Here is a 139,939-nt window from a genome sequence, read left to right as displayed (position 1 = left end):
ATTGTCCATCTTTTTAATTCTAGTCACCCTAGTGGGTGTGAAGTGTTATCTCATTGTGGTCCTGATTTGCATTTCCCTAATGCTAGTGAAAAAGATTCCTGAGAAGGGAAAATGGTTAAGCACTGGACTGATAGAAAGGTTGGCTGTTCGAACATACCCAAAGGCAATCTGCTTGCAAAAGGAAAACCCTATGGAGCAGTTCTACTCTGCGCACATGGAGTTGCCATGAATAGGAATTGACTCCACAGCAATGGGTTTGGGTTTTTTGGTTTTTAAATAACATTGAGCATCTTTTCATGTGCTTAAGGGTGCTATTATTAATATCATTAATTCATTATTAATACCATTAACATCACACACAAGTGACATTTTGTTGAAGATAATTCAAAAGCGGTTGCAGCAGTATATCAACAGGTAACGGCCAGAGATTCAAGCCAGATTCAGAAGAGGATGTGGAACTAGGGATATCTTTGCTGATGTCAGATGGATCTTGGCTGAAAGCAGGGAATACCAGAAGGATGTTTACCTGTGTTTTATTGACTGTGCAAAGGCATTCAGATGTGTGGATCATAACAAATTATGGATAACATTGCAAAGAATGGAGTTCCCGAATGCTTATTTGCTCGAGGAACCTGCACATAGACCAAGAGGCAGTTATTCCAAGACAACAAGGGGATACTGAGTGGTTTAAAGTTAGGAAAGTTGTGTGTCAGGATTGTATCCTTTCATCATAATTATTTTATCTGTATGCTGAGCACATAATCCAAGAAGCTGGATTATATGAAGAAGAACTCAGCATCAGGATTGGAGAAAGTCCCATTAACAACCTGTTTTATATAAATGACACAACCTTACTTGCTGAGAGTGAAGAGGATTTGAAGCACTTACTGATAAGGATCAAAGACCACGGCCTTCAGTATGGATTACACATCAACACAAGAAGAACAAAAATCCTCAAACCGGGCCAGTAAGGAACATCATGATTAACGGAGAAAAGATTGAAGTTGTCAAGGATTTCATTTTACTTCGATCCAAATCAATGCCCATGGAACCAACCATCAAGTAATCAAACAACACATTGCTTTGGGCAAATGGGCTGCAAAAGATCTCTTTAAAGTGTTAAGAAGTAAAGATGTCACTTTAAGAACTAAGGTGTGCCTGACCCAAGCCATGGTATTTTCAGTCACCTCATGTGCATAGAGAAGCTGGACAATGAGTAAGGAAGACCGAAGAAGAATTGATGGTTTTGAATTAGGGTGTTGGCAAAGAATATTGAATACGCCATGGACTGCCAAAAGAACAAACAAATCTGTCTTGGAAGAAGTACAGCCAGAATGCTCCCTAAAAGCAAGGATGGCGAGACTTCATCTCACATACTTTGGACATGTTATCAGGAGGGACCGGTCCCTGGAGAAGGACATCATGCTTGGTAAAGTGGAGGGTCAGTGAAAAAGAGGAAGACCTTTAATGCCATGGAGTGACACAGTGGTTGCAACAGTGTGCTCAAGCATAACAATGATTGTGAGGATGGCACAGGACTGGGCAGTGTTCTGTTGTACATCGGGTCGCTATGAGTCAGAACCGGCTCAAGGGCACCTAAGGACAACAATAGTGCTATTTGAATATCTTCTTTGGAAAATGTCTATTTAAAATCTTTGCTCATATTTTAATTGGGTTATCTTTTTATTGCTGTGTTGTAAGAGCTCTTTCTTCTGGATATTAAACTCTTAATATATTTTCTTCCATTGGGTTGGTCGTCTTTCACTTCCCCCCCCCCCCCCCACTTTTTTGGTAGTGTCTTTTGAAGCACTGCTGAGCTACTTTAAACAAATATTTCAAACTAAATTAGACTTATCTGATTTTAAAGAAAACTAAATTAGACATATGTAATTGGTGTCTAAACTATACTTTTAAATGTAATAAGGAAGCATTACACTTTTACAAGCAAACCTTTGTATGCAGACCACGTTTTGAGGATTCCAAACTAAATCCTGAGCCCGTTAAGGGACCTAACAGAATGACAGCTATCACTTCTATGGAATTTATGTGCCAGGCACTGTTTGGGCACTTCACGTATATTAGCTCATCAAATTCTCACAACAATCCTATGAGATAGAGACTGTTATCATAATATTTATTGTACTGCTAAGAAAACGGAGGCAGAGGGAGGTTAAGTAATTTTCCTGAAGCCAAACAATAAGTAGCAGAGATGGGCTCTGAGTCTGGCTCCAGATTCCCTTGCTCTTAACCATTCTCCTAAAGTACCAGCACGGGATTCGACCATTTCAAAGAAGCTTATCCCCTCGCTTTGGGGACAGAATCGAGTGTTTTCATGGTGTCTGCACGCTGGGCATTTTTCCTCTCGGTACCAAGCCACCCATGTGTCTTCCTTGCATCGCTTCCCTCCCGGTCCGGAACCCGCTTGGCTTCAGGACCCTTCCTCCTAAAGTGTCAGAGGCTTTAGTATTCTTCAAAGCAACTGGGAAGTCGCCTGCGTCGCGCAGGTTCTAAATTCCTAGCGGCCTATGGTCGCCGAGGAGCTGTGGAGTCAGGCCAATGAGGCTCAAAGCTGGGCCGTGGGCGGAGCCAGCGGAGGGGGCGGGAACGGAGGCCTCTCGGCGGTACCTACTGTGTGCTGCGTTCGCTGCCCAGAGCAGAGCCATGAGCTGGACCTGCCCGCGTTGCCAGCTACCCGTTTACTTTGGTGAGGGCCGGGCTGGGGGGGGGGGGTGGAGGGGAGGGGGTGAAGATGGGCGAATGTGGACCACTGTGTTTTCTGAGGTGCTGGTGACAGCGGGGTGCCAGACCCCTCTTTCCACCTGTGACGGCGGGGGGGGGGCCCCGAACCACCACCCTTTCCCAGCTGGGACCCCCCGCAAGAGCCAGGTGGGGCACATCGCGCTGGGGCTGGCCTCCCGGAGACGCACCCGGCCGTCTCCTGGTAGCAGGGCGGACGGGTCTGGTTTCCCCAGAAGGCTGAGGGGTAAAGGAAGGCGCCCGATGCTCGGCCTGGTTCTCCGCAGCCCGGTTCCACCTTGTCCCCCACAGCTGAGAAGGTGAGCTCCCTGGGCAAGAACTGGCACCCCTTCTGCCTGAAATGTGAGCGCTGCCACAGCATCCTGTCCCCCGGGGGGCACGCAGCCTGTCACTTCCCGCAGCCCCCACCACTGCTTTCAGCCCTGGAGGCCCGCCAAAGGCAACCACAGAGACCAACCCCAAAGCCACCCACCTGTGCGCTCTACTCCAGCAGTGGGGGTTAGAGTGGAGGACAGCAGTGTCGCTCGACCCACTATGGCCCTTCCTCCCTCAACCACATTGGTAATTCTGCCCAATGCCCACCAATGCCAGCCCACCCCCCACCCTCCCAACTCTACCAGGTCAGTAGAAAGACACACCTGGCAGGCTGACTTGGGGGAACACCTGTGGGGCACAGAAGAGGGCCCCTCCACCCCTTGACCCAGAGCAACCCCCCCTTCTGCTTTTACCCAGCACAATGGGAGGCCATATTGCCACAAGCCATGTTACGGGGCTCTCTTCGGACCCAGGGGTAAGTAAGTACCAGCCTGGAAGGGGCCCAGGCACAGCAGAACTCTCCTGTGGATGTGGTCTGCAGACTCAAGCCTGTCCTCCCTTGTTTTCTCTGCAGGGGTGAATATTGGTGGTGTGGGCTCCTACCTCTACAATCCCCCCACTCACACCCCTGCCAGCAGCACTTCCCTCAGCCCCAGCAGCTTCAGCCCCCCTAGACCCAGGACTGGCCTTCCCCAGGGAAAGAAAAGTAAGTGAGGTTGGGTCCCAGTCCCTCCTCTTCCTGAACCTTCCCCAGGATGCAGCAGGAGCTAGAGTGAGGTGCAGTCTTCCACCTGGGTCTCTGCTCCAGATTCTTACAACTTTTGTTCTTAACAAAGTCTTCTGTTTTTTTGATGTTCCCTCATGTCAGCTGTTAAGCAGTAAATAGGGCAGATGGCATTATCATCCCATTTTGCAGGTGAGGAAACAGGTCCAGAGAGGGCAAGCGACCTTGTGCAGTCACACAGCTAGTCAGAGGCAGAGCTGGCCTGGAACTTGAGCCTCTCTCAGGGCTGTGGAAGGAATGACTTATGGTTGAGGGGTCATTTGGTTGGGGCCAGCCCCTCACCTTCATCAACTCCCCTCCAGCTCTTGTTCTTTCCTCCCACTGCCTGGACTGGGCATTGACACCATGCTCCCCAACATCTGACACCTCTGCCCTGGCCAGCTCATGTATCAGCTTAGGTTTCCTGAGGATTGAGTTGCTGACAGGGTTAGGCTGCTGGGCATCTGAGCCCCTGGGAGGACAAGAAGGAAGCAGGTGGTCCCTCTTGCATACAGGGATAGGACAGGAGGTAGGGTCAAAGGGGACTCAGCTGTGGGCCACAGGAAGGCAGACTCGTGGCTGCCTGGATGGGGTTGGGGCTCTGGGATGTGCATGGCTTTTGGAAGAGGCTAGTGCCATGTGCAGGCATGTGCTGGTGGGTCCTGCTTAGGCCTCGGCCCCCACCTCAGCCCTAGCAAGGGCCTCTTCCCCTTAAAGGCCCTCCCCACATGAAGACATTCACTGGGGAGACTTCACTGTGCCCTGGCTGCGGGGGAGCCCGTCTATTTTGGTAAGTAATAGTAGAAAACTTGGGGAGGGGGTGTAGGGTGTGCAACAGGGGGCAGGGAGGTGGTCCAAGGCATGTGGGTCTTCCTGCCTGTTCCCAGTACAACCGCCTCTTTCCCCCACTAGCTGAGAAGGTGATGTCTTTGGGCAGAAATTGGCACCGGCCCTGTCTGAGGTGCCAGCGCTGCCAGAAGACCCTGACTGCTGGGAGCCATGCTGAGGTGTGCAGGGCAGGGATGGGTGTGTATGCTGGGAGGAGGGAGACTGGAGATGGGAAGAGACAGGCTGAGATGGGCTTTCTTTTTCTCTCCTTGTCCCAGCATGACGGCCTCCCCTACTGCCACGTCCTGTGCTATGGCTGCCTGTTTGGCCCCAAAGGTGGGCAGCCCTACCCTGACGCTGAACCTAGAGTATGGCATGTATATGGCCTGTGGGGATGTGAACAACTTCCCCTGTGGTCAAACACACCCCAGCCCTCTTCCAATTCCCCGCAGCCCTCAACTGAGCACCATAAGGCCCTTGGTGATGGGGTTCTCTCCCTCAGGTGTGAACATTGGCGACGTGGGCTGCTACATTTATGACCCAGCAGAGATGAAATCCAAATGAGGTGCTCACGGCAGAGATCACTCTGACTCAGGCTGCCCACCATTCTCTCTGTGGTCCATTGGGAGCTATAGAATTCTTTAGTCCTGTCAGGATGGAGGGAGGTACAGACCTGGGCCTAGGCTCCATGGGAGGAATAGGCATGTGGGCCAGAGATCCTGGACTTTATCTGACAACTCTTGCCTTTCCCATTCCTATCTTTCCTATCTGGCCACAGGTCATAGGCAATCCCTTTGAAGAGTGGCCTCCTTGCCTTCCCCATCCCTTTTGCCAGCAAACTCTGGAGGTTCGAGGTACTCATAAAACTTGTTTATTGAGCCTCAGCCTCCCTGGCTTCTCCGATAAAATGTTACCTCCCATGACTTCAACTCTTCTTTGGGCATGAGGCCTAGACAATGGATTGGAGGATGGGGAGTGTGTGTGTGTGGTGGGGAGTGGCGGGGTGGGATGGGGAGCATTGCCCTGCAGAGTGTCTGGGAGGTAGCAAGACCAGTCATGGGAATAAAGAACTCTGTTCTCCCGGTCCCCTGGCCCTGGCATTAGGCAGCCCTCTGCCACACAGTGGAGAGCATGTCCTCTAGTCCTTTTAGTACCAGAAGTCATCATGGGACAGTCTTCTTTAGCACCATCTCTAGAAGAAGCACCTTCTTCAGCATTTCATTTGAGTATGACAACAGATCCTGTTGTGAAGTCTGCTAAGAGGCTTCATTATCTCATTTGAGAGATGAACAGATTAAGGCCTGGTGAGGGGAAGCCACATGCCCAAGGTCACACAGCAAATCAATTGCAAAGCTGGAATCAGAGCCCAGGGCAAACTCAGTGGCTTCCCATCTAGGGCTTTCCCCACAGCTCCTCATTGCTATCCCAACCCAAGAACACCTTTATTCACAGAATCCTCCCAGCCATAAGAGGGGGTCTAGAATTTTCCAGTGGCTCACTGCATTCTGGGAAGTCACCCTGTTGCTGGAGGCAGAATAGTCAAGGCTGGATGAGCACAGGGAGGGGGCACCAGTGGCAACTGCAGCCTTGGGCAGAGAGCTTGATGCCCCCAGCCCTGGCAACAGGGCCTGCCCTTCTGCTCTCCCAGACCCTGCTGCAGAGCTTCCATGGAGGGGCAGCCCCCAATCCCACTCAGTCCTGGACCTGATTCGTGTGTGTTTCTTCCACCTGAAGGCTGGACAGGCATTTGGAGAAAAGTCATGAGCAGAGCAGGCTTAGACCCTGAGCCTACCACCCAACATGCCCCGTCAGGAGTGACCCAGGACTCTCCCCAGCCTGTGGTAATACAAACTACTCCCAGAAGTGACTCACACACATTTGTATACACACCCGATGAGTAGGCATACCTGACTGTATATACATGCACCTCTTTCTGACAATCTTGAGTATTTGTGCATACACACACATATATATGGAGTCATATACACTTTTTACACACTCAATTTATATACCGAAGGTCCAAAAAACAACTCGTCAAGTTGATTCTGACTCATAGTGAGCCTATAGGACAGAGTAGAACTGCCACGTAGGATTTCCAGGGAGCACTGGCAGACCTTTTGGTTAGAAGCTAAACTCCTAACCACTGCCACCAGGGCTCCTACCCCAGGCCATGCACCCTAAAACATACTGCACTGTGCACAGTTAGATACATGCACCAAGTACGTATGTACAAACACGTTTTCCTCTCTGAATTCTAAGGTGTCACACATACCCATGCGTGTGCTTACACATATGCAGACAGAGCCCTGTGCACCCACCTCTTCGTCTCCACATCCTGGATAGTCTCCGGCAAGTGCGCCTGCCTTGTCTCTGGCAGCAGGAGGGCAGTGCAGGCAGCCAGCAGGGTGATCCCCCCATAAGTGAGCTTGGGCAATGACAGCCACACTCCATCCAGCAAAGCTGCCAGTGGGGCCAAGGAGCCCCCCAGCCGGCCTACCAGTGCAGTCAACCCCATCCCTGTCTGTCTGTTCAGAGAGAGAGGATGGGGGGCAAGGGTTGGTTCTCATATGTACGTGGGATCATGTCCCACAGGACTTGCTTCCTTCCTGGGCTGGCAGGCCCTGGAACCCCTTCTTCCCAGACAGCTAAGGGAGCTGGGGCTTCTTTCGGCTGGTCTTTTCCACCTGGCCAAAGGCTCCCATTCTCGATGCCAATGAGGTACCATCAAGAATAATCATTGAAGAAGAAGAAAAGTCATAAGAAAGGAGGTGGGGATAGGGTAGTACGGAACAAAAAGGGCCAGAGGCTTGTACAGGCCCTGCCATATTGTCAGAGCCTCAAGCCTTTCTAAACAGACCCAGCTGCTTAGAAGCCTCTTCTCCCAAACTGCCAGCTCCTGGAGTCACCACCCAATAGCTAGCTGGAAGGGCTGCCAGATCTTGTGTCCAGAGACAACACCCAAGGGCAGCTCTGCTTCAGTGGTAGTGAATGGGGTGGGGTGGGCAGGATGGGGCTTCTTGTGACTATTTTCTTCCAAGGGAGGTCCAGACAGGTTGCCTGACTTGGCTCAGGGTCACAGTGTAGAAGATGAAATGCTGCTCCCCTTCGCCCAGACTCCGTCAAACACAGCCCCTGATGAGCACCGTATTCTGAATATGGTGTCGGGATTGGGTGAGAGGATTGGAGTGCAGTGTGTATGTAGGGATGTTGGTAAGAGATGTGACTAACAAGCCCACCTCTCCTCCAGGAGCCCAGGTGCCCCTACCTGAGCACGGTAGGGTACAACTCTGACGTGAACAGGTAGGCAGTGGTGAAGGCAGCTTCAGAAAAACCCTTTCCCATCACCGCCAGGATAGTGCCCCACGGCCCCTTCTCTGGAAGAAAAGCGCCACAATGCAGTAAGCGGCCCTTGTGGAAGAACGAGGGCTTCCGGAATAGGAGGTGCGGTCTCCGAAGAGTGGGCGGGACTTAAAGGACTGAGAGTCCCAGCTCCCCGCGGAAGGGCGGGAGGTTTCGGGCTAGGAGGCGGGGCTCCGGCGGGTGGGCGGGGCCCAGGGGTGGAACTTCCGGGAGTGGGCGGGGTCTGAGGGCGGGGCTCACCAGAGGGCACCAGTATCCGGATGCCCAAAGCAAGGGCCGATCCCAGCAGCGTTCCCGCCTGCGTGAGACGGCGTCCGGCATGGCGTACCGACAGGTAGACTAGCAGTTTGGCGGGCAGCTCCACTGCCCCAAACAGCAGTTGTGTCTGGTACACGTTGAGTCCGAGCCCCGACACGTCAAGGCTCAGGCCGTAATAGGAGAAGTTCACTCCAAACCTGAAGAGGATCGCGATGCCACTCAAGGGGACTTTCTTCCCATCCTCTTTGTCTTCTCAGGGAGCCTTGGCTTTTAGCGGGACTGCCTCCTCCCCTGCAGTGCCCGATGCCTAGGATCTTTCCCCTCCCTGTAACTCCCCTGAATAGGCAGCACGTCCCAGCGTCCAAAGCCGTTTATACTAATCGCCACAGCAACCCTGCCAAGTAGGAACTAATAGCATCCCTATTGTACAGAAGGGTCAGTGAGGCTCAGAGTGGTTAAGTGAACTGTCCAAGGCTGCAGAGTAAGGAAGGGCAGAGCCTGAGTTAGAACCTAGGTGTCTCTGATGCCTGCTGCATCTTGTGACCTCGCCCAGCCAGATCTCCTCCTGAAGCTAATCCTCCTGCCTCCCACAGTTACAGTTCATTTGTCCCTCGTCCTTCTCACATCCAGTCCCATCCTGGCGGCTGCCCCACACCAGCCCAGCCAGGTTCAGGACAACCACTCCTCACCACACCACCATGCAGCACAGTGAAATGTGTCGGAGCCGAGGCGTGCGGAACAGGTCTAAGTAGGAGGGTTTCTGGACCACCCGCTCCTTGGCTGCTACCTTGCTCAGGGCCTGGTGGGGGAAGAGGCAAGTTTGTGAGATCAGAGTTGGCTATGTGGCCTTGGCAGGGCACGTTGCTCTCTCTGGGTGTCTGTTCCTCCCCCCTGCCAGGTAGGGGGGTGGAGGGGGAGTGTGTGCACATGGGAGCTGAGAAAGGTGAAGGTGGGCTCTGAGTCAAGAGTGTGGGTAGGACATCCCAAGGAGTTTGGACCTTTCCTTAGGGGTCAGGGGCTTTTCCTGTCAGGTACCGTGAGCCCCTAGAGGGAGGCACTTGACATAGGACACACACACACATTCACCCTTACCTCCAGGCTCAGGCCGTCCTCACCCATGGGCCGCCCATTAAGCCTGGCACAGCGGAGCAGGTACCTGTGAGCCTCCTCCACACGACCCTGGGTCAGAAGCCAGCGGGCAGACTCAGGCACCCACCTGGGAGACAGGCAGGGAGCTCTTCAGCCAGAAAGTTGGGTTCTGGGACTGGATCACAATGCCCTAAGCCACGTCTCCATTCTGGTCATGCCATAGGCTGTCAGGCTGCAGGCCCTTGTTCAGGCAGCCCCTCAGCTGGGAACGTTTCTTTCTCCCCACCACCACCTCCCCCCACCCCTGATGAACTCTTACTCATCCTTTAAGGCAATTCGAAAGCCTCCTTCTACCAAACTTCCTTGTCTGGGCCTAGGTATCCAAGTCTGGGAGTCCCTTCTGGACCAACCCTGCCCTACTGAACTGATTGGCCTCACCCTCAGTACCTCGGTCCCCAGGACCAACCACCCAAAGGAGGGCATAGATGGAGAGACACATACTCAGAGGGCTGTCTTTGGGAGGCAATGAAATGCCCATCCTGTCTGGCTTCCCACCCTCCCATCAGGGATCCTCCACCCCCCACACTGGCCCTGGTCCCACCCCTACCTCAAGTTGTGCCTGGCAGTGTCTGTCTTTCCAGCTCTGTCTCTGTGTCTCTCACTCTTGTTTTCTCTGTGTCTTTTGCCATCTGTACCTGTGAATCTACTGTTGAGCTCTGTCTCTTTCACTCAGTGTCTCTCACATGTTTCACTGTCTCTCACTGGTTCTGTCTCTGTTTCTCCAGTTCTCCCTATAGATCTTGTTCTCTCTTTCTCACTGTCCTGTGCCGTCATCGTCATCTCTCTCTATCTCACCTCTGTCTATTGGTCTCTGTCTCTGGTTCTTTCTGTCTCTTGGTCACTGACTCCAGCTGTCTCTCTCCATCTCTCAGTCCCTGAGTCTCAGTCTCTGATTAATTCCATCTCTGGGTTCCTATATCTCCATCTCCCCAGCTGCCCCAAGGCCTCACCAGAGGCTAACAATGCCTGGGGCGCAAGGAAGGGTGACAGCCAGCAGAAGCCATCGCCAGTCTCTGATCAGGTACCCAATTAGTGCCAGCAGCATTACGCCCCCTGTCCAGAAGGTGCTGCTCAGGACGCCTGCCACAGTGCGGTGCCCCACGTCCAGCCACTCCAGCTCTAGGCCCAGGGAAGGGGCCAGACAGAAAGACAGTTAGTGGGGGCCAGATGGGCTCAGTCTCACCCTTGACAACACCTCCCTCCAGCCCTATAGGCCCTGTCCATCCTTTGCCTGTCTCACCCAGTGGCATCACAATGATGGTAAAGCCAGCCAGAGCTGTGCCAGTGAGGGTGCGGGTGATGGCAAACATGGTATAGCTGATGGAGGCTGCAGATGCCAGGCCCAGCACCAGGGTACTCACATAGGCCACCAGTAGCAGGCGGCGGCGTCCAAACCTGCAACGGGTCATGCAGAGTCAGCTCCCCCATGGAGGGGAGATCCCAAGACAGAGGCAGACTAGGCCCATACCCCTGCTAGTGGGAGAGAGCCTCCCCTTCTCACCCCTCATCAGCCCCACGGCTCACCCCACCTGTCGGACAGGTATCCGAAGGCCACGGCCCCCACTAGCACACCAGCAAAGAAAAACGTGGACGTGACTTGGTTCAGGCCTTTCTGCTCACACACCAGGTCCCACTGCAAGGACAGACAGGGAAGGACTCCAGTGCGCACAGGACTCCTTCTAACTGGCACCAGACCTTGGGCTTTCTGAGGTCAACTGAGCCATCCCCCTCTGCCTCCATGCTAGATATTAAACACCCAACTATTCATCCCAGCCAGGGGGTATAGGACACTTGTCCCCTCCCCAGTCCTGCAGCCTCAGCTGCTTCCCATGGAGGCCTCGACCAGGACAACAGGAATCCTCCTCCCTCCCTGGAGAGAGTCAGCCCCCACCAGCACCCCATATCCAGATGGGCTATGTAAATCTCAGATCTGGGGCCTGAAAAGAGGAAAGGAGAGAGGGAGATCTCTGTGGTTTCCCCACCATTTCGTGCAGAAACACCCTTCTCAGCCCTCTGTCCCCAGTTCCTGCAGCCATCTTAGCCCCCCCTTGCCTTCAACATCTCCCAATTTAATAATAGCACCCCCTGGGATCGGCCCTTACTACAAGCCAGGAGCTAGGCTCAGTGCTTTATATTTATAGACTCCAACTACAGATGGGTAAACTGAGACTCTAAGAGGTAAAGTAGTATATCTAATGCCCACACAGTAACCACCCAAGGCAATGGCAGCCCACCCCACTCACATGCCCCACAACCTCTGGTACCTCGGTTACAATGGTGGAGGAGAACTGTGAGCGGTCATACTCCCAGCCCTGGGGACAGGCCACTGTGGGGGACACCCCCTCAAGCTCCTCAGGGCTATGTCGTCCTCCCACCAATGTGGTGTTGAAGAGTGGGTGGGGGTGGGTGAAGCGGAGGCAGGAGCTGAGTGTGCCATTGGACTCCCGGGGCAGGTAGGCCTCTAGCCATTCATCCTGGTGGCTGAAGTTGTCAGGGGCTCCAGGCAGGGCACAGCGATGGGCAGGCACAGCAGCCAGGAAGACGGGCAAGAGGAAGTGTAGGGGCATCAGCACCCGGGGCAGAGCCAGCAGGGCCACATTCCGCAACTGGAAGGGCCCAAAGCCACCTACCTGATGCAGCAGCTCCTCAAAGCCCATGCTGCCCACCCACCAATCGTCCCCAGTGCGGGCTCCCTCTGCAGTGTCCAGCACAGCTCAGTCTGCCTGCCACCTGGACCCTTGGACTCTGGGGGAGGAGCAGGATGGGCTGATGAGTGGAGAGCCTGTAGCCAGAATTTGGCCCTCAGGGGCTGGCCCAGGCATAGGCCCTCCCCAGTCACCCAGGTTTCCAGGGACCCCTGTTCATCTGGCCCAGTGCCTAGAGGGGAGGAGCTACCATCTGTTCAGAGGTCACAAACTTTGTGGCTCTGGGGTTTACCTGTTGGTGCTCAGAGACTGGATCTGGTAGCTTCATGTTTAGGAGGCCAACAGAGCTCCAAGTGTCCCTAAGAGAGGAGGCCCTCAGGCATGGTGACAGCCCTCCCTTGATGCCATTTGGCCTAGGAGACTTCAGGTCAGCCTTGCCTCTTTGCAGCCCCAGCCTGGCTGGCAGCCCAGGCTTCAAGACTGATGGCCAGGCCTTGACCAGGTGTAGGGTTCTTTCTGCTGAGCCATAAGAACAATCTGTACCTCTAGGCCTTCACCTGGAGCTTATGCTCTGGCCTGAGACAGACCTGGAGCCCCACTGGGCAGCCTGACCTCTCTGGGACCTCTGGCCCATCACTCTCCACTTCCTCTCCCAGGGGCTTTCCCCATATACAAGGTGCCTCCTGCCTGCCCCACTGTCCCATTTCCAGGAGCTTCCCAGATTGCCCCGTGAGGGTACAGGGAAGGAGGGGCTTTGCCAAGGTCCTGCCATGGGTCTCTGCAATGCCTGAGACCCAGCACTTGCTCACTCAGTTCCCAGGCATGCCCCCTGCAGCAAAGCACAGCTGAGTCAACAACATTTAATTCCGATCTGATCCACCAAATGCCGGGATGGCAGAGCCAGGACAACCTGTCCACCAAGGAGTAGTTAAATTGTGTTCCCAGGAGCTCCAGATTTCAAAACAAGTGAGCTTCAGAAGATATCCTTGGAAAAGAGGCCCAGGCTACAAAAAAAAAAAAAAAGAAAGAAAGTTGAAAACCACTAATTTAATCTAGTTCCCTCAATGAAAAGATAAAGAAACCAAGGACAGGGAAGGGGGACAGAGGGACTTGCTGGTGTCACACAGTGACTCAGCAGCAGAACTGAGGAGAGCACCAGGGCCCCTTGACTCCCAGCCCAGGAAGCTTGCCTTTCACCCAAGCTGCTGAGCTACAGGTGGCCAGTCTGCACCAGGGAAAGAGCTAAATCGGTGACATGGTGTGTGGGAATGGTGGTGCTAGTAGGCGTGGGAGTGAGGACAGTGACAGGAAGCAAATGGCAGAAAATGCTGGTAGTGGTGGTGATGGGAGGTGATAATACTAAGAGGTATTTGTTGAGGCCCCAGTGCAACTAAGGCATTCTACAAGTTACAGAGATGCCTCAGACACAGTCCCTGACCTCAGGGAGCTTACAGTCTAGCAGGAGGGTTAAGATAGCTACACAGACATCCTTGCCTTCATTCTTACCTCTTTCAACCCATTCTCCACACACCCACCACAAGCACTGTTTTAAAACACAAAGGTGACATGGTCACATCCCCTTGTAAAGATCGTTGCCAGCTCCCACTGCTGAAAAATGGCAGACCAGCTCTGTATCTTGGCCCACATGACCACCCAGGAGCGGTTCCACTCCCCTAGCCCATACCTGGCCCTTCCCCAACACTCCTCCTTCCTTCCAGTTCCCAAACATAACAGCCCACTGGCACTTCACACCTTTGTGTGGTCACTTGGCCAGTATTAGTCTCCCCGTTATTCATCTGAAGGGTGCCCAGGCCTCCCTGGAGACCAACATGAGGGTGAGACACCACCTATCCCTCTCACCCACCTGTTACTCCCTCTTTTTTAATACTGTATAATCATTATATAAATACCCGATATGCATCTTAAAGTTGCCTCGGGCAATGTACAACTGCATATATGTGCATATATATGTCTGTGGGCTGGGGCGCCCAAGTGTCTGAATGCCAGAACTTCAGATCCCCCATCTTGAGGTGAGAGCTCCACTTCTGTCTGGCTGCTGGACACAGCCCAGAAGCCATCCAGCCTGTGACTATGGAGGCCCAAGCCAAACTTCCAACCCTGCCCCTCCTTGGCTCCTGAAACTTGGCAAGTTTAGTCCCTGTGTCTTGCCTGATGTGGTCCCGTACGACGGTGATGGGAAGGAATGCACCCTAGATGCTCCAGACCTGGCTTGGGCAGCTTCAGCCCCCTTGGCCTGCGCTGTCCCCTAACCCTGCAGGTTCTCAAGGGCAGGCAAGCTGGCCTTCCCTGCAACTGGCTTAGCAGAGAAGGCAGTGACAGCTGGGTGGAACCTGGCCAAGCACTCAGCTGAGGTCTCCACAGTGGAGCTGCCCAGGCTGCAGGCTATACAGCAGCTCCTGGTTGACCGGGGGCCCCATGGCAAGAAGACACAGGTGTTCACACAATGTCCAAATCACATGAGGTCCTATTTCACAGAATGTATCGTAGATGTTAAGTAATGCGTACATGTATACAAAATGCCATAACCCTTTGCAGCTCCTTCAAGGTGAGCTTTTTTTACCTTTTTTTTTAATTGTGGTAAATATATAGGTAAGAAAGCATTTGGTCTTCTCATGTACAGTTTAGTGACATGAAGTATGTTCCTCCTATGGTGAATCATCACCATTAGCCACTCCCAATTTTTAAATCACCCTAAACGGAAGCTCAGGGTCTCCTAAGCACTGTGTCTTCCTTTCCCCTCCCTTTTGTCCTGGTGAACTGAGATTGACTAAACATGCAATCGGGATGCATTGATTATTACTAGCGATTAAAATTCAAAAATTGGAAACAAAAAAGGATTGATAGATGGAAAATATGGCCTTGGTGATAGAAACAAGACTGGAGATCAAATGATGGAATTTTATAATGCCAACAACTTCTTCATTCCAAATAGCTTTTTTCAACAATACAAACAGTGACTATAGATGTGGACCTCACCGGATGGAAAACAGAGAAATCAAATTATATCTGGGGAAAGAGATGATAGAGAAGGTCAATATTTTCAGTCAGAGCAAGGCCAGGGGACGACTGTGGAACAGACCATTAATTGCTCATATGCAAGTTCAAGTTGAAGCTGAAGAAAATTAGAGCAAGTCCACAAGAGCCAAAATAAAACCTTGCGTATATCCTGCCTGAATTCAGAGACCATCTCAAGAATAGATTTAACGCATTGAACACTAATGACCAAAGACCAGATGAGTTGTGGCATGACATCAAAGACATCATACATGAAGAAAGAAAAACGTCATTAAAAAGACAGGAAAGAAAGAAAAAAACAAAATAGATGTCAGAAGAGACTTTGAGACTTGCTCTTGAAGATAGAGTAGTTAAAGCGAACAGAAGAAATAATGAAATAAAAGAGCTGAACGGAAGATTTCAAAGGACGGCTAGAGAAGACAAACTATTCTAAAGAAATGTGCAAAGACCTGAAGTTAGAAAACCAAAGGGAAGAACACACTCAGCATTTCACAAACTGAAAGAACTGAAAAAAAAGTGCAAGCCTCAACTTGCAATATTGAAGGATTCTAGGGGAAAATATTGAACCATAAGGAAGCATCAAAAGAAGATCGAAGGAATACAAAGAGTCGCTGTACCAAACAGAATTGGCCAAAGTTCAGTCATTTCGGGAGGTAGCATATGATCGAGAACCGACGGTACTGAAGGAAGGAGTCCAAGCTGCACTGAAGAGAATGGTGAAAAAAAAGGCTGTAGGAATTGATGGAGTACCAACTGAGATGTTTCAACAAATGGATGCTGCACTGGAGGTGCTCACTTGTCTATGTGAAGAAATTTGGAAGACAGCTTCCTGCCCAACTGACTGGAAGAGATCCCTATTTGTGTCCATTCCAAAGAAAGGAAATCCAACACAATGCAAAAATTACCAAACAATATCATTAAAATCACACATAAGTAGAATTTTGCTGAAGGTGATTCAAACACGGTTGCAGCAACACATTGCAGGGAGCTGTCAGAAGTTCAAGCCAGATTCAGAAGACGACCTGGAATGAGGGCTATCATTGGTCATGTCAGATAGGTCTTGGCTGAAAGCAGAGAATACCAGAAAGATGTTTACCCCTGTTTTATTGACTATGCAAAGGCATTCGATTGTGTGGATCATAACAAATTATGGATAACATTGCAAGGGATGGGAATTCTAGAACACTTAATTATGCTCGTGAGAAACTTGTACATAGACCAAGAGGCAGTTGTTCAAACACAACAAGGGGATACTGCATAGTTTCAAATCAGGAAAGGTGTGCGTCAGGGTTGTACGTTTTCACCATACTTATTCAATCTATATAGTGAGCAAATAATCTGAGAAGCTAGACTATACGAAGAAGAATGACACATCAGGATTGGAGCAAGACTTGTTAACAACTTGCAATATGCAGATGACACAATCTTGCTTGCTGAAAGCAAAGAAAATTTAAAGGACTTATTGATGAGGATCAAAGCCTACAGACTTCAGTATGGATTACACCTAAACATAAAGAAAACAAAAATCCTCACAACTGGACCAAGAAGCAACATCATGATAAAGGGAGAAAATATTGAAGTTGTCAAGGATTTCATTTTATTTGGATCAATAATCAATGCCCATAAAACAGCAGTCAAGAAATCAAAACATGTATTGCATTGGGGAAATCTGCTGTAAAACACCTCTTTAAAGGGTTAAAAAGCAAAGATGTCAGTTTGAGGACTGAGGTGCACCTGACCCAAGCCATGATATTTTCAATCACCTCATATGCATGGGAAAGCTGGACAATGAATAAGGAAGACCGAAGAAGAATTGATGCCTTTAAATTACGGTGTTGGCAAAGAATATCGAATATACCATGGTCTTCCAGAAGAACGGACAAGTCTGTTTTGGAAAAAATACAGCCAGAGTGCTCCTTGGAAGTGAGGATGGCACGACTTCGTCTCCCATACTTTGGCCATGTTATCAGGAGGGACCAGTTCCTGGAGAAGAACATCATGCAAAAAAGGGGACGACCCACGACGAGGAGGATTGACACAGTGGCTGCAACAATGGGCTCAAACACAGCAATGATTGTCAGGATGACGAGGGACTGACCGGGCAATGTTGTATGTACGGTTCTGTCGTACATAAGCTTGCTATGAGTTGGAACAGACTTGATGACACCAAATGGTCTTGTCAAGGTTTTGGTACCAAATGAGTTTGTGTCAATTTAATGAAAAACGCTCAGTTTTCAGAACTTTTTGGAGCTATACAAACAATGCTGCAATGATTGACTTTGGACAAGGGTAATTTTGCAAGTATACAAGTATATCCATATGATGAATTTCTAGAAGTAGTAAGGCTGGGTCACAGGTTATGTGCATTTGTAATCTTGATAGATTTTTGTTCTTCCTTGCCTGGGAGTCACTGAAATTCTCGATTTTCCAAACATTGTCACATTTGTCTGTTACCTTTGAGACAAAGAAAGTTTTTCCTCCCTCCCTCTCTGCACAAAGCTAGATTTAGGGACTCTGGCCAGTAGGGAGTCAGCCAAGGGAGCTGAGCAGAGTGCAAGCTTCAGTGTCAGAGACAGAGTAGAGCAGTCCCCCTCCTTCTGAGTGACCCTGAGCACCTTTTCCCTCATCCATGAATGCTGTGCCTGCCTCCATGAGGTAGAGTCCTCCCCAATTGCCCACCATCCTGTCCCCTTCTCTCCTCCCCCGTGCCATCCCCCCAAAGGGAAGAAGAGTCCAGGCCAACAGAAAGGTCCACAGGCTTTTTAATGGTGTGATGACTACTTCCCTTCTGAGACCCGATCTACTCATGACAGCGGCTTCCGGGTGTGGGGTGGAGTGTAGGGGGTGGGGTGGACAGGTGCAGAATGGGCAGAGGCCATGCAGTGACTTGGGGGGGTGGGCTGTTACATTCTGTTTGGAGTGTAAACATTCTTCAGTGGCTTCCTCAGGGAAGGGCAGGGCAGCTCCCTCTCCCTGCCCCATGCCCACCAGGGCAGGCCCCTGGGGCTGAGAAGACTGAGCAAGCCAGGCCCCTGCAAGGAGCTGGGAAGTGGGGAGCCCTGTGCCTGGTGCACAGCCCCTCTCCTGTATCCCCTTCATGCTTGGTGCAGCTGGGGAGGGAAGGTCTGTTCTGGTGCAAGCAGACTCTGCTGTCTGAGCCAGTGACAGGCTGTGGTGATGGGGAAGTGCAGGGGTGACACTTTTATAGTGGAGGTGCTCAGGACCCATAGGGTCTAGTGCAGGGAGTGTGCAAGGGGGAAGAGGCTGCAGGTGGGGATAGGAGTGCTGGGAGATGTGGTTTCTCTGCCCTGGATCCTTCCTGGGGAGAGGAGCAGAATCAGTCCCCTCAGCTCCCCATCCCCCCAACCCCCACCCCCACCCCGGTGACATTCAGTGATGCAGAGGCCTGAGGTCAGTTGAGAGCCCTAAGAACATCGAGAATCCCAAGAACAGCTGGGTTTTTCGTCTCTGCCCAGCTCCAGCGCTGGGTGAAGCAGGGGTTGGGGGTGGGCCTGGGGCTCTCTCAGGCCCCCCTCTTCCTCCTAACTCCAAACCAGGGTGTTGTTCGTCCTGGGACAGGGGTGAGGCTGGGGGCCCTACATTCACGATTCAGTTGGTGGCAAGGAGCAGGCCCAAGGCCTGGGCACCAGGGGTTTTACCCTGGTCCCCACCTGGCACGAGCTGATTGTCATTCCGAGAAGCTCTAGTGGGGAGGGACTGGCCCCATCTCCATGCCCTTTGCTGGATCCAGAGGGCAGCAGAGATTCTTGGGAGGGCCTTGGGTTGACAAGGAGGACTCTGTTTGGAGAGGTTTCCTGAGTGTTCTGGGAGCTTCTGGGTCAGCGTGGGGTGAACCTTGAAGGCTGCTCACCCTGGAGTCCTCTGAGTTGGTCTGCAGAGAAGCCACCATCTTGGCATAGAAGTGGCCGCCAGAGCCTGTTGACCCTCCATGAGGGGGTTCAGCTGGCCCCACCAGCTTCTCCTGGGGCCAGCTTCTTTCAGGGACAACCTTCCACGTGATGGTGGCTGGATGCTGTCAAAGAGCTGGGGCTCGCTGGACCTTTCTTCTTTTCCCTGGACGTCTTGGCTTGTTCTCTGTGGCCCAGGGAAGGACAGAGTGGCCAGGCCAGGGTGCTGAGGATGGAAGAGGCCTGCTGGGAGCCTATCCCAGATAGGTAGGGTTGGCTGTCCCTTCTGCAGTCAGTGTGCTGCCACCCCGAGACATAGGCAGCTGAGGCTCAGGATGGGGTGTGGTGAACTATTGGGGAACCAGAACCCAGGAAGAGTCCTCACACCCACTCGTGGAGCAGCACAGCCCTTGCCCTCTGCAGGGATGGCTCAGGTGCGTGGGCTGCAGCCAGAGCAAGAGGGGACAACAGGCCAAAAGGTGAGCTGGGGGAGGGGTTGGGCTGGAACCCATCACACAAGCATACAATCTGGAAGTTAGACGGGTCTTGCTACCTCAAGTAAGGGGGCCAGTTGTCTGGTCTGTCGGCCTGTCTGTGGCTCCTCTGTTCACTAGGGGAGATGGTGGCCTGACCTAGCCCATTCCTCACAGCCAGGAGGGTAGAAAGGGTGACCCAGCCAGAGCTGAGTCCCAGAATGAATCTCCGAAGAGCCAGAGCACAGATGATAGCCAGTCTCCACCTCCACTGAACTCAAGAGAGGGGGAAGTCCGCTGAAACTGCAGGAGGCAGAACTGAGGTTAGATAGCAAGAAGGAATTCCTGATGGTGAGGGGTCCTGAGCACTAGATCAGGAGGCCAAGGGAGAGGGTGAAACCTCTTTTGAAGCCCCCCTCCAATTTCCCCTTGGGAAATATTTGCACAGGAGGGCAGCCCACACACCCCGTGGTTCTCATTGAGGGCACACCCAAATTTAGGGGGAGAGGTCTTTGTACCCTAAAGCCTCCCCCAAGAATTGCCTCCCCATGGGTGTCCAAGATGGACTTGACTTTGGGGCAGATCAGGCCTGCCCCTCACAGCTGCGTGGACCTGTGGCCCCTGAATCCCACCTCCTCAGCCCCCAGCCTGGCCGCTGAGAAGAGGCCTCCCCTTTACCACAACTGCCAGGACACCGTGGGGCTGACACCCGGGGGAGGCTAGCGCCTCCACTTCTGGAATTTGGGGCTGCTCCTTTCTCTGAAAAGGGGGGGATCTGGCTGCAAGAGGGTCAGGAGGAGGGAAAGGCGCCGCAGGAGGTGTAAGCAGAGGTCCTTGTGGGAGCCTGGAGAGCAGCCGAGGCCTGGGGGATGAGTGGGGTGGCCTAGAAGTGGAGTCCTCGACGAAGAGTGGCTCTGCCTTCCCCAGGGTGGGGTGGAGGGACCGGTGTGAGCCCTCCCCGCCTGATGGGGGCAGGGGGGAGGGGGGTAGGGAACGGGAGGGGACCGGGATCAGGACGTCCCGCCACAGGAGGCACCGTGCCCGCCACCAGCTGGGCCAGTGGGCGGGGCACCGCGTGTCCCCGCACGTTCTCTCGTGTGCAGGCGGGAAGCTGGGGCCGCGGGTGGCGCGTCGGGCGCGTAAGGCTGTGCTGGGAGCCGTTCCAGTGTGGCCGGCAGGCGGGCTTCGGGGCGAGGGTGGGGGACGGGGGAGGGCCAGTCCGGCCGCGGAGGGCCGCGGCGTCATGATCTGGCTCCGGCCCGGCCTTCCGTGACCCCCGCCCGGCCTTTGGTTACTGCACTCTGAGTCTGGAGTTTCCCTCTGGGTCCTTTCTTGGGGCCCCCCGGGGAGCGGGTGCCATCAGGCTGGGCCCGGGCCTGTGGGGCTCCGCGGGGTGGAGGGCCCGCGGGCCGGACCTGGTGCGAGGGGGTGGGGCTCTCTTTGCGGGTCAGGGAGTGGCTCCGTGGGGAAGCGCTGGGGTTGCGCGGGGCTGCGGGGAGCCCAGGACTGCGCGGCGCGGGGGCGGGGCCGGGGGCGGGGCCGTGGGGCCTGGCTCCCACTCGTGCTCTGCCTGGACGCGGGCCGCCGCCGGGGGGCTGTTTGGGTCGGAGGTCAGCAGCAATGGCCGACCCCGGGGGCTTCTGCAGCTGGAGCCTGCGTGAGGAGCAGAGAACAGAAGGCAAGTGGAAAGGGGAAAAAGAAACGAAAAAGGAGACATTTTCAGAATCCTCCTGGGTGTGAAGTCTGCCCTAGAGCCCTATATCCTGAGCTGGATGAGATTGAGACCATGGCACAGATGGGTAAACTGAGGCCTGGTGCTCCCTCCTCCAGAGCACTACCTGTAGGGGCCACACTCTCCCAAGGCCTGCTGCGGCTTTCTTTGGTATCTGTTTCATTTTTAATATTCTCATACCAAAACCCAGTGCCGTTGAGTCGATTCCGACTCAGGGACCCTAGAGGACAGAGTAGAACTGCCCCGTAGAGTTTCCAAGAAGCGCCTGGCAGATTCAAACTGCCGACCCTTTGGTTAGTAGCCGCAGCACTTAAGCACCAGGCCGTCAGGATTTTGCAAATTTCTCTATAATATACCCATGTTTGCATTAATATGAAATGTTCTGATGTTGTCTCCCATCAGTTAAGTGCTCTGGGTTTATCTTTTAGCTTCACATGCCCATGGCACACTGGAAGCTGTGTGTGAACGCCACTATCCCCCATTACCCTTTCCCATGCCTGGCCTCCCTGGCGCCCCTTCCAGACATTTTTACTCTACCCACTCCCTGAGTCAGATGAAAAACTGAGCCCAGTTGGGGAGGTGGTGGACAGGGGGTGTAGCTGAGGGTCCCTCCCAATCTTCAACAGCCCCTGACCTTGGGTCTGGGAAAGCCCCTACTGGTGGGCGCCTTCTATGGTCACCCCCAGTCCACCCTAGGATGGGCAATGGTTTCTCACCTGCTGGTGATGGCTGTGTCAGATGCTGGGGACGCGCCTTGGAGTCTACTGGGGGGCTGCTGGGCTGCGGCAGGTGTGGACATTCGAATGCTGATGGGACGGGGAATCCGGCTCCGGGTGGCTGCCGCCCTACCAGCCTTCCTGGGCACTGTAGGCTCAGAGGCAGGGGTGTCCTCCTCGGAGCCCGTGCCGGAAAGTGTCTCAGAAGCACGACGTTGCTCCTCACTGGAGGAGGACGAAGCCCCTGATGCCAGGCGCAGCAGCAGCCGGCCTTGCCTCTTCTCCATCACTAGCCGGGCCAGGTCCTGCTGTGGCCGTGCCCTCTTGCTCCACCGCTCTTTGGCCGACAGTGAGCCCGAGGGCTCTGAGCCTGTGTCCTCCTCAGACAGCAGGACAGGGATACGGCTCCTCAGAGGTGGGCCTGGCCGGGCCTGGCGGCTGGGAGAGATCGTGGCCAGTTTCTCAGGGCCTGCCTCCAGCGGGGATACTGGGACTGCCCTATCAGCCAGGGCTGGGCCATTGGGCAGTGAGTCCACAGCCACCTCTGAGGGACTGTCCCTGGGAGGGCCGTACAGGGCACAGCTCTCTGTCTCGGCCCCATCCAGTCCTGACAGGGTGATGCCATTCTCCAGGGGCACCGGGGCCCCCTCCTGTGCAGCATCCCCATCAGAGGGCACCCCCAGGCCCAGCTCAACCCGAGTGCCGAGCTCCTCAGGTGGTAAGGCCTGCCCACCGGAAGACATAACGTTAAGGTGGGTTTTCTCTGCAATGTGTACAAAGGTCCTCTCAACTTTGGTGAAGGGTGAGGAGGTGACGGCCACTCCCACTGCCCCTGTGGTCACCGTCCCAACCCCTGGCCCTATACCGGGCCCAGGGGGCTTGGGCTCAGACTTGAGGACAGAGGACAGGGTGCCTGGCTCAGACACATCCAGCTGGCTGCCAGTGGGCTGGGGCCGTTCGTGCTGAGGAGTGAGGGCAGCCAGAGTGCCCAGATCGGGCTCAGGGGCCAGGTCGGCAGTGACAGGTGACTTCTTCATGTCACCAGGGGAGACAAGCACCAGCGTTTTGGAGCCCTCCTCAGGCTCTAGGTCCCCGTCGGCCACGGAGGCCCGGCCCCTGGACTCCTTCTGATCATCGGCCAGCAGTGTGGATGGGGCACCCTCCTGACTCCGGTCAGTGCTTCTTTCGGTCCCCTCACTGCTAGAGCTACTGCGAGGCCCCAGCACCTCCTCCAGAGCCACTGCCTCCTCCTCCTCTTCCTCCTCTTCCTCTTCCTCCTCTTCTTCCTCCTCTTCCTCATCCTCTTCCTCCTCTTCTTCTTCCTCTTCCTCCTCCTCTTCCTCTTCCTCCTTCCCATTGGCCTGAGGCTGAAAGGGAGCCAGAGGGACCTGGGGGGTAGTGAGCAATGTGTGCGAGAAGCCCACCCTCCGGACCCTGTTGAGCAGCCGTGCCCGCTCACGGTAATCAGAGAGATCTCTCTTGAAGTCCTGGTAGGGCAGGTTCAGAGGCACAGCTCGTGGGAGACCGTTCACCTCAAACGGGGGCGCCACGGAGAATACCTGCAAGGAGCACACACAGGGGCCCGCTGAGGTCTTCCACCCTCCTGGGCCTAAGAGGGCCTCGACTGCTCCCCCAAGCAGGAGACCCACATGCCCCGGGGTGCCTACTAGTCTCTAAGCTTCAGGAGGGTAGGGATAGGGCCTGCTTTCTTCACTGCTGTATCCCCAGAGCCTCGAATGGTCCCTGACACCTAGTACCAGGAACACCAGTTGCTGTCATGTCATCTCTGACTGATGGTAAACCCATGTGTTCAGAGTAGACCTGCACTTCATAGGGTTTTCAGTGGCTGATTTTTCAGAAGTAGATCAGCAGGGTTTTTTTCCGTGACACCTCTGGGTGGACTCGAGCGCCTAACCTCTCAGTTAGCAGCTGAGCGTGTTAATTGTACCACCCAGGGGCTCCTTAAGGACCTCCAAACTCATTGCCGTGGAGTTGACATAACTCATGGCGACCCCATGTATGTCAGAGTAGAACTGTGCTCCATGATAGTTTTCAGTGACTGACTTTTTGGAAGTAGATCTCCAGGCCTTTCTTCTATGGCACTGCTGGGGAGGTCCAAAGCTCCAACCCTTTGGAGGTGAGCAGCCAAGCGCAGTAACCATTTGCACCACCCAGGAACTCAACACCTAGCAAGTGCTCAATACATCTCTGACGAATGACTATGGCCATGCTCCAGGTCCCCTGAGGTGCCAGGCCCTGATCCTGGTGGCTGTTCTGTCTCTCTGCCCTCTCCATTTTCCCATTCCTCACTGTGTGTGCCCCCAACCCTAGAGTCAACCCCAGAGAAAACAGCAGACCCCTAAAGTCAACAGCAGAAAGTGAGAACCAGAAGGCACCACTGATGCCATTTAGCTCAACCCTCCCATTTTGCAGATGTGGAAATGGAGCCCAGAGAGAGGCAGCAGAATGTCTGGGTCACTTCCTGAGATGCCTGGGCTTGGACTGGCCCACAGCTGGCCAGCCCCTCACTACCTCCTCACAAGCCCTCCAGAACCTGTGTCTGATAAGGACAAAGTCAGGGCCATCTTCCATCCCCCGAAGGTGCAGGCTGGGCCCCCTGGAGCTCCGGACCCTGTGCCCCCTCTTGGCCTTGCTGACAGGAGTTTGTCCCGCCCTGTACAGGTATATTTTGAGTCCCCACCTGGAGTAAATTTCCTCTTTCAAGCAGAGCCCAGTGCAGTGTGATGGCCAGACCTGTTCTTGGTTTTCTAGACTTCAGCCACATCCCTTAGCCTCCTTCTGTCTAGACTAGAAGGGCCTGCCCACTTTATCACGACCTCAGCTGCTGTGTCTTCTTTACCTTCCTGATCCATCCTCTGCTCCACCCTCTTCAATCCACAAACAGCCCCAGACACCACAATGCACTGGGCACCATCAGGGCTGACACGGTTTTGCTGCTGGCTAGGTTGGTAGTTTCTATCTGACAGTGTCCAGCACTTTGTTAGCCTTTTGGAACACACTAGGCCTTTGTCTTCCCGAACTAGCAGAGCATAGCCCACCCAGACCAGGAGCCCCAGATTCATCGTGTCATCTCCTCCACCTTCATGTCCATCCAGGCTCTCAGAGAGTCTTCTCAAGTATCCCCTTAAACATCTGTGTCTGCTAACTACCAGCCCCATGGGCATAGCCTTGTCCTACCTGGTGGTTAGCGGTGGTTTTCAGCAGCTGGTTCTCTCCAGTTCTGCACTGCCAATCCATGCTTCCTATGGCTGCTCAGTGGTCTTCCTGAAACTTAAATCTGGTCCCATCTCTCTGTTCCACACCTGCACTGGCCCCCACAGTCCTCAGAAACAGTTTCCTAAGTCCTTGGCTTGGCACAAGAGCACCCTCCCATACACAGCCACCTCATGATCTGGCCCCTTCCGTCTGCTTCAGCCTCACTTCTTGTAGCATGCCATGGTCCCCCAGCCTATGCTCCAGCAGATGCTCTGATACCACCAGCACTTCCCTGGACCCATCATGCCATTGCACACTTCTGGCCTTTGCCCAGGCAATTTCCTCTGCCTGGGGTCCCTCCTTTCTCCTCTGTTCACAGGATAACCCCGTACTTTTCCTCCAAGACCCAGCTCCAACAGCTCTTCTCCAGCAAAGCCTGGTGTACTGTCCATCTTCCTGTCCACTGCCAAGCAGGCTTTGTTACTCTTCCCTTTCTACTTGTTTCCCACATCCTCCATCAGAGAGCCTGCCGCTTTCTATCTGTGTGTGCTTACATGGTTCTCTCTTCTACTAAACACAGAGCCTCTTGAGGGTGGAGGCCATGATTTTTTTCATTCATTCATTCTCGTATGTCTCTTGTCCCAACCACCAGATGAACCAGATTTCAGATCAAGACAGACATGATCCTCGTTCTCATGGAGTGTGCATTCTCTATATCAGGCAAATGAAATGGGGATAATGCACACTCCAGAAAGGTTGTGAGCATAAATGAGGTAGTATAAACAATGGAAGGAGCCCTGGTGGCACAGTGGTTAAGTGCTTGGCTGCTAACTGAAAGGCTGGTGGCTTGAACCCACTAGCCACTCCACAGGAGAAAGATGTGGCAGTCTACTTCTTGAAAGCTTACAGCCTTGGAAATCCTATGGGGCAGTTCTACTCTGTTCTATAGGGCCTCTGTGAGTTGGAATCAACTTGAAAGCAACAGGTTTGGTTTTGGTTTTATAAGCAATGGGCCTGGCATATAGCAGCTGCTCAATGAATGTTAGTTCCCTTCCACCCCACTGCCACCTCCTGCTTCTGCCCTACTTGAAGATCACTTCCCCTCCCCACTCCCAGAAAAGCCTGGATGCCAAACCTCTGGGGAATATGGTGGTGGGAAAAGGGGACTCTGTCAGTTGAGGTCTCTGTGCAAAGTCAGCCTAAAGGCCAGTACAGGGAAAGAAAGCAATCTCCAAGGGTGAGGGTCAGACCCAGGCAGCGAATTCTCCCCTCCTGAGCTGCCATAGTCTCCATTAGTATCACAGCATCATGAGCATTTGTTTGCGGGGGGGTCGGGGGGAGAGGATGAAGCAAGACAGGGTAGCATCAGACCTGGTAGGACCCCAGCAGACCCTGTTTGAGTGAGGCAGGTGAAGGTCCTTAGAACTTTGTCCTCTTCTCACCCAGGCTAGAAGGCCCCAGCAATTGTTTTCTTTTTCAACACCATTCATTCATTCACAAACACTGAGCACTGACTCTGTGCCAGCCAGTGTGCTGGGGCACTTTGCCACATCTAGTTATCATGTTAAGGCTAGAGAAATCAGCTATGCAGAGTCGGAGCGGGGTGCTGTGAGTTCCTTGGTGAGTAAGGACCATGGGGTAGGTGCTGGCATTGAAGGTCAGGGACAGACAGACACAGAGCTCTGATCATGTCTGTCTCCTGTCCAGATCAGAACTCATCCATCCAACACCAGGCACATCCTACACCCTAGGGATGTCCTTTGACCCCACCAGGTCATCTGCTCTCAGCAGAACCTCTGCCTGCTTTCCCAATCCCATCTCTGACACTGTTCTCACAGGCATCCCTATTAGAACCACCCTGCCCTCTGCCCTCCAATCAGGCCCTGGATCTCTCTGGAAAAACTCTACCAGATGAGAGCAGGAACCAGACATGGATGCCCTTTATCACCACCCTTATTCAACATTGCCCTGGAGGTTCTAGCCAGAGCAATTAGGCTACATAAAGAAATAAAGGGCATCCAGATGGGTAAGAAAGTATAAAAAGTATCTCTATTTGCAGATGACATGGTCTTATTCACAGAAAACCCTAAAGAATCCTCAAGAAAACTAATAGAAGAGCTCAGCAGAGGACCAGGATACAAAATAAACATACAAAAATCAGCTGGATTCCTCTACACCAACAAAAAGAACATCGAGGAAGAAATCATCAAATCAATACCATTTACAGTAGCCCCCAAGAAGATAAAACACTTAGGAATAAATCTTACCAGAGATGTAAAGACCTGTACAAAGGAAACTACAAGACAACTACAGCAAGAAACCAAAAGAGACCTACATAAGTGGAAAAACATACCTTGCTCATGGATAGGAAGACTCAACATTGTAAAAATGTCTATTCTTCCAAAAGTGATCTATAGATACAATGCATTTCCAATCCAAATTCCAATGACATTTTTTTAATTAACTTTTATTGAGCTTCAAGTGAACGTTTACAAATCAAGTCAGTCTGTCACATATAAGTTTATATACACCTTACTCCATACTCCCACTTGCTCTCCCCCTAATGAGTCAGCCCTTCCAGTCTCTCCTTTCGTGACAATTTTGCCAGCTTCCAACTCTCTCTATCCTCCCATCCCCCCTCCAGACAGTAGATGCCAACACAGTCTCAAGTGTCCACCTGATATAATTAGCTCACTCTTCATCAGCATCTCTCTCCTACCCACTGTCCAGTCCCTTTCATGTCTGATGAGTTGTCTTGGGGAATGGTTCCTGTCCTGTGCCAACAGAAGGTTTGGGGACCATGACCGCCAGGATTCCTCTAGTCTCAGTCAGACCATTAAGTATGGTCTTTTTATGAGAATTTGGGGTCTGCATCCCACTGATCTCCTGCTCCCTCAGGGGTTCTCTGTTGTGCTCCCTGTCAGAGCAGTCATCGATTGTGGCTGGGCACCAACTAGTTCTTCTGATCTCAGGATGATGTAGGTGTCTGGTTCATGTGGCCCTTTCTGTCTCTTGGGCTCTTAGTTGTCGTGTGACCTTGGTGTTCTTCATTCTCCTTTGCTCCAGGTGGGTTGAGACCAATTGATGCATCTTAGATGGCTGCTTTTTAGAATTTAAGACCCCAGACGCCACATTTCAAAGTGGGATGCAGAATGTTTTCATAATGGAATTATTTTGCCAATTGACTTAGAAGTCCCCTTAAACCATGGTCCCCAAACCCCCGCCCTTGCTCCGCTGACCTTTGAAGCATTCATTTTATCCTGGAAACTTCTTTGCTTTTGGTCCAGTCCAGTTGAGCTGACCTTCCATGTATTGAGTGTTGTCCTTCCCTTCACCTAAAGCAGTTCTTATCTACTAATTAATCAGTAAAAAACCAATGACATTTTTTAATGAGATGGAGAAACAAATTACCAACTTCATGTGGAAGGGAAAGAGGCCCTGGATAAATAAAGCATTACTGAAAAAGAAGAACGAAGTGGGAGGCCTCACACTACCTGATTTTAGAACATATTATACCTCCACAGTAGTCAAAACAGCCTGGTACTGGTACAGAAACAGATACATAGACCAATGGAACAGAATTGAGAATCCAGACATAAATCCATCCACATAAGAGCAGCTGATATTTGGCAAAGGCCCAAAGTCAGTTAAATTCGGAAAAGATAGTCTGTTTAACAAATGGTGCTAGCATAACTGGTTATCCATCTGCAAAAAAATGAAACAAGACCCATACCTCACACCATGCACAAAAACTAACTCAAAATGGATCAAAGACCTAAATATAAAATCTAAAATGATAAAGATCATGGAAGAAAAAATAGGGACAACACTAGGACCCCTAATACATGGAAGAACAAATAGGGACAACGCTAGGAGCCCTAATACATGGCATAAACAGTATACAAAACATTACTAACAATGCAGAAGAAAAACTAGATAACTGAAAAAACTGAGAACTCCTAAAAATCAAACACCTATGCGTATCCAAAGACTTCAACAAAAGAGTAAAAAGATTACCTACAGACTGGGAAAAAGTGTTTAGCTATGACATTTCCAATCAGTGTCTGATCTCTAAAATCTACATGATACTGCAAAAACTCAACTACAAAAAGACAGCCAATTAAAAAATGGGCAAAGGATATGAACAGGCACTTCACTAAAGAAGACATTCAGGTAGCTAACAGATACATGAGAAAATGCTCACGATCATTAGCCATTAGAGAAATGCAAATCAAAACTATCATGAGATTCCATCTCACTCTAACAAGGCTGGCATTAATCCAAAAAACACAAAATAATAAATGTTCGAGAGGTTGTGGAGAGACTGGAACACTTACTTATGCATTGCTGGTGGGAATGTAAAATGGTACAACCACTTTGGAAATTGATTTGGTGCTTCCTTAAAAAGCTAGAAATAGAACTACCATACGATCCAGCAATCCCATTCCTTGGAATATATCCTAGAGAAATAAGAGCCTTTACACAAACAGGTATGTGCACACCCATGTTCATTGCAGCACTGTTTACAAGAGCAAAAGATGGAAGCAACCAAGGTACCCATCAAAGGATGAATGGATAAATAAATTCTGGTATATTCACACAATGGAATACTACGCACTGATAAAGAACAACGATGAATCCGTGAACATTTCATAACATGGGGGAATCTGGAAGGCATTATGCTTAGTGAAATTAGTCAGTTGCAAAAGAACAAATATTGTGAGACCACTATTATAAGAGCTTGAAAAATAGCTTAAACAGAGGAGAAAATATTCTTTGATGGTTATGAGAGTGGGGAGGAAGGGAGGGAGAGGGGTTTTTACTAACTAGATAGTGGGTAAGAACTATTTTAGGTGAAGGGAAAGACAATACACAATACAGGAGAGTTCAGCACAACTGGACTAAACCAACCCCAAAGAAGTTTCCTGAATAAACTGAATGCTTCGAAGGCCAGTGTAGCAGGGGCGGAGGTTCGGGGACCATGGTTTCAGAGGACATCCAAGTCAACTGGCATAATCTATCAAGAAAACATTCTTCATCCCACTTTGGACAGTGGTGTCTGGGGTCTTAAATGCTAGCAAGCAGCCATCTAAGGAGCATCAATTGGTCTCACCCCACCTGGAGCAAAGGAGAATGAAGAACACCAAAGACACAAGGTAATTATGAGCCCAAGAGACAGAAAGGGCCACATAAACCACAGACTACATCAGCCTCAGACCCAAAGAACTAGACGGTGCCTGGCTACAACCGATGACTGCCCTGACAGGGAACACAAAAGAGAACCCCTGAAGGAGCAGGAGAGTAGTGGGATGCAGACCTCAAATTCTCATAAACAGACCATACTTAATGGTCTGACTGAGGCTAGAAGGACCCCAGAGGTCATGGTCCCCAGACCTTCTGTTAGCCCAAGAAAGGAACCGTTCCCGAAGCCAACGCTTCAGACAGGGATTGGACTGGTCTCCGGGACAGAAAATGATACTGGTGAAGAGTGAGCTTCTTAGATCAAGAAGACACATGAGACTATGTGGGCAGCTCCTGTCTGGAGAGGAGATGAGGAAGCAGAGGCGGTCAGAAGCTGGCCAAATGGACACAAAAATAGAGAGTAGGGAAAGGAGTATGCTGTCTCATTAGGGGGAGAGCAATTAGGAGTATATAGCAAGGTGTATATAAATTTTTGTATGAGAGACTGACTTGATTTGTAACCTTTCACTTAAAGTACAATAAAAATTAAAAAAAAAACTGTACCAGAGGATGGACCTTCTGTCCATGGTGCCACATTGGGTGGGTGATTATAGCTGGAACCTCCTCTCCTTCCATCTTAAAGTCCTCGCCTCCCCTTATCAAGAAGGGAGTGAAGTGAGAAGAGCTGAGACTCAGTTATCAGTCATAATATCATACTGGGAAACTGAGGCCTGCAGATAGGCACTGACTTGGGCCACATCAACCAGTGTGGTCCAGACCCCAGAACTCTCTCCATTGCCTCGCTGGCTTCCCATTCTTTTCCATACAGGGAAACCTGGGTCCCTGTATTGTTTGGCAGGAAGGGCCTCAAATCTCACAGTGAGGACAGTTTTGCCCCAAGATTCACCAGGATGACGTCCCAACCTGCCCCATGCTGGATTTTGTTTCCAAGTCCCTCTGCCCTGCCGCCATCTGGCTCCATGTTGGGGGAGGGGCAGGACCTGGTTCCTCCCTGCTCAGGTGGTGTGAAGTCCTCCTTACCCCTCTTCCAGCTTCTTCTGAACGCCTAAGCCTAAAGAGTTACTCATCCATTTGCCCATTTGATCTTGCGTTCATTCACTCAGGTGGTGATCACTAGACACCCTCTGTGTGTCTGGCCCCATCGGTCTGGGGACAGCACGGGATAGGGACAGCAGTGACCCCGCCCATCCCAGCTCAATTTGCCCATTTGATCTTGCGTTCATTCACTCAGGTGGTGATCACTAGACACCCTCTGTGTGTCTGGCCCCATCGGTCTGGGGACAGCATGGGATAGGGACAGCAGTGACCCCGCCCATCCCAGCTCCTCTGAGCGAAGCCACTGTGCTGGGTGTCAGCCCAGGGAAGTCTGAAAGTCTGGGGGAGCTCACACCTTCTTCCCCCCTCCCCGGGCAGTGACCCTTTATGGTTCCTATTTGCTTGCTGTGGCTCTCAAGTCTGGCTGGGCACAGGATGATCTAGGGGGGACTTTTTATCAGTACAGAGCCCTGGGCCCTACCCTCCTCCCCCGGATTCTGGCGGTTTTAAAGTTCCCTGGTGATTTGGTTGCCAGGTGGTAGATGCCAGGTGTGGTAAGGGTTGGATCATGGGGGCTGGGGGACCAGTTATCCAAGCTGGGGCACTCAGAGAGAAGGAAAGCACCAGCCCTCCTCTCCCCCACTGAGCGCAGTCCATCGGCTTCAGAGTACAGCCTAAGTGGGTGTTTATTTTGGAAGCAGGAAAAGTAGAGGAAGGCATGGGCCTGACCTTGATCTTTCCCTGCCACCAACAAAACTGGACTCTTCTTAGCCTTGGGGGCCGAGACAGGGCCTCCTCAGACTGAAAAAAAAAAACAAAAAAACAAACAGACACTAGGACAGATTATTCCACACAGCCTATCCCCAGCGACCACACAGGGTACACCAGGCCACTTCCCCTGCTTGAACCCCAGCCAAGCCCAGACACTGGGCACTGCTTATCGCCCACAGTCACAAGGTCAGAGAAAGGGACTAGGAGGGGCTGAATGACAAAAGCAGGAGGGTGGGGCCTGTCACCACCCCTTCCCCACTGGCTGGGTGAGGGATGGGGGTTGGGCTTCCCGCTTCTTACAGCAGTTCCGCCCCTCCTGCCTCCTCTTCCCTCAGAAACTTCAGTGCCCAGCTCCCACCTCCCCTCTGTGGAGCTCCTGAGAAAAGATACGGACAGTATTGCCTTGTCAGCTCCTCGTCCACCATCACCTTCCCCAGTTTCTTCACCTATCTTTGTCTGGGTCTCCACTCCTAAAGCACCTCTGCCAAGCCAAGAGCCCTCCCTTCCCTCCTCCACCCACACCCAGGGCAGTGCCTCCCACCCTGGGCGCTCTGGCCTGTGCCAGTCACCTGGGCCAGGTGGGCAGAAGGGGTGAAGTGACCCGGGCAGGCGGCTGCCTACCCTAGTTCTGTGCAGAACCTCTTATACTTGACCCCCAGAGCTCAGTGTCCGTAGCATCTCCCAGAATAAGGAGTTGACAGTGTTGGGAGGCATTCTAAACACCCTTGGGTTTAGGAAATACAGCCATAGCTTCTCCTCTTGAGCCACACTTGCTCTAGGCCCCAAGGAAAGAATTGCCTTCCTCCATTAGCACTGTGGCAGCAGAGCTGCAGGGGTGTGGGGAAAGGGAGTGGAGGACACAGAGAGGGGAACCCCTTCTCGCCTGACAGCTTGGTCTCTGGCAGCTCCTTCCTGACCCTGGTAGACCTGACCAGGGGCCTCCTCTGCCTTTCTCCCTTCCTGTTTCTCCTTCCATCCCTGCCACCTCTGCATTCTCTCTCTCTCAGAAGTCTGCAATTCTCTCCTTAATGTCCCACTCCTCTCACTGGCCTAGTCCTTTCCTCAACCCTTATTCTATCCCCGCATCCCTCAGGATATGCACAATCAGACATTCTCACTGATCCCCCTCAACAGGCCACTGTCCCCAATGACACACGGGGCAGGGGGCAGGCCAGGGCTACCTCAAATCATGGCAGGGTGGCAGAGAAGACCCCAATCACAGGACTATCTAGCCTCCTGGCTCTCCACCCCCACCACACAGTTGTCCTCAGTAAACTGAAGGCCCATAGATGGCTCATAGTGGGCCCACCTCCCCTCCCTCCCATCCACCTCAACACACTAGTTGTCAGTTTGGAGTCAGGATGGCAGCCCAGCAGAGACGAAGGGACCCAGAGACCAGAGTCCACCCCAAACCCCCCTTCGGATGGAAGCAGGCAGACAGCAGGGTAAGGGTTGCTCAAGTCCAACTAGGCCGAAGGCACCTGGGGTCCCCTCCCCCCAACCTGCCTGGGTGACACCTACCGCCTGGGGTGGGGGTAGGGCTGGATCCATTGACCCGGAACTTACTCGCCTTACCCCTCTTTCAGCATCAGACTAGCCTCTGTCCTATGCCCAACCGGGTGACCACAGAGTTGGAGTCTGCGTTGAGTGGTGGGGAGACAAGGGGGCCGGTGAAAGAAAGCAGGCGGAGGCGCGGGTTCCTGGAAGGCGTCTTTAATCAGGATTTGGTAGTACACAAGCTCTCCGGATTGTCTGCATTAACTTACAGGGATTTAAAAAGGCACAAGATCCCTCGCACAACGACGCGTGGCGGCGGGGCGCCCTCCACCCCCTCCCGTGCGCGGCCGTGTGCGCGTGGGTGCGTGTCTGTGTCCCACCCCCGTGGTGGCGCCGCGCGCGTGTGAGTGTCGGTTTCAAGTGTTGGGTTTGTACAGTACTCGCAGTCTAGGGGCGGGGGGCTCAGTGCATGCTTTTTTTTACCCGGGCCCGGCCCCCCGCCCCCACCGCGACGCCGCTATGTACACTAAGGAGGACGCACCCCGGAGAGAGAGAGAGGAGGAAAAAAAAGCGTCCCATCTTCGTGTGTGTGTGGTTTTGAGTTTTTCGTGCATGCTTACGCTGACCGGGGTCGGGGAATAGTGCAAGCGTATAATACAGTAGTATTATTGCAGTACAAAAAGGGACAGAGAAAGGATTTATGATGGGAGGGGGAGGCTCAGGAACAAACCGACTGGGATTCGGGACCTCCGCGGCGGGGGGGGGGGGGGGGGGCGGGCATCCTCTCGCTAATCCCTTTCCCAGCCCTTTCTTCCCCTCCACCCGGATTAGGGAGCTTCTCCTGACACCGGTACGGGGGTGCCCAAGACCCTGGGCCACTGGGCTGAGGGTCCCCATCCCACCACTCTGATCTTTCGGAGGGCAGAGCCAGCCCCTCTCCAAGCTCAATAGGTCAGCTCCAAGAGCCCCGAACCCCACCCCTCTCCCCCAGGGAAGCCCCTCCAAATGGGGGAAGGGTCGACGGAGCAAGTGCAAAGGAAGCAGATGTTGGTCCCTGAGTTTTATTTTCGGGGGTGGGGGGGGAAAGACCTGGAAGTGGGGATACGTTTGGGGACCCCCAGGGCCCTCAGTGGTGGAGCGGGGTGGGGCAGGGGATACGGACGCTGGGCAAGGGCAAAGAGGGGGTGTTGGGTGGGTCTGAGAGACCTAGGCTCAAAGCTTTGCTCCCGCTCAACTGCAGGCTCTTTGGCATCCAGTTGCAAGGCCAATTATTTGGGGCAAGGGGCAGCCCTGTCGGTGTCGAGGTAACAGGAACCAGGAGTGAGGCGACCGGGGCCTTTCAAGCCTGGAGAATTAGCCAACCACCCCCAGCTCCCCTCCTCTGCACCTCTGCCCAGGAAACAGTCTAAGGGGGAGCCCCCACCCCAGTCCCCGCTCAGCCCTGGGGCCAGAGACCCTGCGGCAGCGAACCCGCAAAGCGAAAAGCAAACGCTACGGAGAGCGAGGGGGGCGGGGGCGGCGGCAGCGCTAACCCAAGTTCAGGACTTTAGCAGCAGGCAGCTCCGCGGGGGCGGGGGCGGGGGCTGAAGTCCCCTCGGGTCGGCGACTGAGGCGGAGCGCCCGGGAGGGACGTTTGGACGACGCGTGGAGCGGGTCCCGGGGGCGGGCAGCTTAGAGGCGGGTAGGTACCCTGGTCGCGCCGCGTAGCAGCTTGTTAAAAAGACTGAACGTACATTCGTGGTGCCAAGGCCGCGGGGCAGGGGTGTGGGGGAGAATCCTGGGGGTGGGGACGGGGTTTAAAGCGGTGGTTGGGCCCGGTTACAGTTATAAACCTGCGGGAGGTTCCTGGAAACGCGGCCTTTGTGCTCGCCTGGGCCGGGGTTGCTAGTTTGCTGTTGGGAAAGTGGACGAAGTGTGCGCACAGCTACGAAGTGGGTGTGTGGGGAGCGAGGGGCGGCTAGCGGGTGGCAAGGTGAACTCCACCCCCATAGCCTCTGCCAAGCAGAAGAGAGGATTAGTGGTGGGACCGACAGCAGAGCCGAGGGGAAGGAGAGGTCTAGGAAGGTACCCGTAGTCCTTTGGGCTTCATATCCCGTCTTTCCCCACCCAGTCTCAACTCTTCACTTGGCGGGGAGAGGGCGGCGCAGGCTCAGAGTAAGCCTGGGCTGGGAAGCCCACTGGGGAACCGTTGAGATATTTGAGGGATGTGGCCCTCACGCTGGGAGCCTCTCCCTTAGGGAGAAAGATGCTTTAAGATTTTCAGAGGCAGACTCCACCAGCCCCAGCCCCAGGAGGCACACCTGTCCTTAGTGGGAATAATGTGAATTTTGGGGACATGCCCCCAAATTAAGGACAAGGAATTTCCACACTCCTTGATACCAAGGAGTGCCCACTGGGATAGGCTGATTCCTGCCCCTTGGGTTGGGAATGCCCCAGCTCTAAGTGGAGTTTGGGGAAGGGTGGGATGGGGTGGTGTTCAGGCCCTTCTTCAAGTCTATGCTTCCATCCCCAGGTACCAAATCAACTCTAGGATAGCAGAGGTTACAGCATTCCTGTGCCCCCACAGCAAAAGGCCCCACCCCCCACTGGAGCCACAACCTCCCTAAGCATGGTCCCCACCCTTAGCCACCCAAATAGATACTTTGACACCCATCCTTCTGCCTACCCCAGTGGCCCAGACTCCTCCCACCACTGCCTTAGGAGACACCACCACCCCTCCCCAGAAAAAGGGACCTCAGCAGGGCGGAGGAGAGAGAGAGTGAAGGAAGGGCCAGACCTCCACAGACGGGACCACTGGCTTTTCCTGGGATTTGAAGGGCCTGTTCCTCTTGGGGAAACCCTGGTGGCGTAGTGTTTAAGTGCTAAGGCTGTGAACCATAAGGGTTGGCAGTTCGATTCCGCCAGGCGCTCCTTGGAAACTCTGTGGGGCAGTTCTACTCTGTCTTATAGGGTCGCTGTGAGTCGGAATCGACTCCACGGCACTGGGTTTGGTTTTTTTGGTTGGAGGGGGCAAGGGTTAATGTGCCAGGCATGGCTCAGAGGTGCCATCATCTTCCCCACCCACTGGGCAGGGCTATGTCCATTTTCCCCAAAACTGAGAATGCAAAGGGAGATTTTTGGGTTAGGATGTTAGTTGGGATAAGAGTATAGAGCAGTTATTGCTGTGACCCAAGCTGCCTTGAGTGCATGTAGGATGTATATTAATTACTGGGAATTTAATAGAGCGGTTTTTTTTCACTGACCCCAGGTCCTCAGAACACACCTTGTCCCACCAAGAAAACACTGAACAAGTCCACTGGGCCAGCGTTCAAGCACGCACATCACAAGTTCACCATGCATGCAGACATACATGACACACAGCCCCACTGACCCTGAGCTGCCTCCCCTAAGAAGCCCGCCTGGTTTGAGTTCCTGGGGAAGAGTACTGCAGCCCATGGGGCTGTGTCATTCTGAAAAAGACAGATTGTGTGGGGAGTTCTCAGGCTCACAGAGGTTGCAAACTCACAGCTCCGGGGCCACCTCTTCTGTAAATGGCTTTGTTTGGTTCACACAATGATTTTTTAAAATTGTTTTTGAGAAGAAGTTGGGAGATTTCACATAAAAATTGGAAGATAGTGGCAACAATTTGTTGAGCTGAGGACTGCGGGGCAGAGTCCCCTGTTTAGCACAGTCCCTGAACTTACAGATTCCTTACACTGCTTGACTCCAGCTGCATGAGTTGGTGACACCCAGCTCAAATTCCTAGGGTCAGTGCTCAATGATACAATAAACTGCCCTGCCTGTAAGCCTGACCCCTAGGACCGCACCAGCACCACCATGGCAGGTTTTGAGCACCTGCTTTCTCCCTGTAACTCTCACTCTGTCCCCCTAATGCCCAGAGCTGCTGAGTCATGCTCGGGGATATGGGATTGAGAAGTTGGGGGGTCTCCGGAGATACAGGGCCCAGCCATTTCAGTCACCCCCAGTACTCTGGAATGACCCCACCTGGACACCACTACCAAGGTGGGAGTGAGAAGGAAGAAAGTGCAGCTCACAGACAAACCCCTCTTCCTAGTAGAGCAGGAGGGGCCTACCAGAAAGGGCAATAAATAAAAGACTAAACACCTTTCAAAATCCTATCCAACAAGTTCTCAGTTCTTCGGCATTGACAGGTATTTTATGTGTTCTTGTAAGTTAAATATTATGATTAATCTGTTAAATGCAAGGATCTACTTCATAGGCTGGAGCCCTGATGGTGAAGTGGTTAAGAGCTTGGCTGCTAACCAAAAGGTCAGCAGTTCGAATCCACCAGCTGCTCCTTGGAAACCCTATGGGGCACTTCTACTCTGTCCTGTAGGGTCGCTATGAGTTGGAATCCACTCCACCGCAATGGGTTCGGGTGCCTCATAGGCTATGAGTTAACTTTGTAAAGTGCTTAGATCACTGCCTGGCACCTAATAAGTGCTATGTGCCAGTGCCTGTTAAATAAAGTAATACATAAAATAATTGGAAGCCATCACTCTACGCAGGGTGTGACTATAAAGTACGGAGACACCATTTGCAAAGTGTAACAAGTGAGTGCTCTTTTCAGAGCTGACACCTTGAGGAGGCTGTGCACTTCCCCCAAGCAGGGTATCATTATTTCTGGAAACATTCTGGCCTCCTCTTTGGGAAACCCTTTAGGAAAAAAGAGGCTGACAGCACTACAGGGTCACAACTTCCCTGCCAAGCCTGGGAACTAGAACTAACAGCTCTCAAACCATGCAAAGCTCTGCCTAGCTTCACATGAACTTGGTCCAACACACTTGGCTCCCCATGACCTAAGCTGTTTCTAAAAATCAAAGCCACCCTCGAAAAATAATATTATCAAGATTGCCTCCTATTAGCTCAGAGTGCTACAGCTTATAAACCATTCCTCTACCACGGAGGATACACAAAAGAATGTCCCCCAAGGGACAAGATGTTTTGAACCATGGCCTATTGATTGGAATAAGCTCAGTTACTCTCCCACAGGTATCGGTTCTGGGGTGTGTGTGGGTGTGGGTGTGGGTGTGTGTGTGGGTGTGGGTGTGGGTGTGGGTGTGTGTGTGTTTGAAAATCCAGCCATCTTTGGATTGCCTAGCAGGATTCCCTACTTCCAAAGACTTTGGAAATGATAATATGTATTTAATGCTAAAATGAGGCTGAAGCAAGTGCCATCATCTTTGATAAGTCACAAGGCACTTTGGGATCTTAGAGTACCTAAGGGTTCTGTTGGCGCTGTATTGGGGTTGGGTGGTGGAACCCTTTGAAAGGAAATCCCAGGTAATGGAGTGCTTGGTTTCATCTAACCCCAGACAGCAGGGGCCCTGTCCCCACTGCTGCTGACTTGGGGGGCAGCTGGTGGTGGGCAGATACTCCCCTTCACTTCACCCTCTGCCCCTACCTGGGAAGGATGGGAAGAGGGACAGAGGGACAGAGGGAAGGGGGTGTGGAGGGGCAGTGCCGAAATGACAGAGGTGGGGTCTGTTCATCGCCACCCCCTCGCCTTTGTGCTTTTGTTTTCTGGCCTTTCTCCAAGGGTCTACCCAGACCCTTCCTCTACCTTCTGCCTAGGCAGGTGAGGAATCACCCCAAACAGCCTACAGGGCAATTGAGGCTTGGGCTTGGGGAGGGACAAAAGTGAGCAGCTGGGATAGGAGTGGGGAGCTTGAGAATTACGACCCCAGTCTGGCTTTCATGGCCAGATGGGAAGGTGCTCTTGGCCCAGATATCCTCAAAAAACAGATTTTGGAGAAAGGAGGCTGCTGGGAATGGGAATAGCTTATGTGGATGAGCCAGGCCACAATGTCAGTCACCCATGAGGACAGCTCGACTCCAGGGCATTGCCCACCAGTTATGGCACCCCCAGGTTCAGTCAGGGGCCCTGAAGCCTCTATCCTAACCAGAGACAGCTGGGGAGGTGAGGAGCCCTGGAGTTGGGAGGGAGGTAGAGAGAAGAACCAGGGTGAGAGCAGGTCATAGGAAACTACTAAGGACTGCACAGACATCTTTCTGGTTCCTTAACACACACACACCCATGCACACATGTACACACACACGCATAGGGCAACAGCACTGTGTAACTTCAGGGGATGCCAATCACATTGGGGTCTATATAAATGATACTCCCTGGAATTGATAAGTGCACAGCCTGAGCATCCATTCATGGTTACCCTGCCACATGCACAAACGGTCATGCATAAGCACACGCATATAAGTGTACATGTATGCACACAAGCACACACCTGAACACAGGCACAATCTCACTGCTATAAATATTTCTGCAAATATTCAGGCCCCCTGCCCCCCTTCCTTTCCTACATAGGCACTGCCCTTCCTGGCACCTTCTTCACCACACTCAATTCCCCAGGGCTGACACGGGCAGGAATGAATAAACAGAACCTGGTGGGGCGGGGGGGTCCCTGTAGTGACAGGTTGGGGGCTGAGAGATGGGCAGAAAAGGCATGAGCAATCTGGCACCATGACCACCCACCCACCTCACCATCTGACCTGCTGCCCTGTGCCCTGTCTTCACCATGGCCCCTGGGGCTGACTGGCTTGGCTGAGCACCGGCATAAAGAGTGACACATTGAGAGGGGCAGTGGTGGGGCTGGTGCTGTTTGGGATTTCTGAGACACCTGTATTGCTGCTGAGCTCAGAGGTCTTGCCTCATCCTTGGCAGCCACCCTCTCTGCCACTGCTTCTAGACTAAGTCCCTCACCCCTAGGCTCCAACCCACGTTAAGAAGCAGCACCCAGGTCTCTGCTCATCCATCCTCAGCTCCTGAGGAGCTGGGGCCAGGAACCAACCCCACCAGCGGAAGATGGCATCTATCCTTACAGTGGACTGAGCCCCAGAGATATTGGGCCCTGCAGCCAGTCTGCTGGGGTGAGATATGGGAGACAGGCACTCTGTCCTCTGGGAAAGGCTCACAATTGGTCACAGGTACCACCCCACCATCTCTGAGTGTGGAGACACTCCTTGCTGGAGGGGCCATCACAGAGCCCCTCCCCCATCCCATCACCCCAAATGAGGCTGGCCAGATCCCCATCACATGCACAAGGCCATGTGCCCTATCCCATGCCTCATGCTGATTAGACAGACATGCTGCATTGGGTGGGGAGGAGGTCCTGGCCTCCTGCCACCCCCTCAGGGCCTGGACAGGCCTCAGTCAAGCCAAGAGATCACAGATTAAACAGAACAAACCCTTGTCAGACTGACTCCAGCCGGCACACCTGTCTCCCTGACACCTTGGTTTTCACTGAACCCTGGACCCACTGGTGGCTCCAGCTGAGTGCTCTTGTCCTGTCCACGAACTGCACCACGGTCCCACCCCTCTCTGCACCATTTGGCTGGCTCCAAGCCAAGGGAGGACGGCGGAGGGGGAGGGAATGAGACTCTGGTGGGGGTGGGGATGTTACAGTACTGTGGGCCAACGTTATGGGGGGTGTATTGCATGATGGGGTGGGCTGGAGTGTGTGAGTGTGTGATTATTGCGTCCTGGGAAGGAACCATGGTCTCTGTCTGCTCCCCACCCCCCCCACCTGCCCCCTCCAGGAGGGGGGGGGCCCAGCCTAGGTCTTGTGGGTGAACCGGGCCCACACCTGTTGCAGCTGGGACCGTGAGATGCGGAGCACCGAGGGCACGAGTCTGTGGTTGCCGGCGGCGAGAGGCGCGTGGCGCCGGTGGGGCGCCCGCACTGGGCTGCTCTCGGCCGAGCGGCTGCGCTGAATGAGGGAGCCGGAGGAGCCCGAGGAGCCGCCGCCGCCGGGGTGAGGGTAATGCTCGGTCTCCAGCGTGGAGGAGGAGAACACGGAGGACGCCAGTCGTCGCAGGGGGCTGTACCGCGGGAGGGAGTGCCCCGAGAGTCTGTCCTCCTCCAACTGAAAGAGACCAAGAGAGTGGAGGGAAAAGAGGCATCAGGCACAGACTGGACAGCTCCGTCTCGGGGGCCACCCACCGCTCACAGCCCCCGCGGCGCCGGCATCTCCGGCAGGCTGGCAGGGTCCGGCAGGGGCAGCAGGGAGTGGGGTGCAGAACGTTGGCCGTCCTGCCTGAGAACCTAGGATCAAGCCTCCAGTGCCCTTCCCCCTTCTCTTCTCTGGCACTCCTCAGCCATGGTCTCCTTACAGAGACCGTGGTCACGCACCTCCTCCAGGAAGCCTTCTTAGCTTGGGCTTAGTCCTACCTAGATGGGGGTTCACTCTAGGCTGGGGAACCCTCCCCCTCAGGAAGGCACTCTGCAACTGTTCTTTGCCATGTGTTGGCAGATGTGCGTGGCCTGTCTCTCTGACTAGACGCCATGCTCCTCATCGGGTCTAGAGAACACCAGCTGCCTTGGCACCAAACACAGGGCATGTCAGGGCCTCAGGGCCAAACTCTGAAGTCTGATTGCTCATTTGAATCCCAGTTCCACCACTTACTACCTGGGTGAACTTGAATAAATTACCTTAAGCATTCTGTGCCTCAGTTCGGGAGAAAGATGTGGCAGTCTGCTCCGGTAAGGTTTACAGCCTTGGAAACCCCATGGAGCAGTTCTGCTCTGTCCTATAGGGTCGCTTTGAGTGGAAACTGACTCAACGGCAATGGGTTTGGTTTTTTTTTTTTTTTTTGGTCTGTGCCTCAGCTTCCTTATCTGTAAAATGGGTGTAACCATGGTACCCACCTCAGAGGGTTGTTAGTGTTAGATGTGACAATATACAGTGTCCTTAGAGCAGTACCTGCCATGGAGTAAATGCTATGCACATGTGGTTGTTGTTAGGTGCTGTTCAGTTGATTTTCAACTCTTAACGACCCCATGTGACAGGGCAGAACTGCCCCATAGGGTTTTCTAAATCTTTACGGGAGCAGAATCTCAGGTCTTCTTCCATGAAGCTGCTGGTGGGTTCAAAAGGCCAGCCTTCCAGTTAGTAGCCAGGTGATTAAGCATTGCAACACCAGGGCTCCTTTGCACACGTTAGCTGTTTTATTACCCTTCAAATCGATCTTGAATATGAGGGAAGGGATAAAGGATTGGCATGGGAAGGGCAAACTGAAATAATTTCTCCAAACTGGCTTTTCCCCACCATCTTGAAGGCTAAGCCCAGAGGCTGCCTTGGCTGAGATGCTGTCTCTCTGCTGTTGGGAAGAATCCTGCCCTTATGCCCTCATGCCCCTGTGCCCTCAGAGGCAAAGGGGGAGCTGGGACTGAATGTCCCAGACCTTTCCCATTCTGGCCTTTAGCTCCTCCTGGGACTGAGGCTAGTTTAAATGGCTTAGTGGGGCAGTGAGGACTGGCTGGGCCAGCTGCTGAGGGTCCCAGGGTGCTCAGCTCCACCATCCTCTTGCTAATGTCAGAGGAGGGCACAAGGGACCCGACACGGACCATTCAGCAGAGTGGGCAAGAGAGAGAGCATTCTAACATGATTATCTTTGCCTCCACTCTGCTTTCCCTTCCAGCTTCTTTTTGGCCAGTCCCCTGGGTCCTTCTGAGCTGGTTCTAAGCTAGGGGTAGGGGACTGAGGCCCACCTGGAGATCCTAAGGGTCACAGGTATCCAGAATCCCTCTCAGGTAGGGGCTTGAGCACTTGAGGATGGCTTGAGCTTAACATCCCAGCCAGAGTTTGGGTAGCTGCCAGGGGGACCTTCCCAGGCTGCAATTTAATCCTGGCATGCCCCTGCCCTTCAACCCAGGCGAGTTCCCGCCCTTCAGGCCAGGCACCACTTATGGCCGCCTACTTGTCCTCAATACCTTGCTGAAATATCACCACTGTGAGAATACCCAACTCCCCAGGCAAGCTCCCTGCTCCAGGAGCAGATGATAACAAAGCTCTCTGTTATCTCCCAGTGGCCCAGACTGAGAAGACTTATTCATCTTTGTCCCCTAGCCTCAGCACACTGCCCAGCACGTGGCAGGGAAATGCTTTGCTTGCTGCCAAGCAAATGTCCATGTGTGTACTCAGGGGATGCTGACTTGCTATGTTATCAACCGGAGACAACCAGGAAAGGATGGCAAACATCCCTCCCCCAAATCACACACCCTGCGCCCAGCTTTACCTCTGCCCTAGCTTTCGCAGCCTCTTCTCATTTTCACCTTAAATTTCCTTGAGAATAAAGTGAGGTGTGTGTGAAACAAACAAACAAACAAACAAAAAACTGAAGTAGTGCATTGTGTACACCAAAGAACAACAGATGTTTTAAAGTTGTGCCTGGTTCCACATTATCCTTTTCCCTGTGAGTGCAGGTGACAGAGTTGCTGGTGCTCATATCTGTAAAGGCTGCTGTTATGACAAAGTTCGCACATCAAACCCTGAACAGACAGTTAGGTCTAGCATGCGGATTACTTGCAGAAAGGTGGCTGGGGGCAAGGAGGGTCCCCACAGAGACTTTCTACCTGCCCTGAGCCACCCAACCTGGTCATCCCAGGGATGGGGGTGTGGAGAGTTTCCCAAGCTGTGACTGCAATGTGCAGCCAGATTGTACTTCATTCCAGGCTGGGTGCCGGACCTTCTCCAGGCCAGCCCAGAGAAAGACGGAAAAATTTGCCAGCCCGTTTCACCCCTCACTGCCCATGACCAAAGAAGGTCTCTGCTTCATCCCAATACCCTGAAATATTCAGTAAAGCACCCATGTGTTCACCTACAGGCATACATAGACACCCACCCCAGGGTCTGTCTGACCCTGTTCAAACCATCTGCTGTCTCTGGCCTGTGTTTACTGTTCAGCTAAACACACAGGCCTCGGACTGGATGGTTCAGAGAGCGGACCCTGGAACCAGACGCCTGGATTCATGGCCTGGCTGGGGAGACTTAGCTTCTCTAAGCCACAGTTTCCTTACCTTTTAAATAGGAATTGCTCATTCATAGTGCTATTGTGAGGAATATACAAATAAATTATGTCAAGTGCTCAGAGCAGTACCTGGCAGTAGTAAGTCCCATAAGGTGCTAACTCTTATCATTGCCATTATAATGATCACTATCATTGTTGCTATCCTCCCAGCTTTGACATCCTAGGATTCTGTGGTTCTGTACACACTCACAGACCCACTGCATACTCCACACAGATGCCCTGACATGAGCCCACATTCATGTGCACACATATGGACACAGCCACATACCAATGCACATGGTTGAGCTAAGTCGACACAGAAATGCGCACACACGGTTGGAGAATGCTAACCCAACCACCTCTCCGTATACTGCAGGGAAACAGAGGCTCGCAAACCCGTAGCTCCGCAGATACACATAACTCATTTATTTCTAAGATGCTGAGATCAAGTATAATAGGCATGTGCCTATGCCCCCAAATTTCTCTCTTCACCCCCAGTGTGAGGGCAGCCCCCAAGTAACAGGCAGAAATCGGAAGGTGAAAAAAAAAACAAAACAGAGAGCGCTCAGCTCCCTCACACTGAGATCCAGAGAGGGGCAGTGACTGGCCAGTCACCCAGAAAGGACCGGCAGGCCAGGTCCAGAATCCAGGTCTCCTGACTTTCCCTCTACCCCATACCACTACTGTCTGTCTCCCTTGCTAGGCTCTGTGCTTCCTGTGGGCACGATCTCTGATGCCTGGTACCTGGTGTATAATAGATACTCAGTAAGTGCTGATGACTAAAGGAATGAATGAATGAACGAGAGGGGAGCACGGAAGCCCCAAATAGACCTTGTTCATTCTCTTGCTTACCCAGTGCTGGCCTTGGTGGGACAATGTCCAGGGAGCAACACAGTCATGTCAGGCTGCATCCTACCAGGAGTGAGCCTCCAACTCAGGTCAACTAGCACGCTGTGGGTGGGGAGCTCGCAATTCCCACTTTTTGAGTCCCCAAGGAGCCCAATACTCAGAGCAAGGCCAGGGTGCACACTCCGCAGGATCACGGCTAGAGGTGCCCTGCCCAGAGCTGTCCTTCTCCGAGACACCAACAGGCACTCAGGTGTGCACACCCATGTGACAATCTAGTAGAGCGCGGCACAGCCCCAAGTCCCTTCCAGCATCACTTTCTTGGTTCTCTCCCAGCCTCTTGTGGGATCACAAGCCCCATTAAGTACGCAGGGTGAGAGTTAGCACCCACTTCCTGGGTCAGAGGTCGGCCTCCACCCACACAGAGAAGCCAAGTCAGACCAGTGACTGCCTGCCTATTCTGATACCCCTGTCCTTGTCAGAAAAAAAGACCAGAAATACCATAAGAGGTGCTTCAGACCCACCATCCGGCCCCGCCCTGCCCTCCCAGCCTTGTCCCTCAGTCCTCCCATATGAGAAGGTGCCACTGCAGCAGGCTGGCCCCCCAGGACCCCAACACACCTTGCCTCTGTGCCCAGCCCCATTCTCCCCATCTCCCTCCTCCATGGAGCCTACCCTAACCACAGGAACAGCTGCCTGTCCCTGGCTGACATTACCCCTATTCCTACTCGACTCTCATCCACAACGTTGACCATTTCCCCCACTTCAGCCTTCTCCTCCCCTGATTCCAGGGACCTCCTGTCCCCTGGTGCTGGCCTTCCTTCTCAATCAGTGCTTTAAAGGCCTCCTTTTCCTCTCATCCTCCCTTTTATGTGTCTCCTGGATTCTGCCATCACCTCACAGTGTCCTCCTGGGTGACATCAACCACTCCTGTGGCTTCCAAAACCCCCAGAATTCTTATCTCCCGCTGAGATCACCCTCCTGAGCCTCAGATGCCTCCACATGGACACCCACAGGTACCTCGAGGTCATTGTGTCCACATGGGAATCCATCCTCCCTCGAAAATGCTCATGATGGCACCACTGTCCACCCAGAGGCCCTCCTCTGCTCCATTTCAGCCCTCTGGTCGTCTCTCCAACATCTCTGGACTTAGTCCACCCTGTCCCACCTCCACAGACACCACCCTGGGCCAGGCTACCAGGACGCTTCCCTGCCTGGTGCCACCTGCCCAGTGACCTTCCTGCTTCTAGTTTGTGCCCTTCCAATCCACCTTCCACATAGCAGTCTGAGTGATCATTCAAAAATACAAATGTCATCATGTCACACCCCTGTTTAAAGTCTCCAGTGGCTCACCACACCTGCAGAGCAAGCCCCAACTCCTTAGCTTAGCCCCCAGGCCCTCCATGATGGGGCTCTGACCTAGCTCAGCAGCCCCCCTCCTGCCATGCTGTGGCCAAAGTGCAGTGCTTTGATTACCACCTACAGGCCTTTGCACCTGCAGTCTGCAGCCTGGGATGCCTTTCTCCCTCTTTGTCACCTGGCTAGCACTATCCTCATTCAAGACTCAACTCAGAATTTGGAGGACACTTCCTCTGGGAAGCCTGACTGGGTCCCCAAGCATGGTTTTGGACTCTTAAGCCGGTCTACCTTGATCACACCCTGTAATTTCTGGGTCACTTGTCTGGAGCCCCCACACAAGTGGGAGCACCACAGCCCTACAGGCCAGGATCCGGGCTTTAGGGTGGGGAGTGGGGTGCAAGCCCAGCCTTACCTGTCTCTGTGGGCCCGTAGGATCCGATTCTCTCCGGCGAGGGCGGGGTCCGGAATGCAGGGGTGAGTGGGAAGGGCTGCCGGGCGTGGGGGGCTGCGACGTCTCTGACCGGCCATCAGCCTGGCTCAGCTGGGGCGGCGGGGGCTGGGGTGGCATGTGCCGTAGGTCCTCCTCGGCCAGTGTCTGCATGCTGCGTCCCCGGGGCCGGACAGCCAACTCGGCCACTGGCCGCCGCCGCTCCTCGCCCTCCTCAGGCAGTGGCCGCAGCTCCTCAGGCTCCTCGTCTGTGGTGCCCGACGTGCTGGGCTCTGCCCCCGGAGGGAAGTCCTTGAGCTCTGTCTCCTTGTCAATGATGACCCACTCCTTGCTGTCGAAGTCCTCCTCCTCGGCCAGTGGCACTGAGCGGAAGGCGTTGCTCAGGGCCTCCTGCTCAACGGAGGCTGACACGTCCATGCGGCCGCTGGCCTGCCGGTCGGCATGGCCGGTGTCCACTGACAGCATCTGGGCAGGCTGTGATGAGCAGACCTGGCGTGAGGGTGAGGCGGGCAGATCCATCCGTGACCTGCAAAGCCAGCCCACATGGGCCTCAGTGCCCAGCCTCTGTGGACCCCCAAACGGGTGGCCAGGTAGAGCAAGACACCTAAAGTCTCCTGACCACAGCTCTCCCCCTCCCCAACCCTAGGCCAGGCCCAATCACTTCCTGGGTTGTGCCCTCTCCAATCTCATTCACTGTAAAGGCTTTGTTCATTCATTCATTCATTCCACAAATGTTTATTGACTGCTTACCGTGTTCCAGAAATACAAACATGCAGAAAATAAAATCTGGTCCCTGTGCCCAAGGAACACTCTCCCCCAGCCCACCCCGGGAGTCTAATCTTCCTAAAGCCAACTTTGCTCTTGTCTGCCCAGTGCTTCAACCCTATCAGTAGGTCCCTCCTGCTGCATCCAGGGCAAACACACCCATCCAGCCCTTGAGTTTGCAAATGGTTTTTCCAGCCTGCTCTACCACCACCCTCCAAGCCACTCTGACTGGTTTCACCCCCTCCAAGCTGGGCCTTGTTAGTCCCCAGCTTAACTCGCAGCCTAACACCCAGTTTCCCCATGTCCCTAGCCAGTCCCCCAAGGAGCCCTGGTGGCGCAATGGTTAAGCACTAGGCTGCTAAACGAAAGATTGATGGCTCAAACCTACCAGCTGCTCTGTGGGAGAAAAGACCTGGGGATCTGCTCCTGTAAAGATTACAGCCTAAAAAACCCTATGGGGCAGTCCTACGCTATCTTAGAGGGTTGCTATGAGTGAGAATTGACTTGACGGTACACAACAATAACTAGCCAGCCCCATCTCTGTCACACATCTTTCCCCAATTGCCCACACCCTCACACCTCTGTGCCTTTGTACCTGCTGCTGCCCCCAAGCTCGTCTTTCCACCCCTTGCTGTCAGACCAGCTCAGATGTCACTTCCTGTAGGGAGCTTCCCATCCTGGGTGGATGGGTCAGATTGTCCTCCCTGGTAACCTGTGCCCCCTCGTCACAGAGCAGAGCACCTGTTTGTTCACTTAGCAGCCTCTCCAGGGGCTGCCTTGGGGCATCTCTTTTGTTGCTATCTTGGACTGTGTTCCAAATCTCACATTATTTGCAGAGGTTCTCAAATGGGGACAACACCAGCCCCAAGGAGAGGGTATTTCTGGTTGTGCAAAGTGTGTGTGGAGGAAGGAGGATGCTACACAAGGAAAATTTGTCTTGTCCCGAATGCCCGGGTGCTCTCATTGAGAATCACCAAGGCTTAGCTTACCTTGTGTCTGTGCCACCTCCTCACACACAGGCATCGAGCCTGTGAGTCACAACAGCTCTTCACCTCCAGCAGGGAGGGGTGCAGATCAGAACAATCCATGGGGCTTTCTTAAAATACTCATGCCCAAGCCTATATGGGACCTACCAAATCCCACTGTACACACTATTTTTATTAATTTGTTAATAAGGCTTAAAATGAAACCACCCCTGAGAGGCCATCTAGGGCCTTACATTTATACTTCTGCCAGAGGCTAGTATCACTTCCTTTCCTGAGAGCGCAGTTTGTTCTGATGGACGCAAAGGAGAGAGAGGGTGCCAAAGGGATGTGAGGGGCTTGAAGGGTGGGTAGGGGAGACTGAAGACAGGGCTGGGGGTGGAAGATCCAAATCCCATCCACCTTATAATTTCTCTCCTCCCAAGTGCCCCAAAGCATACCCAGACCTTTCTGTCCTGCCTATGAGATCCTGGAGGATCCCTGGTGGCACAGTGGTTAAGGGGATTGGCTGTTAACTGAGAGGTTGTCAGTTGGAATCCACCAGCCACTCCACAGGAAAAAAGATGTGGCAGTCTGCTTCCATAAAGATTAAAAAAAAAAAAAAGATTACAGCCTTGGAAACCCTACGAGGCAGTTCTACTCTGCCCTATAGGGTCGCTATTTGCTGGAATCACCTCAAGGGCAGGAGGTTTATGAGATCCTGGGAGTCCCTGGGTAGTGTAAAGATTAACACGCTTAATTGCTAACTGAAAGGTTGGAGGTTCTAGTCCACCCGTAGGCACCTTCGGACAAAAGCCTGATGATCTACTTCTGAAAATCAGCCATTGAAAACCCTATGGAGCACAGTTTTACTCCGACACACATGGGGTCACCCTGAGTAGGCATTGACTCGATGGCAGCTGGTTTGGTTTTTTGGTTTTATGAGATCCTGAATCTTCTGTTCCAAAAAAAGTCTCCTTGGCCCCTCCGGTCCCTACTATCCCTAAACCAAGGGTTCACTCTGGGTCAATGTAATTAGCTTATTGTTCCCTAAAAGGACTTTCTGTTCAGGGCTTTTCCCAGCTCTTCTCCATTCATATCCCCTTCCTCATTTCTCACTATCTCCAGACCCTCAGTGCTAAGGGACTCTGGGCCACCATGGATGAAGATGGGGCCTTCGGTCTCAGGCTGGGTCAGACTGGTCTTTTGAGTGTGTGTGGGAGGACCATCAGCTCCCCAAGGACAGGGCCTGGAGAAGGGCTCCTTTGTCTCGGGTGTCTCTTACCCTGCAGGGGCACTGTGCCCCGTCCCAGAGGTGGGGTGCAATCTGGGGATGAATCCAGGGGAGGGCAGAGGCTGAGGGGGGCACAAGGAGGCACACTGAAAATGTGTGATAAAGGACCCCCTGGGGCTGGTCGTAGACCCCTTTCCTGGTACAGAGAAGGCCCCAGCCCTGCTGTGGGATGAAGCTCCACCTAGAGGCCAAGACAGGGTGTGTACATCTCTCAGGGGCCTCTCCCTGATGAGTTTCTCACACCCATCAACAGCTGAAGAGGGGATCAGGCCCTGGCCCCTGCCTGCCACCCACCATCCAAGGTCAACCAGCCACCCTCCCACCCTCCTCCTAATAGCACTCCCCATCCTTGACACTAAAGATACTTTTGCTCTAAACTCTTCAACAGTTTCTCTCACCAATCAGGCCCCTGAGATTCCCCCCTCCCTGACATGTGGTACCCTCAGCCCTGACCCCCAAAACTTGGCCAGTCCCCTCCTCCAGCTGAGCAGTGCCCTGAACCCTTCTCCCAGGCTCCCTCTCCCAAAGCTATGGGGAGCCCAGCTCAGCTGCTCTTGAGGCATCTGTAATTACAGCCTCTAGGAAGAGGTTCTGGAAGCACACCTACCCCCCAACTCACCCCCACCCCCACCTGGGTCTGAGAACCCAGCCTGTCCCTCCTGGGGCTCCCCTACCCATTCAGGAGCTGGGACCTGTCTGGATTCCCCACCCTCTCTCCCAGGCCTTGCCACTGACCCCAACCAAGTTTGGCCCCAGGCCCAGGTGTAACCCCTCAATACTTTCTAGGCTCCCCCCACCTCCGCCTCACATCTGACCTGCCCTCTAAGCCAGCTGTGTGAAGGTGGAGGGGACCATGGGCCACTGACCATCCCCCTGACCAGACCCACCTCCTCTCATGCAGTTCAACCCGCCCGTCCACCGTGGAGAGCCTCTCCGACTCGGGGCTGTTGACCCTCCGGTAGCGAAGAGAACGGACTGGGGTTGTTGGGGAGTCTGGGGGGGCACGCACCGGGGAGCTGGGGACCCCCACACCTCGGCTCTGCTCCTCCTCCACCGTACAAGGGGTCTGCAGGAGAGGGGAGTACTATGAGCTGAAGCTGACAACGTGGGGGTCAGGTGTTTTTCTCAGGGTGAATGAGACAGAGGGAGGCAGATGGACGAGGACGATCTTGAGAAGAGGCAAGGCCAGGGTGGTGAAAGGGACCAGCAAACAGAGGCCAGGCAAGTGGGCATATGGCTGGGGTGACGGGCGCTCCAGAGGAGCCGGGTGGGGCCAAGGGCTGGGAATGGGGGGAGCCACACCCCTCTCCCTGGCAGCAGTTACTTTGCCAATGTTGATGCGGAGCTTGTTCCTGTTGACGTCTGTCTCCTCCCAGACCTCGGCCTCAGGACCCCCAGGGTGGGGGGTAAGGTGGGGACCTGGGCCCAGCCCCTCGGTAGGCCGCCCGGGCAGGATTGGGGGTGCATTCTCCTGGTCGCTCAAGTGTTCGCCCTGTAGCACGTCCTCTGTGTTCTCCCGGAGCAGGTCCCCCGGCACCGGCGTCACATTGACTACCCTGGAGAGGCAGGAGAGGGGGGAAGGCTGGGCTGGCAGGGTGTCCTCTCCTCCTAAGGCTCCCTCCTACCAGCACAGGCCCTGGAGATCCCGTCACACATGATAGTGGGCACAGAGGAAGCCCAGTAGGGTAGAGGGCATCCCCAGGCCCTTCACCATCTTTGGTTCACAAAGCCTCTGAGACCAGACCAGCCTCGAATGGGCAGAGGGCTTTGAGGAGATGAGGCTACCCCAGAGTGGCCACATCACCCCCAGCTCTATTTACATGGGAGATTCTGCCACTGCCAGATTTCTACTGGAAATGTATTTCTATTTCTATTCACACCTGGCTTCTTTTAGACCCAGCTATGGCTCTAAAGAGAAGCAGCACTCTGAAGTTTCTTGAGCAATGTCTCTGCAGAACTGAGCATCAAAAATGTGCTGCCCACCAACTGGACAAAACCAAAAGCAAAGAAGTTACCTGAATAAACTGAATGCTTCGAAGATTAGCAAAGCAGGGGCAGGGGTTTGGGGACCATGGTTTCAGGAGACATGTAAGTCAACTGGCATGATAAAATCTATTAAGAAAACATTCTGCATCCCACTTTGAAGAGTGGCATCTGGGGTCTTAAATACTAGCAAGCAGCCATCTAAGATCCATCAATTGGTCTCAACCCACCTGGAGCAAAGGAGAATGAAGAACGCCAAGGACACAAGGTAATAGAGAGCCCAAGAGACAGAAAGGGCTACATGAACCAGAGACTACATTATCCTGAGACCAGAAGATCTAGATGGTGCCCGGCCACAACTGATGACTGCCCTGACAGGGAACACAGCGGAGGACCCCTGAGGGAGCAGGGGCACAGTGGGACACAGACCCCAAATTCTCATAAAAAAACCAGACTTAATGGTCTGACTGAGACTAGAAGGACCCCAGTGGTCATGGCTCTCAGACCTTCTGTTGGCCCAGGACAGGAACCATTCCAGAAGCCAGTTCGTCGGACATGGATTGGACTGGACAAGGGTAGTAGAGGGATGCTGGTGAGGAGTGAGCTACTTGGATCAGGTGGACACTTGAGACTATGTTAGCACCTCCTGCCTGGAGGGGAAATGGGAGGGTAGAGGGGCTTAGAAGCTGGCAAAATGGACATGAAAAGAGAGAGTGGAAGGAGGGAGCAGGCTGTCTCACTGGGGGGAGTGTAATTGGGAGTATGTAGCAAGGTGTATATAAGTTCTTATGCGAGACTGACCTGATTTGTAAACTTTCACTTAAAGCACAATAAAAATTATTTTAAAAAAATAGTTGGAAAAAAAAAAAGTGCTGCCCCCAACTAGATCGTGCCCAGCTACCACCACTGACTGCTCCGACAAGGATCACAATAGAGGGTCCCAGACAGAGCTGGAGAAAAATGTATAACAAAATTCTCACTCACAAAAAAAGACCAAACTTACTGGTCTGACAGAGACTGGAGAAACCCCGAGAGTATGCCCCCTGTACACCGTTTTAACTCAGTAGTGAAGTCATTCCTGAGGTTCATACTTCAGTCAAAGATTAGACAGGCCCATGAAACAAAACAAGACTAAAGGGGCACACCAGCCCAGGGACAAGGACTAGAAGGCAGGAAGAGACAAGAAAGCTGGTTATAGGGAACCCAAGGTGGAGAAGGAGAGAGTGTCAATATGTCATGGGGTTGCCAACCAATGTCACAAAACAATATATGTATTCATTGTTTAATGATAAACTAATTTGCTTTGTAAACTTTCATCTGAAGTACAATTAAAAAAGGAAAAGAAAAAAAAAGTGCTGCCCCCAACTGGACTACGCCAAAAGCTAAGACGTTTCCTGAATACAACCTAACACTTCAAGGGACAGAGTAACGGGGCCGGGGGGGTGGGGGGTCTGGGGACCATGATTTCAGGGAAAGTCTAAGTCAATTGGCATAACAAAATCTATTAAGAAAAGGTTCTGCACCCCACTTTGGTGAGTGGCGTCTGGGGTCTTAAAAGCTAGTAAGCGGCCATCTAAGATGCATCAATTGGTCCCAACCCACCTGGAGCAAAGGAGAATGAAGAACATCAAAGACACAAGGAAAATATGAGCCCAAGAAAGAAAGGGCCACATAAACCAGAGACTCCCTCAGCCCGAGACCAGAAGAACTACACGGTGCCCAGCTACCAGCATTGACCTCTCTGACAGGGTCCACAACAGAGAACCCCTGACAGAGCAGGAGAAAAGTCGGATGCAAAGCACAAATTCTAGTAAAAAGACCAGACTTAAAAGTCTGACTGAGGCTGGAAGGACCCCAGAGGACATGGCCCCTGGACTGTTTGTAAGCCCAAAACTAAAACCGTTCCTGAAGCCAACTCTTAGACAAAGATTAGACTGAACTATAAGACATTAAATGATACTTGTACTTCTTAGCTCAAGTAGATACATGAGACTAAACGGGCGAGAAAAACAAAAAGGTCCACATAAACCAGAGACTACATCAGCCTCAGACCAGAAGAACTAGATGGTGCCCGGCTACAAGTGATGACTGTCCTGACAGGGAACACAACAGAGAACCCCTGAGGGAGCAGGAGAGCAGTGGGATGCAGACCCCAAATTCTCATAAAAAGACCAGACTATAATGGCCTGACAGACTAGAAGGACTCTGGAGGTCATGGTCCCCAGACCTTCTGTTAGCCCAAGACAGGAACCATTCCCAATCCCAACTCTTCAGACAGGGATTGGACTGGACTATGGGATAGAAAATGATACTGGTGAAGAGTAAGCTTCTTGGATCAAGTAGACACATGAGACTATGTGGGCAGCTCCTGTCTGGAGAAGAGATGAGAGGGCAGGGGGGTCAGAAACTGGGAGAATGGACACGAAAATAGAGAGTGGAGGGAAGAAGTGTGTTGTCTTATTAGAGGGAGAGCAATTAGGGGTATATAGCAAGGTGTATACAAGTTTTTGTATGAGAGACTGTCTTGGTTTGTAAACTTTCACTTAAAGTACAATTAAAAAAAAAGGGGGGAGGGGGCAGCTCCTGTCCGGAGGTGAGATGAGAAGGCAGAAAGGGACTGGAGCTGGTTGAAGGGACATGGGAAATACAGGGTGGAGAGGAGGAGTGTGCTGTCACGTTGTAGGGAGAGCAACTAGGGTCACATAGCAATGTGTGTATAAGTTTTTGTATGAGAAACGGACTTGAATGGTAAACTTTCACTTAAAGCACAATAAAAAAAAAAAGTGCTGCCTCAAAGGTGGACACATCCAAATGTCTATCGACAGGTGAATGAAAACAAAATGTGGTATATCCATACTATGGAATATTGTTGTTGTTGAGGCCGTTGAGTCAATTTCAACCCATAGCAACTCCGTGTGACAGAAGAGAACTGCCCCATAGGGTTTTCTGGGCTGTAATCTTTACGGGAGCAGATCTCCAGGTCTTTCTCCCATGGAGCTGGAGCCACTGGGTGGGTTCAAACTGACAACCTTTTGGTTAGCAGCTGAGTGCTTAACCATTGTGCCACCAGAGCTCCTAATGGAATATTACTCAGCCATGAAAACAAATGAAGTTTAATGCACACTACAACGTGGATGAACCTTGAAAATATAAGTGAAATAAGCCAGACACAGAAGAACAGATACTGTATCATCCTACTTACATGAAACATCTAGATTAAGAAAATGCATAGAGACCAAAGGTTATCAGTGGTTACCAGGGGCAGAAGGAAGGGGGGAATGGGGAGTTATTGCTTAAAGGACATTGAGTTTCTGCAGAGGGTGATGGAAAAATTTGGAAACAGATAGTGGTGATGGTTGTACACCGTATCAAAACCCACTGCCGTCAACTTGATTCCAACTCACAGCAACCCTATAGGACAGAGTAGAGTTGCCCCATAGGGTTTCCAAGGCTGTAATCTTTACTGAAGCAGACTGCTACATCTTTCTCTCAAGGAGTGGCTGGTGGTTCCAACTGTCAACCTTTCGGTTAGCAGCCGAGCACTTAACCACTGCACCACCAGGGCTCCTTCCTTGTTGCACACCATAGTGAACGTAATGAATGTCACTGAATTTTGCACATAAAAAATGTTGAAATGGGAAATATTTCCTTATATATATTTTTATCATCCAAAAAAAAAACCCTGAAAAAAAATGTGCTGGGAAGTCCTACTCCGTCTCTTTCTTTCCTTAATGCATCCCCTGTAGGCCCTGCCTACTTCTCTCCCTGGCTTGCTCCCAGGGCTGGGTGGGGAGCCCCTTTGCACTCTGTCCCTCCCTGGCCACCTCTGTCTTTGGCAGACACAGAGGTGACCCACAAATTAAAAATACCCTGATTCCAATGGGAGTGGTTTGCAGGCAGGGGTAGAACCTTTTTCTCTGCCCCACAGTGCCTGACACAGAGCAAGGGTGCAAGACATACTCATTAAACGAATGTGTACAAATGATGAGAACAAACTGTGTGACTCAGGTAATTTTACTCAGGATTCCCTGCTCCTCAGGGGACCTAGTAAAATAAAAAACTGCTGTCCCCAGATCAAGGGCAGAGATGTGGTAGAGCTTCCCAAAGTTTGAGAACCTTACTGCTGAGCACCTAGCATAGGAGAGGTGGCCAGCTCTGTCCAGGTAGGAAGAGGAGTAGAGGGCTAGCATTTCCCAGTGACAGCTCTGGGCAGGGGCAGCTGGCCACCCCACTGGGTCATCACTCCCTCCAGAGACTCACCCAAACATGGCTGCCGTCTGCCGGGTGTTCTGCTGGGGCGGGGTGGAGGTGCTTGTGGACAGGAGGGCATCGTTGCCTGCCTTCTCCCAGTCAAAGGCCTCATTCTCCGCAATGCCCCGCTCCTTCATGCTGTTCTCAAACACCGACATGATCAACTGTGGGGAGGGGGTGGCGGGAGGACAGAGAGGTGACCCCGGGGCTAGCCACGAGGAAGGGGCAGTTGCTGGGATTACAGGGGGAAGAGAGTGGCCTTCCAGGACAGGGGTGGGCCTGGAGGGGGCATTGGAAGGAGAAGGGCACATCAATTTTAAATGAAAACATGCATAGAATATGCAAATCATCATGCAAATGATCATCTCAGTTTAAGCTCCACTGGTTGGATCCAAGCCCTCTAAGATCTGGCCCCTGATGACCACTTCAGCCTCCTCTGCCATTCTTACCAGCTCAGCACAAGGATCAGCAGCCCTAAACCACTAGGTGGTTTCTCAGACCCACCACATAGGCTGCCTCCACTGCCTCGGATGCCTTCCCACTCGTCCTCTCCTCTCTGAAGCCTCCTCTGGTTCCCCCACCCCCAGAACTCATCCCTCCCAACTCCCCTTCACTGGACACAGCACACCAGATTTGAATGGTTAACATGCCTGTCTGCCAACTCTACATCTCTAGCAGCCAGCATGGGCCCAGCACAGTTTGTGCTCACAGTCTGGAGGACCCCACAAGGCTGTGCAAGGATGGGGGCCATGGCCTCCTACTGCCTGAGGCACCCCTCCTAGCAACCAGGGCTCTGCATTCAAGAAGCACTGGACAGCTGTAGAGCCTCTGAGGTCCCCTGATGGGTACCCTTCTGTCTTGGCTCTCTCCAGGATGTAGGGCAGGTCTTCTTTGCTGGCAGGGCCCTCAACTTCATTGAGTGCCTACTGTGTGCAGACATTGTCTAAACTGCTCACGTTCCCCACAGTGTGCAGCCCCATGCCACGCGCATAGTAGACCCTTGGCAGAACACTGCAGAAGTCTTCCCCATTCTCCAATCAGGAACAGTGGGTTCCAGAGGGGTGTGGTGGGAGTGTCTTAGAAAGAGCACTGGACTCGGAGTCAGAACTGTGCTGAGCACTGCCCTGCTTCTAACTATAGTATTGGGCCGCAGTTTCCTCATCTATGAAATGGGACAGTCATCCCACTTGGCCTTCTGCAGAGTTTTGATGTAAAGTACTTGAAAGCACTTGGATTTAGTAATTGTTACATGCTGGGATAATAATACAAGTGCTCTCATTGTCATCAAAGGCTTATTTTCAAGCTCAAATGAGTTAATGCATGGAAAGGACTGGGAACAGACCTGGCACACAAAACCATAGTTACCACCAGTGTTTAGAAGAACATGAAAGAGTTTCATGCAGGTGCTCAGGGGCAAGCCAGCAGGAGCACAGGGCCTCAGCAGAAGCGGGTGCTCATGGAGGAGGTCACCCAAAGAGTGGTGTCCAGGGTAGGGGCAGGCAGGGGCATAACAAGGGTGGCAGGGGCCTACCTGGTAATCGGGCTTGGTGAAGTAGTCGAGGCTGGCGATGTGGTCCAGGAAGAGATGGAACTCAGATGGCATATGCTTCAGCAGCATCCGGTGTTCATACTTCTCCTTGATCATCCCCACCTGCTCCTGGAGGCAGAGAGCACAGGGAGATGGAGTCTCAGTCACACCCACGGTCTCTCACCTCCTCAGGCCCAGCTGTCTGGGGCTCACCTTATCCTTGATCTTTCTCCAGGGCAGCTGGCCCACTGCAAACTCAACCAGCATATAGAAGAGGGACCACAGGTCATCGTGGCGGCCCATCTCCTGGGGAGCAAAGGAAAAGGGTCATCCATAGCTCTCAGCTCCTTCCCTAGGAATGGGGGGATGGTCCTTTTCTGAGGCGCGTCTGTCAGGGAGGCCTGACGCCCAGGCACCTATGAGTAGAACTAAGGTCTCCCTGAGGCCATGTCTCTATTCCCAACCCCCCAACCCACAAAGGATCCCGCTTCTGTCTATTTATTCTCACCGCACAGTGATAGGTGATGGGAACAGAGAGGATGGGATCTCAGAATAAAAGGAAGAAGGCAAAGTCAAGGGGAGCCAACAGTGGAGGCTTCTTCCAACACAGGGTATCTGGGGTGGTAGATTCCAGCCCCCATTCCATACTTCGCTCCCCACCTTGACATCAGCTACCCATCCCACCCACTTCCCCAATATCATACTCATCCCCTGACCTGTGCCCATTCTGCCCCTACATCCCTCAGTCTGAGTTCTGCCACTCACCCGGTTCTTGTGGGCATTGACTGAGGCATAGCGAACGGTCCCTCGAAACCCAGCCACGTTCCGAGGCTGCAGAGGAGAGAACACAGGAGCCTCACCCACTGCCTCTGGCCTCAGCCACAGCCCAGCCATGTTGACCTGTTCAAGCTAGACCTGACACACCAACCCTGTGATTTGCTCTCCTACCTCCTATTCCTAAATCCCTGGACTCCTGACCCAGCTCACTGCTCCCACATCTGTCCTTGGCCAGAGTGGGCAGAAAGATCACAGGGTATGGCTGGGGCATCCACCAAAAGCCCAAGCTAAGGGAGAGTGGGGATGGGGTGAGCAGAGGCCCCAGAGTTGGATGATGCTGATGCTGAGCACAAGGCCAGGCCTGCTTAGGTGGCTGCAGGAAAAGTTTGTGGAGGGGGACATTCTGGGAAGTGTCCCCAGATTGAGGTCTGGGGTGGATAGTCATCCACTGTCCTGACACCCCTGGGAGTGGGGGCACGGGATTTGTGAAAGCAGTACTCACAGGCCGGACGTCCCCCGTGGTGTTGGTGTACTGCCGGGCCAGCCCGAAGTCTAACATGTAGCACTTCCTGTAGGTGGAGGGCAGCCTGCCCATGGCAAAGTTTGACTGGGGAAGACAGTAGCTGTGAGCCCTAAGGGCTCCAATCCCACCTGGCCCACCTTCAAGGGAAACAGCTTTGCAACCGGGGTGAAGGAGCCTCAGCCCACATGAACTCACATGAGAATAAAACATCAATGTTCGGGTTACGGTTTATGAAGCTCACGTTATCTCGTCTGAGGGGCAGGTGTGATTATCCTCATTTTAGAGCTGGGGACACTGAAGGTCAAAGAGGTTAGGGGGCTTCTCCATGATCAAATGGCAAGTGATGGCCAGCTGGGGCTTGAAATCGTGTGTCTCAAACTCTAAATCCTTGACACTCCCCAGCAGGGCTGTATAGTTTAGTGAAACCCATCTTGCTCTGAGGCAGACAGAAGAGACCTGGGTTGTTCTTTTTGCATGACCTTGGGCAATTCAACTAACCTCTCTGGGCCTTAGTTTTCACTCCTGTAAAGATTCAAGATCCAAGTCACCACAAGACCAGCTACCTGTAATTCCTTAGGCCCCTCAGTTTCTTTCCCTCCATCCCTCCCCACTCCTTAACTTTTCTATGTTCAAGGACTATTCAGGTCAGGGATGAGGGATGAGGAAGAGAAGAGAGTAGAAGAGAAGGTGTGGGCACAGCCAAGGGGAGGGCAGGGGTGTGTGCTCCTGGGAGGCAGGGGAAAGGAGGAGACGGGGCTCTGGACGGAGAGTGGGTGTGGGGGTCTGGGTGGAAGAGGCTGTCCCAGCCCCACTGCTGTTCTGGAGAAGAAACAGGGACCCAGAGAGAGAGAGGAGGAGGAGGTATGCTTTGGAGGAAGGGACAGAGGGTGAGGTGGGGTGTGGTGCTCACCGGCTTAATGTCCCTGTGCAGGAAGCCCACAGAGTGGATGGCCTCAATGGACTCTAGGATCTGCTTGCCCAGCCGCAGTGTGGTGCTCAGTGTGAAGGTGCCTCTCGGCTGGCTGCGGCGCAGGTCAGCCAGGTTCCGGCCCTGGGAGGTAGGGATGGGCCCACCTCAGTGGCCAGTCCAACCATCACCACCACCACCAGAACACTCTGTCCAGCCTGCTCCCAAGATTGGGCCCCTCACCATTCTTGCCAGGAGCTCCAGTCTGCCTTCCTCCTCCCTACCCCAGGAGTCACAGCCCAGACTCTTGAGAGAGGATGGGCCACAAGGACTCACCTGCAGCTGCATTACTACATAGTTGAACTTCTCGTTCCTGCCACAGCCAATGAACCTGCACACGTGGTCCTTTCCTGAGGGACACAGACAAGGGTCTCCCAACTCCAATTCTTTCCTCACTTTCAACCCTAAGGTGGGGTCCTGGTACACCTTGGTTCTTCTCTGCCCTTGTGCCCCAGTCCTGGGCCCATGACCACCATTCCCATCACCTCCCTCTGCCCTATCATCTTTCTTAGACTTTGACTCCATTACCTCCTCAAACCATGGTCCTATCCCACCTATCCCATCAGCTCCCCATTAGCTCCTGGCTCTATCACCTCTTCCCTCCACCATACTGCATCCCCTCTCCCCAACTTCTTATCCTATCAGCTCTCTCAGCCCCTGGCTCCGTCATCTCTTTCCAACCATTCCCTTGCTCGCACCTTGCAGCTTCTTGAGCACGGCCACCTCCATCTTGAGGACCTGCTTGGGCTGCTGGGCTGACTCCACCTTGAGGGCTACATTCTCCCTGGTCAGCAGGTCCATGGCCTCGTAGATCTCACCAAAGCCCCCGCCTCCGATCTTCTTCAGCTACAGAGATGGGGTTGGAGGGTACAGGGACCAGGCTGAGCAGGTCCGCATTCCACCCATGCTGGGTCACCTCCTTCATCGGTGGGGGCCAGGGGAGATCCTTGAAGGGGAGGACCTATGTCTCCCTTTCTTGTTCTACCCCATCCCTGCTCCTGCCTCCTCTCCCAGTGCCACGAGACAGACAGCTCAGCCCATGGATGTACAACCATCCTTGGGGACAAGCATGCACACACACAGACACACAGATGCATACAGACAGACAGACACAGGGCTATATGTCAGAGTGGGCAGTGGGAAAGGATATGAGGCCTGTGATTCCATATTGACACGGAGATAAGCTTCTGTAGGATTCTGAGGAGATAATGGGGCCGTCCTGGACCTAGACAACAAACACCACCCCTGAAGAGGCTGAACAACTTCCATCCAGAAGGAAAACCAACTTCCAGGACATCCCAGGCTCATGGTAGATCCCACAAGGAATCCGGCTCTTCCTGAGGTAGGCAGTCTCTTGAAAGACGTCACCAGAGGGAGAGAGTTGGGGGAGGAGTGAAAGAGGACTCAGCAAAGGGTGCTCACTGCCCCTGCCACTGCGGAAGCTCACACCACTCCACAGGTCCCTAGTTAGATGTCCAGACCAGAGGATGCCCCTTTCCAGGCAAGCGGGGCACTATGGCAGCAGGGTGGGGATGGAGGCTTGGAGAAGAAACTGTCTACTCCTGGAGGGCAGTGCAGCGGTGATCGAACCCACTAAGCCCTCCTCCTTCGGCATCCCAGCCCACCTGGAACCTTCACGTGGGGAGGGAAGAGGGGATGTGATCAGGGTGGTGAAGAGATAAACAGTGCCCACTCTGTCTATACCAGACCCCTAAGGTCAAAGCAGTCTGAGAACCCTCCTCTTTCTTGGTCCCATCCCTGAAGGGAGAAAAGGAAACAGGGAGGGTGTCAGGATCAAGCTGGATCCTCAGGACCATTCCGAGCTGACATCACTACTCCCAGGAACAAGGTGGCAAATGCATTACAATCAGCAGCAGACCCAGGAACCCTGCAGTAGACCCCAGTGCAGCCCCGGGGTGGATAGGGCAGTGAGCTCAGCGGGCAACAGCTACAGTGCTGAGGCTGGAGGAAGCATCCTAGCACTAGAAGCTGGCTGGGTGAAAAGATGAGAAGGTGAGCTGGGGCAGGAGGACGGCAAAAAGAACTCTTGGAGCCAGAGTCTGAGCCCAGAAGGCCTAAAAAGTGCCTGGCAACTAAACCAAAAGCCAAACCAGTTGGTGTCAAGTTGACTCCAACTCGTAGTGACCTCATGTATGCAGAGTAGAACCGTGCTCCATAGGGTCTTCAATGGCTGTGATCTTTCAGAAGTAGACTTCTAGGTCTTTCTTCCAAGTTGGGTTTCAAAGCCAAGTTTTGGTTAGTAGCTGAGCGCGTAACCATTTGCACCCCCCAGGGACTACCTGGCAACTAGTAGGTGTTTCATAAATTCCTGTTGCATGAAGACAAGGAGAAGCTGGACGGGGCAAAAGGAGGTTCCCAGAGGCCGAGCTGCAGTATTTCACTATGGTGTGACAGGACAAGGATTCAGCAGCACCACCACAAGGGAGAGAACTGGTAGGGCGAAACCTAGAGAGGGGCCCGTTGGATGAGAACTAAGAGATGAGGTGATGATGGCCAGCTCCGGGAGTGAAGAGGGTGAGAAAAGGCAGAGGGGAGAACTGTGACTAAGGAAGAATTGGTGTGTATGGGGCAGGGGTTGGGGGAGTGGGTGAGCAAAGCTGAGTTATGGGGAGGGATTAAAAATCATTTCAAGTCAGAGGTCTAGGGGGTCTTGGAGGGTGAGAGTGCTACTGGCAGTGATGGAGGAATAGGCAGAAGGTATTGAGTCTAGGCTGGGGCTCCTTTGGTTTAATAGAGATGCACAGCTCAGTTCTCCTGTCCTCAGGAAGCCCGCCCCCCATGGGTGGCCTGCTCTCTCTGAGCATACCCTGGAGCCCTCACTGTGTCCTGTTGGCTTGTAACTCAGCAGTCATAGCTGGGCTTGCTAGTGTTTAGAGCAAGGCTGCTCTGAGCCCCCAGCCTGGCTGACAACCCCTACATCTCTGTCTGTCCCTCAGCATGCATCCAACACTCGGATGCCCAGTAAATATTTAACGATGGTTGGGAATACTGGAATGGAGAGAGGAAAGGGGCAGGGCAGAGCTGGAGGGCTGGGAGTTCCCAGCAGGTTACAGTTGAAACTCCTCCAGAAAGAGAGAAGGATGAAGAGAAGAGTTAGAACAGAAGTAGAGGGCTGGTGCAATCTGGAAGATTACTGTGCCCAGAAGAAGACAGGAAAAGAGGAAGGAGGAAGAGCAATGAGAAAGCAGAGTCCCTCTCTACTTCAGATAAAACTTAAAGTCAGACTTCTGGAAAATTTTCAAATCCAGGAGAGTGCAGACTCGGAGCTTAAAAGATGCAGTGGCAAGTCTTCCTCTGGGAACTTTAGACACAGGGGAGATTCTAATATCTTCTAGATTCCTTTATGGTGTGTGGGCATAGAGGAAAGGGCAAGGGAGTTGGAACAACCACCACATCTTAGGTTCTGTCCTCCAGATTCACAGAGGTCACCTCGGTTAATTCCCAAAGGCTCCTAATGACCTAGGTGAGGCAGGTCATATGAGTCCCCATTTTGCACATAAGGAAAACTGAGGCACAGAGTTAAGCATCTTGCCTCAGGTCACCTTGCTTGTCATTGTCAGCAGCCATGGAGTCAGTCCCCTGACTCACGGCAACTCCACGTGTTACAGAGTAGAACCACTCCATAGGGTTTTCTTGGCTGTAATCTTTACGGAAGTTCACCAGGTCTTTTTTCTGCAGAGCCTCTGGGAGGGTTCAAAGCGCCAACCTTTCGGTTAGCAGCCTATCGCAAACTCCTTGCCCCACTCTGGCTCCTAATCAATCTGATTCAGTTTTTATAATAGAGCAGTTAAGATGTGAGTTCTGTCAACCACATCAGGATTAAAAGTGTGAGAGCTGAATTTCACCCTTTTAAAACAAATTTTTAAAAATTATTCATCTGAGACCAAATGGACATGGTTATTCTAAAGCATACGTGAGAAGTTTGGCGGGCAGTGAGACTAAATTAATGGGAGTGGAGCAACTAGAACAGAAATAATAAGAATATTGACGAAAACTGAAGAATGCAACCAGCATCACTGAACATTGTGTGTAGAAATTGGTGAATGGGAACCTGTTTTGCTATGTATACTTTCACCAAAAATACAATAAAATACCAAAAAGTGCGAGCGCTGAGATTCAAGCCTACATCTACTGGCTCCAAAATCCTTGCTGAGGGTAAGTATGGAGGACTCTGGACAGCCAAGGCATTAAATTTCCCTAGATTTCCCAGGGTGCCCAAGGCTATTTCTCTGCCCCTTCATTTTCAAACAGAGCCCACTTCCCCTTCCTTAGTCCCTTCCTTACCACTCCCTACACATGGAAGCTACCTAGGGCAGGAGTGGGCATCTGTACCCACCCACTCACCTAACACTCCCCCTCCCTGGGCCCCACAGCCAGGGCAGACTTATCCTTTAGGCACAGTGACTAGGCCCACATACTTTTAGGGTGTCAGTGAAGCCCATGAAAATGTTTTGATTTCTTTTAAAATCAGGAGAATATGAATTTTTAGGTCAAAGAAAATGTTTTATGTTAATATACTCATCTTTATAGCAATGCAGTCATAAAATACAACTTTTCGTACTCTTTTATAGAAGAAGGGGCCTACAAAAGTCAAAATGTGGCCTTGCCCACAGCCCAGGAACAGGAATGTTCTCTCAGTCTCCCTTTGCCAGACCCTATTCCTCCTCTCCTAAAAATCTCATGATCCCCTTCCCTGCGAAAGAACTTCCCTTAAACTGTAGATGCCAGCATAAGAGAACTAGCATTCACCTAGGAAAAAGGAGACCCGGTTTCTTAGGCTAGGCCTAGATCTGGGTGACCTGGAGTGAGTTTTTTAAACTCTCTGAGTCTCTGTATTTCCCCTTTTGTAAAATGAAGAGAATTGAACTAGAATTGCTAACAAAGACTCTTTCAGCTCTATAGTCCTAATTCTTAGATGGGCTAAGTCTTGGGAACTTAACCCAACTTGTGTTGACCCAGCAGTCAGACAAACTTGGTTCCAACTACTAGTCGTGGGAATTTGGCAAAGTTGCTAATCTCTGTGCCTCAGTTTGCACACTGGTGAAATGGGATAATTACAGTATTTCCTTCAGAAGTTACCAAGATAATGCATGTGAGACGTTTTGCACCGTGTCTGGCAACAGTAAGAGCTCAAAACAAATCCAGGGCTTTTATTATTATGTATTGTTTAATATTTTGATTCTGAGAAGCACCCCTCAGGAAGAATAAAATGCTATTATTTTTTAAATGCCCCCTTGTTGCCACTGACCCCTGTTTTCTCCTGGCCACAGCCCATCTCTGGGCAGTGTTCTTAGTCCCTGAGCTCTGCCTCATGCCTCTGTCCCATCCCTCACTGAGGGGAAGCATCTGGAAACCCCTCCTCTCTAGTTCTCCAGGGGCAGGGGTGAGGGCTTTGTGGGAGGAGGGTGGGTGAGAGAGGTGGTCAGCAGGCCAAGCAGAGGCAGCACATCACCACCACTCCACCTACCTGTCTTTCCCCACCATCTCCCATTCCCTCCCTCAAAAAACAAAAGTTCTAACTCAAACTCTTGTGAATACCATGCGTGTGAAGACCATCTTTTTCTCACCTCTTCAGTGCAAATGTCATCTGCCCCCAATCTGAAGAAACTTAGAACTTGTGCCAGGGGATTCAGGGGGTCTTGGAGGAACACTTCTCACTCTGCCAGACCCTCATTCCTTTGATTACCGCCCTGGCTCTTCCTCCCTCCATTTCTGTCCTGTTATTCTCCCTCCCAAGAAGTCCCCCTCTGCGACGAAGACAGCCCCTTCCCTCACCTTTCCAAGCCCCTCCAGCCCTAGGGGTGTCCTCTTTCTCCCCGTCCCCCCAGTCCCACAGACATCTCTGACAAGGCTGCCACCTCTGCCCCTCTCCCTGGGTCTCCAGGGGACCTGCACGGCGGGTGGCTGTTGCCATGGAGACCCGCCTGCACCCTGGCCCCACCTCCTCTCCAACCCTGCACCCCCAGTGAGCTGAGCCTTCGCCTCACCCCAAAAAGCTGTGCACAAGCGCGCGCACATACACACACACACACACACTCAGTGTAAGCCTGAATCCTGCAGTTCTCTCTCCTTTCTGCCTGGCTCTCCACTCCGGTGCAGACCCACAAGCTCACACCCTAGTTCCCCCACACTAACCTATCAACCCCATAAATCCGCCCCATATCATCCTGCTCCCATAAGAAGGCATCAGAGAGCTCTTAAGAGATGGAAAGAAAGGAAGGTGGGCCGAGGACTGATTTACAGTAGGCCCCGCTCGCCAGACACTGCCTTTCCCCGCAACCTTCACGCGCCCCCCTCCCACTCAGGCCCAAAGCCCGAGAAGGGTCGGACTACATCTCCCAGCAGGCGGAGCAGACTGAAGTCCCGGGCTGGAGGAGCAAGGCACGCTGGGAGATGGAGTCTAGGCGTGTTGCACCTGCCGCAGGAACCAGTGAGGGGAGGAGGGTGGACGGAGAAGATGGAGTGCGGATGCGGTGGGAACAGCCTGCAGTGCCTCTTCCCTCAAACCCAGGCCTTTCCGTCCTCTGCGGAAGCGGAGGGGCACATGCTCATTCACTGCCCTTCTCCAAGGTCCACCAAATAAAGAGGCCCCTCCCCCCCCCCCCACCTCCACTGAGCTCTGCAGCTCCAGCCCGAACATCAACCAGGAGTTGTTCCAGGCTGAGCCAGACCGACCTGACCGAACCGGGAAAGGGCTGAGAGAGGGCGGCGCCAGAGAGAGGGTACTGGGAGAAAGTGATTGTCCACATGGGTAGGCAAAAATAATGATCTGAAAACAGTATGCAAATGAGCTCAGGGGCCCCTCCCTCCTAGGATTGGGGCGCTGAGGGCACTGCATTTAACAAGTCCCCAGGTCGTCTCTTCCCCCGCCCCCTCCTTTGGCCCAGCAGGTCACTCACCACCTTCCAGCGATCCTTGACCACGTAGTTGGCCGGCAGGATATCGGCCTGCTCCCCTCCCCCACTCATGTTGGTTTCGTCCTTAAGAGCGGCTGCTAGGCACTGCAACCGCCAGCCAGAGGGAGGGGTGTCCGCAGGGCCTGCCCTGGGGGGGCCATCTACCTGGGGGAGTGGGGAGGGACTGTGAGTGGGGGCGGCCTGCGGGCCCAGGACCACCTTGCAGAAGCGGAGGAGGGGATTTCCGCTGGGCCATAAATCTCCACTCTCCTGGCAGGCATCATTCCCGGGCCTTCTGAGCAGATGCTCCAGGGGTTATTGGGGGTAGCATTGTGTAAATACCCGAGTGGGGGTCCGGGGAGAAGATAGAAATACTATCCACAGAAAGGGAGATACAAACAAACTGGAGATGTGAAAAACCAGCAACAGGACACACATGCTGATGAATAACGGAGAGGAAAACGATGTGTAAACCGGCCATGGGGAAAATGTCCACCAAAGAGACATATGCTAACGAATGTAGGGTAGGCTTCCTAGCCAAGGGGGCGTACTAGACTGGGACTCACACTTGTATAGGAGAGACCCCAGCCAAAGACCAGTCTTTAGTGACTGACCTGTGGCTCTAGACACCCACACCTTCCCTGTGCCCCTGGAGCTGTGGCTTTTTGAAAGGGGAGACCTGCTGACCAAGGGGTGACCCAGACGGAGATCCACACCAGAGTGACAGAGGCTACTGATCACCCATGGAAGATGTGATCATAAACCCTTGAGGGTGGAGCAAAGGAGGATGCAGCTGCTGAGAGGCACATACCATTCCTCATGGAGAACCGAACCCATCCACACAGCCATGAGGTTGGGAAGCTGGGAAGTGAGCAATGGGATGAACATAAGGCTATAGACTCAAGACATGGATTTCAGAGGGACAGCAGCCCCACAAGCACTCCAGAGGGAAAGATCAAGGCTGAACTGGGGGTAGGGGAGGTGGGAGGTGAGGGGATCTAGGAGAGCAGGAAAGTGGAAAGGACCTAGCAGAAGGCAAGATGAATAGCAAGGAGGAGTAGGTCTGGGAAGGGGGAGTGGTAAGACAGCCTCTGACCACACCTTTCAGTTTTTTGAGGAACTCACAAAAATGAACACAGCTCTTGTCTAATTACCCACCCAACAAAACTTGTCTAATTAGGATGGGTGAAAGTTGGCTATCAGGGAGAGTTTTCCAACCATGAGGGTTACTCGGGGAATACAAGTATGTGCCTATGTGTGTGTATCTGTGCGTGTATGTCTCTGTGTGAGTCTGTATGTGTCTTTGTCTGTGTCTGAATGTCCATCTATGTGTCTGTGTCCTTATGTGTGTTTTTCTTCGTGTATCTGTGTGTGCTTGTGGGTGTCTGAGTGTGTCTTTGTATCTTTATATATTAGTCTACCTGTGTCTCTGGGTACGCTTATCTGTGTTTGTGTGTGGTGTGCATGCATGTAGGCAGGGGGCCTGAAGAGATGACTTTTTGAAATCCCTGCTGACCCAGCACAGGATTTGTATCTGGGATCTTTTCCTCTCCTCTTCCCCCCTATACTTTTTATTTGCACACAGCTCTGCCCTCGCAATGACCCTGCAGTGTCACAGATAGAAGAGAAAGAGGGAAGTTACTCAGGCTGAGGAAAGGAAGATAAGAGAAAATGAGAGGGCCTAAAATATCTACAAATGGGGAGGCAGGCTTCATAAACCTGTCTTCTTTGGGATGGGATCATTTCCTAGGCCTTGGTTGAGTTGTCCTGATACAGAGGGCCAGGTGGGATGGCAAAGGTGTGGAAACAACCTTCAACAGTTCATTGGGTGCCATGAGCGACATGTGAGGAAGGGATCTTTGTGGGGACGGACACTTCCATTCTTTTTCTTTCTTCAAATGACTCAGCTGAGTTGTTTGCTCCAATCCGCACAACTTCAGAGCACAGGATTATGGGAGTATCAAATAGGCTTCTTCCCTCCTTCTGCCAAACTGGGGTATGGGACACTTGAAATTTGGAGGGCATGAGGACAATGACAGGATGAAGAGAGACGGAATGGGTGTGGGGTTCTGCAATAAAGGTGGAGGAGACAGATTAAGGACAAGACTGAAGAAGCAATTGAACTGGCAACGGGGGAGGGGGTCTGTAGACTGAATGACCTCTGGTGGGCCTGTAATGGTGGATTCTATAGGTTGATGAGGAAAATTTGGGTTCTGCTCCCATTTTACAGATGGGCAAACCTAGAAGGAACAGGTGAGGTGGGAAAGAAGAGTGCAGACCAGAGGATAAATGAGGGTTACCTGCCTCTCCCTATCCACCATCCTTCCCACTCCCTGCCTCAGAGGACTAGTTACTCCTGGCTCAGACTGGAGTTGGAAGACACCAACATGAAAAACTTGGCTGCCTCCTCGGTCCATTTGGGTGTGTGGAGGCGTGGGTGTGCAGTGAGAGAGGGCTTGCAGAGGTTCCCGTGGTTGTCTGTCAGAGAGTCTGCATGTATGAGAGTACAGGGCCAGTTATGTGGGTGAGAGAGAGACAGAGAGTCAGAGAAAGATGTGTATCTAAGAAGTTGGGAACTCCTATGGATGTTTGTGAATATAAATGTTGATATGTAACTATGCAAGATATGAACCAGGTGTGTTGTGAATCTGGAAGCCTAGGTAAGGAGAAGTGAGGGAAACCAGTGAGGGGGAATGGGAACAGGTGAAAAGATGTGAAAGGGTCAGAGGGGAATGGGATGAATGGATGAGAGGTGACTGGATCAGAGGAGGGGGTTGAGTAAGATGGAGGCAGGTGAGAGAGAATGATGACATGTGAGGCAGAGACAGCCCCTTGGAGGCATTTCTGGGGACTGTTGAGGGGGTGAGAAAGTAGGCAAGGAGGCTAGTAGTGAGAGGAACAGAAGAACTAAGGACAGGGAGAGAGGTTATGGAGACAGCTGGGAATGACTTGTCAGGAGTACAGGAGAGTCAGGGGTGAAGACATATGGACAGGGGGCAGAGGTCAGTAGTGAGGAGCAAAATCCCTGGAGGACAGGCAGGAGGGGATGGGGGCAGGGAGCGGCTCCAGGCCTCGGACTGCGGCCCAGGCTGTGTAGGCCAGCGTCCCGGCTCGGGTGGAGACGGCAGCAGGGAGGGGGAGCTGGAGAAGCTGTGCCGGGAGGAGAGCCAGGCCAGAGGCCCGAGCAGCCCACAGAAGGAGCCCCTTACCCGACCCCGGCCCGGGCCGGCCGCGCCCGCCCCATCCCCCGGCCCCGCCCAGCCTCACCTGCTCTGTGCCCGCTGCGGCTGCGGCTGCGGCGGCGGCGGAGGCAGCGTCTCGGGGCGGTGCATCCCCCGGGGCCCAGGCGGGGCGGGGGCGGGGGCGGCTCAGTGCGGCGCTGGGCGGCCCGCTCCCTCCGGCGGCGGTGGCGGCGGCCTCCCGACCGGGACCATCCCGGCCCGGCCCGGCCCGGCCCCGATCCTCTTCGGGCGACGGCGGCGGCAGCAGCAGAGCGGGGAGCTGCCCACAATGCACTGCGCCGCCAGCATCAGCACCAGCCCTGACATCACCGCCCCACCGCCCCAGCTCTTACATCACCGCCGCTTCTCTGACATCACATTCTACCTTGACCCTCTCTTAACTCGTCCAGCCCTAGGACTCCCTCTTGGATGGTCCCGCCCCAGCTCTCAGGTTCTCCTCATTGGTCCCTGCCATTCACTTGACCCCATCCCCCAGCAGGACCCCATCATTCCTTACCTGCTCCCATCAACCACACCTGTCACCAGCATCTTTTATCTTTCCCATTCCCAGCATGTCCCTATCACTCCTCACCCGTCCCCATCAGCCTCACCTGACTCCCCCACTCCATCCTCCATAGGTTCGTGTTACTCTCCTCTAAACTCATTTCCCTTTACTCATCCCCATCCACCCAAACATCCGCATGCCCATTTCTTCTGACACCACCCTGCACTTCTATCCAGCACCCTTACCTGTAACTGTCACTTCACCACATACAGGCCTCCCTCTTGGCTCAATCTGTCCCTCTGATTTTTTTTCTCCCATCTGTTGACAAACTCAGTCATTGTTTCTTACTGCTTACCAAATAAGATGCACGTGTTTTACTGTGACATTAAAAACTCTTCCCAGCATGGGCCCACAGAGGCTACTACTCCTCTTATGACAGATTGGATTACTCAACATTCCCTGAACACACTCTGCGCTTTGTCTTTCCCAGCTCCTTCCATCCTTCATGCCGTCAGCAAAGGCATACTGAGCACCTTCAATAGCAATAGTAATGACAGCCGCTATTTACTACTGCCAGACACTGTTCTAACATTACACATATTAACTCATTTAATCCTTTCAACAACCCTATGATGTAGGGGTATTATTGTTATCCCATTCTATAGCTGAGGAAACTAAGATACAGATAGGCTAAGTAGCTTACGTTAGGTTACAGAGCTAGCAAGTGGCAGAGCTGGCATTCAAACCCTGGCTCCAGAGACCACACTTCTAACCACGATGCTGGGCTGCTGTAAAGAGGAAGGATCATTTAGTCTTCAAGATTAGTCAGGGGAGGCATCTCAGAGTAGGCAGAGTCAGCTTTAATTTAAAGAATTAGTGGGGGTTTGCCAACGGGCAAGTGGGGCCAGGGCCGGGAGTTCCCTGGTGGAGGAGCTTCTCAGCTCAGAGATTCCAGGTCCAAAGGATATGCTATTCTCCTGACTCTTGTTTCTTGGTGGTATGAGGTCCCCCTGCCTGCTCACTTCCCTCTTTTATATCTAAAAAGAGATTGGCTTAAATTGTAGATTAATCTTGTAGATTGAGTCTATATAACTGCCACTAATCCCATCTCATTAATGTCACGGAGATAGGATTTACAACACATAGGAAAACCACATCAGATGACAAAATGGTGGACAATCACACAATGACCTAACCAGGTTGACAGATATTTTGGGGGTACATAATCGTGAATCCATGACAACGTTCAAGAGCAAGTTTCAGCGTCTCTTCTGGACATCCATTTTGGTCTTTTCTTTCTTTCTTGTCTTTTTAATGACCTCTTGCTTTCTTCATGTATGAGGTCCTTGATGTCATCCCACAGCACATCTTCAGTCATTAATATCAAATGCATCAAATTTATTCTTGAGATGGTCTCTGAATTCAGGTGAGGTACCCTCAAGGTCGTATTTTGGCTCTCGTGGACTTGTTTTAATTTTCTTCAGCTTGAACTTGCATATGAACAATTGATCATCTGTTCTGCAGTCAGCCCCTGGCGTTATTCTGACTGATATGACATTGAGCTTCTCCATCATCTCTTTCCACAGATTCCATTCATCTGATTCCTGTGTATTCCATCTGGCAAGGTCCACTTGTATAGTCGCCATTTATGTTGCTAAAAAACAGTAATTTTGAGTAGAGGACAAACACAGTCTGTTCTAGGTATTGCGTTAGAATTCTAGGTTAATAGGTTCTTTCTTTCAGTGCTTTAGAAAGGTTGCTGTACTGTCTTCTAGTTTACAGCATTTCTGATGAGAAAACTGCAGTCATCCTTATCTGTTTTCCTCTGTATGTAATGTATTTTTTACTCCTCTGAGTACTTTTAAGATTTTCTCTTTATCACTGGTTTTAAGCTGCTTGATGATGATATGCCTTGATGTAGTTTTATTCATGTTTCTTGTGCTTGAGGTTCATTGAGCTTCTTTGTGTCTGTGGATTTGTAGTTTTTTCATCAAATCGGGAAAAATTTTTGCCTATTTTTTTCTCAAGTATTTTTTCTACCACGCCCTCTTCCTTCAGGGACTTCCTTTCAGGAATTCCCCTGCTTGAATTTTGTCCCACAGCTCACTGATGCTTTGCTATTTTTTTCCCAGTCTTTTTTCTCACTGTGTGTCATCTTGGATAGTTCCTATTGCTTTGTGTTAAAGTTCATTAATCTTTTCTTTTGTGGCATCTAATCTGCTGTTAATTCCAGCCAATGTATTTTTCATTGTATTTTACATCTCTAGAAGTTTGATCTGGGTCTTATAAATATCTTCCATATCACTACTTAACATGTTCAAATTTCCTCTAGCTTCTTGAACATGTGGAATAGAGCTATAATAACTGTTTTAAAGTCCTTGTCTACTAATTTTATGATCTAGATAATTTCTGGATCAGTTTCAATTTATTTTTGTCCTAGTTATAGGTCATGTTTTTCTACTTCTTTCCATACCTGGTGATTTTTGATTGGTTGCCAAACATTGTGAATTTTACTTTGTTGAGTCTTGGATATTTTTGTATTTCTGTAAATGTTCTTTTTGTGTGTGTGTGTGTATGCTTTAGGTGAAAGTTTACAGCTCAAGTTAATCTCTCATACAAAAATGTATACACATATCATTATGTGACACTAGTTGCAGTCCCTATAATGTAACAGCACATTCTCCCTTTCCACCTCAGGTTTCCTGTGCCCATCCAACCAGCTCCTGTCCCTTCCTGTCTTCTCATCCCACCTACGGACAGGAGCCACCCATTTGGTCTCATGTATCTACTTGAACTAAGAAGCACACTCTTCATGAGTATTATTTTATGTTTATAGTCCAGTCTAATCTATGTCTGAAGAGTGGGCTTTGGGAATGGTTTTAGCTCTGGGTTAACAGAGCATCTGGGAACCATAGCTTCGGGGGTTCCTCCAGTCTCAGTCAGACCATTAAGTCTGGTCTTTTTACACTAATTTGAGTTCTGCTCCACACTTTTCCCCTGCTCCATCAGGGACTCTCTGTTGTGTTCCCTGTCAGGGTGGTCATTGGTGGTAGCCAGGCACCATCTAGTTCTTCACCATCAACCAGACTCAAGCTGATTGAGTCTCTGGTTTATGTGGCCCTTTTGTCTCTTGGGCTAATATTTTGTTCGTGTCTTTGGTGTTCTTCATTTTCCTTTGCTCCAAGTGTGTTGGGAACAATTGATGCATCTTAGATGGCTGCTCACAAGCTTTTAAGACACCAGATGCACTCACCAAAGTGGGATGCAGTCTGTAAATATTCTTGAGCTTTGTTCTGGGTTGCAGTTCATTTACTTATAAACAGCTTTATCCTTTCAAGTTTTACTTTTTATTGTATGGGACCAGAGCAGCCTCTAATCTAGGACTAATTTTTCTCTACCACTAAGGCAAAACTCTTCTACATACTTTACCCAATGCCCCATGAAGTATGAGGTTTTCCAACTCAGCTGCTGGGAACAGGCACTATTTCCAGCCCATGTGAGCGCCAGAGATCATTATTTCTCCTTTCATATGGTTCTTTCTCCACCTCAGATAGTTTCCTCACATACATGTGCTAATCAGTCCCCAGGTGATTACTCCTGGGAACTCTCTGAAGATCTCCAGAGCTCTGTCTCCTATCCTGTACTCTGTCCTGTAAGCTCTCAGTGCCTTGGCTCCTCTGGAATCTCACCTGTCTCCTCAGCTGAAGAAAACAGCCAGGCTCAGCCTGGGTTCCTCCTCTAAGCACTAAAAAAAACTAGAACCTGGAAACTCCCTGCAGGCAGTAAGCTGGGGCCATTGTAAAGCTCACCTCACTTGTTGTCAGTCTTTCAGGGTTTATTGCCGTATGCTGCCTGTCTTAGTCATCTAGTGCTGCTATAACAGAAATACCACAAGAGGGTGGCTTTAACAAAGAGAAATTTATTCTCTCACAGTCTAGTAGGCTACTAGTCCAAATTCAGGGCATCAGCTCCAGGGGAAGGCTTTTTCTGTTGTCTCTGGAGGAAGGTTCTTGTTATTAGTCTTTCCTTGGTCTAGGTGCTTCTCAGCACAGGAATTTCCAGTCCAAAGAACACACTCTGCTCCCAGTGCTACTTTCTTGGTGGTATGAAGTCCCCCCACTCTGCTTATTTCCCTTTCCTTTTATCTCTTGTAAGGCAAAAGTGGTGCAGGTCACACCCCAGGGAAACTCCCTTTACATTGGATGTGACCTTAGTAAGAGTGTTACAATCCCACCCTAATCCTCTTAAACATAAAATTACAATCACAAAATGGGTGACCACACAATACTGGTAATCATGGCCTAACCAAGTTGACACATATTTTGGGGGGACACAATTCAATCCATGACACTGCCTGATGTCCAATGTTTGAAAATCATTGTTTTGCATAACCTAATTTTTTAGTTGTTAAAGGTGGGAGGGCGAATCTGGTCCCTGTTACTCCCTCTTGGCTAGAAGCAGACATTTCATGTGGGTGTTAAAGGACAGGAGTTTGAGGGTAAACTGAAAGGAATCCTCCAGATGTCTCGATTTCTGCCTTCATTGAATCGCTCAACTTCTTGCGCGTCACTGCATAGCACAATCTGACTTCTCCTGTCCTTGTGTTAAGACTGGCCTTTCCCAAAACCAAATAGAGTCTAAAATCTCAGGCTCTACTCCTTTCGTAGCTCCTTTAGCATCCAATGAGCATCTCACACAAAATCAATGTTTAAAAAAAATGTGTCCCCAACCTGTAGATTAAAAGAGACTTAAAAGACATATTAAAAAATGGGTATGATCAAGCCATAGTGTCTAAGGATCCACATTTGGGTGATAAAACCATAAAGAAACATACGGAAATTTCTTTATGTTCTTTTTATCCTTACTACAGAAGTAAGGAGAGCAGTCACTTTGAGGGGGAGGAAGAGGGCTGTGATTAGGATGAGGCACATTGAAGCTTCTGGGTAGCTGAGGATCTATTTCTTGACATGGGTGGTGGTTACAAGAGTGTTTGTCTTATAATAATTCATTTGTTTCAGGTGCTTTTCTGTAGCTGGGTTTTATTTTACAATAAACAGCTATTTACTGATCTGTACCATGAATGAAAGAATGAATCTAGGCATTAAGCATCAATGGTTGCTAACATAAAAAGAGACATCCAGGCACTAAGTGCCCCCTGATGGAAGTACACACCACCACCTGTGAAGTAGTCTTGCCAAAAAATTGAATCTGAATATGATCAAGCCTCTAGATCCAACACCAAATTATAGGAAACACAGAAGACAGAGAAACATGAATTTAATAATTTTTAGTGACTGTATGGAGTTGTGCAGCCAGCACTACAACCCTGTTTCAGAATATTTCCATCACCCCACAAAGTTTCCTTGTGCCCTCTGTAGTCAATTCCTGCTGCCACACCCAGCCCCAGTCCTAGGCAAGCATTGATCTGCTTTCTGCCTCTGTAAATATGCCTTTTCTGGACATTTCATTTAAATGGCATCATATAATATGTGGTCTTTTACTATTCTCTCTACGAGTGTGTAAGTTTGACATTTTCCCTTAAAAACTAGCAAGCGGTCATCTAAGATGCATCAATTACTCCTAACTCACCTGGAGCAAAGGAGAATGAAGAACACCAAAGACCCAAGGAAAATATTAGCCCAAAAGACAGAAAGGGCCACATAAACCAGAAACTCCACTAGCCTGAGACAAGAGCTAGATGGTGCCTGGCTACCAATGACCGTCCTGACAGAGAACACAACAGAAGAGTTCCTGATAGAGCAGGAGAAAAGTGAGGTGCAGAGCTCAAATTCTAGTAAAAAGACCAGACTTAATGTTCTGACTGGGACTGGATGGAACCCAGAAGACATGGCCCCCCAGACTCTCTGTTAGCCCAGACTTGAAACCATTCCCGAAGCCAGCTCTTTTGACAAAGATTAGACTGGACTGTAAGACATGAAATGATACTAGTGAACAGAGTGCTTCTTAACTCAGGTGGATTAAAAAAAAAAAAAAAAAACTACTCAGGTGGATACATGAGGCTAAATGGGCAGCTCCTATCCGGAGGCAAAATGAGAAGGCAAAAGGGACAGGGGCTGGGTGAATGGACACCTGAAACCCTGGGTGGAAAGGAGGAACGTGCTGTCATGTTACAGGGAGCGCAACTAGGGTCACATAACAATATGTGTATAAATTTTTGTATGAGAAACTAACTTGTACTGTAAACTTTCACTTAAAGCACACATACAAAAATAAAGTTTGACATTTTCCATAATAAAAAGAAAAACAATTTTTGTTGAACTGAACAATGACATTTGTATAGCGAGTCGGAACCGACTCAACGGCAGTGGTTTTTTGGTGGTGGGTTTTGCAATGGGCTTTCACATACCTGGGGTCCCTGGATGGTACAAATGGTTAAGTGCTAGGCTACTAATTGAAAGACTGGCTTTTCAAACCCACTCAGAAGCACCTTGGAAGAAAAGCTTGGAGATCTGCTTCCAAAAGGTCACAGCTATGAAAACCCTGTGAGCTTGGTTCTACTCTGCAACACAAGCAGTCACCATGAGTCAGAGTCTACTTAATTGAAGCTGGTGTATCTGGTCTTCACATACTTTATCTCACTTGTACCATACTCACACCAGGTGAGAAAGACAGAATAACATTTCTTACCAATTTTACAGATGAGGAAGCTGAGACTCAGAGGGTTTAAGGGACTTGACCAAGGTGACAGAGTTATTTAGTAACTGAACCAGGACTCAATTCTGGACTCCTGATATCTGGTGAGATATTTTCCTATCACATACTTCTCTCCACTGCCCAGCGCCCTCATTCCCCCATCCCATCACCTAGTGCCCTGTTCCTCCAACTAGGGCCTCTCTGTTTCAAGCCTGAAAGCCTGAGCTGCCAGCCATTCCCGGTTCTGCATCCTCACCTAAGTGACAATGGATATAGAACCAATCTCAGGGTGCAGTCTCCCATCTGAAAAACAGACAAAATATCCCTTCTAGGCAAGGACTATAAGGCAGGAGGGGACAGAAAAGCTGGTAATAGGGAACCCAAGGTCAAGAAAGACAAAGAGTTGACATGTTGTGGGGTTGGTAACCAATGTCACAAAACAATATGTGTACTAATTGTTTAACGAGAAGATAGTTTGATCTGTAAACCTTCATCTAAAGTACAATAATAAAAATAAAATCAATCCATTGCTCTTCAGACCTAAAAAAAAAAAACTCTTCTACTTCCCTTCCACCTGAGGCAGAAAGGAATGCCTGCCACTTCAGAGGTGTGAGCCCAGAGAGAAGGGGGTTTGGTTCATCATTTTTTAAAGGCACAGAGGCAGAAACAAGATGCTCTGTGTGTACTTCTGCGTGTGTGTGTTCCTTACCCGGGAGGAGAGCTCGAAGGAAGGTGTGAGTAAGGATAGGAGGGTTAAAGAGGTTACTCATGAAGTCAACCTCTGTCTGACACACAAAGCATCCTTCCTAAAGATGAGAGACAGAGCGCAAGCGAGCGTCTGTGTGGGCATTATGCACAGCTGTGTATATATGTTGCCCCACATCTGTGTTATCTGTGGCTGGGCCCATCAGTGGACAGGAATACCCTGAAATTGCTGTGTCTCTATAGCTTAGCATTAAGAAAAAAAAAAAATTACTCTTGTGTCTTCTCTGTAACTCCACACTTCGGTATTTCAATAGTTCTTACTCAGGAAGAATACAGAGGAAACCACTGATGGTGCTTTCCTCTGGGGGCGCACTTTCCACTATTCCATGTGAAGTTTTTGGTTATTTGTTTTTGTTATTTTTCATGATGAAATGAGGGGGAAATCATTATTATTACTGGTGAACAATGGTGGGCTGTTTGCCTGTTTCCCTGAAGATACTGCTTTTATTAGCCCATCATGGGGCTCAGCAGATTATAGAGGGCTGTCAAATATGTTGTTGTTATGTGCCATCGAGTTGATTCTGATTCACAGAGCTGTCAAATATATCATCTCACTTAATCCACTCATTCATTTGACAAATATTTGATAAATGCTTCGTACGTGCCAGGCACAGTTCTAGAAGCCAGCGATACAGCAGTGAACAAAAAAGACAAAAATCCCCTCCCTCCTAGGAACTTACATTCTAATGGATATAGAAAGACATACAACAAAATAAATGATATGGCATATGAGAAGGAGAAAAAGCAAGGCTGGGAACAGTGATAGAGAGTCATGGGGGATGGGAGGCTGCAATATTAAACTGGGTGGTCAGGGAAGGTGACCTATATAAACCAAGACTTGAAGGAGGCGAGGTAATGAGCCATGAAGCTATTTGGGAGGCAGAGGTAACAGTAGATGCAAAGGCTCTGAGGTGAGAGCATGGCTGGCATGTTTGAGGAACAGCCAGGAAGCCAGCGTGGCTGGGGAAAAGTAATAGGAACTGGGATTGGAGAGGTAAGAAGTCTATGGGGCCGTGTGGGACTTTTGATTTTTGCCCAAAGTGGGATGGGAGCCACTAGAGGATTTTGAGCAGAGGCAGGTCATAATCTAAGTGTTCATAGAGTCAGTCTGGCTTCTGAGCGAAGGATTAACTGTAGTAGTGTTACCGCAAATTGCGGGTTCGAGCTGCCTGCCGCAAAGCCAGTACTGACACAGGAGGAGGTAAGCAGTAAGAAGGCTTTATTGAATACCGGTATTCAAGAGACAGAGGGGGTTAAATTTCTCCCAAATTCTGTCTGCCCTAAAGGGTTGATGGGAGGGTTTTATACAGAAAAGATCACAGTTACCTAATGTTTTGAGCACAGTAGTTCACAGATGGTCTTATACATCACAAAACAACGACAAAAACTCTTTATTAAACTAAAGATAAACATGTCAGGCACCTGGACTCTAATCAGTATATTTATAACAGGCTGAAAAACTCTGGTAAGAATCTCTCGGCTAGTGGGGCTGTTTTACCAAGTCCACTGTGGCTGAGATAGGGAGCAAGAAAGCAAACCTTCCTGTCGCTTTGCAGGCTGAAGGCCGTTTCTCAAGACAACAAAGAAAGGAGACATCAAAGCCACAGGAGCTGAGAGAGTTCCGCACCCCTTCGGAGGAGACCAGTGCAGCTGGTGCAATTAAAAAATGTTTAGAGATTACTTAGAGCATCATTATGGCATTAGCCATGTCAATCTCTCAATCGCCTATTTCGAATAAGGGAAAATATGTTGTAAGGTATTAGGGTGTTTGTTATGTTTAAGAGGGGAACAGGCTGTTCAGCTATATTTTGAACAGAGCCTGCACCATTTTTCCAAGGACTAGAGATTAATCACAGCTATATTAAAACAAATGAGAAAATATATTCTCCCTAATATTAAAACACTAAAGAAAAAAACATTTTCACTACTTCAGTAGGGAAGTGGGGAAGGAGCCCTGGTGGCTCAGTGGTTAAAGTGCTTGCTGCTATCAGAAAGGTCTGCTTGAACCCATCAGCTGCTCCTTAGAGAAAGATGTGGCAGTCCGCTTCTGTAAAGACTACAGCCTTGGAAACCCTACTGGGCAGTTCTGCTCTGTCCAATAGGGTCACTGAGTCGGAATTGACTCAATGGCAACGGTTTGGTTTTATTTTTTTAGGAAAGTGGCGAGACCTGTTAGGAGGCAATATGCACAGTGAGAAGTGGACATGCGCCACTGGAAGAAGGATGGAGCTGCAGAAGCGGGTGGGGTAGGGAAAACCAGGGAGCCGATTGAGAAGTCCAGAGGGATGGGGAGTGATGCGTTCGCGAGAGGGTCCCAGCTGGAGATAGACAGCGCCTGCATGGTGACACGATACTCCCCATCGGGTCATTCCCATTTCACAGATGTAAACACTTCCGGGCCGAGGACCCTGCTCAGGATGCGTCCCCCATCGGGATGGCAGGTCACGGTGGCCGCGGGTTGGCGCCCCCTGGCGGTGCGTGGTGAACCGTGGCGGTGGCGGCGGCGATGGCGGCGGCGGTGGCCGGAGCGCGGAAGTGCGGAGAGCCGGGGGAGTTGGGCGAGCCGGACCGCCGGGCCCTGTACTTCTGCGGAAGCATCCGCGGCGGACGCGAGGACAGGGCGCTGTACGAACGGATCGTCTCACGGTTGCGGCGCTTCGGAGTAGTGCTCACCGAGCACGTGACGGCCGCCGAGCTGGGCGCGCGCGGTGAGGCCATCGGGGCCCGGGTGGGACAGGCCGGCGGGAGCGGGAGTGGGACCAGGTCTCGGTCCATCTGCACCGCAACTGCAATCCCCGCAGGCGGTGACCGCCCGTGACCCCGCGGCGCGTCTCCACTGCCGGGAGCCCGCCCTCTTGCCCCGGGTGCTCCATCTAGCGTCGTTGCCCTAGAGCGGGACGAGGCCAGGGCTCAGGGCCGCGTGTGTCTTAATACATTTGCGGTGTGACCCCAATTTATAATTCCGGTATTATCTTGACTTTTAGTTCCATCTTGTAGAACTTTCTTCAGCTCCTGCCGGGGCGTTTGTAGGGTGGGTCAGCTGCACTGTGCGCAATTCCCACCTCTGCCCAGTTCCCACCTCACTGGCTGGCCTCCTCTCCCTCGTTTTTCATCCTCTGAACATAGTTTGGGTCACACTTTGGTATTTTCAGGCATTGTCTGGGCCTTTACCTCCCTGGCTCTGTGCGGACTGGGGTCACATCTTTGTGTTTGTCTTTGCTTATGTGGTCTTTTATTTTTATATATATATGTGTGTGTGTATATGTATGTAATTTTGTTGTTATATAATCTTTTTGTTGTTGAAAATATACACAGCAGAACATACACCAATTCAACAGTTTCTACATGTACACGTACAATTCAGTTAGATTGATGACATTTTCAAACCATTCTCACCCCCTTGTCTGAATTGCTCTGCCCCCATTAAGGTAAACTCTCAGCCACTTAAGTGGCCTGTCCGATCTTTCTAGTTGCTGTTGTCAGTTTGATCCCATATAGTTCTTAAAAGGACACAATGCTCAAGGCAGACATGTGGTCTTTACATATGTGGCTTGGGTGCTTTGAAAATCTGAGCTCGCAAAAAAAACAGCAGAGCTGACTCTGGTGGGAGGTATTGAACGGGGTCTAAACCTACTGCCTCCGGGTGGCTATGCCTTCGAGGCTCTCTACCCAGTTGGCTCCTGTCAACTGTTTCTTCCTTGCCTTTGGTGACATAACAAAATCTCCTTTTCTAACCACTCAACCTTCCTCCTTCATAGACTCTCCACTGAGCATGTCGTGGGGCTCAGCTCCCCCCAGGTGGCTACCAGTTCTTGATAGTTTTCACCACCTTTCAGCCTACTGGATAGCATTGGGTGGGAGACCCACCACTGTCTTAAAACTGCAAAATGTGGTTCAGCATATGTTCCCTCAATTGAAATGAAGCTCATCCTCCTGCTTTCCCCTTTTTTTCGGCAAGCCCTCTTAGACCCTGACAGTCCCCATTCCTTTTTTATTGTACTTTAGATGGTTTACAAAACTAGCTTCTCATTAAAGTTAGTACACATTGTTTCATGACATTGGTTAACAACTCCACGACATGTCAACACTGGCCCTTCTTGACCTTGGGTTCCCTATTACCAGTTTTCCTGTCCCCTCATGCCTTCTAGTCCTTGCCCCTGGGCTGGTGTCCCCTTTAGTCTCGTTTTATGGGCCAGTCCATCTTTGGCTGAAGGGTGAACCTGAGAAGTGACTTCATAACTGAGCTAAAAGGGCATCCGGGGGCCATGCTCTCGGGGTTTCTCCAGTCTGTCAGCCCAGTAAGTCTGGCCTTTTTTTGTGAGTTAGAATTTTGTTCTACATTTTTCTCCTGCTCTTTCCCGGACCCTCTATTGTGATCCCTGTCAGGGCAGTCAGTGGTTGTAGCCAGGCACCATCTCGTTGTGCTGACCGTCCTCATTCTTCTAACATCCTCTGTTACAGTGTGGTTGCTCCTGGGTCTCTCTAAAGCACAGCTTTGATCCACTGGTCCTGAATCTCTCTGACCCTTGCAGTTTGAAAATTGTGCCTAGCGCTCTTACACTTCTGCTCAGAAAAACTTAAGTGGTCCCCATTGCTCTAGCCAGGGGCAGATCCAGGTTTTGTGGGGTCTAAAGCAATTTTGGGAGACCTTTTTAAGACAAAATTACAAAATTGCTAGGGCCTTGGGAAGGCCTGTGCAAGCAAGGGATCCTGCACCTTAAGCTTCCTTACTGTCATGGTATATCCACTCCTGCCTAGTAGTTCTGGATCTTTAGTGTGCCCGAGTATCATCGGGGGGAGCGTGTTTAAAATGCGTATTTCCCAGCCCCCATAATCCTAACATACAGCAGTCTAGGATCAAGCCTTAGAATCTGCATTTTTAGCTAGCAAGCTCTCCAGTGATTCAGCTCTGATGCAGATGGGCGGTGGACCTTACCATTGTTAATCAAGCTGGAACTAGGAGATCCTCACCCTCTGGCCCGAGTCTCACCTTTGTCCCACCACTTCCTACTGGTCATGCTTTGCCTTAGGGCAGTGGTTCTCAAACCTAAGTGTGGATCAGAATTGGTGCGTGGAGACCTCATGAAGGCACAGAGAACCAGGCTCGTTGGTACCTGAGTCTCTGTGTTTTTACCAGGTTTTCCAGGTAATTCTGGGACCCACCAAAGCTTAAGAACTGCTAAATTGTTGTTCTCCATCGTTTCCTTATACAGGCTAGTCTCCTGCCTGCCATTTACCCCACCTGGGATGCTCTCCCTACCCCTCTCCACCTCAGAGCCAAACATCAATGCACCTTTCCCTAATCACCCAGGCCCACCGTGAATTAGTCCTTCCCTTAATCTCATCTATATTGCTCATCTGGCTGTAATCACACATCCCATCTGGCACAGGAGTGATTTTTTTCTTGAGGATATTCCATTTCCTCACTCCTCTTCCTGGGATCTTTGTGTTGGGAGGGCCCTTGAAGGTTGTCGAGTACAAGTCCCTCTCCCCCAGGTGGGTGGATATGGGGGTGCAGTGAGGGCAGAGGAGAATTCCTGAGTACTGAGAATGGGTGCTCACCCTTGACCAGCATTCCCTCCACCCCAGGGGAGGAGGCTGCTGGAGGTGACACACTCATCCATGACCGGGACCTGGCCTGGCTGAAGCAGGCAGATGGTGAGTGCTGCTCCCTTGACCCACAAACTCCTCTGGGGTGATGGCTTCCCTGGACATCCCTGCCTTCATACCCAGAAGGGTCTCCCTCGAGCTCCCCTCTCACCACCACCAGACTCTGACACCTCTTCCTTACAAGCCCCAAGTGCCACAGATACGGGGCCTTTTTCTCAGTCTCCTCTTTCTTCCCAGTGGTTGTAGCAGAAGTGACGCAGCCATCCTTGGGTGTTGGCTATGAGCTGGGCCGGGCCGTGGCTCTCAACAAGCGAATCCTGTGCCTGTTTCGCCCACAGTCTGGCCGAGGTGAGCACTCCAAGCCCTGGATGGCCACCCCTCCCTCTCCAGCATTCTGGGCACCCATCTCTCATCTCCTACCTTATTGGGCTCTGAATACAACCCCCAACAAAGGACAGGAGGAACTGGGGTTGGGGGGACATGGAGGGAGGAGGCGTCACCTTCCTCTACCCTTCCCAGTGCTTTCAGCCATGATCCGGGGAGCAGCTGACAGCTCGCAGTTTCAGGTGTGGGACTATGAAGAGGCAGAGGTGGAGGCCATGCTGGATCGATACTTCGAGGCTGCACCTCTCCAGCACGTGGCTGCCTCCCATGACCCAACTGCTTGACTTAATCCCACTTTATTCAGTTCTTCTGGTCCCAGACACTGCTCTAATACCATTCCTGATCTTAGTCCCAGTACTGAATTAAAAGATATGTTTAAAATTCTAATTTTATGTCTGTATATGTGGTTGGGGGGTGGGCAGGTCCTCTAATATCCTCAGTACCCCACTTCATTTTAAGCTGTAGAGACCTTTCAAAAGTTTGTAGGCCCCCAAGAGAAGGACACCTCCTAGTACCCTCAAGCCCCGACCAGGAACACTGATGAGTTCTGGGGAAGGCTGATAGCGGGGATGGCTGTGCCTCGCTCTGTCTCCTCTGAAACGGCTGGGTCGGGACAGTGGCCGTCTGTACCTGGCCCTGTACATGTTGGCCTTCATTTCCCTTTATCAGTTTTGGGTCCTTCCCTGAGGACAGAACAGTCTAGAGGTTTACAGAAAACAGCAAAGAATGAGGAGGGTTATGGGGGGGTGGGGTGAGAGGGATTTGAACCTGGCCCTTGGTGAAGCTGCCTAGCCCACTTCCTGAAAGGTATGTGAAAAAAGTTTATTCAGTAAACAGAAGAAGAAGGTGTCACAGACCCTGGGAGTCAGGCTCCACCCAAGAACAGCGGGAGAGGGTGAGGTCCCCTCCCCGCCCTCAGCCCCATGACTCTGGTGGCCCCAGGTGCTCCCTGTGTCTGGCCCCTCAGTCATAGGCCTCATCATCCTCCTCCTCATCCCCAAAGAAGAAAGTCTCTCGGTCCAGGTTCTCAGACTCTTCATCATAGGAGAAGCTGTCATTGTCCAGCTCCTCATCAAACGCGTCCTGCTGCCATTCGGGCACGTCGTCCTCGTCCTCATCCTCTTCCTCCTCCTCGTCCTCATCCACCTCCAGCCCCGAGGAGCCCTGGGGCCTGGGAGAGCCACCACACTCAGCCCCAAGGAAGCCTGACATCTCCCACTCCCCCTCGTGGCTGGGACTGCCCTACTCACTGACTGCCGGGCATGTTGGAGCCTTTCGCCTCCCGGGCCTCTAAACTCGATGGACTCTGGAGACCAACCCGGAAATCCTGGCAAGGAGACAAAGGATACAGGGCAGGAGAGTAGACAGTGGGTCTTTGTGCCTAGTATTCCTTCAACCAACATTTTCTGAAGGCCTGTGGGGTGCCAGGCCCTTCCTAGGAATGCACCCACCTCTCCCTTCCCTCACCGCAGCACCCACAGACTCCTGGCCTTTTGTGTGATTTAATGCAGAGACTGTCTCCAGGGATATGTGGTGAGGACACCACCCCTGCGCTTAAGGAGCTTACAGTGTGCATTTGTATTTTGTCTGCCCAACTGGTCAGTAAGCTCCCTGAGGGCAGGATTCATAGACTCAACATGAGTGCGTTGAAACTAGAAAAAAGCTCAGCGATGCCTTACTCTAGGGGATCCCAATCCTAGCCCCGACTCCTGGGATTTTGAATCTACACATCTGGGAAGTAGAGTTGGAAAAAACGCCCAAGTGATTCTGATGAGCACCTGGCCGAACACCCTTGATCTGGGATAACCAACCCCTTTATTTGGAGACCCAGGGAGGGTAAGTGACAGAGCCCAACATTACTCCACGGGCCAGCCTGGGAATGAAGACACGCACCCAGGCTTCCTAACCTCTGTTCACCCGTGTGGCCTTTCCTTCTGGATTCCCCCCTAGAGCAGGAGGAGGAGAGGCACAGGGCTGGGGCTACCTGGGCAGAATGCTGCAGGATGGCCAGCAGCCGCTCCTGGATGCGCCGGAGCAGTTCCATGCCGGTGTTGAGGCAGTCCGCCCGCAGCAGGCGCAGCGAGGAGGCCAGGTCTCTGCACCGCAGCAGAGTCTCCTCTGCAGGGAGAGGGCATGGGTCACAAGGCTGCCGCCCCTTCTTTCATTCTCATCCACTCCTTCCTTCGACAAACCTCTAGTGACATCTACCAAATGCCCAGAGCTCTCATGGAGTTTCCATTCTAGTTGGGGAACAGACCACCATCAAACAAAATGACAGGTGAGATCTGTGCCCAAAGACACTCACAGCACGTACTTTAAAAAAGCCAGGTGGCGGGCTATGAAGACTTGAGAAGAGTAAAAGGACGAAGTGGAGGTGGTGGTGGGGGATGCAGTTTTACCCACTCGCGTGTCTGGGTGGGGGTGGGGTGCTCAGAACGGGGGGTGGCGGGGAGGAGGACAGGAGAGAGGATGCAGCAGGCAGGTTGGGGCAGGGCCTCACCGAGGAGGATCTGCAGGGCATTGGTGTGCAGCTCCAGGTTCTCGGTCTGCTGCTCCACCACGTCCATGTACTCAGTGTCCTGGTTGTAGAAGCTGTACACACAGGCATAGGCCAGCACCTGGGGGAGCACAAGTCAGCCCTCCCATTGCCCGGGTTTGGCACCTCCCTGCCCCACCTGCCTCTCCTCATTCCCACCATCCAGACATGTTGGATGAAAGGAGCCAAGCCCACCAGCCCCCGTGGCACACTCTTCTGCCCTCTCCTGTCCCCTACCCGCCACAACCTTTCGAGCCTGCTCCAGTCCCCGGCAGGCATCGTTTAGGAAGGCGAAGGATTTCGGCGGGGGCACCTCATGGATAGCAGATACTCTGTTCCGCAAGTTGACGGCAAATTCCTGTCCAGGGGAAGGCGCATCAGCACCAGCCCTGCCCCACCCATCAGCACAGCACCCCATCCATCCCATCAGCTGTTCCCGTCCTCGGACCTCCTCCCAGGCCCGCTGTCTCCTGCCTGCTCACCCGGGCCTGGTGGTGGAAGGTGCACCTCTCGTTGTAGTCCTGGAACCGCTTCTCCTGGCGAGCGGCTTTGCTGACCTGGGAAGGACATGGTGCTTGGCTTGGGCAAGATGAGGTGAATCAGTATAACAGCCACCATTTATGGAGGCCCTTCTGCACTTCACTTAGGTTTCTTCATCTGATCCTCGTAACTGTGTGCGGTAGGTGCTCTTGTTATCCCCTTTTAGAGATAAGGACGCTGAGGCCTGGAGACATAAACTGACTCGCCCAAAGCCACACAGAGTAGTGGGGACAGGATCTGCCTCCAGAGTCCTTGCTTGTCTCTGCTCTGGCCTGGTGCCTCCCTGAGGATGCCCAGTCCTCCCGCCCTCTCTGTAGCCACTGCAGTATAAGAGTCCTATTCTGGAGCTGAACGGCCCTGTGGACAAATCACCTTGTACAGAACTCCCAGCCCTTGTAGCCCCAGGTGCTTGTCTTCTCCGCACTGAGCCTTTGTCCCAGCAGCTGGGTGGCTGCTCTGGACACAAAGCCTTTTTGTCCAGGGCTGAACATCCCATCCCAACTAATTGCGGTCCTCCGCCTTATCCAGTGCCCACCCCTTACCATGGCAGAGCAATTGTAGTAGTCTTTGTGATTTGGCTTCCAGGACTTGAGGCAGCGCCAGCAGAATCCATGGTTACATTTGGCACAGGTCATGCTATGGAGGAAGCTCACTCGTCAGAGGGCTCCTGACTCTGGCAGGGCTGGACCAGGAATGCCAAGGCCCTGGAGGGCACTGAAGATGCCCTGGTCTCTGTCCCCTTCCCATGCCATCCCTACTGAATGCATACTTGCCTCTGCATTCCCCCAGGCAGTGTAGACTAAAGCAGGACAAGGAACATTAAGATCCAGGGAATCACTCTGGGGGGTGCCGTGTGAGGGTGGCTGAGTGACTGCCCTGTTTGCTAATCCTCATTGCCCCTTCCCCACTGCCCATCTTCTTACCCTCTCAGACCTCCCGTTTGCCCTTTGACCACTTCACTGCCCACAGTACCCCCTTCTTACTGCAGACACCCCTCGTTCTTCTCAATGGGAGCCTGACAGCTGGGACAGCGCTTGGAGATAAGTTTGGCCAGGTGCTTGCTCTGGGCCTCCAGGCTCATTCCATCGTAGTAGCCGCCATCATCGACCCACTGAGACATGTGGCCACAGCTGGCGGGGTAGTGCGCCTAGAGTAGAAGGGGCAGTGAAGACACACAGGGCCCTTACTGAGGATGGAACTGCTGGAGAGCATGGGTGAGAGGGAGGGAGAAGGCACAGGCCACATCTGGGGGGTACCTAAAAGCGTTTCACTGGGTGCAAGGGGTGAGAGAGGACAAGTCAGAGTCTGTGTGTGTGGCAGCGGGGGTGAGAAAGGGAGCTGTGTGAATCCCTGCTCACGGTCAGGGCTGGATGGGCACCCACCTCAGGGAAGCTACAGCTGAAGCAGGAGGCCCAGCCACACTTGGAGCAGGCCGTCCCGCAGCCCAGGCCCTGGCGGCATAGGATGCGGTCGCAGCCCTGGGGGTTGGTGCACCAGGTCAGGTTGGAGCAGCTGTCCACATAGCCACGCAGGAGGGCCTTCTCGTACTGTGGGACATAGGTGCCAGGGGTGAGGGCATGGCTCTCCAGGATGCCAGCCCCTCCCTTACTTCCCAGCGCCCTGCATGTCAGCCCACTCCCTGGGTTGCCCCTTCGGCTCTGTGCTGGAGGCTCTCTTGGAGGAGAGTGGATACCTTGGAGATGACCTCTGGAGAGGAGACGATGGCACGAATGAAGGCCCCCGTGGGCTGGGCAGGGCAGTCGGCAATGGGGCAAGTGCAATTCAGCACGAGGTTCTGCTCAATTCGAGTTGTCAGATACTCATTCCAGCAAGACTGGGGAGGGACAGACAAGGGGTTGCTCAGAGGTGGCATGGGAGCAGCATGAGATGAAGGTGTCCTGTAGACCAGCCTAGGATCCTGCCCCATCCCTCCCCTCCACGACCATCTGAAAGGCCAGAGACAAGCCTGCTTCTAGATCAGCTTCAAAACCAACCCTAATCTTTCCGGCTTTCATGGGTTTTCCTGGGATTGGTTTTGAGGATGTGTGGGCTGGGGTATTACTAGCCTAATTACTTTTGGGATGAACACAGAATGGGTAAAAGAGAATAAAGAAAAAGGAGAAGAAACTAGATTCGAGTTCTAAGATTGACTCAGAGAGAGTAAGAAGGTCAGAGAGAAAGAAGGCCTGGGGCAGGGGGTCACCTTTTCCCTCTGGGTGGCTGGCCTCCTGACACCACAAACGCAAACGCAGCTGTGGTCACCCTCTGCACTCTATTTGCTTATCTCCACCGCCTCTGTCTGGATGTTCCCATCTCCCCAGACTCATGCCTCAGTCTCTTCACAAAACAGGCTTGCCCACTGCAGTCCCCAAACCCTGATGGAGGGTACCAGTGCTGCCCTGGTCACCAGCATCAGAACCTCCATGTCTCTTGGATCCTTCATTTGCTCCCATATCACTGCCCTGCCCTAAAAAAAAGTCAGGCCATTATCCCCTCACCCCCAAACCACTGCAAGAGCCTGTCCTGATAAATGGCCGTCCTACCTCCTGACTCTCCCCACTCAATCCATCTGCTATGAGCATGATAGCAGCCTGAGGCTCCTCAAACTCTCCATTGATGACCCCTTGCCCTCACGTTATCCAGTGACGACCCCTTCCCCTCACATTATCTACTGCGGCACCTCTCAGAATGACGGCTCTGAACCACCAGGAGAGAAGGAGTATCTGTAGTATCGATGCTACAGGGTAAATACGAAGTACCTTATTGGACTATTTTTACTTGAAAGAAAAGACTAGAACAAAACAAAACCTTTTTATATTGAAACAAACCTAGATAAATTGGGAAGCTGAATACAAAATTCTTGCATTTTTTCAGATAAAATGGGAAATTTCTCCAAATGCAGACCTCAAGCTTGCAAGCACACAGGTGCCTCAGGGTGCTTGCAGCTGAGATGGGAGACACTGCACTGTAGGACAAAATCCCTGAATGGGTCTGGGTCTGGACCCCTCACTCCCCTGTGGAGCCCCTCTGCTTTGGGCCTGCTCTTGGCTTCTGCTCTCCCCTGTGCTCTCCCCACCCCCCGTCCTCTGCAGGTTCTGCCTGCCGCTCCAGGCTTGGGCTGACGCCAGACCCCAGGGCTGCCCCTCTCTGACTTCTGCATTGCCATCTGGGCCACTCAGCTATGACTTACTCACCAGGCTCCTCCCTGGCTGGGACTTTGTCACACAGCCTGTCTTTCTCTGTCACGTTTTTGGGCTCCCTGTCTGTACATCTCTACAGGGTGCAGCGCCTCAGCGCTTAGTGCCCCGGCCCTGCTTCTCCCTGTCTGGGTGATGCCAGCCAAGCCTCTCTGCTTAATTCAAATTCAAAACTCCAAGGTCCATTTGCCAATCTCCACAGGTGTCCAACGAGCAGTTCAAACATCCCATGGTCAAAACAGATTTCATTTCCCCTTTAACACCTGCTCTTCACCCCCACCTGCGACCCCAACATTTCCCCCACCCAGTAAAAGAGGACACTTTCCATCCACCCAAATGCTCAGGTCAGACATGCAGGAACCGTCCTTGATTCTCTTTCCTAAGGCCCACATCTAATCCACCGAACCCTGCAACTCTACTTCCAAACGTATCCCAAATCTGTCCACTCCTCTCTTTACCACTGCCTCTTAGTCCCAACTACCACCAACTCTTGCCTCTTTTCACAAAAGCCTCCTAACAGGTGTTCCTGCTTCACTCTTGTTTCACCCAAGCATCGTCTTCACTGAAAGGCCAAAGTGATTTTTTAAAAAACACAAATCAGGCATCACCCCCCTACGTAAAGCCCACCAATGGGCTCCCACAAAGCAAAACCCACCGTCTGCCAATCCCACCAACCTGGCCCTGGGGTGCCCACCTCTCTAACCTCCTCTCTTACCACTGCCCATCACCTACGGTGCTTCGGCCACCGAGCTCCGCTCCTTTGAGCTTGCTGTTCCCTGGCTTTAGAACACGCTTCCCCAGATCACCTCCTCAGACAGGCCTTCCCGACTGCCCAGTCTAAAGTACCTGACAAGCCCTCAGCCCTGCCCCTATCCTCAGGTGCTTCCTAGGACATTACCCAATTGGATCTTCATCAAGATACTTATCACAGGAGTGTGGAGAGAGAGCCCTGAAGTGAGACTCAAATAAAAAAAAAAACACCCAAACCTAGTTGCAGGGGAGTCGATTCTGACTCATGGGGCCCCACATGTTTCAGAGTAGAACTGAGCTCCATGGGCTTTTCAGTGGTTAGCATCTCACAGAAGTAGACCATCAGGCCTTTCTTCTGTGGTATTGCTGAGTGAATTTGAACTGTACCACCCAGGGACCTGAAATGAGACTACCAAAGTTCAAATCCTGACCTTGGGCAGACTACTGCACCTCCAGGTATCTCAATCTATCATCTGTAACACAGGGATAATAAAAATACCTACCTCATTGAACTATCATGAGAATTAAGTAAAATAATGCATGTAAAACAGCACAATGCCTGGCCCAGAACTAATCCTCCATAAGTATTAGCTGCTGTTACTATTAGCTCTCAAGCCACTGCTTGCTTGGATTTTTTTCACTCCTTCATACAACACCCACGGTTTGCTATGCACATGGTAGGTCCATGACAAGCTACTAGTTGAATGAAAAATGACGGTGTAAAGGAAATAATTAAGAACCTGGGAAAAGGGTGCATGAGTGACCACACGAACAGAGTAGCTTGAAGGGGAGCAAAAGGGAAGTAGAAGAAAGCACACATACACACACAGGCAAACGCACGTCCCAGATTCACCCACCACGGGAAAACGCGGTTGGGAGAGGCAGCCAGCATTCACGGCACCAGGAGCATGCACCCTGTTAAACTGATGTGTTTGGGTGTGGCGCCAGATCTAAAGAGCTGTGAGGCACAGAATATCAGACACGCAGCCTCCCGGCTCTCTGCACCTCAGCCTCCTCTCTCCCTGGCCTGAAGACCATCACTCCTGATACAGCTTGGCGGTAGCAAGTCCTAACTTCCCATAATTCTCTCCTACTCTTGTGCTGTTTCATGATTTATACAATGTATATAATAAAAGAAGTGATAATGTTCTGAGATAAAGGGACTTTAATTGTGATAAGAAAAAAATAAAATGTAGTTATAACAAATGATATAACTACAAGGCTCATTTACAAACAGCCTTGGCACATACTTTGTCATCTATTTTATTTACATCATCTATTTATGACATATATATAAAATGTATGTCAAGGCACTTTGTATACAGGTACTGATATGTCCATCTATCTATCAGTTCTCAAACTCAGCTGAATATTGGCATCACCTGGGGAGCTTTTAAAATACCAGATGCCTGGGTCTCACCTCCAGAGATTCTGATTTAATTGTCTGGGGTACAGACTAGGCATCAAGATTTTAAAAAGCTCCCCAAGTGATCCTAAGATGCAGCAAAGTTTGAAAACAACTGATATGTATCAGTGGATCCCAACAACTACCCTCAGAGTCCAGGCAGGTGGCACCATTTACAGATGTCCACACCACTTTAAGAGGGACTAAGAGACTTGCCCAACATTGCCCAGGTTAGTGAACGCAAGAATTCCCAAGGAACCGTGTTAGGTGGAAACGCAGGGGCAGGAGAGAGTCTGGCCGGCCTCACCTTGCAGCAGGAGTGCATACAGCAGAGAGAGGGCAAGTCGTCTTCGGGCTCCAGGGGGCTGATGCAGACAGGACACTGGTCAGGGCGGGTGGGAGCGACCTGGGCCTGGGGGACACGCAGCCCAGCTGCCAGCAACAGTGGCTCAGGGTTGTCACTGTAGCTCTGCAGCAGCTGCTCGGCGCCCCAGTGGGAATGAGCCAGCAGGTGCTGAGCCACATCTGGCTCTAGGTTTAGCGTCTCCTGCACCTGCCGCACTGTCTGCTCCATCAGCCCTTCCACCTCCTGAGGGCTCATAGTGCGGCCTGCAGGCAGCTGGAGAGACGCCAGGGCAGCCACAGCCTCTGGGCTTGGGAGGGGGAGGGGTGAGAGAGACAGTAGTCAGTATCTCTCCCTGCCTTATCCAACCCACTAACTAAACTCCTGGGGCACAGCCTGCACATTGGGATTTTAAAAAAGCTCCCCAGGTGATTATAAGATGCAGCAAAAATTAAGAACCACTGATACGTATCGGTGGATCCTAACAACCACCCTTCAGAGTCAAGGCAGGTGCCACCGTTTACAGGTGTCAAAACCAGTTTAAGAGGGACTAAGAGACTTGTCCAACATTGCCCAGGTTAGTAAATGGCAGAGCAGCCCTGGGGGCCCTGGTAGAATATTGGTTAAGAGCTCAGGCTGCTTTGCTAACCCAAATGTCGGCAGTTTGAATCCACTAGTCGCTCCTTGGAAACCCTATGGGGCAGCTCTACTCTGTCCTATAGGATCACTATGAGTCAGAATTGACTCAAAAGCCATGGGCTTTTTTTTTTTTAAACTAAACTCCAACTGGTCTCTAACTCCCTACTGCCAGACCAGCCTGAGGCTGTAGATGACTGTTTCTCGCCAGGGGCTCTGTTAGCATTTTGGGAGAGACCCACAACAGTTGGCTCAGAAGACATAGAAGAGTTTGGAAATGTGAGGGGTGGGCTGGCTGCCACAAAGACTAGGGGCACTGCTCATAGCTAGTGGGCAGTGGTCAGGACGCGAAGTGACCTACAGTAGATAGGGCAGTCCCATTGTGGGTCCCTCCGAAAATGCTAACAGAGCCTCTGGTAAGAAAGTCATCTATAGCCTCACTACTCCAAGTGTGGTCTTGGGCCAGCAGTATGGGATCACAAGGAACGTGTCCGAAATGTTGGATCCCTAGCCCATCCCAGATCTACTGACTCAGAACCTGCATGGTAACACGATCCCCAGGTGATCTGTGTGCAGGTCAAAGTCTGAGAAAGACCACTCCACAGAGAACTCACTTGACACACGAAGCAAACTGCAGGCATGAAAAGTAATGCCATAAGTTTCTGGTGAACCGGATCTGATGTTAAAAAGCTTTAGGGGTGCTGGCTAATTAGGGAAATCCTATGGCAAGTTCCTTTGCAGAGCTGGTTTCCTGAAAACCTGAGTTTGTATATTTCACTGAGCAGAATATTCCACGTTTGCTTAGAATGAGGCACATCTGTAAAGGAGTTTGTCTGGGTCCCTTGCATTAGGCCTGGCTCTAAGTGGATGGGGACAGCAAGGCCCCTGACTGGGTGGCACTGGGAGTAGGAAGGTGAACTAGCAAAGTGGGAGAAATCACAGGGACAGGGAAAATAGACAAAGCAAGAAATGAAATATTTCCTCACAAGGGAACCTGGCTGTGGCAGTGTGACCCCTCCCATTTTACTGTCATCCCACCTGTCCCTCTACACTGATGTGGAGCCCCTGCAGCAGGCTACTGGGGTGGGGGTAGCTACCTAGGCTTCGGGGTCTTGGTGCTCTGGCTGCCACAGAAGGGGATGTCTGCCTGGCCCCGGCAGGTCCCTGTGGGCTCTGGGGTAGCATACATCAGGATCTGGGGCCGGTCGTCGCGCCGTTCCACATAGCCCTGACCCAGGAGGTGCAGGATGCAAGAGAGAACATCTGTACTGGTACAGGCCACGCACCCCAAAACAGTGCGGCCCAGGCTTCCGGGGGGATTTGGACCCTTCTGCCAGGCTTCCAGCACCTGAAGGAGAACATAGGCAGGTCACTTTTAACCTATGGGAGGCAGGCAGAGCATGGGCTCTCGAGCCAGCCTGCCTGGCTTCGAAGCCCAGCTCTGCCACTTACTAGCTGTGTGACTGTGGATAAACTACTAAACTTTCCTATGACTCACTTTTCTTATCTAGCAAATGGGGATTATAATAATGAAAACTATTTCATGGGATTCCTGTGAGGATTAAACACTCCCGTCTTGTCTTTACTTTCCAACTGCCCTGTCAGGAATAGAAAACTCAGATGGAAACAGCACCCCACAGAGGTCTCATATTGAGGGAGTTTATCTTTCCTTGTGGTGACCCCTGGTCCCAACCCCTCTCCACCCTAACTATGACTTCCTTCCTTGCCCAACTTCATGGTCCCCTCCCTACCTACCAGACAAACCAGCTGGTCTATGTGGAGGCCCTTTTCTCCATGGGCTTTGAGAATACGGACAAGAAGACAGCTCAAGAGGTTCCTCTTCTGTTCCAGGGTCCGGCCTTCATCCCTCTCCACATTCAGGTACATCTGGGCAGGTAGCAGCCACAGGGCCTCCTCACTGGGCTGGGGCCAAGGCTCACGAAGCCGCAGCACACCTGGAACCGCTCCCAGTCAGGTACCCAGGGAGGGGGAGGAAAAAGCAGTAGGGGCTAAGAGGACCCCATTGTCCTCACTCCCTACTATACCACCCCTACCTGAGAGCCCAACCCTCGGGGTAGAGGCTGGACCCAGCACCCACCGACCTACCCCTATGTGGAAACTCCTGACTCTTATGCAGGGTCAAAGGACCATTCTCAGAGGTGAGGGGCACAAGTGCCTGGAGCAATAGCTCTGGAGAGAGGTCAGAATTCTTCAGCAAGGCCTCTACTGACACCTCCTGGTGAGGAGAAACAGGTCCTGTGAGGGCCTCCTTGAGCAGGCCATGGAGGGGAAGGAAAAGAAGAGGGGGGGAACGAAAAGAAGAGGGGAGGAAGGATGGAAGAAGGAATAGAATTTAGGAGAAGGACAGTGACAGACAAGGTGGATGCGAGGGCAGAGAGAGGCTGAGGAGCTGGGGCACCTCCATTTGATTGAAATTCAACAGCAGCCACATCTGCATAGTGGACACATGCAGGGTCTGGTCACCAAACTGCAGCTCAGCTCGGCCCAGCCACGTCCACTGCAGTCGCCGATGTGGTCCTACGTCCAGGACTGGATGGTTCTGACCTGAGAAGTTGTCGAGGAGAAGTGGGGAGACAAAGAGTAGGGGAAACAAAAGGGTTAGGAGTTGAGGTAAGGGCATACCATTAGCCAAGCATTGCTCCTGCTAGTCTCTGCAGGAAGCAGGGCCCCAGCATTTACAGACAGAGGCTCCTGGTCTGAGCTTCTGGATTTGAGCCTTCTCTGGCAAGCCACAGGTATGTGTGAGCCCGCCTTGTGCCTAGCCCCACACCAGGCAGGCTCTATGGAAGAAACACCAGTGAAAGGAGGCTGTGGGTTTACCCTCCAGGAGCTGACAGTTTTAAAGACCCATTAGGCTGGGTCTCCTCCTTCTCCTGGGTTACAGCTCAGCCAAGGGGAGTCTGGAACGTTTCCTTGTACTAGAAAGCAAGGCTGCTATCAAAGGGAGAGAACGTCAAAAGGCATCAGGAGCCAACCTGGAAGGTGCTCTCTGGCCTAAGATGGGACAATTTGAGCATCAAAAAGAACACATGCAATGGGTTCCAATTCGTGAACTATTTAAAAATCCATGAGTTCATAATGATTTTTTTTTAAGACCTTACTGGTCACCTTTGGAGGATGCTAGGGAACTAATATATTATTTTGAAAACTGGTTAAAAATAAGGGTGAGGGAGACATGATTCAAGCCTCTCCTGTATTAACTGTACTTCAGGGTAACCAAATAGTTGATGAGAGGCAGTTTTTCTTTATAAAGTATTCCAGCTAATAAGGGAAGATGGAATGACAAAGTATCACTATTTTATAAGCCCTAATGGAATGATAAGGAGCCCTACTGGTGCAATGGTTAAGCATTCAGCTGCCAACTGAAAGGTGGCGGGCTCGAACCTACAAGCTGCTTCACAGGAGAAAGATGTGGCAGTCTGCTTCCGTAAAGATTTATAGCATTGAAAACCCTATGGGGCAGTTCTACTTTATCCTATAGGGTCACTATGAGTTGAAACCCACTCAGCAGAACACAGCAACAACAATAGAATGATGGACCTAGGCAGTAGTCATGAATGACTGCCCAGTGAAAAGCTGATGGTGAATTATATGATGTGTACAGATCAGGCTGGCAACATGGAGACCCACTGATCCATCTTAACAACACAAAGAAGAGACAACCAGACAGAACATGCCTCATGGCAGAAGTACACCATACCACCTGTATAGTGTTCTTGCTCTCAAAAATCAAACCCGAATCTAAACAAGTCTCTACATATAATCATCAGTTTTCAGGAAATAAAGGCAAAGAACATGCTAGAGGACACCATGTGGATGCAATCAGCAAAATCTAGACTGTGGACAACTTTATTTGGCAAACAACCCAGTTTATTCCACAAATAATTCCAAGAGGGGAAAAAAAAGGAGGGTATCTTACAGATTGAGATTTAAGAGATAACCAAATGCACTGTGTGGTCCTTGTTTGTATTCTCATTAAACAAAATAACTATTAAAAAAGACTTTTGAGGCAATCAGGGAAATATGAACACTGTCTATTTGACCATTATTTAAAAAAAAAAAACCTGTTGCCATCGAGTTGCTTGACTCATGGCAACCCTATAGGACAGCGCAGAACTGCCCTATACGGTTTCCAAGGAGTGCATGGTGGATTCAAACTGCGACCCTCTGGTTAGCAGCCGTAGCTCTTAACCACTACACCACCAGGGTTGGCTGACGATTATCACGTATTATTAATTTCTAAAGCTTTGTTAATTATAATATCCTTGTTTTCAAGGGGGTGGGGGGAAAGCAGTTAGGGGTGTAGATGAATCGACATTGGTCATGAATTGATATATGTTGGTACATTGGAGTGAGTTCATTTGCTATCTCTTCTATTTTTTGTATACGGTTGAAATGAATCATAATGAAGTTTTTTAATGAGGGTGAAAATAAATCATTCTCAGGCAAATAAAAACTGATAAAGTTTACCATCAATTCTCCCTCATTAAAGAAACTTCTAAATGGTGTACTTTAGGAGGAAGAAAATTAACTAGAAGGAACGATCAAAATGCAAAAGGAAGCGTGACTAAAGCAACTGGCATGAGAACAAAACTAAACATCGCCTGAATAAGACAATAATAATAATAACCAAGCTGGGAAGTAAAAAAAGATTATTCTAAAATAGTCTACAATAGTAGCAAGCAGGATGGGAGCTGGTGCTGGAGTTAAAGGTTTTCTAACGTCCTTTTATTGCTCAGGAGGGTGGGGCGTGCTATTCACCAGTCAAGCCTACAGGTTAAAAATATAAGGGTAATTATATAATAGAATGTGTAACTTCCAAAATGGTGGACACAAAAAAGAAATTAAAAAACAAAACAAAAAACCTCAGTCAACCCAAAAGAAGACAGGGTAAAAAAAGCACAAAAACCCCAGGGTAGAAGAGAACGTATAAAGGTGTTCAATTTATTATTCTTCTTTAGACTATACCTATGTTTTATGTACATTCTTTTGCATATATAAAAAATGTAAGAAGGGTAATAAAAGGTGAGAAATATGAGCCAAATGTACCATTACACATAATAATCATGAATAGGCTAAAATGGACAACTCAAAGAGAGAGACTGTCATCTTGAACAAAAAACAAAATCTAGATATTTACAAGACACATGCCTAAAACACAGGTATGGCAAGGTTAAAAGTATAATGATACTAGACGGAAATGTTGATGAAAGTAGAATCCTGGCATGGGTTTAAAGTATCTCCTCATACAGACTGCTTATTCCTAGTAGTGAGAGAAAAAATATTAACTATACAGTGGAAAAATCACAACCCCTTAACCAGGTGATCAAAACCAACATCACCAACGAGGGGCAGACAGACACTGTGTGCCTCCAGTGTGATACCCTGAGAAGTACATAATGTCACTCATGTAGTATCCCAGCCAGGAATGCACGTAACCTGGATGTAATCATGAGGAAGTATCACTCAAACCTAAAGTGAGGAACTATTAAAAAATGTCTAAAGGGCTGAAATGCCAGTGTCATAAAACACAAAGAAAAGCTGAGGAACTATTCCAGATTAAAGGAAACTAAAGAGACATGAAACTAAACACAACACGTGATTCTAGAATGGATCCTATCCTGGACCAAAAAAAAAAAAAAAAGCCACAAAAGATATTACGGGATCAACTGACAAAACTGGAATACATACTGTAGACTAAAATATTGGACCAATGTTAAACTTCTGAAATTGATAAATGAACTGTGATCATATGAGAGAATACCCTTATTCTTTGGAAATATGCCCTGAAGTATTTTGGGGCAAAGGGCCATCTATATGCAATATTCTCTCAAGGATTCAGAAAAAACGCATATGGTCTATACATATACTTACATATATGTATACATACATAAAAAGAGCAAATGATAAAAGCAAAGGCAGCAGAAAATGGGGAGAAAAAGCTTTACTAGAAAGAAAGGAGAAAGTTACTTCATAATAAAGTTTAATTTACCATGAAGATTCTAAATCCGTATAGTCTGTTAGTTTAATTAATATAAAAATTAAAACCACTGATAGGATGCAGCTAAACCAATATTGAGAGGGAAATGAATAATCTTAAATATTCCACTAGCCATATATGGTTATTTAAATTTATTTAAACTAGATAAAATTAAATATTCAGTTTTTCAACCACACTGGCCACATTTCAAGTGTTCAACAGCCGCTAATAGCTACCATATTGAACAGTGCAGAAAAGAACTTTTCCATTATTGCAGAAAACTCTATTAGACAGCACTGTTAAACAATCTAAAACTTGTATCTAAAAACATAACCAAAAAATATACAAAGCAGAACTGACATAATTATGAGTAAATTAAGAAATTCATTATCATAACGGCAGATTTTAGCATACCTTTCTCAGTAATAGATCAAGCAGATAAAAATTAGTAGGGTTAGATAAGGACTGAACAATACAATTAACAAGGTCTATTTAATGAAATATGTAAAATTCTGTAGAAGAATTTACAGCTGAAGAATACACATTCTTCTTAATTACACATCGAACACTTATAAAATTTGACCATCTACTAGGCCATAAAGTAAGTTCCAAAGATTCAGAATCATAGAAACCATATTCTTTGGCTACAATGGAATGAAAGTAAAAATCTAAAACAGAAAAGATAACTAAACAAAAATTTGTTTGGAAATTTTTAAGTATACTTCCAAAAACTAATAAATCAAAGAAGAAATAATAATAGAAATTAGAAAATTCTTAGAACTAAACAATAATAAAAAATACTACATAATAAAATTTATGTAACATCCCAAATGTCCATCAACAGTGGAATAGGTAATTATATTCATACAATGGAATATGAATCAGCAACACAAAAGAACAAAGTAATGATACAACTAACAACGTGGATCACTCCCACAGGCATTATGCTGAGTGAAATAAATCAGACACAGAAGAATATACACTCTAGGATCCCATTCATATGATGTTTAAATACATGCAAAAATCTATGGTGATAGAGGTAAAAATAATGGTTTCCCTTGGAAGAAGATTCTGGCTGGGAGGGGACATGAAGGAGAAAACCTTCTGGGTACTGGAAATGTTCTGCATCTTGATCTGGGTTGGTAGTTACATGGGTGTATATATATGTAACAATTCATTAAGCTTTATAATTAAGATTTGTACACCCTACTGAATACCAGATACCTTAGTTTAAAATCTTTTTTAAAAAACCTTATAGGATGCAGCTAAAGTAATATTGAGAGGAAAATGAATAGCTTTAAGTGTTCTTATTTGGATAGAAGTCTGGAGAGACTAAAAATTAAATCATCATGCAACCTGAAGTCAGAGAAACAAAAATAAAGCAAACTCATAGAAAGTTGGAGGAAACGGTAAGAGCAGACGTTCATGAAGATACAACCCACACTTTTTTTTTACCCCTCCCTAGGAGACTGCTGCCCCTATAGGCTATTTTTCTTCATATCTATAGGCTCCTGATCAAAGGTCCTCTTTTCATCCTCTCTTACCACCCCAAATCTCACCCCAATCTCCAGTTTCCTCTCCCTAGCTCCTCACTCTGGCTGTAGAAGTTGGAGAAGCGGTCAAGGGCATCACAGAATTCTGTGGGAAGGCACTTTCTGATATGGTGCAGGTAGCAGAATGGGGAGACCGGCCAGCAGCGTGGTGACAGGACCAGTATAGAAACTGTTGGACTTGGATCTTCAGCAAATAGCTCGTTCTCAGTGTCCTCTTCCTTTTCTTCCTCCTGAGGAACAAAGGATTTCAAGGGCCCTTGGGCTCCCTTCTGTGGTCTAATCTTCTCCTACTCTCCTATTCTCTCACTCTTTTCCCCTGATCTTACCTCTTCTTCCTCTAGTCTCCGTTCTTCCTCATCCTCTTGCTCCAAAAGCAGTTTGTCAAGCTGCTGGAGCTGGAAGAGGTGGAACTGGCGCTGGAGCTCCTCAGAGGTGTTCAGGCTTTGCAGCATCTGCTGGGGGAGGCGGTTGGGGAAGCAGGGACCGATCTGTTCCAGCACGGCCCCCTCCAGCCAGCTCGGGCCCACGCCCAGGAGTCGGTCCGCCATGTAGTGCCTGCAGCACACACAGGCCGGGCCAAGCCTCAGTGTGGATGTCCTGCATGGCCCAGGCCCAGCCTCCCCCTCCAAAATTGCAGTCCTTCTGCTCCAGCCTGCCTGAACCACAGGCCCTCTTCCTTCCCATTCCCTTTCTGCCAGTGCCACAGTCATCTCTGTATCTTAATCTCTCCTCCCCAATGCCTCCTCTCTCATCTCCCCTCTAATATCCACCTCCTTCCCTCCTTAAACTCTGGGCCACTTATCCCCTCCCTCTCCAGACCTGCACTCACTGGTAGAAGTGCTCAAAAGTAGTGGCCAGCTCCAGGCCAGAAAGGACCATGATGGGCTCCAGCTGCCGCTGAAGGCGCCCCAGCATTTCCACCCCCGGGGCTCCAGCAATCAGGCTGCCCTGGATCTGTTGGTCGATGTGCCTGGCAAACTGCTCACTCATCTGGGAGCATTGGAGAGGGCACCAGATAGACCATCAACAAGGAAGTCAAGAAGGACAGCGGAGAGTGAAAGGGTAGAGTGGAAAGAAGATGAACATCAAATGAGCTGACAGCTGTGCTGTTCAAGGGGCTGGCTATACTCACGTGAGCAGCGGTGAGGAAGGACTGCTGTAGCAAAGCACCAGAGAAGCCACTGCGCAGAGCCAGTGTGAAGGCAGCCCGAGGCCCAAACAGTTCTGAGCCGGCTCTCTGCAAGCGCTCATAGAGTTCACAGTAACGAGGCACAAAGTCTGGGGCTCTCCAGGCTGCAGCCAGGAACCTGCTGACCTGGGGATAAAGGGAAAGAAATAACATCCAAGCAGCAGACCCTTGATGGTAACAGCTTAGCAGCCTCTCCCGCTCCTCAGACTTCAGCGTGCTCCTGCCCACCTGTTCCTGTACCACACTCAGCCAGCACTGGGTGATGTTCTTCAGGCTGCTGCTCGGAAGAACAGCTGAAGGCCCAGGGCTCCGATCCCAACCCTTACTGTTCTTGCTGACTGTGGAGAACAGAGACAAGGAAGGGGATATCACCTCAACCTATCGTCTCAACTGATGCCCTGGAAAGGCCAGGAGGTCACAGGGGCCTGGAAAGGCCCACAGCAAAGCAGTAAGGATGAGTAAAATCCACAAAGGGGGAATGAGCCAGGTATCACCACTGCCCAGGCTCCTAACTCAACTGGCCATGCATGGGACTTACAGGGTCGAGGGGATGGCTCAGGAGAGGGCCCAGGAGGAGGCTCCACGTGTATCAGCAAGTGGCAAAGACGACGAACTCGAGAGGCAAAGGATGCTGCTCGACTCAGGGGGCTCCGAGAGTTCTCCCTTTGTTCTAAGTACTGATCCAGCAGCCATCCCAGGGAGCTCACACCTTCTGCATCTGAGAGACAGGTGAGGAAGGGCCTCCGTGGGAAATGGAAGAAAGGACAGCTTAAGGAGGAGTAGAGAGAGAGAAGCACTTGTACAAAAGGATTTGGGGGCGGAAGTGCCCTAGTCCTCCCCTCACCAAGGTCTGGTTCAGCTGGAGTCTGGGGATATGGTAACAGGTTGGGGGGGTGGAGGTGGAGATTCAAATACCAGAGCCTTAGGGAGCAGTCCCCGGGGCAGAAGGAGAGGAACACTGAGGTGACAGGCCTACAGGGACAAAGACAGGAACCAAGAGAACCAAGAGCATTAACTCAGGTGATCCCTGGGAACAAATACAGGGAACTGGTTAGTGGGGCCAGGTGCTGGCATGGTTACCGGGGGAGGTGATGTTCTGCACTAGGGGGCTGACCAGGGCCTCCCAGCAGGTCTTGCCCAGTGCTTGGGCGGCCTCCTCGTCAGGGAGGAAGCGATCAGCAAAATTCTGCTCGTGGCGCAAAACCTTGTTCAGTCTGGGAACAAGAAGTGTATGGTTAAGGGTTAAAGGCAGAGATTTCCTTGAGGCCTCCGCTCAATGCAGATCAATTCCCAATCACCCAGTCTCTGCCCCATCTCCCTCACCCAGCTCTCCCCATCAGCACATACTTCTTACCTATGTTCATTTTCCCCTCACGTCCTGGCTTCAGCTTTACCTTTCCGACTCCCACTGACACACATCTCCTACCACCTAGTTCTCAGCAGTGTCCTGCTCCCTGTAACCACCACCCCTCCTCCCTTCAACCGTGCCCACCCCCTTCCCCCACCCACCTGGGACAGAGCTGCAGGAGGCGTCTGCGGTCCTCTGCTATGTCCCGGCTCCAGGCTTGCGCCCAAATTGTGTAGAAGAGAGATGTGCGGCGACACAGCTGCTCCCGGAACAGCGGCCAGAATGTGGGCTTGGGGCCCAGGACCTCCACACCCCGAACCCGGGTGTCAATGCCCCCCTGCAATATGCACGGCTTGTCTGTCACCTAAACTACCTTGCCACCAAACACTACCAAAGCCAGGCTCTGTGGGTGGTCAGAGACTGAGGTCTCCCACTCCAAGTTCCCTAGAGCCACTTGGGACATCCCCGCAAATCTAGACCTCAACAGGTTCCTGGACCGTCTCCCAAGCAGGCCAAGGAGGAGTCTTGGTGAGAGTCTCCACAATATTAGAGAACTCGGCCACTACAGAGACCCTGTTTTACCTCCCGAGCCCCCGCTCCAGCCTCTTCTCTCACTGCACCTGCTGGCAGCGCTTTATGCGGATCTGGATGATGGGCCAGAAGCGGTTCAGATTCTCCAGGAGGATCACCCGGCTGGCAGAGGGCAACACGTTCACCTGGTAGGGCAGAGAAGAAGTAAAGAGAGCTCTCACCGTCAGCAGTGGGGCTGGGAGAACTGTTACGGGTGTCTGCCCTTCACTCCCCTGCACCCAGCCCACAGACCTATTAAGCTCCACATCCAGTTCCACTCTCCCTGCTTACAAGGCAATGCCTTCCCATGAGGAAGGGATGTGGGAATTCCCCAGGGACTGGGTCCTTCCCTGAAGGCCCTGGGACAAACAGAGGGATGAGGTGGAAGTGGAAGGAGGCCTCACCGTGTTAAGCTCAGTGCTGATGGAGCTGGCACTATCACCCCCAAGTACCACCACCCTGGCGGGCATGTAACTTGAATCCTCACTGGCCACCAGCAGAGTCAGCTGCCTGGGAGAGAAGAGGAATCAGTCAAAGCTGGAGCCCTGGTCTTAATTCAAAAACGACTTCAATCACCTCCTTCTCAGGCTCCTGCTCCTCTGCTGGCTCCTTAAATGTCAGTCTTCCCCAGGCCTTCTGCTCTACTCTTTATATTCTCCCAAGGTGACTTCATTTAAACCCATAGTTTCGATGACTCCAAATCTACATCTCTACCCCAGACCTCTCTCCTGAGCTTTAACGCTGTGTATCCAACAGGCATTTCTACATCATGTCCCACAAGCACCTCAAAGTCAACATGCCCAAAAGGGAAGGTTCATCTGCTCCCAATTTCTCTCCCCTGTAACAAAACTGCCATTCATCCAGTACTCAAACTAGAACACACTGCCACTGTGGACTTCACCCTCTCAGAGTTTCCCACATCCAATCAATGGCAAGTCCTATGACGCTACCTCTTAATATCTCCCCACCTATCACCTCCTCTCTACTGCCATTCCCTCTGCTTAACTGAAAACATTAATCTTTTCTCCACTAGACTGCTGCATAAACCTTCCAACTCTTTCTCCTGGCCTCCAGCCCAAACTCCATAATTGCCAGACTTAACTTTCTAAATAAAAAATCTACTCTTGTCTCTTCCCTTCTTAAAATCCTTCAATGACTCCCCACACTACAGAATAAAGTTGAGATGTCTTAGGTCACATAGTTCTTTGTAATCTGGCTTCATCCTCCTTTTATGGGCTCATCACCTGCCACTTTGCTACATGCACCCTTCATTCCAGCTAAATTTAATCACTTAAAGTTCCCCAAAACAAATCATCATGTTTCTTCCCTTCTGCACAGATGTTATACCTTTGTCTATAGTACCCATTGCCTCTTCTTTATCTAGCTAACTTCTACTTCAAAACCCAGCTCAGTCGACCCCTCTTTCAGGAAGCCTCCTTGGACCTCTCAGTATACCTCAGATGTTTCTCTGCTCCCTCGGGACTCAGTGCATGTGTCAACTGTAACACTTTCTTACTCTATGCTCTTACTGATTTTCTAGCCTGTCTCCCCAATAGATCACAAGTTTCCTGAAGACAGGTACCATAAACAAATACACTAAACAAATACCTATGGGAAGAATCGATATGTGAGTTGCTGATCTACCTCAACACCAAGCTGAGAGCAGTGACATTTGTACCTAGGGGTGGGAGGGGCACGTCACCAGGCTCTAGGAGTAAGAGGATGTCTACACATAGCACAAAGAAGGCAAGTCAATGTGTTTATCTGTTCACTACACAAACTGGGTGTGAGCGTGTGCCAGGCATAGGGGTTAGAGATTGGATTGTGTGTATATGGGTGTTTGGCGGTGCGTATCAGAATGCGCATGTGTGTTCTCACCTAACAAGAACACCACGGTGCATGTGCAGGGTGATGGCGTGGGAGCCGGCGCTGCCGTTGGACTCCCAGTAGGTCTTAGGATTGCGGTCCGTCAGCCGGCTGGCCCGGTGTGGGTTAGAGGACACCTCCACCTTCTCCCAGCACTTGTCCTCCTTCACTTCCACACTAGAGCCTGAGGGCCAGTGGGGAGGGGGATGTCATGGCTTGGCTAGTTGAGGGGGAAAAAGGGACTTTTTGGGGGGGGTGGGGAGGCAGGAAGGGCTGGGAAGAACAGATGCTGGGGTAGGGGCCAGGAGAAAGAAGATGGGGGCACGAACCCTGACAGATATGCCTCAGGAACACGTCAAAGAAGGGAATATTGATAGGTTGGTGGGTTCGTCTGTGGTCTTCTATCTGGCCTAGCACCATCTGCAGCAGGAACATCAGAGAGAAGGGGTGTGGGGGGGAGGGAAGGACATGGAGGAATACACAGAAACATGTATGAAGAAAAAGTCAAAGGGCAACAGAATGCTCGGCTCTGTTCTCCCCAAACTTTGGCAGAACAGGACCACAACGGGGAAAGCGTGGGGAGCAAATGCCCCAGATTTACTACCACTTGTGCCCCACATCACACAGGAACACACACTGAGTCGCCTTCCCCAGCTTCTGACTTCCATCTCCCTCGACTCTGTATTAGAAGCCCCTCCTCACCTGAATGCAGCCAGCCAGGATGCTGGAGGTGAGGTTACTGTAGAGCTGGGCGTGCTTTTCACACTCCGCCACCAGGTCCCGAAGCTCACACCCCAGCAGCAGCTGAGCCGAGTGCTTGTCCAGGACTTTGCAAAGGGCCTCTTTTGCTCCCAGGCAGCAGAGCACCACTGCATAGTCCTTGTGCATGGAGGCCAGGCGATGCAGGAAGCAGACCAGCTCCTGAACAATCTGAGCCCAGAGCCACACAGATTAATCCGTGGTAAACAAAGGGCAGGGGATGTTAAGAGTTGAGGGGTGGTTTCAGGAAAGTAAGCCTTTGGAGAAACTTGAAAGCCCAGTGAAAGGAGAGCACCAAAGACAGGTTGGAACAGAATACTGGGGAGCTGGGACTCCAGAGTGATCTGGCAGGAATAGAGCTTGAGCACAGCTTCCCAGGCTTCTTCCTGCCAAGGCCGAGCTATCTCAAGAGCCACTCCTGGTGCCTGAGCCTTGCTCCACAATGCACAAAACTCCAAAGGGCGAGAGCAAGGAATGCTTGGATTGGTAAACGTGGGCTCCTCCTAAATACAGACTCCAAAATCCAGGTGCAGCCAAAAGGTTTATACTTTAAAGACCCTAGCTGTGGAAACTCTTAGACAACATTTGCCTTCCTCTTACTAGCTCCCCACCAACCCCTCCAGACCCATTGAGAAGGCTCTGCTGGGCTCTCCAGGGCACCTCACAAGATATATGGTGTCCCAGATGCTGCCTTTCCTCCCCCCACTTCCCAGGCTGTGGTACCTCAGAGTCACTGCTGGGGCCACTCAGGCAGTTGAGGCAGGGCTCCAAGACTTCATGCCAGGAGAGTACCATCGCCTCAGGAAAATCCAGCAGCCGGGTCATGACCCTGGTGGGGGAATGGAAATAGTGAGTCCCTTGTTCTGCCAGCTGCCTGAACCCAGGACATGTGGGTTTCTGCACAGGTCCCTCACCTCAGCATAGTCAGCAGCAGAGTTTTATTGGGCCCCGGGGCATCCAGAGTCCGCAGCAACAGAAGGAAGGGCTGGGTCTCCTGCTGAAGGCGTTTGAGGAGGGGCCTCACGGCGCCCCCTGGGCTACCCTCACGGCACAATACCCGCTCCAAGTCCAGCAGTAGTTCTGCAGATGGGCCCCCCACTATGGATCGAATCAGTAGCTCAGGGGACCCATCCTGGCCCTGGGAGCCAGGGGTTTCCAGTGCTGTAGCCCAGACACATGGGAGGAAAAAAAATGTGTATGAAGAGGAGTCATACAAGTTGGTCAAACCTAGAAATGGGAAGGTCCAGAAAATCATCCCAAAACTTTCATTTTAAGGATGTCTGCAGTTTCTACCAAACTGTGAGGAATTTTCTTTTCCGGCACAAAATAACATGGTTAGTTAGCTACATTAGAAAAATAAAATCTAGTGTAGTAAACATTGCCAATGTAAACAAAATACATTTTTATCTCGTACAGTCGTATAATTACCTTTTATAATTAAAGGTTAGCTATATTGTTACATAAGCCAATAAATATTAGTTATTACTATTACATCACTATACTACCTAGCATGGTGGATTTAGACATACATAGCCTAAAAGACACAGGTTGCTTATTTAAATTCCCCTCCATACTTCTGGGTTTTCACTTGTTTTCTAAACACAAAGGGTTCTTCCCCATGACATCAATATTTCATGATTCTAGTCATACCCTAAATTATAATTCCTCAAAAGAAGGCATCCCTAGAAGCCGTTTCAGCCAACTTTCTACTGCCCAATAAGACTGGACCAAACTTAGCCCAGACTGATGGGAATTCTCATATGTTTAAAGCCATTCAGAGAAGGCAATTCCAAAGCATCTATTCTAGAAACTCCCTCTCCTCTTGGTCAGGAGATTCTATGAAATACCTAACTGGCACCAAACCCCTGACTCACTTCCCGAGTCTTCCTAGTAAGGTACTTGTATGTAAATCTTAGCCTTCCTGGCCACAGGCTGGAATTGTCCAATTCCTCCAGCAGAAGCACCCCCTCAACAGTGGTACCTGCGTGTTCAGGACTGCCCGGCGGCTCTGAGTAGCGATTGAGAAGCATCATGAGGATAGTGCGTGTGGTGGGCATGGGTTCTGTCCCTGGTGCTATCCCTGAGTGCCTAAACAAGGTGTCTCTCAGCTCTTGGGTTATAATCTGGTCTCCCAGAGTGTGATGGTTGCACAAAAGCAGGTTGAGCAGGAGCAGGCCATTTCTCACTGCAGAGGAACACCTGGAAGGAAGGAGGTGACCCGGGAAGAAATTTAAAGAGAGCAAATGTAATTAAAGCAGGGAAGTAGGTGCAGGGGGAGGAGTCTGACAGCTGGGGGAAAAGCCTCCAGTGGTCCCTCTGAGGTCTGGACATCTGGTCCGTGACTCCAGGTCACTCCATCCAACTCCATGAAGGAAGATCAGGGTTGATCTATTCTCTCTGGGAATCCCCATACTCCCAACTGCTTGGCCTCTCTTCCAGCAACAGCCAGAGGTACCACCAGTGTTTAATCCAGAGGTAACATGACAGAGGAATGTCTGTGGAGCCCATGGGACTGGGCCAGAGGAGTAGGGGCTTTGGGGCTCAGCAGAAATTTGGAGGCTAATGCTCTAACCCCTCAGTGTTCAGCATCAGGATCACGGCTGCAGGGAGAGCAAGGAGCAGGCTCTCCGAGCCCGGACGTGTGGCTGAGTCGATGCTGGCGAAAATCTCTCTGGTCATCTGGGCATCAAACAAAGGGTGGACAGAATCGCGGCCAGTAACAAAAGTGGGGATCTCAGAGGAGCTGGCAACAGCCAGCATCTTCAATGCCTGCAAGAGGGATGTAGGAACAGTATTAGGAGTGGTCAGAGCTGCCATGAGGAGGAATGGGCTACCATTCTAGACCCCAAACCTTGGGACAGTGGAGCTGCTTATAAATAGGTAGAGTAGGAAAGGAAGGAAGTAGTAATGGGACATCAAATGTTAGAAGAAGAAGAAAAAAGAAAAGGAAAAGGTAGGAAAGAAACCTTAAGACAGGTAAGGCTTGATGGTAAAATCAGCCTGCAACCTCTCTTTGCCCCCATGCTCCCAGAACCAAGGCTAACTATCTTCCCCATAGGATAGTGCCTTTCAGAGCACCTAGCTGTCTTCAAAGGCTTTCCCTGATGTTGTCTCCTGTCTCGCTTGACCACTCCTTCCTTTGCAAAACCTCCCTTCCCTTGAGTTCCATGATTCCATATTCCCCTGGTTTTCCTCCTACCTCTCTAGTCACTCCTTTGTCTGGTCCTTAAACACTGAAGTTCCTTGGCCCCCTTCTTTTCTCAGCCTGCACTTTGTCCCTAGGTAACCCTGTCCACTCTCATAGCTTCAATTGCCACCTATATGCCAATACTCCCAAACCTACGTCCACTGACATCCAAAGCCACTACCCAGCCCTACTCAAGAAAGTTATAGGAAAAATATTTGTAATGTGCAAAATAGTTTGGTGGTGCTATAGAAAAAAATAAAATGAAAAGGAACAACATGCCATTAAAGTAGAAAATGTCTCTCTTGGTGAAAGGCCTGACTCTCCAAAGAAGAAACCCTCTAGGAACAGAGAAGATTTGAAATAATTCTCAGGACAATCCCCCTTGAGAGGTCTGGACCCTTCCAGCAAACACTACCTTATAATGAGGTTCTCTCTCCCTTTCGTTACCCACCTCTCCCCACTTAGCTGAATTCTATAGGCCTTAAGTTATAAATGGAGTTTCTGGGTGGTGCAAACAGTTAACGCACTTTGCTGCTAACCAAAAGGCTAGGGTTTGAGTCCACCCAGAGGTGCCTGGAGAGGTAGACTGGGTGATTTACTTCCAAAAAGATCAGCCATTGAAAACCCTATAGATCACAGTTCTATTGTGACACACATTGGGTTGCTGTGAGTTGGAACTGACTCCATGACAACTGTTTTTTGGGGTTTTTTTTAGTTATAAACAAGATATAATTGTGTTACAGGGCAAGACTCTGAATTCAGGGGCAAATGTTATATTTTAGTCATGAGGAACACAGAGTTGTTTGGGTATATGTGGCCTAGACTGTAAATGCCTGGCTGTTCTTGGAAGAAGCGGCACCTAGTTAGCCCATAAAGGAAAGAGCCCTCCAGCCTCTCCCTGGAACAGTCTGCTCTCAGAGGACATGTGCTCCCTTCTACGCTGCGGCCATTATACTGTTGGAATCTATTCTCAGAATTGCTTTGGCTGAGGCCTACCTGTCCTTCTCGGGGCACTAAGGCTAGAGGGAGCACACCCTGCCTCAACCACACCTCCCTACCAGTCAACACTTCTGTCTGGAAGAGCTGGAACATCAATTCTTCCGTATGCTCCCCGGATGAAGGCGTCCCTTCTTGATTCTCTGGGCCCACGATGGTGGAGAGGTGGCAATGCTGGCTTTGTTTTACCCAAATTTGGTAGGAGTAAGCGTCCCACTCAGACAAAAGAGGGGAAAAAAACCTACTTTTGGTTTAATCAAATCTAGAAAATTATTCTTTAGACACCTAACTGTAACTGAAAACAGGCATGGGAAATTCAACATACCTAAAAACTCAGCTCCTGACCTTCTTCCCATACCTCATCTTCCCCCCAAACTCCTGCTTAATAAAAGGCCACCTCATCCACCCTGCTGCTCAATTTTAAACCTTAGAGTCATTCTTAAAAACTCCCTTTTTCCTTTTTCCAAACAGGCACTCAGTCTCTAAGACTGTCAACATGGAACTCTTAAATTCATCTACATCTTTCCATCCCAACATCTATTCCATGGTGTAAACCACTGCAAACCGTTTCTTTTTTTAATAATTTTTATTGTGCTTTAAGTGAAAATTTGCAAATCAAGTCAGTCTCTCACACGAAAACTTATATACACCTTGCTACATACTCCCAATTACTCTCCCCCTAATGATACAGCCCACTCCCTCCCTCCACTCTCTCTTTTCGTATCCGTTTTGCCACCTTCTAACCCCCTCTACCCTCTCATCTCCCCTCCAAGCAGGAGATACCAACATAGTCTCAAGTGTCCACCTAATCCAAGAAGCTCACTCCTCACGAGCATCCCTCTCCAACCCACTGTCCAGTCCAATCCATGTCTGAAGAGTTGGCTTCAGGAATGGTTCCTGTCCTGGGCCAACAGAAGGCCGCACCATTTCTTTCATATCAGTAGCCCCTCAATCTAGCTATCTCACCCATCTATCTCCCCCATCAGACCCAGTCCACTTACCGCCAGTCCTGCCTGCTGCACCAAGACGGAAGTCTTATATTCTTGCATGCAAACCAGTACAGCGTAGATGCCACCCTCCCTGGCAAAGAGTGGGCGCCATTCATGCTTGGTCATAAGCAAGTAAAGGAGACGTAGGGCCAGCACCACTACCATCTTCTCTCCCACCTGGTTGGTCAGCAGCTCCACCAACGTCTTCACCAGCTTCTCTCTGAGAGAAGGAAGAGATGTTGGGATTCCCCATACCAAGGAATCATGCCTAACTCCTAGCCATGACACCATCTGACTCCCGACTCAACCCCATCCACCAAGATCCAGGCCACCACCCCACCCTCTCCCCTCTCTAATCCCACTTTCCTTGCCTTTGTCTCACTCCTGATCTACTCTCCTCTGCAGTCTAACTGCCTCTGGCTCCTCACCTTATGAAGGAGGCAGTAGAGTAAAATGGGTAAGAAGTCTGGCTCCTTTATCCAAATAAATCTATTAATTCAATATTACTCCGACCAAAAAAACACATGACAGGCAGATTCAAGCACAGGAAAAGGAAATATGCAAGAATAGTCAGGAAGTTTTTGGAAGAGTAATGACAGACTTGCCTACTAGTTATCAAAATGTAAACTTATAATAATTAAAGCTCTGGAGCTAATATATGGGAGAACAGATCAATAGATGAGAAAAGAAGTAAGGGTGACATCTCAACCAGTGAGGAAAGGAAGAACCATTCAACAATGTTGACAGGAGTGTGAGATGTTAATAGTAGAAACAGTGTGCAAGGGGAAGGGAGTAAAAAGGAACTCTCTGTACTTTACGATTGTTCTGTAAACCTAAAACGACTCTAAAAGAATAAAGTCTAATTTAAAAAAAGATATTGAGACAACTGGCTGTCCTTTCCGGGGAAAAAAAACTTAGAACTCTAAGCCATTTGCAAAAATAAACTGCAAATGATTTCTTAAGTAAATGTAAAAAACAAAATCACAGGTATTTTTGGAAAATATAAGGAAATATTCTTATAATCTTGGGATAGGACTGACTCTCTTAAGGGGTACACAAAACCCAGAAGCCCTAAAAAAATACAGTAATGTAAAAACCTAAGACCTTAGCACAATGAAAGACACCATAAACAAGGGACAAGCAACATGAGCTAGAGAAAGGGTCCAATGGAAATGTTCGTCTAAGGAAGCAAAGAAGTGCCTCCAGAATCCCTAGGTCCTAGTGAGGGTCACAAGAGGAAAAAGCAAGTATCAGAGATGCACAGGGAAGAGGTGCCCTGGGAAACATGCAGGAAAGGAACACAAAAGGAAAAATTCTGGGAAAGAAGGAAAATAAAGGTACTGAAGAAATTCTGTGTTTTTATCTGTCTTTCCTCTTAGAAGCTTTATGATGGCTACAACATGACTCAAATATGCTCAAAGATATATCCTATTCTGTAGCCAAGATTATAAGATATATATATATTTCATGGGTAATACATAAATAGATACAGAAATACAAATAAGGATATGTTTACCAAAATGGTTAACAGTAGTCAGTCTCTGCCTAGAGGGTTTTCAGATGATTTTTACCTTCATAATTTTTTTTTTAATAGTAACTCCTCCCCACTTCCTCTTACCCTTTCTTTACCAAGAAAGCACTTTGAATTCCCTGGGGGGAAACTTCCCTTAACTGTCAGTTACCCCTCCCCATCATCTGCTTAATCAACAAAGACGAGTTTATTTGGAATAGAAATAACTCTTGGATCCTAGTTTACGGATCAAGAGAACAGTGCTTCTTAAACTTATGCGCGCCTAAGAAACACTTAGGACCATCTGTTAAAAACTCTTATTCCTGGACCCCACTACCCAGACATTATGATTCAACAGATACGGGGTGGGACCTGGAATCTGCATCTTAGCAAGTTTTTCAGATAATTTTGATACACACGTTTAGAGCAGCATTATTCAACAGAAATGTAATATGAGCCATATAATGTAATTTTCTAGTTTTTTTTTTTTTGTAGTAGTTGATTTTTAAAAATTGTCATGGTTGGATCTAAACGTTAGTTAGAAGTACAGCAGAAAAAAGGGGAAAAAAAAGATAGCAGATTCCAAAACATTGGTTTTTCGAAGTGCTGGCTAAGCAGGGCTTAGAACAGGTTCATTCCAGTTTGAACCCCTGCTCATTTGCATTTCTGACAAGTTCTCAGGGGATGCTAATGCTATTGGTTAGGGACCAGTTCTTAGAAGCACTAGTAGAGCAGTGGTTCTCAAAATTGATTATACCTAAGAATCACCTGGAGATCTTGTTAAAATGTAGATTCTGATTCAGTATGTCTGGGGGTAGCAATGCAAATTTTTAGCAAGGGTTCGAACCAGAATGAACTGGTTCAAAGCCCCGTAGTTAAGTGTAAATCCCAACAGGGTTTTAATCTTTAGTATTAGGTCATTACCAAAGTGTTTACCTACAGTCATGATTGGTACCCACAGGACCAAATATTTCACACTTTTCCACTATACAAGTGGCCATATGAAGAGACAAGGAGGATTAATGGCTTCTGTTTCATGTTTAAAGCCTGCTTTAAAGTGGAGAAAGCTAAGTTTCCCTTGGAGTTGCTGGATCCCAGATCCAATAAGTACAGCCTAGCATGCAGTATATACTCTCTACCCCTGGTTCTCAAATTTGGCTGCACACTAGAATCACCTGGGCAATATTGAAAGCCAAGATGCTTGGGTCCCACTCTCAGAGGCTTTGATTTAATTGGTATAGTTTTGTCCTAGGCATCAGGATTCCTAAAAAGCTTCCTAGGCGATTCCAGTGTGTAGCTCTAAAGAGGGTTCTCAAATATGGTTGTCCACTGAAATCATCTGGGGAATTTTTTGGGGGGGAGGGGTTTGTTTTGGTTTAACTTCCCATTTCCCCCTCCCAGTAATCTTCTTTTGTCCCAATGGATTTGCCTATTATAGGTATTTCATAAAAGTAGAATCATACAATATTTGACCTTTTGTCTGGCTTACTTCACTTGGCATAATGTTTTCAAGGTTCATCCTTCTGATGACATGTAACACACTTTCATTTCTTTTTATAGCTGAATAGTTTATTTTAAGCGTATGTTGTTGTTGTTGTTGTTAGGTGCCATGGAGTCGGTTCTGACTCATAGCGACCCTATGTACGATAGAACGAAACACTGCCTGGTTCCACACCATCCTCACAATCATTGCTATGTCTCAGCCCATTGCTGCAGCCACTGTGTCAATTCACCTCATTGAAGGTCTTCTTCTTTTTCACTGACCCTCTACTTTACCAAGCATGATGTCCTTCTCCAGGGACTGGTCCCTTTTGATAACATGTCCAAATTCGGTGAGACAAAATCTTGCCATCCTCACTTCTAAGGAGCATTCTGGCTGTACTTCTTCCAAGACAGATTTGTTTGTTCTTCTGGCAGTATATTCAATATTCTTCACCAACACCATAATTCAAAGGCAACAATTCTTCAAACTTCCTTATTCATTGTCTAGGTTTTGAATGCATACGAGGCGATTAGAAATACCGTGGCTTGGGCCAGGCTCACCTTAGTCCTCAAAGTGACATCTTTACTTTTTAACACTTTAAAAAGGTCCTTTGCAGCAGATTTGCCCAATGCAATATGTCATCTGATTTCTTGACTGCTGCTTCCATGGGCATTGACTGTGGATCCAAGTAAAATGAAACCCCTGACAACTCCAATCTTATCTCCATTTATCATGATGTTGCTTATTGATCCAGTTGTGAGGATTTTTGGGTTTTTTTTTAATGCTGAGGTGTAATCCATACTGAAGGCTGTAGTCTTTGATCTTCAGCAGTAAGTGCTTCAAGTCCTCTTTGCTTTCAGCAAGCCAGGTTGTGTCATTTGCATATCCTCCAATCCTGATGCTGAGTTCTTCATATAGTCTAGTTTTTTGATTTATCTGCTCAGCTTACAGACTGAGTAAGTGTTGTGAAAGGATACAACCCTGATGCACACCTTTCCTGATTTTAAACCAATGGCTTATGTGTTGCTATGATGCTAGAAGCTATGCCACTAGTATCTCAAATACCAGCAGGGTCACCCATGGTGGACAGGTTTCAGTGTAGCTTCCAGACTAAGACAGTCTAGGAAGAAGGACCTGGAAGTCCGCTTCTAAAACAAACTGGCCTGTGAAAACCTTATGAATAGCAGCTGAACACTGTCTGATAATAGTGCTGGAAGATGGGCACTTCAAAACACTACTGGGGAAGAGCTGCCTCCTCAAAGTAGAGTCAACCTTAATGATACAGATGAAGTGAAACTTTTGGGACCTTCATTTACTGATGTGACATGACTCAAACTGAGCAAAAACAGCTGCAAATATCCATTAATAATCACAAGGTGGAATGCATGAAGTATCAATCTAGGAGTAGTGAAGTCATCAAAAATGAAATGGAACTCATAAAGATCGATATCCTTGGCATTAGTGAGCTGAAATGGACTTGTACTGGCCATTTTCAATCTGACAATCCTATAGTCTATTATGCCAGGAATGCCAAATTGAAGAGGAATGGCATTGCATTCATCATCAAAAAGAACATTTCAAGATCTATCCTAAAGTATAATGCTGTCAGTGGTAGGATAATATCCATACACCTACAAGTAAGATGAGTTAATACAACTATCATTCACATTTATGCACCAACCACTAACGCCAAAGATGAAAAAAGGGAGGACTTTTACCAACCTCTGCAGTCGGAAATTGATCAAATGTGCCATCAAGATGCACTGATAATTACTGGTGATTGGAATGCAAAAGTCAGAAACAAAGGATTGGTAGTTGAAAAACATGGCCTTAGTGATTGAAACTACATGAGAGATCGCATGACAGAATTTTGCAAGACCAACAACTTACTCATTGCAAATACGTTTTTGCTATATGTGTGGACCTCGCCAGATGGAATATACAGGAATCAAGTCGACTACATCTGTAGAAAGACACGATGCAGAAGCTCAATATCAACAGTCGGAACAAGGCCAGGGGCCAACTGTGGAACAGACCATCAATTGCTCACAAGCAAGTTCAAGTTGAAGCTGAAGCAAATTAAAACAAGTCCATGACAGCCAGAGTATGACCTTGAGTATATCCCTCCTGAATTTAGAGATCAACTCAAGAACACATTTGAGGCACTGCACACTAACGATTGAAGACCAACTGTGGAATGGCATCAAGGACATGATACATGAAGAAAGCAAAAGGTCATTAAAAAGACATGAAAAAAAGACCAAAATGGATATCAGAAGAGACTCTGAAACTTACTTTTGAACACAGAGCAGCTAAAGTGAAGGGAAGAAATGATGAAGTAAAAGAGCTGAAAAGGAGATTTCAAAGGGTGACTCGAGAAGACAAAGTATTACAATGAAATGTGCAAAGTCCTGGAGTTAGAAAACCAAACAGGAAGAACATGCTTGGTATTTCTCAAGCTGAAAAGAACTGAAGGAAAGATTCAAGCTTTGAGTTGCAATAGTGAAGGATTCTATGAGCAAAATATTGAACAAAGCAGGAAGCATCAAAAGAAGATGGAAGGCAGGGATCACAAGAGAGGGTCCCAGACAGCACTGGAGAAAAATGTAGAACAAAACTGTAACTCACAAAAAAAGGGCAGACTTACTGGTCTGACAGAGGCTCAAGAAACCTTGAGAGTATGGCCCCTGGATACACTTTTAACTCAGCACTGAAGTCACTCCTGAGGTTCACCTTTCAGCCAAAGATTAGACAGGCCCATAAAACAAAACAAGACTAAATGGGCACACCAGCCCAAGGGTGAGGACGAGAATGCAGAAGGGGACAGGAAAGTTGGTAACGGGGAACCCAAGGCCAAGAAGAGGACAGTGTTGACAGGTCCTGGGGTTGGCAACCAATGTCACAAAACAATATGTGTATTAATTTGCTCTGTAAACCTTCATCTAAAGCACAATTAAAAAAAAAAAAAAAGATGGAAGGAATACAGAGTCGCTGTACAAAAAGGAATTGGTTAATGTTTATTTCAGGAAGTAGCATATGATCAGGAACTGAAGAATTTCAAGTTTCAATGAAGGCACTGGCGAAAAACAAGGCTCCAGGAATTGACGGAATACCAATTGAGATGTTTCAACAAACAGATGTAACACTGGAAGCGGTCACTCAAGAAATTTGAAAGACAGCTACCTGGCCAACCGACTGGAAGAGATCCATATTTGTGCCCCCTCCAAAGAAAGGTGATCCATTAGAATGCAGAAATTATTGAACAATATCATTAATATCACATGTGAGTAAAATTCTACTGAAGATAACTCAAAAACGGTTGCAGCAGGACATTGACAGGGAACTGCCAGATCCAGAAGAGGAAGTGGAAAGAGGGATATCATTGCTGATGTCAGATGGATCTTGGCTGAAAGCAGAGAATACCAGAAAGATGTTTACCTGTGTTTTATTGGCTATGCCAAGGCATTGGCTGTGTGGGTAACAAATTATGAATAACATTGTGAAGAATGGAAATTCCAGAACACTTAATTGTGCTCATGAGGAACCTGTACAAAGACCAAGAAGCAGTTTTTAGAACAGAACAAGGGGATACTGCATGGTTTAAAAATATATATATTTTATTTATCCATTCATACATAGATGGATATTTGGGTTGTGGCCACCTTTTGGCTATTGTGAACAATGCTACAATGAACACTGCTGTACATGTGTCTGTTTGAGCCACTGTTTTCAATTGTTTTGGAATTGCTGTTTCATATGGTAATTCTGGGGAAACCCTGATGGCATAGTGGTTAAGAGTTCGGCTGCTAACCAAAAGGTCAGCAGTTGAAATCCACCAGGTGCTCCCTGGAAGCCCTACGGGGCAGTTCTACTCTGTCCTATAGGGTCACTATGAGTCGGAATCGACTTAATGATGATGGGTTTGGTTTGGGTTTGGTGGTAGTGATTAAAGTTCTTGGCTGCTAACCAAAAGGTCGGCGGTTTGAATCCACCAGCCACTCCATGAGAGAAAGACGTGGCAGTCTGCTTCTGCAAACCCTGCAGCCTTCGAAACCCTATGGGGCAGTTTTACTCCTACAGGGTCGCTATGAGTCAGAAATGACTTGACGGCAGGGCAGGGGGTTTGGTTTTTTGGTTATGGTAATTCTATATTTAACTTTTTAAGGAACCGTCAAACTGCTTTCCACAATGGCTACACCATTTTACATCCCCACCAGCAATGTACATGTGTTCCAATTTCTCCACATTCTCACCAACATTCGCTATATTTTGTTGTTGTTTTTTAATAAAGGCCATGTTAGTGGGTATAAAGTTGTATTTCTTTATGGTTTTGAAGTGCATTTCCCTAATGGCTAATGATATTGAGCATCTTCTCATGTGCTTATTGGTCATTTGTGCATCTTCTTTGGAGAAATGTTTGTTGAAGTCCTTTGTCCATTTTTTAATTAGGTTGTTATTCTTTTTGTGTTTGAGTTTTAAGAGTGCTTTATATATCCTGGATATTAAACCCTTATGTGATACATGGTTTCCAAATATTTTCTCCCTTTCCGTGGTTGTCTTCTCACTTTCTTGATAATGTCCCTTGATATACAGAAGTTTTTAATTTTGATAAGGTCCAGTTTATTTTTTCTCTTGTTGCTCATGCTTTGGCTTCATAACTAAGAATCCATTGCCTAAAAGAAGGTCCTGAACCTTTACCCTTATGTTTTCTTCTAAGTATTTTATGGTACTAGTTCTTATATCTAGATCATTAATCCATTTTGAATTAATGGCTTCAAAATGTTGTTTATGTTGTAAGGTTTGGGGTTCAACTTCATTCTTCTGCACATGGAGATCCAGTTGTCCCAGCACCATTTGTTGAAGAGACTTTCTCCACTGAATGGTTTTGTCACCATTGTAGAAAATAAATTGATCATACACGCATGGGCTTATTTCTGGATTCTAAATTCTGTTCCATTAGTCTATATGTCTATCCTTATATCAGTACTACACTGTTTTGAGTATGTAGCTTTATAATATGTTTTGAAATTGGGAAGTATGAGTCCTCCTTCTTTGTTCTTTTTTTTTTTTTTCCCCTCAAGATTGTTTTGGCTATTTGGTGTCCCTTGCAATTCCATATAAATTTGAGGATCAGCTTTTCCCTTTCTGCAAAAAGGATGTTGGAGTTGTTGTAATTTTAATAGGAATTGCATTGTATCTGTAAATCATTTTGGTTAGAATTTACATCTTAACAATATTAAGTCGTCCAATCCATGAACACGGGATGTCTTTCCATTCATTTATATCTCCTTTAATTTCTTTCAGCAGTGTTTTATAGTTTTCAGTGTGAAGGTTTTTCTTCTCCTTAGTTAACTCTATTCCTAGGTATTTTATTGTTTTAGATGATACTGTAAAAGAAATTATTATCTTAATTTCCTTTTCAGATTGTTCACTGCTGATGTATAGAAATACAACTTTCTGTGTGCTGATCCTGCACCCAGCAGCTCTGCTGAATTCACAGATCAGCTCTAGTAGCGTTCCTGTGGATTCTTTGGGATCTTCATGCCAAATGCAAATACAGATATCTTTACTTCTTCTCTTCTGATATGGATACCTTTTATTTTTCTGGCTTAATTACTCCGGTTAAGACTTCTAGTACAAATGTTAAATAGCAGTGGTAAATGCAGGCATCTTTGTCTTGTTTCTGATCTTCAGGGGAGAGTTTCCAGTCTTTCACCAACAGGTATGAAATTCACTACGGGTTTTTCATAAACATCCTTTATCACGTTGAGAAGTTTCCCTTCTATTCCTAGTTTTCTGAGTATTTCTGTGATGAAAAGGTATTGCATCTTCTCAAATGCCAATTCTGCATCAACTGAGATGATCATGTGGTTTTTCCTTTGTGGGTATTACAACGATTGGTTTTTCTTATGTTGAAGCACCTCTGTATTCCTGGGATAAATCCCACTTGGTCATAGTGTATAATCCTTTTAATATGCTGTTACATTCAGTTTCCTAGTATTTTGTTGAGGACTTCTGCATCTATATTTGTAAGGAATAAAGAAGACTGAAGACGAATCGACGCCTTTGAACTAAGGTGTTGGCAAAGAATATTGAATATACCATGGACTGCCAGAAAAACAAACAAATCTGTCTTAGAAGTATAGCCAGAACGCTCCTTAGAAGTGAGGATGCCAGACTTCATCTCACATACTTTGGACATGTTATCAGGATGGGCCAGTCCCTGTAGAAGGACATCATGCTTGGTAGAGAGTCAGTGAAAAAAGAGAAAAACTCTCAATGAGATGGACTGGCTGCAACAGTGGGCTCAAGCGTAACAATGATTGTGAGGATGACACAGAACCAGACAGTGTTTCATTTTGTTGTACACAGGGTCGCTTTGAGTCCGAACCAACTCAACAGCACCTAACAACAAGAACATATTTATGAGGAATACTAGTCTGTACTCTTCTTCTCTTGTAGTGTCTTTATTAGTCTCTGCTCTCAGGGTAATGTTAGCCTTGTATAATGAGTTAGGAAGCATTCTTTCTTGCTGTATTTTTTCGGAGAGTTTGAGAAGAACTGGTGCTAGTTCTTTAAATGTTTGGTAGAATTCACCAGTGAAGCCATCTGGTGGTCCTGGACTTTTCTTTGTTGGAAGGTTTTTTACTACTGTTTCAATCTCTTCTTTTATTATACATCTTGCATTATTTTTATAATCAGTAAAATAAAGCTAATAAGATTTTGAATAAATATTTGATAAAGAATTAATATCTAGAATGCATAAAGAATGTATATACGGCAATAAGAACAAAGACACAATAAAAAAGTAGGCAAAGAATAAGAACAGAATATTCACAAGAGAAAACACAAAGAATAAATGCATGCAAATAAGCCTAACTTCACTAGAACTGAGGAAACATGCCATCAAATCACTTTAAATTTTGCCAATCTGAGAGATTAAAGAAAGATAATATCCAGTATTGGCAGATTTGAGGGAAAAGAGATTTATTACAACACTGTATTTGAATTTGGATACAACCATACCATGCAGCAGTGAAAATAATGAGGTAGCTCTATATAGATTGACATGGAAAGCCCTCTAAGACATACTGAGTGGGTGAAAAAAAGTTGGAGAAGCATGTGGTGTGTGATTACACATGTTAAAACAAACTGAGAAAATTTTCTATTTCCAAACACGCAATTACAAATGTGAATACATAGGTCTGAAGGATACACGAGACTGATAACACCAGTGAAAAAGGACTTTGGCGTTTCATTCTGTTTTTTTATATTCTTCAAGTTTTTAAAATGAAGAGTGTATTCATACATTATTTGTATAACTAAGAAATATGTAAAAACTTTAAAAAGAAAGTATAGGGGAGGGGAGAGAAGAAAAACAGAAAAAATCAAGCTCTAGAGCCAAAAGGACCTGCATTTGAAGCCTGGCTCTGCCACTTGTAAAACTCTGGGCAAGTTAAATTCTCTAAGCCTCAGTTTCCTCACCCATATAATGGGATAAAAATAGTATCAACTCTTCCTGAGGTATTAGGAAGATTTATGGAGAGAATGCATGTAAAACACTGTGTACAGAGTAAGTGTTAAAAAATACAGCCATCATAAAATCCCATTCTCCTGCAAAGCTGTTCCTCAGGCTGACCCTTCTTTCACCCCCAGCTTTCAAAATCTTGACCTCACAGTTCCTCCCCTGTCTACCATAGCTTCTATACCGCTGACAGCTTAAACCAAAACCTCTTTCCTCCCCAACATTCTGACCTCAGAGATCTGTCAGGACGGACCAAAGGGTGGTCCCGCTCAGTGACCTCCTCCACAGCCTGAGAGAGGGCATAGAGCCCTGAAAGCTGAAGGCTTGTGTCCAAGCTGGATATCTGCACAGTGGCCACGACCGCTGCCACATGCTGATCCAGGGAACTTCGCGGACCAGGACCCCGCAAGCCTCTAGCCATTTCTGAAATTGGTGGGGGAAAAGCGGTGGCTAAAAGAATTGTGGCACCTCTGAGTTGGAAAGTCTATAAACATCAAGCCCAGTTACCCCCACTGATATTTAAATACAACATTATACATTACTGTGGCTTGCATATAGAACTTTCCCAGCTTTGTGTGAGGGATCTAATGGTCAAACAAAGAAGACGCAGATACCCTGGAAAATGAACCTCCTTGCCCAGGGAAACTGAAGAAAGGGAGTGATGGTTATTCAGATATAATCAAGGTCAAAGCGAGGAAGATGGATACGTGGTTCCCAGGTATTTTCCCATGCGACGGTGACCTTATGCCATGGTCTTCCCTCTACCCTAACTTGTTCTAACTTCTTTACCCTCCCCTCCCAGAAAGTGACTTACCACTGGCTGTCTCCTTCATCTCAGGGGGCAAAGCCATCCCCTCAGTCACCAGAAGCTGGTTAAAGAGCTGTGAATCACTCTGTGCCATGGGGGGCTCAACTTTTGCCTTGGCGGGTTCAGCCTCTGCCTTAGGGGACACAGTCTTCACTTTGGGGAACTCAGTGTCTTCCTCTGAGAAATCAGCCTCTGACTTGGACTCCTCTTCTGGATCTGGGGTACACGAGTGACTTCGTGAAGAAGACGAGCTGCTTAGTTCATCAGGTAGCAGCCCATACTTGGTGTAGATTTGGGAGTTGAGCAGGTCACTGAGAGTGCTGCCCTCAAAGCGATTACGGAGAACCTGCAGCAGACCCTCGGCCATCTCTACGGGCACGGAAATCTCACCTAGGGCCTCTTCACCCACGGTCTGTCAACAGAAGGGGGTGTGTATTTCAGGGACAAGCAAACACAAAGGTCCCAGGGACAGTATGGGACAGGTGGCCACCACACGCCATGCTCTGCACACCTTCTACATCCTAGACCTTCTCAGCATTTGCCTCCTCCCCCAGCAGGACCCCTCATACTCACTAACATCTAGTTCCAGCCTCCCCCTAGGTGGTGTCCCATATCTAGAACACCCCTTAGAGAGTGCCACCTCTGACCCCATTACAAACCCTACCCAGGTATCTCAGGCCTATAATAATACCTCATCCAGGTTCTCCCGAAGATTCTGGAATATTGGCTCCTGCTCACATATGTCCAACTTCTTGATGAAGAAAAGCAACTCCCACCACTCAGCCTTGGTCAGGTATCCTAATTCTTCATTCTTCTGAGGCTCAGGCTGGAGGTATGGCAGAGAGTAGAGCCCGTCCACAGGCTTCCAGTCCCAAGAGGGAAATGCTGAGGATAGAGGCACAGGGGTATCAGTATCCATCAGAAATAGAGATTTCTGAGGCTGGGGCAGCTTCTGGGCAGGAGTGGCTTCATTCCAGTCACTACTCCTCTGTTCAGAGACATGCTGTCTATGTCCCCACCTAAGCTTACCTGTGCCCAACACAGTAGCCCCTGCCCCCTTCTCCACAGCTGCTGAAGGCGTATCTTCAGCAGTTTCCTCAGGACCCAGGATCTCCAGCATGTGCCAGTGCACCCAGTAGGTACGGCCCGTTGACTGCCAGAAGACCTGGTATGGAGGGAAGAAGAAAGGGTGCAGGAGAATAGAGAGGGCTCAACCCCTCTGAGCTCTAGGCTGTGAGGGCTTAAGACATGGCTGGGCTCAGACCTGGGGCACAAAGCCCTCAGAAACACATCTGGCCAGGTTTGGAAAATCTTCCACGTAGCTAAAGGCCTTCTGTTCCTATCTTGCCCTTACCTCTTCCTAACCTTGGTGTTCCAACACTCCCTTGTGGTCTCCCTTACCTTTCTTCTGAGGTGAGAGGAAAGGGGTCTTGCTGTACTAGTTTCTGCTCCCTGGATGTGAGTCTCTCCCTGAGTTCACAGCCCCTCCCAGATTTTCTCAGTTCTCCAAACAGCCTCCTTCCTCTCTGAGGGGGTCAACTGCTGACCCCCTTTTACCACCCCAGTTGCCCCAGGGGTTTTCTCCTGCACGGAAGCCCCAGCCACGTCCTCACAGTATACCATCACACGCTCGCTCACCTGTACAGGGGGCACGCCACTGTTGCTCTGCCGGAACTCGCCTTCGTCCCCAGCACTGATCTCCTCGTAATCGTCCAGCATGCGCACTCGCATTCCCAGCTTCAGCGTCTGCTGCACATACTCACCATAGCCACTACGACTTGAGAACTCAGAGCGTTGGCGGAGAGCCCGCCCTTGCCTTCTAGGGGTGGTGATGATGGTGGGGAGTAACAGGTTGGGGCCTGAAGCACAGGGCTGAAAGATGGAACGGGTTGGCCGGGGTGGCGACATGCTTTGTTCACTGAGGTTCCGGGCCCAGCCCATGCTCCGCACCAGCTCAGAGATGAGGTTGCCCACAGCCATACTGAACTCCAGCTCCCGCTGCCCACGGCTCTTCTCCCTGCTGAACTCCTCCCTTGTGGGGGAGTGGAAGCCATGGTCTCCAGCCCCGGGCTCTGGACTGTTATTCAGCTGATCCAGCAGGGAAGTGACACATAAGTAGCGCTTCACCAGGGAGAAGAGCAGCTTTCCTGGGATCTGCAGGATATAATCTTTGGCCTAGGTTCATCTTCTTCCAGCTTTAGCCCCTCCTCTTCCCCTTCAGTATCATTCTCTACAGAAAACTATAGAGGCCTCCTCCCCAGGCCTGTAGTTCTCAAACTTTGGTGTGTATAAGAAAAATACAGGGAATGTCTTAAAACACAGATTCCTGGGCCCCAATCTCAGAGATTCTGACTACGAAAGTCTAGGGTGGGGAGGGGGGTATGAACCTTCACTTTAACAAAGACCCCAGGTGGCTCTGGGGCTGCTGAACAGTCCTGAAACACATTTTCAGAAATGACGCCCTAAGCCTCATACACAGCACTTCCCACACAGCTGCTGGAGTACCTGAGGCAGGTGAATGCCCTCAAAGGCCATGCAGTGTTCTTCAGAAGATGTGGTCTCTGCAAACAGCTCCAGCAAAGTATAGCGGCTGTCAAAGTCCATGTGCTGCTCAATGCCATCTTGCTGGCTCAGCGACAGAAGGACATGAGCCCGGCTCCCTGTAATCCACACCCAATCAGTAACTTCTCCTGCCTCTTCAATACTTTCTCCTTGCTGTCCCTAGACTATCTCTTAGCCCGAGGCTTTCAAACATCTTTATGACTGAGACTCACAGTGATAAATATATTCTACACTGAATCTAGTACAAACATACATACTTATAACTGAAACATTTCAGGCTACAAAACTTACCCTTACTAAGTGCTATGCACTGGTATTGTTTTTTTTAAATGTTGACTATTCCCCACTAGGTTGATTTCACAACCAACTAATAAATCTCAACCCATAGTTTAAAAAAAAAACACCTACCCTATTCTCTTCTTTGCCATTACACTGATAATGGACAGACAAGCCAGGTGCTAGCATTTTATACTGCTCATACAATACCTGTAATAGTCTATTAATCTATGTTTTTCCTCTACATTGAATTGAAATTCAGCAAACACTAGGTTCTCTGTACAGAGTTGGGAACTCTCTCCTTATTTCTGTTCTTACCCCTGTGGCCCCATTCTCTCCAATGCTTTCCTTCTTCTCTGGCTGACTCTTACCAGCGTCGTGGGCTGCCAGAGCCTGCAGCATCTTGCCAGCACTACGACGGATCTGAGGTTCAGGGTTGCACAACATCTGCATGAGCAGGTCCAGGGCGCCTGTCTCCCTAAAGACCCCGGTGAGGGGTCCAATGCTCGCGTAGGCACTGAGAACATGGATGGTGTGCAGCACAGCAGCAGTGAGGCTCGAGGTCCCACCTTCTGCCAGCTGCCTGGCAGCCCTGCGTACCAGCGCCCGCACATCAGCCTCCATCTCTCCCATTGCCACTTCATCCAGGCCTCCTGGGTCTCGAGGAAAGCTTCCTGAACCCCCAGCTGGTTCGTGCTGAGGTCCCTTAGATAGCACCCGCTCGCCTAACAGCATGGGGCAGTTGGCATAGACCTCAGGAGCTGACAGCCACATGAGGATATGCTCTGCCTTCTCTTCAGAGCCCACACCCACTCTGCCCACTTCCCCGCACTTCAGGACACTCCATCGGATCAGGTATTCAGGACACCCATCGTGCCCAGGCCGCTGTCGAAGGAGTTCTTCAGGAAATGCCTGCAGTCGAGGCCCCAAGGGCACCATGAGGTCCCTGGTGCACCGTTCCCCCACCATCCTGACCTCCTGGGACAAGGAAAAAGATAAAAGCAGTATGGGAAAGTGAAAAGGTTACATGGAGGGTGTGGAATCTTGATACAGACAGGTGGTGACTGGTAGGATGCATGGTCGAATTCAGGCATCAAACAGAAAAGGCCAGGAATAGGATGGAATAAATAGCTAAACACACTCTGGGATTTATAAGAGAAGGAACATGGAGTAAGAATAGCAAGGGTATGAAAAGATGGGTTTAAAAAATGGGAGAGGTTACAAGAAAGAGAATGAAAAGAATCATAGGCAAGGTAACAAGAGTGACAGTTAAGCAAGACAATTTGAGCAGAGGAGCAGGGTGGCTGAGGGGTACACATCAGGACTTAGAAGGATGACATGGGTGAGCAGGAGGGACAGCAGCATGTGAGATGGCAGATACTATTAGGATTTCAGGATCAGGGAGGGACAGGACAGGTAGTATAAATGATGGGAAAAAAATGGAATGTGTATAAACGGGTAGGCCACGGCAGATACAGAGAAAGGAGATGGAAAAGGAGGTTGGGATGTGGTTGAATGGGGAACATTTAGGAGTATTGTGAAGGGGGGTAAGAGCCTAAAAGTCAGATAAAATTAGGGGGAAAAAGATCAGGTCCCACCCCACACTTATGCTGTATGTATTGTGAGGGTCTAAGTAAGGTTAAGGTAGATGTAAATGGAGGTGGCAGTAATGGGGCTCAGTAGTAGGGAATGAGGCCAGGAGATAGTGGGGGTATTATTAGAGAGGCAATATAATACAGATGTCAGAGTCAGATAAATGTGACTTTGAATTCTGGGTCTTTGACTTACTAACTGCAAAGCTTTGGGCAACTTACTTAACTTCCTAGCCTCAGTTTCCTCATCTGCAGGACAGTGATAATATTCATACCTACTTTACTAAGCTGTTGTAAAGATCTAATAAGATCACGTATGTAAAGCACTTAGAACAATGTATGACACACGATGAGTGCTCAGTAAACAAACTAATTCTATTATTCTTAGATGGGAGAGGTAGAGACACATCAGATAAAAAAAAATATGAGGTTATTAAATCAGAAGAAGATTATAAACGGGAATGGGGTCGCGGCTATGCTAGTGATCAGGATATGCGTGATATGAAGGGGGTGTAGGGGCAACAGGCAACGGTGAGAATCAAAATGGAAGGTAAAACCAGATGGAGAACAGGTGATCAGGGCAGGGGTCATGCGGGGTTATAGGAATAGAAGATGAGAGTAGAAGAAAAGAGTACAGCAGAGGGGAACTGAAGGGTGTGGACCTAGATGGGGGCAGCGGTCCGGTCAGTATAGGCTGGGAGGTAGCCAATGAAGCGGTGATGGGCTCCTGGTTAGAGCACGGTGGAGAAGTACAACAGTCAGATAGGCCCAAAGGGGCGGGGAGAGGGCCCCCCGCCTAAGGTGGACCTAGACCAGGAGCAACAAATTGAGGTGTGCAGGGGTGCGGCCTGGACTGGTGGATGAGGCCAGCAGGTAGCAAGGTCAGGCCCGAGCTTGCAGGCCAGTGAGGGCGGTGGAGGAAGCCAGTACGGCAGTGGGAAGGGGCCTGGGGGGCGGGGTGAGGATGGGGGGCGCGGTCCGAGGAGGCTGACAGGACCGAGCGTGTCAGAAAGCAAGACCAGACTCCCTTCGTCTGCTCCACGCAGAGTAGGTAAGGGGCCCGAGGGGGGCAAGGGGGGGGCCGGGGAGGGGCCCGGTCGGCACGGAACTGTCCTCTCACCTCCCACCGCCCGGCTTGACCCTCGCTGGAACCCAGCGGCCGGTCCCGCCGTCCAGGCCCCGCCTCCTCAGCAGCTCCCTTCCGGGTCACACCGCGAATGTACGCACGGCCGCGCAGCTACGGGTCCCACCGCGGCCCAAAGCCGAGATTGGGCGAACAGCGCGCGAACTGAGCATGCGTAGTCCTCGCAGCGGCTGCTTAGGGAAGCGGGGCGTGGCGGGGGCGCCGAGTAGGCAGAGCCGGGGGTTGGGGGTCACATTGCTCCTTTCTCCACAGGCTGACTGAGGCAGCTCTTTCCATCCATAGAAAACTTTAAAACCCTCCTCCCCTTAACTGGTCTGCCTTCCTCACCCTCATCTCCCACCATAACATCCCCTAATCTTGAAACCTAGAAACCCAAATCACAGGCCCTTCCCCACACTCCCAGTCCAGGGGTGTCCTCTAATTATTCAGTAGGTCGCGTGCCCATGCGTTTCCCAAATTCAGCAATGCCTTGGGTTAGTTGTGCCACCTTTCCTCTTAAAATTGCTCATCTCCCTGTTGGCCAAAAAAAAAAAAAAAAACAGTGCCGTCGAGTCGATTCTGGCTCATAGCAACCCTGTAAGACAGAGTAGAACTGTTGACCAAGCACCTAGCAAAGCAATGCACGGGGATAAAAGCTCGTGCCCCAAAAATGTTCCTTAAATCGTACAGAGTTCAATAACCCAGACCACCCCTTAGCATTTCTTTTTTCATCAAGCAGCCGGGCTTGCTTCTCAGAGCAGCAATTTTGGGGGGTTTGCTTCACGTTTATACCTCCCTCCCTCCCTCCCTAGTGGAAAAAGAGGCAAAGACCCAACCATCTGTGCACAAAAATGATACATTTATTGAAAGAGTATTTTTTTTTTAATACAAAAGAAAGCTCTGTACATAGGACTGTGACCACGTCCACTATTTCCTGGGTCAGCATCCCAGGCTAAGTAAAAACCACTGACATACACACCCTACATTCACACACACTTTCACTCAAGCACACATACACACACATACCCCAGAGCCACCAAGGAAAGGGAATACCAAGGGTCACTGCACATATAAATGCCACCTCATCCCTGATGCACACGTTCTCACAAGGCCACGCTCACACAACACACATTATAAGCACTTTGCCTGATTCACTCACTGGGTCTGTCTTTTGTGGGAAGGAGAGGAGGAATTCATCAAAGTCTCCTCCCATGGGTGGGGCAGTGGGGAGTGAGTGAGTGGTGGTGGAGTGAAACAAGAGCAGAGCAAAGGGGCCGGGCAGTTACAAACCTGAGTCCCAAGCTCCCCCACTCTCTGGCCCCTGCTTTGCCATGCCCCAGCCTCGTAAGCCACCCATAAGCCCCATCTATCTCTAGGAAAAAAGCCCAGAAAGGTGACTTCCATCTTGGTACCCCAAATTGGGGCAAGACAGCAGTGGGGATTAGAGGTTAGGGGGTTCTCAAACATGTCGGCAAATCATCCCCTTGATAAGTAGGCTGTGTGTAAAATCTTTCCCCACCCCTTCACCTAACCACAGAAGCAGGCTTGTTCCTACTGAAGGCAGTCAAAGGGTTAACAGAACTACCCCAACTGCTGCCATTTCTGAAAAAGCTCTTCTTCTGGATATAGGTGGTGAAGGTAGGCTCTGACACAGGGTAAAAAACCCTCCCCTATGCTGGCCTACCCTCAAGGTCTACCCCAAAGGGAGCAGAGGGGGTGGGGCACGGCCCCTGTACAAATTACATAAATACTGAGGTTACACTTAGAAAAATAAAGTCATTTTCTTCAAGGCTTTTTGTCTTAATTTAAAAAATTACAGTAGCTGCTCACTCCCTGGGAGAGCTGCCCATTTCTGGCTCCCCTGCCTATACTCAGCCCAAGAGCCGCTCCCACTTCTTCTGACCCCTATTCCTGCCTCACACCCCTCCCAGACCCCACCCTGCTCACTGCAACTTGGGCCCCAAGCAGCTGCAGACCTGGGGGAGCACAAGGCTGCAATGCCCATGCATGTGGCACAAATGAAGTCAGTTGCCTCTAACCTGACACCCTCCCTCCCCCACCCCCACATTTGGTCTCCCTCTTTCCTCTCCCTAGCAATACCCTACAGGGCAAAAAGAGGCCCAGAGCTGTGGGTCACCCTCCCCACCCCATTGGGGCATGGCCTGAGGGCCCCTCCCCCGGCTTTTTCCTGGAAACAACCCAGGACCGGGCAATCCCAGAATCTCCCCCACACACTGACGGGCCCCAAGCTCATGGGGTTGCTCTATCCCCAGGGACCCAGCCAGTTCTGGGGAGCCCAAGGGCTCCCCAGGGAAGGGGAGTTTGGGCAGGGAGGGGGACAAGAAAAACGCCATAAAAAAAAGTTAAATATTTTAAAAATATATATTTATAGATTTGTTTTCACTTTGTCTCCTCAAATAAAAAGTTCAAAATCAACTTTAAGCAGCTGGGAGGGGGAGGGGAAGACAAGAGGGAGAAAGGAACATTGGTGGTTCCCTCCATCCCAGGAGCCCCTGGAGGTCCAAGGGGAGAGGCAAGGCAGGGCAGGTGGCCCCAGGAACCTGCCCAGTGCACAGGCCCAGCTACTCAGAAGCTGAAGGGGCACAGGGTGGCGGTAGGAGGAAAGAAGCCTCCCACCTCCCCAGCTGGCTCCCTGAGGGGCAGTGGCAGGGCTCTTTTTACCCAGCCCGTGGCGGACACAATGCTGACTTGGATCAGCAAGGAGGCTAGGGAGAGGGCCCCAACTGCTTCCTCAGGGGAGGACACAGTACCTAGTCCCACAGAAGGCCTGTGTGTGGGCACGGTCCCAATGGGTATAGCTAATACTCATGGCAAACATCGAGCCAAGCTGGCGAGGGGAGCCTGAGCAGGGAGGGTAGCCCCACCATCAATAGAAATGGGAGGTGGAGCGAGGAGGCGAGGGGGAAGGAGGACAGGGTAGAAGGCGGGCAAGCCCATTTCTTTGGCTGGAGTGAGAGGGCTCAGTCCTGTGGCTGCCCACTCCTCCTCCCCGCCTCCCTCTTGCGCCCCGTCAACGTGTGTGTAAAGAAAACGTGAAAAGGCAACAATAAATAAGTGGTGCCATCCCTTGGGCCATCTGTCCAGGGTGGCAGGGCGGATCAGTCACTCTTGGTGCTGTGGGTGGCGTCCAGGTTCACCACCTGTAGCTCGGTGAGGTTGCTGCTGCTCCCGGCCTGCTGCCCTATCACAGCCATCTGAAGGGAAGTGGGCATACGAAGAAGGGAAGAGGCAGGAACTGACCAGCCAGCTCCAGCCCCTACCTGCTTGCTTACATGTCTGCCATAGGCCTGACCAAGAAAATGGACAGGCCTCCTGGCTAGAGGTTTTGGCTTTGATGAATTGGTAATGAGGTCCCCCCAAGGTCAAGATAAAGAAGTGCCTGGCCGGGATGGGGTTGAATAGGGCCCCCACCTACCTGGTGAAGCTGAACAGCAGAAACAGGAATCTGTACTGTCCCAGATGGCGCTGTCAAGAACACCTGGGGGATGCCACCTGCATTGGAAAACCACAGGAGATAGTCATATCACTTACTCAAGAGAAAATTCCAGATATTGGGGTAGTGGTGATAAGTGCACACATGACCAGGTGAGCCTCAGATATATGTGCCCAAGGCTGCCTGTTAGTGTGGGCATCCAAATGTGTTTGATGGTGTATGTGGGTATGAGTGTCCAAGTGGCCTTGAGTGTGTGCACATCCATCCAGGCGTATATGGACATCTGCATGTGTGTGTGTGTGTGAGAGATAGAATATGTGTAGGTGGGCATCTGTTGCGGGGGGGAGCATTTGACTGTGTGTGTGAGTGTGTGTGTGTATGTAAAGCATCTGAGTAGGCGTAAGGGAGGTAACGGCCTTCCTTTCCTCAGCCCCACCCCTCCAACTCACCTTGCTCCTGCACCTGGCTGTGGGACACCTGCATGGTGGATTGTGCCTGGGAAAAGGCATTGAGCACGGTGAGGCTGCCATCAGCCAGGCCCGAGGTGGGTGCGTACATCACCGCATGGGGGCTGGGGTACATCATGTGGCTGCCCACAGTTGTGGGCACAGACGATGTCATGATGGTGGCCGGCAACGTCACTGGCAAATACAGAGGCACATTAGGAAGGTCGGCACTGAAAGTCTCCCTGTTCCGGCCCAGTGATTCTGGGCCTCCAGCACTCTGTTGCCATTCAACAGGTCAGAAGCTAGACAAGACTCTTCTGCTACCTGTCATCCACTAAGGAAAACTTTATTTCTTCTTGAACACAATAGCACCAACCATTCATTGTAACCTATCATATTGTACTATTCAATTGTCTATCTGCTGAATTCTCTATTCGGAAACCCTAGGGTTTGCAGAAAAACAAGTATTACAATGACCCACCTACTCCAGGGAAACCCAGATTCTCCCTTTTATAGGAGCTCCATCATCCCAGTTTTTAATCTGTTTTCATTCCTCTTCCCTCTTTCATCACATGCAGCTAACAAGTTCATCTTTTAAAAAACAACCCCCTGGGAATCTTGTTACAACGCAGATTCAAGTTCAGTAGGTTTGGGTGAGGCTTACGAATCTGCATTTCCATCAAGCTCCCAGGGGATGTGGTGCTAGTCCACAGATCACACTTTGTTTAAGAAAGTTGTAAATAACAAGAATCTTTTTAAAAGTAACTTTATTTTGAGAATGTCCCAGCATTTCTGAAATGACCAGAGATGTTGGAGAGAAATTATGACCACTCAAAACCCGGAACACCCTCCCACATGGAGACAACTGCTTCATAAATCCTTTCTGGTAATTAAGTAAATGTATGCCTTTGGGCAAGTCACCTTTCCTTTCTGGGCCTCAGATTCCTTACTGGAATGAGAAGGGTGGTTTTCAACGGTTCCTAATTTTCTCCTAGAATCCATAGCCGCACTGTAAGGCAGGGTTCAAAACCCAGCCATCCTTACTTGAGTCTCCCAGGAGGATTAGGGCAAAAAAGCCTCAGTTTCTAAGACATCCTCTGTCCTTAGTTAAGGGAGGGCTGCTGCTGAGCACCTGCTGCTAGGCCTCATGGGGGAGGTGGGGCAGGGAAGGTGACAGGGCTCCCGAGCTATACCTGTCCCGCTGGAAGAGGTCTGCGTGAGGTCTGTGCTGCTGTCCCGAGAAGGAGACGCTTGCTGCGGGGCCTGGTGCACCTGAATGGCCTGCACTGGGACTTGCTGGGCCACTGCCCCACCTACAAGACACAGAGACTTACTCATGTTTTGTCCTGCCCACCCCACCACCTGCACTAAGCACCTTTGCACAGCCCCAGACCCACAACCTGGGACCCTGGTCCCCAACTCTAATCACTATCTTTCCTGGGAGCCAGAGAAGCCCTTCATGTCCTGAATCTTACCTACACAGGCTTCCACACTTTGCTCTTGCCCTTCCCTTTTCCTCATACCCCAGGCTTGCCTCCCCGACTTCAGTTGACCCAGGAGCTAGCATTGACCCATCAAGGACATGATGTGTTGTCCACTCATGATAGAGAATGTCTTCTGGCCCTGTGGCAACTGGGACACAGCCATGCTAGCTAGACTAGGCCAGAAAGTATGATTCAAAGTGACTGAAAAGAATAGCAGGGGTTTTCAGTGGGGTGGGACATGCCTGACAACAGGACATAGGAGGCTTCTCTCAGGCTCTGGCCCCAGTTTGCCTTCCTTCTGAGCAGGGAAAGAGGATTTCCTCATGCCAAACCTAACCCCACTCTTAACATGCTCAATTTGCTCCAGGGAGGATGAATCTCTCCCTGCCCCCGACTCACCAGGCATGAGAGTGAAGCTGGTGGGCAGCTGCATGACACCCCCAGAGGAGACGGGGCCGCTGCCTGTACTCTTCAGCACAGTCCCGTTGGCACTGCTGACAGCGCTGGGGCTGACGCTAGCAGACACTGGTGCCAGGTAGTTGGTGATGGGGAAGGAGGGGCCACTGCTGACTTGCATGGTGGTAGAAGTGCTGGGTGCTGTTTGGATGGTAGAGGTGGTACCCGGCAGGTTGGTGACTGTGAACGCCGGCTTCAGTGTATCCTACACTCAGAGTAAAGATGAAGCAATGAGCCTCTACCAGACCCCGCCCTTGCAGAAGCTTTGTATGGCGATTGAGAGCCCAGATTCTGGAGCCAATTTGCCTGAGTTCAAACTCCAGCTCAGCCATTTACCTGCTGACTGACTCACAGCAAGTTACTGAACTACTGTGCTTCAGTCTCCTATATGTAAAAGAGGAGTTATATATACCTCATAGATTTTTGTGAAGATTAAATTAACACATGTAAAGGCCTTAGAACAGAGCCTGACACATAAAAAGGGCCACAACTATTTGCTGCTCTTCCAATGAGAACCATCATCATCATCATAATCCTCTAAGTACTTGGTCCCTGCAGACTGTGGTAATCACAATGGCTAGGGAGTCTGTTCCTAGCTCTGACAGTGGCCATCTGTATGACCCTGGGCAAATCGCTTCCTCTCTCTGAGCCTCAGCTCTCCTATTCTGTAAACATGAGGGGGCTGGGCTAAATGTTTTCTTTAAAAGAGTCCTTCCAGATCTGATTTGCCAAGCTTCTGACAGGGAATCAAAGTTTTTCAGAAAGCTTAGGGTTTGAGAGAGATCTTGGGGGTTTAGCAATGAAGTCCTTTATGCTAAATACTTAAGATTTCAACTACCAAAGGAACTCAGTCATCCAGCAAAATTTCCTAGGAATAAATGAGCTCCACTGCTAAAAAGGTTTCAAAATTATTACAGACGATATGCCACCATGGGAGCGGGGGGCCTAGAGGATGGCAACACCCCCCTCAGGGACTCTTTATTCTTAGAAGGGGAAGGAAAATTCTCTAGAGCTGAAAACTGAGCTGACTGCGGGGCTCAAAGACAGGGAGTAAGGAGTGGGAGAGCAAGGGATGTTTGCTAAGCGGCCGGGCTTGAGGTCCCTGATTGGTGGAGGCGTTGCTAAGGCAAACAGTGCCGCTTCCTCTAATTGGACAGTTAGTTAAGGGCCACCCGGAAGGTGGAGCTTCCCAACACGAATAAGGGAGGAAACCCCACCCCCTCTCCTTACCGGGAAAAGGAAGGGGGAGGCGTTAAGTAGGGCCGGCAGCGCTGCAGCGGGCGAATGCACTCCCTAACGTGCCCAGGCCCGGACATCCTGAGGGGTTAGGCGGCTGACTAGTAAGGTAGTCTCCAGGCCAGCCAGCCAGCCCGCCGATAGTACTGGGTTCCCAGGACCCTGGGACCCTCGAGTGCTCCCTTCCTAGTCCCTGGAGGCCCTGCGTCGGGAGGGCAGGGCTAAGCTACACCCCCGCTCCCCCCGCCCCCCAGCGGGAAGACAGCTGGCGGGAGGAATGCAAGGGCCCTGCCAGGCAGTTGGGTTGCGGGCGGGAGGCCGGCGTGGAGCCGGAGCCGGCCTTATATGGGCACGGAGGCCGCCCGCTTATCTAGGGGGCGGGCCTCGTGTCAGGATGGCGAGGATGAACACCTGTCCCCCAGGATGAGAGGCACTAACACCCACTCCACATCCGCAGGCACCTATCCACCATTCTTCTTGGGTGACGGAGGGAGAGGGACCTCCTCCTTTCTCTGCCCATCAATCCTCTCCTCTTCCCTCCCCTCAGATAGGTGACCCAAACACACCTTGGTCTCCCCACTACTGTCGGACTCGGACACCTGGTAGGTGAGGTCTGTCTCTTCGAAGCCCGTGGCACTCATTCTCTGGTCTGTGGTGGGGTCTGAGCGAGGTGGAGAGTCTGGCGAGTTGAGGCAGGTCTGAATCAGTGCCTTGCCTGTCTCACTGGTGATCATGGGCTGCAGTTTCCGGGTGGCAAAGGTATACACATGGCCTGTCTCACTGGCCACCAGCAACAGCACCTGTGTCCCTGTTAGTGTGGACAGTTCATAGGCCTGCAGTGGGGGGTAAGATGGGCAGGTCAGAAAACTTTTCACTTTCATTCCGACCTGGCTTTAAAAGTAAAAAAGAGAAAAAGACCACAGTGATCTCAAGCCCCAACTCCCGTGACCTTCCTCTCCAGTGACTCTAGGGTCCTATCAGGATATCAGAAGGTGATCTGGGGAGCAGCAAAACTATCCATGCTTCTTTGAGTTATACCACCAAACTGCAGATCCCTGAAGCAAACAGTCACCGCCTGGTGACAGAACATATGACCACAGGTGACCCAGAGGGGTCCAGTTAGCTGCACCCCACCACAGCTTGGTGTTTCAGAGAGATGGCTCCCACTCCCTCCACAGTGTCACAGGAACCAGGATGGGGTCCTGACCACATGGAAAGTCATATAAGATATGAGGGATAAGGGGATACCTAAGCTCCAAACTGTCCCATATGTCTTCCCAGAAATTGCAACAGGCCCTAACCTGTTGCCAGGGCCTTGGTTGTCCTTCTGCCCTGCAATACTGTACTACCCTTTTTTCTTTTTCATGGGGAGGCAGGATAAGTAAGGGAGGAAAAAGCAGTCTTTCCTCCATGAAGCTCCCCACTCAACCTTCTCCACTAATGATTAAGTGACAAGGGACACTGATACAGCAATGTTGGGAGTGATGCGAGGTGGGGACTAGATTAGTACCTACCACCCCAACATGGCGTGGCGTAGCGGTTAAGTGGCTGCTAACCAAAAGGTCAGCTGTCTGAATCCACCAGGCGCTCCTTGGAAACTCTATGAGGCAGTTCTACTCCGTCCTAAAGGATTGCTATGAGTCAGAATCGACTTGAGGGCAAAGCGTTTTACCCCACCGTGAATACACACCGGGGAGCCCTCAAGGATGACCCTACAGATGCCACACTCATTCCCAAGAAAGTTCCACACCCCACCTTGGGAGCAGCTCCGGTTTCTATGTGGTACAGATATAAACACGGCCAAAGCCCCCAAGGTTCTAGTTCCTTAGCTCCCATTTTCTCTGCTTCCATCCCTTCCCATCTTCTACATCCCAAGATGCCTCTTCTCCTCACTCCTTTTCACTGGATAACTGGCTGGCATAGGAGGAATTTCTATGTTTCTCTGCAAACCTCCCTGTTTTTCTCCCAAATTCCATGCACAGATTTTGCCTTGGGCTGAAAACCACATTTGTCCCAAAGGCAGGTGGTTCCACAGCCTGTCCCACTAGAAGGATGCCGGCTTCCAGGGGATGGCAATGGAAGACACATGGTCATTGCAAGGCTTGGTCCCTGCTGCTCACGGCAACACCACTTTTCCCGCCCTATTCCCTTACCTGGGGCCCTTGAGCCCGGATAGGTTCCGCCTGTCTTTCCAGCCAGCACTACTCAGGTGGTGCCCACCTTCCTCCCACACATGCTTGCTCATTGTTGTCATTACAGCTACCCTCCCAGCTCCAGGCTCTTCACCTCCCTACCTTCTCTTCTGCACCCTGCCTTTCCAGCGTTCCCTCGCCCCAGCGCCGGGAGTACAAGACCTACTGACCCCTATGTCTCATCAGATGCCGTACCGGCAGCCTTGCAGCTTCCCATTACCCCTCCTTACCCCTTCACTCGCTAGGGCCCTCTTCCTCTCTGGTGCCCGTCACTCCCACCTCGGCGCCTTTCCCTTCTTCCCCGGACGTTCGCTGCATCTCCCCTCTCCCCACATTTCCCTGACCGCCCCACCCCTTTCGCCCTACTCCGGTAACAGCCATCTCCTCCCACACACCTCCTGCGGATTCGCCGCCTCTCACCTTCGCCTCGACTCTGCCTTCCTCCCGGGCTCCCCCTGCGCGTCCCCACCCCTTCTCGGTCCCCCGTGGCCGGCCAGCCTCCCCGCCTGGTACCTTCTTCATGATGCCTGTCTTCCTCTTGCTGAAGGTCGTGTAGCGCCGCAGCTTGTTGTCGATGAACTCCATCTTGATCTTCACGCGGCCCCGGGTCTTCTTACCCGGCTTGGCCCCGCTCACCGCGCCGCTCACCGGCCCGTAACCCCCGGTGGCCGCCGCCGACGCCTCGGGCCCACCGACCACCACGCCGAGCTCCATCTCACTCAGGCTCCGTTTCAGGCCGCGCCGCTCGGTGCCCAGCTCCTCCTCCTCGCCCGACTCCGAGTCGCCCTCGCTGCCGCTGTAGAGGGCCCCCGCGGTGGGCGCCGGGGCGCTTGCCGCCGCTGCTGCAGCCTCCCGCTCCAGGCGGCCCGGCCCGAGCCCCGCGCCGTTCCCGGGGACCCGGGCCCCGTTAGCCCCGCGAGTCCCGCCGCCGCCACCACCTCCACCGCCCGGCCGTCCCGTCGAGGTCCGGTTCAGGCTGCCTCCCAGGGCCGAGCCCCGGCCCAGCGCCGCCGCGGCCCCAGCTTGGCTCGGTAACATGGCGCTCAATGCAGAAGGGTGGACGGGCAGTCAGCGAGGAATCGGAGCCGCTGCTGCCGCCGCCATCGGCTTCCCGGCTCAACCCCGCGCTCCTGATGCTTCTAGAGCCGCTATCGCTGTAGCTGCCGCCGCAGCGAACCCGGGGCCCCTGCACGCCCGGGCCGACCTGGGCCCTCACTTTCCTGCCCCTGTGGCCCGGGTTGCCCCAGGCCGCGCGCAGCGCCCCCTGTCCGTGTGCTCGGGCGGCGCGCCCGGCGGCCGTCAGCGTCCCCCGGGGGGCAGGGGCTGCTGGCCGCGGCCGAGACGGCGGGTGGAGGGGGCCGCGACCACGCGCTGGCGGCGGAGGGATCCCCCGACCCTTCCCCCCATATAAAGAGATACAATGTTTCCTTTTATGGCGAGGCTGCTCCTTATATGGTGAGCCCCAGCGCCCCCGCCCCATTGGTCCGCGGTTCCGGCACTTCCGCTCCCCATTGGCCCTCAGGAGGCTCTTATTTGCATAGACATACCGAACTCGCTGCTGTCATCTCGCGTCAGACGGCGACTCCCAAAGGGGAGGAGCCGACGCTTCTTAAAGAAACAGAAGAGGAGGTACGGCTCCGCCCCCCCAAGTAGAGAATGGTGGAGAGAATTGGGAGGGACGTGCGGAGAGAAAGCCCGGGA

At 50.5% G+C, this 139,939-nt stretch overlaps 6 protein-coding genes across 8 annotated transcripts; 2 read left to right on the top strand and 4 right to left on the bottom strand.

Annotated features, from left to right (window-relative positions):
• The first annotated feature begins 2,257 nt into the window (after positions 1-2,257).
• On the top strand, positions 2,258-5,609 carry LOC126081308 (cysteine-rich protein 3-like). Its single transcript, XM_049893048.1, is given in 9 exon segments — positions 2,258-2,704; positions 3,049-3,141; positions 3,488-3,547; positions 3,647-3,778; positions 4,553-4,605; positions 4,607-4,625; positions 4,748-4,842; positions 4,942-4,999; positions 5,166-5,609. Coding segments are annotated over 9 exon segments (720 nt in total). The 5' UTR covers positions 2,258-2,556; the 3' UTR covers positions 5,228-5,609.
• A 1,338-nt stretch (positions 5,610-6,947) lies between these two features.
• Positions 6,948-12,087, bottom strand: LOC126081226 (solute carrier family 22 member 7). Its single transcript, XM_049892954.1, has 9 exons — positions 11,695-12,087; positions 10,960-11,063; positions 10,671-10,825; positions 10,381-10,549; positions 9,374-9,497; positions 8,971-9,080; positions 8,264-8,478; positions 7,929-8,037; positions 6,948-7,188 (listed from the first exon to the last, which is right to left on the bottom strand). Exons 1-9 carry the CDS (start codon positions 12,085-12,087, stop codon positions 6,948-6,950), a joined length of 1,620 nt encoding a protein of 539 aa, XP_049748911.1.
• An 8,646-nt stretch (positions 12,088-20,733) lies between these two features.
• Positions 20,734-70,421, bottom strand: TTBK1 (tau tubulin kinase 1). Its single transcript, XM_049872857.1, has 15 exons — positions 70,355-70,421; positions 67,091-67,252; positions 60,869-61,016; positions 60,447-60,520; positions 60,114-60,254; positions 59,183-59,287; positions 58,669-58,734; positions 58,117-58,209; positions 57,907-58,032; positions 56,385-56,539; positions 51,466-51,697; positions 51,029-51,207; positions 47,085-47,646; positions 21,941-23,499; positions 20,734-21,145 (listed from the first exon to the last, which is right to left on the bottom strand). Exons 2-15 carry the CDS (start codon positions 67,157-67,159, stop codon positions 20,734-20,736), a joined length of 3,921 nt encoding a protein of 1,306 aa, XP_049728814.1. The 5' UTR covers positions 67,160-67,252; positions 70,355-70,421.
• Positions 70,422-80,701: 10,280 nt separating this feature from the next.
• On the top strand, positions 80,702-84,607 carry DNPH1 (2'-deoxynucleoside 5'-phosphate N-hydrolase 1). Its single transcript, XM_049892637.1, has 4 exons — positions 80,702-80,940; positions 83,822-83,890; positions 84,080-84,190; positions 84,362-84,607. The coding sequence occupies exons 1-4, from the start codon at positions 80,739-80,741 to the stop codon at positions 84,508-84,510; spliced, it is 531 nt and encodes a 176-aa protein (XP_049748594.1). The 5' UTR covers positions 80,702-80,738; the 3' UTR covers positions 84,511-84,607.
• A 430-nt stretch (positions 84,608-85,037) lies between these two features.
• Positions 85,038-129,068, bottom strand: CUL9 (cullin 9). Of its 2 annotated transcripts, XM_049892619.1 has the most exons (42): positions 128,968-129,068; positions 126,627-127,233; positions 125,923-126,077; positions 125,056-125,571; positions 124,447-124,582; positions 124,109-124,302; positions 123,424-123,829; positions 122,840-123,032; positions 112,104-112,311; positions 109,492-109,688; positions 108,901-109,118; positions 107,834-108,080; positions 107,643-107,748; positions 106,863-107,090; positions 106,490-106,580; positions 106,173-106,344; positions 104,699-104,804; positions 104,345-104,440; positions 103,886-104,061; positions 103,457-103,590; positions 102,915-103,094; positions 102,605-102,714; positions 102,320-102,502; positions 102,017-102,177; positions 101,514-101,742; positions 101,228-101,417; positions 96,053-96,198; positions 95,740-95,869; positions 95,389-95,588; positions 94,731-94,981; positions 94,172-94,264; positions 92,962-93,307; positions 88,996-89,136; positions 88,685-88,849; positions 88,286-88,449; positions 87,845-87,938; positions 87,245-87,319; positions 87,010-87,120; positions 86,727-86,844; positions 86,211-86,344; positions 85,477-85,553; positions 85,038-85,397 (listed from the first exon to the last, which is right to left on the bottom strand). In XM_049892619.1, exons 2-42 carry the CDS (start codon positions 127,222-127,224, stop codon positions 85,190-85,192), a joined length of 7,683 nt encoding a protein of 2,560 aa, XP_049748576.1. In that variant the 5' UTR covers positions 127,225-127,233; positions 128,968-129,068; the 3' UTR covers positions 85,038-85,189. The 2 variants fall into 2 exon arrangements, with proteins under 2 accessions (XP_049748576.1, XP_049748583.1); XM_049892626.1 differs by lacking the exon at positions 94,172-94,264.
• A 2,270-nt stretch (positions 129,069-131,338) lies between these two features.
• SRF (serum response factor) lies at positions 131,339-139,630 on the bottom strand. 2 transcript variants are annotated; one of them, XM_049892605.1, is made up of 7 exons: positions 138,752-139,630; positions 136,613-136,879; positions 134,754-135,015; positions 134,064-134,183; positions 132,874-133,065; positions 132,407-132,483; positions 131,339-132,185 (listed from the first exon to the last, which is right to left on the bottom strand). In XM_049892605.1, exons 1-7 carry the CDS (start codon positions 139,274-139,276, stop codon positions 132,090-132,092), a joined length of 1,539 nt encoding a protein of 512 aa, XP_049748562.1. In that variant the 5' UTR covers positions 139,277-139,630; the 3' UTR covers positions 131,339-132,089. The 2 variants fall into 2 exon arrangements, with proteins under 2 accessions (XP_049748562.1, XP_049748552.1); XM_049892595.1 differs by having other exon boundaries at positions 132,092-132,483.
• Between the last annotated feature and the right edge of the window lie 309 nt (positions 139,631-139,939).

The sequence above is a fragment of the Elephas maximus genome, chromosome 1 (assembly GCF_024166365.1).
Source record: "Elephas maximus indicus isolate mEleMax1 chromosome 1, mEleMax1 primary haplotype, whole genome shotgun sequence".
NCBI classification, from domain to species: Eukaryota; Metazoa; Chordata; class Mammalia; order Proboscidea; family Elephantidae; genus Elephas; species Elephas maximus.
Note: the sequence above shows the minus strand (reverse complement) of the source record. Positions and strands in the feature narration are given on the sequence as shown.

What these genes read in the sequence shown, in the direction of transcription:
- LOC126081226 (XM_049892954.1), bottom strand. Translation starts at nt 12,087, where the DNA reads ATGGGCTTTGAGGAGCTGCTGCATCAGGTAGGTGGCTTTGGGCCCTTC. An exon ending in TTCGGATACCTGTCCGACAG is followed by an intron (nt 10,826 to 10,959) that starts GTGGGGTGAGCC and finishes GACCCGTTGCAG; the next exon opens with GTTTGGACGCCGCCGCCTGC. An exon ending in CCGGATACTGGTGCCCTCTG is followed by an intron (nt 8,038 to 8,263) that starts GTGAGCCCCGCC and finishes CTTTTCTTCCAG; the next exon opens with AGAAGGGGCCGTGGGGCACT.
- TTBK1 (XM_049872857.1), bottom strand. Translation starts at nt 67,159, where the DNA reads ATGAGTGGGGGAGGGGAGCAGGCCGATATCCTGCCGGCCAACTACGTG. An exon ending in CCACGGGGGACGTCCGGCCT is followed by an intron (nt 58,735 to 59,182) that starts GTGAGTACTGCT and finishes TCTCCTCTGCAG; the next exon opens with CCTCGGAACGTGGCTGGGTT. An exon ending in TCACCAAGCCCGATTACCAG is followed by an intron (nt 56,540 to 57,906) that starts GTAGGCCCCTGC and finishes CCCTCCCCACAG; the next exon opens with TTGATCATGTCGGTGTTTGA.
- DNPH1 (XM_049892637.1), top strand. Translation starts at nt 80,739, where the DNA reads ATGGCGGCGGCGGTGGCCGGAGCGCGGAAGTGCGGAGAGCCGGGGGAG. An exon ending in CGCCGAGCTGGGCGCGCGCG is followed by an intron (nt 80,941 to 83,821) that starts GTGAGGCCATCG and finishes CCTCCACCCCAG; the next exon opens with GGGAGGAGGCTGCTGGAGGT. An exon ending in CTGGCTGAAGCAGGCAGATG is followed by an intron (nt 83,891 to 84,079) that starts GTGAGTGCTGCT and finishes CTTTCTTCCCAG; the next exon opens with TGGTTGTAGCAGAAGTGACG.
- CUL9 (XM_049892619.1), bottom strand. Translation starts at nt 127,224, where the DNA reads ATGGTGGGGGAACGGTGCACCAGGGACCTCATGGTGCCCTTGGGGCCT. An exon ending in GCAGAACATCACCTCCCCCG is followed by an intron (nt 103,095 to 103,456) that starts GTAACCATGCCA and finishes CCTGTCTCTCAG; the next exon opens with ATGCAGAAGGTGTGAGCTCC. An exon ending in CTCCAACTTCTACAGCCAGA is followed by an intron (nt 96,199 to 101,227) that starts GTGAGGAGCTAG and finishes ACAACTTCTCAG; the next exon opens with GTCAGAACCATCCAGTCCTG.
- SRF (XM_049892595.1), bottom strand. Translation starts at nt 139,276, where the DNA reads ATGTTACCGAGCCAAGCTGGGGCCGCGGCGGCGCTGGGCCGGGGCTCG. An exon ending in CAGCTTCACTCTCATGCCTG is followed by an intron (nt 134,184 to 134,753) that starts GTGAGTCGGGGG and finishes TGTGTCTTGTAG; the next exon opens with GTGGGGCAGTGGCCCAGCAA. An exon ending in GACCTCTTCCAGCGGGACAG is followed by an intron (nt 133,066 to 134,063) that starts GTATAGCTCGGG and finishes TGTATTTGCCAG; the next exon opens with TGACGTTGCCGGCCACCATC.